This window comes from Amblyomma mixtum, chromosome 1 (genome assembly GCF_055824585.1).
Source record: "Amblyomma mixtum isolate Tamu chromosome 1, ASM5582458v1, whole genome shotgun sequence".
NCBI classification, from domain to species: Eukaryota; Metazoa; Arthropoda; class Arachnida; order Ixodida; family Ixodidae; genus Amblyomma; species Amblyomma mixtum.
This window is the reverse complement of record NC_143012.1, coordinates 229,789,039-229,933,217: the sequence shown is the minus strand read 5'-3', so window position 1 is coordinate 229,933,217 and position 144,179 is coordinate 229,789,039. Positions and strand designations below refer to the sequence as shown.

At 45.5% G+C, this 144,179-nt stretch overlaps 2 protein-coding genes and 1 pseudogene across 2 annotated transcripts; 2 read left to right on the top strand and 1 right to left on the bottom strand.

Annotated features, from left to right (window-relative positions):
• Positions 1-41,837: 41,837 nt before the first annotated feature.
• Positions 41,838-45,526, bottom strand: LOC149371112 (uncharacterized; annotated as a pseudogene).
• Positions 45,527-70,656: 25,130 nt separating this feature from the next.
• On the top strand, positions 70,657-88,617 carry LOC149371111 (membrane metallo-endopeptidase-like 1). The gene is made up of 8 exons (XM_089579295.1): positions 70,657-70,878; positions 72,873-73,010; positions 77,126-77,305; positions 78,920-79,085; positions 83,268-83,366; positions 85,635-85,919; positions 87,027-87,224; positions 88,352-88,617. The coding sequence occupies exons 1-8, from the start codon at positions 70,657-70,659 to the stop codon at positions 88,615-88,617; spliced, it is 1,554 nt and encodes a 517-aa protein (XP_089435421.1).
• A 2,439-nt stretch (positions 88,618-91,056) lies between these two features.
• Positions 91,057-93,704, top strand: LOC149371110 (neprilysin-2-like). Its single transcript, XM_089584756.1, has 2 exons — positions 91,057-91,211; positions 93,240-93,704. Exons 1-2 carry the CDS (start codon positions 91,086-91,088, stop codon positions 93,585-93,587), a joined length of 474 nt encoding a protein of 157 aa, XP_089440882.1. The 5' UTR covers positions 91,057-91,085; the 3' UTR covers positions 93,588-93,704.
• The last annotated feature ends 50,475 nt before the right edge of the window (positions 93,705-144,179 follow it).

Genomic DNA, 144,179 nt, shown 5'->3' with positions numbered 1-144,179 from the left:
AGCGCATACAGTCTCATGACCTTATGAGTACGCTGCGGCGTATTTTCCGTAGACGCGCAGAAGCGGCGAAGGTAAAAATATGGTATGATCACCACTCCAAGTATGTGATTTAACAGCCCTACGAGGGTTACCGGGGCCTAACTACCAAGCCAAGTCAGGTGAATACGGCCCACCTCATTGGCACCTCATTGGCGGGAAAAGGCCTGCATTTGGTTTAAAAGTTGAAAGAGAGAGAATAAACATTTATTTGTAAAAAGGATCGAATCGGGGTGGAAAGGAATGATCTTTAAAGCTTCCTTGGATCTGTGCAGTCCTGAAGGAAAACGATTGGTATCCCCAAGAAGTGTGTGCGCCGCTGAAGTCCCCACCAACTATAAAAGGGACAACCGAGTTGTGTTTCCTTGGCCTGTGTCTTTTTTGCGCTGTGTAACAGACAATTTGAAAACGTTCTTTTCAATGAAAGTTCCCCACGGCGCTACATAATACATCCTCTATGAACAAAGAAACCTAGTTAGTACTTCTGGCCCGCCTAATAAAGGGCTAATACAAAACGCGCATCACCTCAGCAGATACGGTATCAAATGTTGGCGCTAGCATTCACTCATACACGATTATTTCACAGCCCGCGCACAGCTTGTTTTCTATATTTTTTTTGCCCTACAACATTCGACTGCTTGATACTCGTCCGTGCGCTCTCAAGTTTACAGCGTTTTGTCTGACCGTTCAAATGTGAAGAGGCTGCATAGTGCGAAAGGCACTATGGATCATTCATTTTTTTGCGGCGTTGTAATTGTTGTTTTATTTAGCACGGCCTTCTCATGCGCTGCGCTGAAAAGTGGAGAAGACAAGCGTTATCATAGGTAGCCACCATATCATAGGCGTGTGCCAAAGCATGGGCAAGCGAGCGACAGGCGCCCGACAGCGCCGATGAGTCAGAAGCTTCTTTCCTCCATGGTCAGAAGGGTGCCACTGCGGCAGCGGCGCCTAGCGGCGCGCCCCGACGCCCGACGAGTGGTGGCTCCGAGCAACGTTGCTCCGAGCGACTAAATCGGCATGCTCACAGATAAGGAAGAACGCGCATGCGCGCAGCGTCGGTCTCGTCACCAAGTGCGTCACCGCAAGAGCGCGCGGCGATGCGCTCCCCGCTAAAGCCCCTGAAAAAACTAAAGTAGCGACAAGACGCCCTCCCTCTTCTATCCTCCTCCCCCGCGCGCCGGGCGAACGACTTTTGTTTTCTTTGTGATTTCATGTTACTGCGGTCGCGACCTCTAGCCCGCTCCGAAGGAACTAACGCCCCTTTCAATTGGTTGCGCTGGATTCCCGTACTTGCCGAGTTCTTCTCTATGTCTCCGCATTAACCGTGCGTTCCGCAGCATAAGTACATCGGTGACTTAGGAGAAACATTTGCATGCTTCACTGAATCGTCTAAAGGCAATAATGAGCACGCATAGATGGACTGTTTTGGTAGAGCCGCACGCGCACCGTGTCCGGGTGCGCCGGGCTTTATTCGGCGTGCCAAGTTTGACATCGAGAGTGGGGCGCGCATTGAACGTGACCGTGAATCACGAGGCCGTAGAATGAATTTGCGGTGATCTGTTTTGGTGAAGAGTATGCAAACAGAACGACCGTCCCCGCCGGAACGCTGGACGTGCTACAACGGATGCACAGGCTTGACATTCTAAAAGGCACCTGCAAGTGAAGGCATTCTTAATTCGCGTGGTACATCCGCTCTTCTAGTGGCTTTTAGTTTTGGTCTGCTCTGCTGAAGTGTATCGCGGACCAGGTAAGACGCTTGAGGGAGTGCTCGAAATACGGTATGAAGGCCACGCTAAGTGTGTACTTATCTGTGCCCTAGAAGTGTGTGATGAGAGGCTAGTTGGTAAGACATACTGAAGACACAAAACTACGCAGGAAACAGGACACAGAAAAGAAGCAGACAGGACGAGCGTCCTGTCGTCCTGTCTGCTTCTTTTCTGTGTCCTGTTTCCTGCGTAGTTTTGTGTTATCTGTGCCTCCCCTAATGTTCTTTTGCTTGCATGAACTGTAACGATATAGACTCCCGCATTAAAATTTTCTTTGGAATAGTTACTTAGTAAGGAGAAAACCTACCTCGCAAATATCCTTCGCCTGCCAGCAATGGGATAATAAAGTTCTACATAAATGTTTCATCGGTATCAGTCATTTAGTGAAAAGCAAAACCTACCTCGCTTTTAACACATCTGTCCGATAATCTTCCATATTCGTATAGTCGCTATTAGAGCACTGCACGGGCCTTAATTATTCACGCGTCCCGAGCCCGTCAACCTTTTTCGTTACCCGCCCCAGCCCGGCTCGATTTTTTCGATATAGGCCCGAACCCGGCCCGCGAGGTATAGACATGCCCGGCTCAGGCTCGGAAACAGCCCGAGTACTAAATGCACATCGGTAAAGCGAAAGCCTTTTGAATACGGATCTCATTTAAAAAAAAAAAAGCGGCTACAATACTTTTAAAGACTGAGATAGTGGAGGCCTCACTGTGGGCAACGTTAACAAAAAAAAAACGTTTTAGCATTAATAAAAGAGGTTATCACAGATTTGCTCGCATTCGTAGCCTCCTTCTAACTAGATAGGCGTCAAGGGGAAGCGAGAACGCGGAATTGATGTTACAAAGTATGTGACAGGAAACGCGCGACCCACTTACGATGGGCACTATATCACGCATACCCACAGCTACTGGTCATATTTCGAGATTAAACGCAAGCCAGCGCGCGACGGCTGGTGTTTCCACCAGCGGTGCCTACGGTGCCTTGAAGATGCATATTGGCGCGATAATTTTCTTTTTGTCTTTTTCTTTAATATATATATAGATATATATACTATACACGCAAGCACACGCGCGACTGCAGAATGTAACGCTTGCGCTTCACCATGTCAGAGCGCAGTTTGATCTGCGCTTATAGTACGCATGTATGTCTAACTGCGGCATGCGCTCAAATTTAAGGAACGTCACTCTAGAGTTAGACGTGTGCCTCGCGTCACTTACACGTTTGCGTGCGTGCAATCACGATGCGCTCAACGCAAGCGCCCTTATGTCGAGCTTACTGCGGCCGTACGCTCGATCGCGAACAAACCACTGCACAGCGTAGCTTAAAAAAAAAAAAAAAAGGAAAACTCAGCAGCTATTGAAAGCACGTCCCTTACGCCGCAAAGTCTGGTCGATGGCGTTGCATTAAAATTCGCCCGGCCAATTCTGTGTAACCAAACCTTCCTCCGGCCCGCGTCGGTTTTCGATGATGGGATCGAGAAGAACCGCTTTCCGCCGTCGTGACGGTTCTTGCACCCGAAGGCGCAGCAGCCCGTCATGCCGCACAGATAGACGGCTTGAAGTTAGGTGACTGACACACGTTCCGAACAAAACAAAAGCCGCTGTTCTTCACAGCAAGCAAAAGCGCAGTGTCCGCAACGACGCCTGCCGAACCTACGGTGCGCGGTTGGAGCGGACAATATGGCGTCTGCGGCGGCGAAAAGCGCGGGTTTAAAGGACTTTTGCGCGCGAAACCATCGACCAATGGGAAGAGGCGACGGGCGCAGGAGAGGGTGAGGCGGCGTTCTGCAAAGGTTGTCGCTACTTTAAAAATTTCCAGGGGCTTTACTCCCCGCTGCTCCGGCGACCGTGCGTGGCGGTCCGGAGACTTTTGTCCCCGATAGTACCTTGACGTCGCCATTTCCTCTCTGGGCTTTTCATCCGTTAGTCAAAACACATTTAGATATCAAACTTCGGTTGGCGCAGAAAGCTCGAATGAACCTTTAGATTCCGCTTCACGCAATTGCGTTTTTTTTTTGCGCATATGCGACCATCATACGCTGGAGGAACTAGCCGCTATTCTTGGCACAAGAGCGCTGAGCAATAAATTTGTTTTTCGCTGTACGGTATGGGGCCCGCGGAGCCCGTATTACTCGGCGCAACAAGCTGCGGGGGCCGAGCACACATAATCTGGCGTCTTCCCGGTGCGAACGGGTGCATCAGGGTGCGACACCATCGCCCATCTCCGGCAAGTTCTCTGTTGCCAGAGCGGTGAGCAAACGTGCGATCTGGCCAGCGCCTAGATAAGTCCGAGCCAGCAGCACGTGGGGTAGATCAGCGCGATAATGTTTGCCGTGCACTTCGTGGTGCCGGTGGTTCGGACCAGCCGCCAGTGAAACACTCATGGTACCCGTTCGGCGGCAGCAGCGTCCTTCTCGGCACCTTCACCGCGGGCTACCGGCAGCATTGCAGCATTAACTGCCGTGAGTGGCTGCGACACCGGTGGTCGTGTCATTTGCGTAGCGCGGAGGCTCGACTGTTTTCGCCTAGTTTGCTGGAGGGTATTGTTTCATTGAACGTAGTACATACCTTTCGGAGCCGTCAGTCTTTTGCGGAGCTCGGACACTACTAAATTGCTCCTTGGTCGCGATTACGAGTCGCTCAATATCGTCTCAAAAAGTGTCTCGTTTGCACCGTTCCTATTGGTCGGCCGTGACCAGCGGCCATATTGATTTTTGCGTCACCGGCCGACGTCATAAACGTGCAGAAGTGTTGACGTTGCTTACCTAATTATGCGAGCCGATTGAGACGATTTTTTGCGATTGGAAGGAGTGGTCTCAAAACGATTGAGGTCTCAAAACGTTCGAGACAGAAAATGGCGGTTGTTTACTTTGCCAGTGGCCGCACGAGCAACGGTGTAGGAGGGAGCATGAAGAAAGGAGACTGCACAATGGCTGTGCGACGAACTCGCCGTTGAACTTGGAGGTGTGCGGCTGAGTACGCGGTCGTTGCAGCAATAAGTGCTGTGTGCGCTGCGCTTATTCGCCGCCGGTGGGTTTCGAGGCACCGTAGGAAATGAAGTAAACGTCGGCGTAGCCCAACCGAATGTGAGAAAGTGTTTGCGGCTGGTTGCGGCGACCACTGTCGAAGTTAAGTCGCCGAAGGTGCGCGCTCTCCGGCGAGGCCCTCAAGACAAGGCGGCGGAGGAGAGCTTCCTTCGCTTAAAATTTCGCCACCGCAGTATCCCTGCGACGTCATCCGAGCATCATCAGAACGGAACGGCAGCAACACGAACATAAATTTCTTAGCCTGAATGGGGCGGCAGTGTTTACGAGGCAGGGAGCTATAGTTGCCACAGTGACCGGGCGTGCCGGCTCTCATTTCCCGCAGTGAGACTGCAAGCTCCCAGTAGCTGCACCGGTCTGCCCCCGTATGTCGGCAGTTGTGCAGTGTGATTATTCATGGTCGCCTGGTCTTTTCTGAAGAAAAATAAATAGAACCACGCATCGCCCTTTGAGCACATTTGCCATCGATACGACCGAGAGAACAGGCTAGGCGGGTTCACACTGGCGAGTCGCGTGGGTCGCGCGACAGTTTTAGATCGATTTTTTTTACGTTCCCTCCAAGCTTTAAAAGTCCTTCGGAAATCGAAACTGATTGACCGAAATCGGTCGCGCGACGTTTCCGACTCGCCAGTGCGAACTGCCCTTAAAGCTGCCTTCGTGGGTTTTCGAGCCGAGAGCTCCTTACTGATTGATCTCGGCAGACCTGCAGTAATCACTGCCTTCAAATTTTTCTGTGCACATAAGACGTCCGCACAGTACCTTGATTCTACGTAATGTGTACAAAAAAGAGGACAGTCTTCGAATCAGCAGATTTTTTTCTGGCTGCCATGTTTATGGTGGCTGAGTATGTGGGCAATATGGGTGGATAGATAAGGCTGAATCCTTTGAATCGGGCGGCAGCTCACGCCTCCTAGCGAACGCTTTTCCAGCATAAGCGTACCCTCGCGGCAGCAAAAGTGACTGAAGAGCAATCTTAATTGTAAAACTGTGGACGCTTCTTGTTTTTCTCCATATCGTTGAGTTTGAAACATAGTTTGTTAGTAAAATAAAAGCTTGTTCATTTTATTAACGGCGTGTTTAAAGCAAAACTTTAGCATACGATCCCTTATTGTGCAAAAAAAATGCTTACGGGGTGGAGCCCTGCTACTAGCCACCGCAACCTCGCTGCTAATTGGTTGAGTCCGCGCTCAGCGTTTCGCGATGTCGTCATTTTGACGTCACAGTTACAAAATTGAGACAGATACTGAGAGCGACTCGTAATCGTGCCCCTATTGTGTAAGGGCTGCCCCTTTGCTTGAACAGTGTTGGGAGTGCATTCGTTTTCTTGTTTAATACTGAGTTGTTACATTAGCGCGGAATAAATTATGTTGTCTACTGTTCGTGTCGGGCGATACCTTGGCTCGCGAACCGTCCTGTAGGAGGAGGTTCCCTCAACCGAAACACGTCGCAAAAAGACAGGACAAACTACTTTTAATAAACATAAAATTAAAGCATAACTATTTTTTGCAGTTTAGTTTACTGAGTTCAGAGCATGTAAACGCTGAAGAAGTTCCGGCGGAACTTGTGCGCTAGGGGTTCCATCGTCATTTCGATCATGAGTTACACCAAATTTCGATTGGAGCCGAACTTAAGCTTAGCCTGTTATTAATCCATAATAATGACTTACTGATGCAAAAAGACAATCTACTAGTGCCGCTGCGTCAACCCACTTGGCAAATAAAGTCGCACGCTGCGGTAGTGGTGCTATCGCCTCCTCATCTGCGGCGTGATACAGCCGCTGCCACACCTGCATATATTTCTTTGAAATACTGCCAGTCTCTGGTTGAGACCTTAGCAGGTGGGCATTACATGTATAAAACAGGGTAAAGGATAAACATTTTAAAAAGCGACTGTGCAAAGGACAACAAAGTCTAGACTATACATAGCTCAGAAAAACTGAAAAGAAGTTTGACAGATTAAAACGCGCCTTCTAGTTCAGAACAAAAATTTTAAAATGAATCAGCGTTAGTTATAGATGCGTCTAGACGGTTCCATTCTCTTGTTGCTACTGGGAAGAAAGAATCTTTGAAAGTGTTACTGTGATAAGGATACTCGGTTAGCGTATACGCGTGCTGGTTTCTTAATGCACGTTTTTGTGACAGTGAAATGTACTTTGATGAATCGATCTTAAAAGTGTTGTAAAGAAGGTGATAAGGAATTTTGGTCGCGCGCGCTTTGCCCTAGTTGATAGTGTTTCGAGCCCGGAGATTACAGCTAGTTGTGTTGGTGAGTCAGTTTTTTTGTACTTGTTGTGAATAAATCTGACTGCTTTGCGTTGAATTTTTTCAAGTCGTGAAATATTGGTTACAGACTGAGGAAAGCAAACAGTGTTAGCATATTCTAGAACAGGTCTGACAAACGTTTTATAAGCTAAAAGTTTAGTCTCTGTTGGCGCAAGACGAAGACACCTTTTTAGAAAAAACAGCTTTCGTATTGCAGTTTAGGTGATATTGCCGATGTGTTTGCCCCATCTAAGATCATTAGTTAATGTAACTCCTAAGTATCTGTGTTCGTTGACGAAGGCCAGTGGATTACCATTGATGTTATACAAGAAATTTGATGGTTGTTTTTTCTAGTTACTGCAATTGCTACATATTTCACCTTGTTAATTGACATTTGCCAGTCATTACACCAGTCCGAAAATTTTTGCAGTGATCTGTTAAGTATAGCATCCATACTAAGTATGGCATAGGATCCAAAACCACCCAATATGATATGAAGCCTACGTTGCCACTGTCGTTGTTTCTGTTTTTGTTTTCAGGAATGAGGGCACTTTCCTGATACCTTTCCGATGCCGACCGATCACGTTTTTTTTCTGGGCCATGCTCGACGCAATCTGAGAATCGTTTTCATGTAGTACATTAGTAATACGCGATATTATTATAATTACTTGCAAGAATGTACCCTTAGCACTACAATGCCTTCTACAAATATTCTACTGTTCCCCCTTTCCGCTGTCTATTGAAGGAACCGTGTAGCATGCCAGGGCGTTAATCGTAACGAAACGACATGCTAAGGCTGCCATCTGCGGGAAATGTGCTGCGTTTATAAAGAAAACAGTAAGAGAAAGAGTGAAAAATTTTGTGGCGGCGGATCAACCTCAAGCGTTGGAAGAATTATGTGCTGTATTTTTTTCATGTTGTTGCAAGCTTGCGTTGTCACGCAGACGGCATCCTAGACATCCAATCATGGTTCCTCTAGTAGAGGCGTTGTAAATAACGTATGCCGTACAACTGTCCCTTCATGCCGGCTGTGGAACCTCCTGCCTTTTGTGCTTTAAAGACAGAGCTAGTATGCATTTTTACTGACATTAAGTTTTCTTGTACGCGTTAAAAAGTTCTTTGTCTTTTGGATTGAGCTGTTGTGGACTAATCTACATGTTTACATCATGCTTGGAAGTGCAGACCGTGGCTTTTAATTGTAGCACACTGCGTACATTGAACGCAACAGGCGGAGGAGTTCACAGGCACCCTAATCAGCAAGGCAAGAAAATTAGCTCCGTCGAAGTGCCTAATCAAATTTCGCCCCGACCCACCTCGGACCGCGCTACGCCCATGAATGAAATCGCCGCGGACAACAAAGAGAGGGTGAGAATTCTAAAGTAGGTTAATTGGCTTCAGCACGGCAGTTATATTGAACGTCCGACTAATGAGTGCCGACCACGCGAAAGGTTTTGAATGGAAATACTGAAATAGAAATTTGAACGCGCCAATTCTGATTTGAGATATCAACTGAAAGCAGTAGACAAAATGAAAATAAGAAAAGAGGTCGTGAATTCTTGTCTGGGCTGAATGGGTTTGAGGTTAAGGTAGAGAAACACCAATAAACCCTGTTTTGGCTGCGTAAAGTTTGCGATAGACTGTTTATTCAGTAGAGAAATGAAGAAAGCGCTGAGCTAAACAATAGGCCGCCGGCTTCCCAAAAGAGGGCAATTTTTTTTTAATGGGTTTCCCGCTGACGCATTGCGCCTTAAACACGTTGTTCTACACAGCAGCCGGAGCGAAAAAGAATGTTTCTCTACACCCGTTATTCCATCCAAAATGACAAGGTATAAGTAAGACATCTGAAGTTTCCACCTTTTATACCGTTTGAGGTTTCCATTACCTTATGGAACAATAAAGATAAACCTTCAAGTGCAGCGATTCCATCCCCTGAAACGTTCTCCAGAAAACTGCACTCAAATGCTCAACCTTAAATTATTAAGAGACAATCTCTTTTTCTGAATTACAAAGCTGAAGAATATCCGCTGGGATTTCTGCAGAAACGCCGCACACATATTTATGGTTTTACTTTCAATGGTTTTTGCGCTGTTAGAATATGTATATAGGTTCGTGCTTAGTGGCTTGGGCACAGATTTACCTAAAACCGGCGAAGTATAAATTTCATTTTCTTGTATTATATCGTCTTTTTAAAGGTTGTCACAACATTCGTATTTTCGTCATAAATCTTGCTGGTTGCCGCTTAGTAAAACGACCGCTTTTTGCCAATTTAATGCAATGCCAGCGCCTCAAGTTAATCCAAGATGCTACAAGCTACTAAGCTGCTAATAAACTTGACCATGTACAGAAAACAAAACCGATCTGTCGACTGCAAGCTCCTAATGTCTAATCTCTTCTGACATCTGATGCAGGTCTCCCGAAAACGGATCCCCATCTGCAATTTTTCCGAAGTCGTCACTTTGCTTCTCTGCCGCCTCTGTGCCCATGATGGGCTTCGACGTCGACGCTCCGAGGTCTGTGCCCATCAGTTCATGGCAGCATTGCCGGAAGCCACGGTCGTTTATATGCTCAAGCAGCAACGACGTCGATGAATGGCTTAACCACGACCAACGGGTGAGCGGTTGCAATACGTATTTTCCGTTACAGACACGGCCATAACATGGTATGACAACCACGAGCAATGAACAAGTAAGGAGGTGTTGACAAAGGTGTTATCCAAGAGTCGTCGAGTCCCTGAGCTGCTTCAGTAATTCTTGTCGGGAAGAAGGTCGGATTGCGGCGTTTTTGTGTTTATTACCTTCGTCTAAAGACGGCCGATAGAAAAGACAGGTACCTTCTACTTCCTATCGACGGTGCTATAGGCTGGGATTTTCAGCATCCTACTTCTCGTCTTTTGACCTCCGACCCGGGTGTTGGCAAATTCTTACGCATCCGACGGACAAAGAGAAAACTGCGTTTGTTACACCTGACGGCCTTAATAAATGCAATGCGATGCCGTTCGGCCTTTGCAATGTGCCCGAAACGTTCATGACATTTTCGAACACTATACTCCGCGGTTTCAAATGGATAATATGCATGTGATACCCTGAAGATGTGACCCCGTCCTAGACAGTATGCGCAAAGCTGGCTTTCTGATTAACTGTAAAATGTGCCGCCTTGGTGCGCGTCAAGCTTTACTACTTGGAAACCTCTTTGACAAAGACGGCGTCAGACCTGGTCTCGCAAGACTGCAGGTGTCCAGTCGTTCGAGCCGCCCCAGTCGGAGTCTCATTCCATGCTAAAATCAAAATAACGGCAAAAATAAAGTGGAATGAGAAAGAGCCTGCACCTGCGGAGCATCAACAGGCTTAAACCAATCAAAAATAAAAGAAAAGGGCCCAAATGGCCAAAAGAAGAATTTGGTGGGAAAAGCCGATTGGAAAAATAAAAATGGGCACGATAACAAGTGTCCGAAGGGCTCAGCAAGCACAGAGGGTGAAAAAAGCCTCGGTGAGCTGTTTTATTGTGAAGAATAATGGTGATGTGGCAATGATGGTGCCGAAAAGGGCAAAAAAAAACTTTATAGTAATAATAATATTATATACATATGTACAAATATATACATTAAAAAAACATATATGCAAATATATACATAAAAAAAGAAAATATAAATAAATAAAGAAGTAAATGAATAATGAAAAAAAGAATACAAGGAATAAAGGTTTAAAAAAATAATAATAAATAAATAAATAAATTAAAAAAAGAGAGAAAAGGGGAAAAAGAAAAAAAAGAAAAGAAAAGAAAGAAAGAAATAAAACAAAATAAAATAAAAAATGAAAATAATTCAAATGATAATAAAAATAACAATAATGAAGAAGAAATTATAGATATATACAGATATGTACATAACAGAGAAGAAAAAAAAAGTGCTATTAGGAATGAAGGAGGCTAGTGATGGGAAGGAGAAAAGAAGCAGGAGAGATAAGCTGGATGCTTCCCAGGCTGTGTAGGGCGGACGCTCTGACAGGTCTGAAAAGAATCAAGAAAAAAAAAAGAGGAAACAGAAAACAGAGGAAAGAGAGAAACGATGCACATGAAAAGGTAAGGCTTATAGAAAAAGAAGTGTGCAGGAGGGCTGAATAATGGAAACATGTAATGTAAAAAAAAAGTGTAATGATTAAGGAAGAAGCGAAACATGCATTGTACTCAAGCAGTGGTGGGGCGGACACAAAGTATCCACCTCGTTTGGCCAGAGAGGCCCCACCCACTGAATGAGTATTATGAGTGATGAGATGATCTTGTATAATTGGGTAGTAATGAACTGACTGTGGACACAACTCGTAATAATAGGACGCAATGGCGAGGGTTATCCAGCCAGTGGCGCCAGTGTGCTGTTGATGTGTTTCCCGATGGAGGTGTAGGAAGCTGTGTTGTTATGTGTTGTGTAAGTGGACAATCTGTAATGTAATGGTGGACATCTCCGTTCGAGTGGCCGCACGGACATGCTGGTGTATTTGTGAAGCCGAATCTGTGAAAGTATGCAGAAAATCGTCCGTGGGCTGTAAGTAGTGTAATGAGTGGTTTGGAAGGTGGGAAAGTGTTAGGTAAATTTAGTGTGTCGGGTACCCAAGTAAATATCCCCGTTCCCTCGTGGTTGTTGCGCCACCACGTGGCCCAGTTGACCCGAGCCACGTGGCGAAAGGATGTACGTATTGTGGCTTTGGAGATGTAAGATGTTCGTATTCTGGGTGAATTGTGTGCGCGTGAGGCAACGATGTCTGCAAGTTCGTTGCCCCAGAGGCCGGCGTGTGCAGGGACGTGGAAAAGTGAGATTTGCCTGGATGTTTTAATGGAGTGTAAGAGTTGTTTGATGTTGTGTATCGTTGTGTCTGTAGTGAGGAGAGAAGAAAGAGCAGTGAGCAGTGAAAGGGAATCTGTGTATATGTGGATAGGTCTCAATCCTGGTAAATTTTGTGTGTGGTGTAGGGCCTCCCGGAAAGCTATTAGCTCCGCACCATAAGCTGATGTAGGGAGCGCCACCCTGAAGCGGCCAACGGATGATATATGATTTGATGGAGTAATGATGACGAACGCGGCGCCTGCAGCCGTCGGTGTGTATGAGCCATCCGTGTAAACGTGGAACACCGGAGACAACGCCGCCGCCTCCGCCGCCGCCACGTCCAAACGGACGAACCCAAACGAAATCACCTCCGACGGATGCTGGAGCGCATCATCAAACGGCCGCGCCACATCCATTGCACGAAAGGAATTTTGTCCAAATGTTGTGTCTAATCGTAGCACGAAGAGCCTGAACTCCGCATTCAACCTATCGAGGTCGAATTGAAGCGGGGCCGCGTGAAAAAGAATTTGGCGAGCTCTAGTGCTAGTGGTGGAGTAGGCACCCGCCAACGCCATTAGCGGGGCCCGCTGCGCAGACACCAGCCGGGCTCGGAGACCCGAGTGGGGACACTCAGTCCACCAAACGGGGGAAGCATAGGAGAGGGCGGGCAAGACTACCTGCTGGTAAAGCTCTCTGAGCTGGGTCGGTGCCGGTGCGCCACTCAACCGCAGGAAGGTACCGAGGCGTGCGGAAAGCAGCTCGGCACGCTCCTTGAGGTGGTCGCCGTGTGCCAAAAACGAGAGGGTGCGGTCGAAGAAGACAGCGAGTATCCGGACGGCAGGCCTGAATTTCAGAATCGTGCCGTCGAGACGAACGGTGGGAGGAGTGCGCCCCATGCCTCCTCTGGGAGGTGAAACAAGGAGGCAAACCGTCTTCTCCGCACTAATGGCAACCCTCGCCGTTCGCGCCCACGTCGCCACCCGGCCGAGTGCATCCTCCGCCAAGTCCTGTAGGACCCTCCTTGACGGTCCAGGCACAAGGACGACAACGTCGTCTGCGTACGCCTGTAGCGACACACCCTCTGGCATCGGCTGCTCGAGTAATCCACGCACCGCGATGTTCCAAAGCAGGGGCGACAGCGGAGAACCCTGTGGACTGCCCAAGGTGGGACGCGCAACCGCGTCGCCCGCTCTACAGCGGTAGACCACCTCGCGGTCAGATAGAAAAGACCGCAGCAGCGCACAGAGATTTCTCGGGCACCCCCAAAGGCCTAGTGAAGCCAGGACCAGGGGGTGCCAAACGCTGTCGAAAGCCCCACGGAAGTCAATGGAAACGAGTAGTGCGTGGAGACCGTCTGTCCTATACCCTCTAATTTTGGTTACGAGAGCGTGAAGAGCATTCACCGCTCCTCGATGTTTAGTGAATCCGAATTGGTTTGTGTGAAGGAGGTTCTCTCGTGCAAGAAAGTGATATAGCCGACCGTAGAGCAAGCGCTCCAGCACTTTGCCCAGCGTCGAATTCATGACGATGGGACGGTAAGAGTGAGGCAAATCGGGCGGTCTGCCGGGCTTGGGAAGAAAGACTATTCTCCCCCGTCGCCAGACCGTTGGGAAATGGCCCAATTTGAGGGCCTCATTAAAAATGAATAAAATGAAGCGAGGATGCGTGTCCCAGAGGGCCCGAACAACCCTGACCGTCAAACCGTCCAGCCCGGACGCCGCGCCCTGGTGCAACCGGGCCACCGCCAGAGTAATCTCTCCGACAGTGAAAGGCGGATCATCGGGCCCCCCCCAAGTCGGATGCCGACGCAGCCGCTCGTATGGAGGTGTGATGAGTGTCGTCTTGTGATGTGTCGTCTGTTGCTGTTTGTGTATCAAGTAGTAGCTGTGCTGTTTCATTTATTGACGATGTTAGTTCACCATCGGGCCTACGGATGGGGGGCAGCACGACTAGTGAGCGTAGTTTACAAAATGCGGATTGAAATGATCGACCGTAGATGGTCGATCTAACTGAATGACGTGCTAAGTTGCGAATGTTTGCGTCACGTGCGGCTGCAATGTTATTTTTATATGTTCTGAGTGCGGTGTAGTATTGTGTGGTGAAGTACTGTCTGAGTGTGTGATCTGTAGTGCGCTGATAGCGGCGACGCATTGCCCTGACTTTGGACCGCTCAGTTGTTAAGTCTGGCGTCCACCAATCTGTTGTGTTGGATGATGTGCGTGGAGCTGGACGTGTAGAAGAGTGTTTGTGTCTGAGGCGATCGTATATCATGTAGAATTTGGTTACGATGTGTTCTAATGAGGATGACGAAGCGAGGTCTGCACCGGCCACTGCTGTGAAAAATGATGATGAAGCCAATGCATTCAAAACTCGTGATGTACCGCGGTGCGTGAGGCGCCTCTCCTGGCTCGACGCAGCCGCGGAACCGAAGTGAACAATGATGTGTTTGTGTTCAGAAAATCAGAAAATGTGAGTGTGTCGGACACATCCCACTGGTCACCGCCAACGCCAAAGGCGGACACAAGTGTGACGTCTATCCAGCTGTTTGTGTATGGCGTGGTGTATGTCGGAGGGGACGCAGGGTCATTTAAAATGATGAGGCCGGAAGCCATGGCGAAGCGCAGGAGCTCCCCCCCCCCCCCCCCCCCCCCGCGCGTCACACAGCTCCGGCCCCCAGGCGGCGTGCTTCGCATTGAAGTCCCCCGCCACCACCGCGGGGATCCCCTCCGTTAGTATGAGTGCGTGTCTAATGTCGTCTAATGTGGGGTTCATTGGAAAGTGTGGCGGTGCGTAAGCGGTGACAAGAAGAAATGAAGCAGTGGCCGACGTGCAGACCAACGCTACAACGCGCGATGTAACCAAAATGGGAAAAAGATCGAAGTCAGGATGACGGGCAATGATGGCGCATCGTGGTTTCGAGGTGGCGTGGAAGATGGACCATTCCGGAGGTATCCCCTGCACTGTGTCCGGCCGTGTGTATGGATCGGTGACGAGTGCAAACGTGTGGTTGTTTTTGCTGAGGGATTCTACTAATGCTGGGGTCGCGTTCCTACTGTGGTCGAGATTGGCTTGTATAAATGAAAATTTAGGTGTAGTGGCCATGTGTGTGTAGAGAAACCAATCGCGCGAATGATAACATGAGATTTGTAGTGGTGCGAGTAGTGGAAGCGACCCCTGTGAGTGGTGACGTGTTAAAAGGTGTGTTGTGGTTTGGGCCAGGAGAGGGGAGTGCAGGGGATATCCAATCCAACGAGAGGTGAATGGTGCGAGATGAATGAGATATGGGTGACGCGTGTGGTATGTGTAGCGTGTGTAGAACGTGTTGTGTTTGTGTTGGTTGTGTAGCACATGTTCAGTACTTAACGCATGAAATGGATGAAACACATAAACACAGTGCCAGTGTATCAAAGAGTGGCGGAGTTTCTTGAGCTCATGCTTGTTCTTTTGCCGATTTATTTCTTAATTGCGGACATCACATATTCCTTCGCAGGCCTCCTTCGGAAAGATGTGGAATTCGAGTAGACCCCCATGTGCGAATCCGCCTTCCACAAACTAAAATTCCTCCTCACGTCGCACACTCTCCGTCGCCACTCCAATTCATCCGCCCCCACATATATTCATACCGGCACAAGCGGTCTGGGAATCGATGCTCTTCGCTTGCAGCACTGTTAAAAAAAGCGCGTTTTTGAGTATGCGAAATCACTCAATAAACCGAAGTGAAATTATGTATTCGCCGAGCACGAATGCTTTGCCGTTGTCTTCGCCAAAAAGCTTCTCGGTCCATATCTTTACGGGCGCTCGTTCACCCTCGCCACCGACCACCATGCCCTCTGCTGGTTCGTTAACCTTCGTGACTCGTGCGGTTGTCTTGCACGGTGGGCTGTCCGGCTATTAGAATATGACTATATGGCTATTAGAATATGACTATACCCTCGCCTACAAAAGTGATTGACGGCATGTTGGCGCAGACTGTCTTTCGAGCTTGCCCCGACGAAGTCTGACATCGATTATTTCAGCCACTGCGTCGAATCGATTTCACCAGCTTTTTTTGTCATAACCCGTGCATAGCGGAACAACAGAAAAATTCAACCCTTCGATGTCTCCTTGTGGCGACTGAGGACCGCTCAGGTGCAAACCACTGTTGTGTGCATGATGGTCTCCTCTAAAAAAAACTTTTTCTACGGGCCACCGCTTCCTCCATGTAGCACCGAAGAGCCTGAAACCTTCGTCGGCCTTCGCCTTGCAGGCCAGGCACGACATTTTTACATCTGGACATCCGGGGTCGGCACGAACGCTCCGCCCTACCCAGCCAAGCTTCTATTGGCAGAAAATAAGGGGCACTACTGAGCGGTATTCTACCAGCTGCACTCACTGTCAACATTATGAGCGACCTACAGGCGTTGCTTGCGGCCAGCTTCAGCCCTGTGACACCACCTGTAGCACCGTTTGAGCAAGTGTGCATAGATCTTCTGGGCCCATTTCTTCAGTCCTAATACGGTAAATGCTGCATTTCGCTGCATTTCGGACTGCCGAACTGCCATCAGCGCACTTCATGACAATATTTTTTATCCCGAGCATAGCACGCAAAAATATGCCGCCCAATTAATTCACGAGTCATTATCTGTTTCTCAATGGGCGTAGCCTTATGCCTTTAATACTGGCCCAGGCAGCGCAGTAATATTTTTTTTAAAGCAGCATGAAGATGTGTGTACTCGCCAGACAGTTGAGACATGTAAAATAGTGTACGGACTAATATTGAGCGCAAAACAAAGCGCCGAGTTCTAGTCAGTGCTTGTCCGTATAAATTTCTGCAGCCGTTTGTTTTCTTTTACTTTGTTCATACTGCGAAAACTAACCAAAAGGGCAAACTGTAATCCAGTGTGCTTACTGGTACCCTACGATGGCACGTAATTGTCATAAATTGTATGGTATATTCCTCGCTTTTACCTCTCTGAGGCACACCCACTCTACTTGTTTCCATAAATAGTGGTTTGTTCACGATGTACCAGGTCTCTGACACGGGAATATATTGATAACAACGCCTGGACCTAAGCAAGAATAAAATTTCTCAGGTCTCTGGGGAACAAACTTTGACGGCAATCGGCGAAGCTGCAGGAAAACTCGAGGAAGGCCCGTGGGAACAAGACAAGGTCTCTGCACACCTTACTGGATTGGAGAAGCGCAGACAAGCACTAATAAAGTAAGGAGGCTTGCACATCAACATTAGGATGACGGATCGTCGAAAGAGCCTACTTGCACCAGTGCTAAGCCTTGAAGAAAAGGCAAATGCAAAAAAATATCACCAAATTGAATACAGAGGCACATTTCAAACACTGATACAAGGTACACGAAGCGAAAGCCCCAAAGAAAAAAAAAGGTGGCAAAATGTGTTAAAACTGTTCAAAGAGTACAAGCTTCAGAATGGCACATTAATGTGATGAATTGAAGCCTTGCTCCAGCCAAAAGATAAATGTAGGCCGCAGGGAAGGAAGCAAGTGCTGCCTGCATGAGAACATTTCAAACGAGAGATTTTTTTCACCCCGAGTTCACTGAATGCGCGTTAAAGGAGCGTGAGGGCTGTGGTGCCATGGAGTGCTGTGACAAGATGCAAGACAAAAGATATACAGACTTTGTTAAAACCGCCTCCGGTAGAATTTTTAATCAAAAATTGGAACAGAAAGAGAAAGACAAGAGATCGCGATGATATGGTCAGCAGTGGAGCTCACTGACTGAGGTTCTGTATTTTATGTCCATTCGATGCCTAACTCAGACCAAAGCAGGAAATGTTTATTCCAGATGTCGAGCTTCGGCCTTGAAAAACAAATGAAAGCACGCATCAGAGACCGGAAACTGCTTTATTGCTTCTTCAACCTAATAAATTTCTTATAACTGGGTACGAGTATCCCACAAGATTACCAAAAAATATACAATCTCCTACTACAGTAAAGAAATGTCAGGTTATTGAAGTGTTGCTGGATAGTTACTGTTATATGACGCGGAATAAAGTGGTCAGCATGCGTTTTTCAGATTTCTTAATATGGAATGGCGAGATGAAGGTTACAGCACCCAAAATCTTATCTTTATAACCTGTTTTCTGCAGAATAATTCTTGTTCGCAATTTGTGACTGAAAGGGGAATTATAACCATAAGGTGCTCTTCGTTGTGAATATCTTTGCGCCCTGTGGTGTGTAACAATATTGTTGCTCTGTCGCTGCTGTACTGGTCATAAAACCTGCAGTATGGAAGCATGAACACAGGTGTTTTCAAGGAACAGAAGGTTTCTTCACTTCTGCAATTGTTTAAGCACCACTTGTCCATTTCAGACAAGTTTTCTGTGCACAGTCAGGTTTGAAGCTGCTAACATAAATTAACTTCATTTAAACTGAGCGCAGGTAAGCATGCCTTCAGACGGTCAATAATTCGCATAAATTAACAATGGAGTGATCTTTTTCCAGCCTGACTGAGGCCAAAGCCTGAATTGAGAAATAATAAAAGACGCAACTGTGAAGGTTCGTAGTGCACTAACAACATAACAGAAATAAGTCTTTTGCAATCGCTTTGCAACGTTTTCTTCAAATGTAAAGCTGTATTATTCGATAAATGCTCATCTACTCAGGTTTCAATCTGTCCCTCAATTGAAATGACACATGGGGTTCTCACATACGCAATAGCTATGTAAATATGTTACCCATGTTACTTTTCAGTCTTCAGTAACCCAGTGTCTTTATTTTTCATCTTTGCCATCCGCCTCTGTATTTTTGTTCCACTCCCTCGGAAAGGTTTATTTTACTTAAAGATAAACACTTGGTCCCTTATGACCGCTAAGGGCCTGCCGCTTGTTATCACTGCATTTTTTGTTCTTCGTAGCGTGACATTTCGACACACCAGTTTTATAGTTCATTTCTCTTCAAGAGCATCAAGAACAAAACGTTAATATAAAACTGACAGCAAATAGGATTGAATAAATGCAAACAGCTCTCCACAGCATTCACAAAATATATAGGGAAAAAAGTAAAGAATAAAAATTCTCTATCAGGAAGTTGAGAGGACGCTTGCACTGATCACAATAATGTAAGCGCAGCTTCCGAGAGATATACTGGGTTATTGTTTTTCCTTGCTTAGTTTTGTCTCCGAAAGACGAATGGGGTTCTTGAAAGTTCTTAGCAAGAGGCAATGACAAAACGAACATGAAAGAAGGCCCTCGCAAAGAGACTCGGTGCATGGCTTACATCTCATGAGTGGAAAAGATGTGTGGAGGGCTGCTTGATAAACGCTGCCCAGCGGAGCTCTCTTCTTTTCCAGGGGCGAAGAGTTGCAGGGATGGCGGGACGCTGGCTTCACTCCGGAACTCCCCAACTCTCCTAACTCACTCAATTTAAGAACACACATGCCTACGCTGCCGCAGTGCCCATTCTCAACAAAAAATAAGTCAGTATCAAGGAAGGCAGTTACTCGCAAAACATGAAGTGAATTCTACGTACGTCGGAAGTGGATGGTCCTGAATGGAACGACCACATACGTTCCTACACCCCTCGCAAGCTTTCTAATAGGGCATTTGTGTCCCGGATGTCATCTTTGCCCCATTTGCGGGAGTGGGGGACAGCGGAAAAAAATTGGGAGCGATGTTGTAAAACTGTGCGCTGTTCTTAGCTAGAAGATGCGGCCAGCACCTCGTTCTTGACCTTTGACGACCCGTATTTAGATGCACTGGTGACCTAGGCTCATTTACTTAGGATGCCTTCGTTGGGAGATTAGGAAAAAAAGGATGCGAATGAATTGACAGAGAACGCCTACAGAAAATGAGGTGATGTAAAAAGCACTGCATCAGCAGCAAAAAAAAAAGAAAAAGATTATCAGTTGAAAGTGTGGCACTAGGGCGTATTCATTTCCCGACATAATCATGCACGGGGAGGTGTCCTGTTGCCCATGTCGACGTCACAAGCCGATTATGATACGCACACCTTGCCATACTTCAATACAACTTTAACATCTAGTCTTCTCAGCATCAATCGAAGCCTACGCCCGACACGCAGTGCCGCATGAAAGCGCCGTTGCCTCTCTTTCTTTCGCAACGTACCAGTGCTTTTTTTTTATTTCTGCAAGGTCGGTGCTGCTATTGGTTTTGTCATGAATCACTTATCGAGTTCTCTATTCGGTTTCAAAGTGTTAGTGCCTGTAATAGGCAGAACACGCATTCCAAACCCTTAGCTATATCTTTTCCCCCACTTCCTCTTCGTTTTCCTTATTTCTGCTTGCCTTGAATGGCAGCTGAAAACTCAGTATAGCAGTGCAATTTAACGAGCCTGGGCCTCGGCGGTAATTGCTTACGATTAGATACCTTTCGTGCCTTCACGCGCTTGACGCTTTTAAAACCGTCAAAACTGCGACGACCGCTGGATTCAGCAAGATGTTGCCGCTTCAGTCTTTTGCGAGGCGTCTCCGCGTTCACCTTGCGCGGTTGGTTTTGCCTTGCAAAAATTTTGATTGGTGCTATGATTTTCTTCGTTCTCGCGGCAACAAAGGTAACAATACTCCACTTGAACAATGGGCGAACACCCTTTTTGAGTATTCGCAGAAATAGTTGCACGCAAAAATAACTCTATTGATTATACACGCATTCAGGGCACTCCTGCTATTGCTTGCTTTTTTTTTTCATCTCTCCGCCACAGGCTTGCTCTTAGCAAGTACAGATATGACTTGAGTGCAGATGGGACGATTTGTTGCACTTCAGCGGGACAATGGGGAGAGTTCTATCGAAGTTTTGTTATTAGCAAAATTTATTTTATGGCTTTTCTTAGTTTTGTGGGCGTGTTGATAGTCTTTCCGACCGGACAAAAAGCCCGAAGTCCTGGAAAAATTGCAGTTTAAAATTAACACCCACTAATGCAGTAGCTAATTTAGCGTCTAATTAACTTTTGTATATTCGATCAGTATGAGGCGCATGAACCCATCAACAACTCCAACAGCTTTCAGCTCCAATTGGGCCGCGCCAAAGGTGCACAGTATCACCACCCCTTCTTATCACTGACAGAAGCAACTGTAAGCTATAGGTCATGGGCAGAAGAAATAAATTATTAGCTTCTCAAGCTTCAATAGGAGGTGAGCGTGCAGGCTTACACGGTGTCTGAATCAAAGGAGCAACAGCGGTGAGACGTAGGCATCGTGGCCGTGCGTTGTAGTGTACTCGATCATTTGTCTCGACATCCAAGGAGGCACAGAGCAAGAATAGGGCTAAAATTGGTGGCTAATATCAGGCAGGAAAAGGGCTGATTGCCCAAAGTCACTGGGTCACCCAGCGCAGCCGTTGACTAGAAAGACTTTAAAAAAATTCAAGATCCCGATAAACTGACAATACGATACCTCCAGCCGAAACTTGAGCTGAAGAAACGGGGAATATAACCACTTGAGGAAAGGGCCATGAGATCACTCGAGCGAATGGACGGGAAGGCGGGCAGACTGTCCTTGCGTGGGGAACAGGAGCAAAGCACGCCAGAGCTAGGTTCATGGACAGAGCGCATTGGCGTAAAAACTACCCCTCTTGACAATGGTCCAATACCGGAGGCAAGCACGGGTGGAGTACTGCCAGTTCATTGCTGAGAGCGACGGAGAGTTTCAGCGCAGGGTCGAAAGATCCGCTTGACAGGCCACTCTCAGAGGAGTCAGCCAAAGAACAGCTAACCTCGAGATAAGCGTTGAGACGTGAATGAAATACTGCGAAGCGGAAGACTTGATTGACGCACTTCCTTCCAGAAGTGCCTAGAAGCCGATTACAGCCGCTCCTAAGAAAGGCGGCTGAAACAGAACTTGCACCGGTGCCCGTGAAAAGGTGGACATGGGGAGTGACCACGTATGGTCTGAAACGGGCTTCGTTCAGACCGCATGCCACTCAGTGCCTACAAAAGAAGAAGAGTGTTCGAAACTTCGCGGCAGTGCTGCCACTTCCGACACTGCGCACAACGCCTTCGAAAGGCGAGCCCGTAAGGCAGATGAAACGTTTCACACGTTGTTTTGAGCTACCCGCGGGACTCACTAAAGAAAAGCTCCACAGAAAAGCGCGTCTTCTAGCAAGCATTAAGGGCTCTCATTTAGTGGTTCTGTTAACTTCAATAACTCTACGTCTTGATGTCGTGAATGTTTCGTCATTTAAATCATACCACATGGGGAAGCGCAGCCGCTGCTCACATAGTAAACAAATACTGTACCTCTTGCATGTTGCTCCTACCTGATAATTCATGGGACAAGTGAATTAATGCCGAAATGATACTATATTTTATGCAAATAACATCGCTATAATTATGTGAACATTTATTGAAAGTGTAGACGCGTTCTTAAATGCTGTGGTTCGGAAGCTGCAGTGGTATCTGAACTTGAAAGTCAGAAACCTCCAAACTTCTCTGAGGCACACCACAGCGCAGAGCTATGTGACAATTTGGATAAACAAGCGTTTCTGCACTTGCACCCTCATCGCAAAGGATTTCGGCTTGATGAAAATGCAGCCGCCACGTCGAGTTTCGTAGAGTCAGCAATTAAGCGGAGAAGCCTCTAAGCCACCGCGATTAGTAACTGGAGAATGGATAAGTGCTATCCAGCAATGTAGAATATGGCAAACTAGGTATTAGTTTTAAAAATAAGTTTTTTTTCTGAAGATTTGCAATATTGCTGCGGAATTAGAACGTTCACATCATCTTCTGAACAAGTGGAATGTTCGAAGCTTTACTCTCCTCTTCATACATATTTGAAAACCGCTGGAAATTTCGCCTGCACATATGCTCATTATTTCCCCATAAAACAGACGTTGTGGTTTCTTTCATGCACATGCAGTGAAAAACTTGACATTGCTACTGTTATATTTTTATTTCTCTGTATCAGTCTAAACAATGATAATCTACAAACCCGGTGATGCGTAACAACGTTGATGCCTAACAATGTTGATGCCTAACAACTCTTAAGCAAGCGGGCAACTTTTGTAATGAGGTTTCATTCGTTGCCTCTCAACCTTCTCCTCACCATTCTGGTATTGGGATCCGTAGATGCTTTCTAATAATGGACAATCAATATTTCGTTGCTGCTTTTAGCGCATAACACTGAGCCGGGGCACTCTGTCTCTGGAAAGCAATAAAACGTGATAGTATTTTATGTGTGATGAAAATTTATAGCGGTCGCGGAATCCATCCTTGCACTACCTGAACACAGCTGGTGAAAACCAAATGGAGGCGAAAGAAAGTTATCCTTCTGCACGAAAGTAAAACAGGTAGCAAGAATGAAACATCCCGAACTTTCGAAAGAAACTAGTTCATTTCCATGGCTTTTCCAAACAGTGTTGCTCCAGTCGCCGAGATATACGCCCTTGAGTATACATGACCCGTGGAGATAGAAAAAAAATGGCTTTGTATCTAGCTAATGGTAATAACGCCAATATATACTGTGAAAGAAAACATTATCGAGTAAATGCGAATAGGCGCAATTAAACTTTCAGTGCCCACGGCAGAGATAATGCAGCTCTAAAAAAAAAATAAAGCGAAAACCAAACTTAATATTTTATTTGGAGCATGCGCGGACCGCGAAACAGGATAGCCAGCTCCAGATGAAAAGCAAATCCGAAAAACGGCTATCGCTGAGCACTGTATGCCGTCGCAAAATCCACAAGAGTAATCTCTAGCGCTCCCTCATATGTAAAATAAAAAAGATTCCGCAGATGCGCTCTAGCTGCTATTTAGGCTGCTGTCGCCTGTCTTCAAACGTGCCCCCAGTGTTGAAATAAAAGCAAGAGAGAGCAAAACAAACTCTCAATATACTTCAGCGCGTGAGAGCGCCATTGCAAAGGGTTTCCACCATCTTTGCCGTGGAAATGGTTTCAGTCTAAACAAGAATAGGCTGCCTGTGGTCAATGGCAAAAATATTTTTCTTGCTCCTTTCCAAGCAGTCGATTACAAACTCGTAAATCTTTGTTTTATTGTCAAGCCCCAGCGGCCACTTCGGTTGCTTTCTTAGAGGCGCAGTTCCAAATGAGAATCCTTTGTTCATCTTATACTGTGAGAATGAAGGGAAAGGGAGTATCCGAGCGACAAGAATTACTTCAAACCAAGCTCTCATATTTTCAAGAGATCGCTTTTAACGGTGAACTTTTACCGCCCTCTGAAGCGACGAGCATATCCAAGGTACCGCTATACGGAGATGAACATAAAATGCACGACTCAAAAGACCTAAGAACAACAGGACGATAATGAGACTTTAGTATAGAGGGATGCTCAAGGATAAAATGAAAGTTGTAATGGTGCCAGTCTATTTTTTTTTCCTTCAAGCGCAGACCTTCCGCCTTCATTTAATACATGGTTGCTCTTTGATCGGCTCTTCTATGCAGTCAGAAAAAGAAATTATTACTAAACCTCAAGTGACTTCGCTTGAAGCCATCATTGGTAGTTCGCTTTTTATTAGTCACTCTGGGCCGTCGTGTTCACATGCACACACAATTCGTGGGCTCGTTAGAGGAGAATAGGCTGAAGCAAAGAAAACCTTCAACTTAACCAGCCATATAGTTTAGCTACCCCTGGACAGAGAATGTTTAGATCATCTACGAAAATTTTGCTCTGGTCTCTGACTTCTGTCAGCGATCAGAGCTTGTGCATGTAGACAGAACCAGGATTATATCACTCAAAAACAATAATCTAATTTTATATGAAAACAATCATGACGCCTTCTGGAAACAACACACACACACATCTGCTCATACTTTGCGCCCTAACGAGATGGTTAATCGAGACACTGAGATGTCAACATTTTTGAGTGGGTGGTGCGGAAGGAATAAAAGTAAAAAATGGAAGCGTCACCTACGCTCCCCCTTAAGTATATGAGGTTAATGACCATATATGCGGAATTGGTCATGACTTTCCTAGATCCTTGGGAGTCCTCAAACCACTCTTGGCGCAGTGGTGCAGAGATTAAGCGATGCCCCACTGCTTAGCGATAGCGGGTGCTCCGCCGGTGTGGCGCGCGCAATCCAGTTTGCTTTTTCAAAGGAACCTCTTGCAGCCAATAATTAACTGCTACCAGCCACGGTGGCCAGTTTTCCTCGCACTGCGGTGGGCAGGTTGTGATCACGGCACAAGCTCCCGGGAGCTACTCGGCCAACTCAGGTTTCTTCTTCGAGGAGTCCTCGCTTTCAACGCCGACGACAACGCCGGATTTTCAGCAGAACAAGAGCCTTAACGCTGTCGTGTTAGAACACTACAGAGACCTTATATTGTAGAAAAGTACGCACGAATCCACCGCTGTTGCAGCGCTTATTTGATTTCTTGCAAAAGTTCATCAACTGAATGTATGACTCATAGAGTATCCGATTGTTGCATGTCACGGAAAGCAGCAGAATTTTCTCATGTGGTAGGGTTGAGAGTAAGCGTTTTTCAGGAATGTTTCTCTATGCCGAGGATTCTTCTTTCTGGCAGTAAAAATCTTTAGTTGCTAAACAAATCATGTCTTGTGGAGGTCATTCCTGGGTGAACTTCTTTCTTTACTCTGAAATGACGTAGATGTACCGTGTATTAACTTTAAATTACTTCATAATGTTTAAATAAAATTCAAGAAGGAAAAAAAGAACTAAGGTGAGCGGTCTATGAAGTCTTTCGACAGTGCTACTTGTTTTCCGCCGTCATCATTTTAAATCCCGCTCGTGGCGCCGAGAGAACATTTTTAGATTTGTATACAATTAGGATGGAAAGCTTGCGCTTTGCAAATACTGCTTTCAGCTTAGGCTCCACGGTGATTTTAGGGTAATTTGGGGTAATATTAGCTGAGACAGAACAGAACGGAGTCAAAACTATTTCATGTTATACAGTAACCGCAATTATTAGTAAACCAAACACACAAAAAAACACCAAGTGATGCTCACCAACCATACCACAAAACTAATCAACGCACGATAGACTAAAAATTTGCTGGCTGCTGTAAAAGATTAAAATTCGCTATTGCTTTCGCATGTCATGTGCCGTTTGTGGAACGCTTCACCTCTCTTTTTTTTTGTGAGCTCTCCTCGTGTTCAGACAAAAGTGCGACCTGAAAATATGGTGGATAGCCTTTTCTCTTGCCAAAAGAAATACAGCCTTGACTAAAAGGGCTCTAGCTACCCATTGAGCAAGCGAGGCTATGCCTCGCTTAATTCCGCAAAGATTGCAGACGACATGTATGCAGCAGAAAGAAATAGCTGACATTGCAACCGTACAGCAGGACACCCACAGGCAGCTCCCGTTGCTCGGATGACGTAAATAATTTTCTAAAGCTACTCCTGAAGCCAACTTCTGATCTTCATCTCAAGAGAAGAAACAGTTCCCCTGTGAAGAACGAGCACACACGAAGACATTTTCACTGAAGACTCCTAGGAGCACCACCGTCTTACTGGCATAAGTTCCTGCCTTCGTTTTAGTGGTAACGTGGCTCTAGTGAGAAGGGGCTGTCCGCTGCAGTGGCCGCACCCTTACCATTTGTCAAAGGAATATGTGCGGTACCTGAAAACCGCTATTTTAAGAAACCAAAAACCGCCCTGCTCTGAAGCGTAGTAGCGACCCACAAAGCCTTTTTTTATCTTTGAAGGTGGATAGTCAAGCAGAAATGTATGTGAAATGTGCCCTCGTAAAAGGCAAAACTGAGATCAGCCAGCAAAATGAAACAAGATACCCTAAGAAATACCTGGCAAAGAACCCAAGCTAGTACTTCAGTTTGGGCGTTCTTGGAATGACCTCTAGAGTAAACCACAAGCTACCTGAACTCACGCAAGTAAACTCCCTCCTTCAAAAAATGAAAGGCAGGAAGAAAAAATCCCATGCTAAGCCGGTATAAAGGCGACCACAAGTGGTCCATTATATACACCGTGTGGCGCACAGCTTGAAGAAGGTTGCTGGCTGGTATGACGTTCCTGTCGTTTTCTCTGCGCCAAAAAAGCTGAGCGGGTTATGCTCGCGGATCAGCCAAAAGAAGAAAGCCATGTGCGAAAAGAGGCACGGCAAGCATTTTGTTTCCTTTGCCGTCGGAGTGGTGTACGAAATCCCACTGACGTGCGGGGTGGTCTATATAGGCAAGACGGGTCACTGCATTAACGACAGGCCACGGGAACATGAAAAATTATTAGAAAACGGAGGCGGGTCGAATTTGCTCCTACATTGTAAAAATTGCAAGCGTGAGCCAGTGAGCCAGTGCTTAACGGAATAAGGATTCTGGGCAGGAGTCGCGATCAGGTGGCACGGGGAATGCTTGAGGCTTTTATGATCAATGAGAAGGGAAACACTTGTGTGAGCGACTCTTGAGTATCCCTCCGTAGAAATAAATTGTCCTTTCTTGACAGTTTTTTTGTGACGTCATGTACTGTGCATTTTTTCAGCCCTGCATTTCTAGCGGCTGTCTGTTGTTTGTTTAGGCGGGTAGTCAATTTTGTTACTGTTTTTTACTTTTCCGTTTTGTTGGTTTTTTTTCTGGTTCTGACGGCTTTTGACTCTGCCTTTGCTACGATTGTAATTTCTTTTTGACTGCTTTTGCTTCTCATGTTTGTCTCTGCTTCTGCTACGATTGTTTGACACTGCTTTTGCTACGAGATGGCCTCCTCTAAGTTCTGTTATTAGAATCTTTTAGTTTTTTCTGCAGAAGTTAAAGGTTCCTTGTCTGTTATGCTGATGTTGGTGCTTTTTTCGATGTGTTGGGTTCGGAGCGATAATGCGATGAGTGTCATGCCTGAGCTGTATGTTTAAATATGCCACCTTTCCATGCAATAAACAGTTTGTAGCGTGCGCATGTGGTGTCCCCTCTCTTGTTAGTGTCCTTGTTGCGCCGCCGTTCATTTCATCATTAGACCCGCCTTTGTTCTTTCCAAGCCATCGAGCTCGCATGGCGGAGTGGTTAGCTTTCTCGTCTCGCGGTCCGGAGACCCTGGTTCGATTCCCCAACACGAGGATTTTCCTACTCGGTTTTACTTATCTGGTCCGACCATAAAGGTTAATTAGACTAGTTGGTTAATTAAGGAATTAATGAAACTCAGACCCATTTAGTTAAAGCACCACTAAACGATTCCTTTAATTGGTTGAATGGTTAATAGCCAAAGTACAATTCGCCTCGTTTGAAATTCGCGCACTGTGGCGTCCCGACCATTTCGACCAACTGAAAGCACACCATCTGTTAGGCGCGGCGGAGGCTCGTCGAACAGTAGGGGGTCCACGGACCACGCGACGAGCGGTTAAACCTGGCGTAGTATTGCTTTCGCATTAAAGAACAGTCGTGATGGAATGAAAGCGTCCTCGTCTCGCATTCCGTAGGCCTGGGTTTAATTCCCAGCTACAGAGCAATTTTCCTGTTTTTTTTTAATAATTGAGGCGCTTCCAGATCATATCTGCGCCTTAGAATGACCTTCAAAGTTTGTACGCGAGAAGTGGAGCTTTCAGTCTAGAAGGTGCTCATTTCTGCAACACATTGTGACTCCAGGTCAATATTAGCAGACCTAATACGGGGCTTCACAGGCTCGCCAGTTCCAGTAGGCGGGTAAGCATATTTCGCTTCTTAGCTAGAGCAGGACCGGTCGCACCGCTAGGATACAACTTCATAATCCAGTTATACATGTATATATATAGCAGCGCTGCTCTTGTCTTTGTTGTCCCTCGTCATACCCCTCTTTTCTCCTGTCAGCTATAACCCCAGAGAAACGTAGCTGGTAAGAAAACTCTTTCATTAAAATTAAGCCCTCAAACACTGTTTCCCCTAAACGCAACATCACAACACCATTCCCGCTTCGAATCGTTCATCGATTCCGCCTTCCACTGCCGCTTTCTAGCCGTCCTGGTTAGTTTTTGGCAAGCCGACTGTGACAGAGAGGAGGTAGCCGGTGCGTTCAATATCTGAACAGAAACAATTTCGGTGTAAGCCTTACTTGCCCCATTAAGCGGTAATCCATGTGCATGCGTACATGTGGGTGTGTGCGTGTGTGTGTGGTGCTCGAAGAGAGCAGCCCGGATCGCACGAATTTCACCGCTGGCAGCGCCTTCTATCACAGAAGGCAGTGGCGCACCAATAAAATGTTGTACCTCTGCGCCAAGAATGCTATTCGGACTGCCAGGAAGCTATGAATCTTATGTAATGATACAAAATTACTGCATACGTGGGCATTAACATTAGCTATGGCCTCATACTTTTAAGGCAGATCAGCGTGCAGATCAGAAGGGTTGGGGTGGCTTCGGCTACATAGAGCCATGGAGAGGTAGAATTGGCAGCTGGTTGACTCCGGCGTATATCACGCGGCAGCGCGCGGCGAATGCGTTCAGAGCGTAAGCGAGCGTGCTTACGGCTTTTCAAACGGAAACAGTCTTAAGCGTCTCTGCCGACTTTTTTTCTCTTTTAGTGCTAATTTTTTTTAAAAGCTGCAGAGGTTTTCTTTGCGGCTGTATGATCGCTAAAGCTGATGAAAATGAGTAACTACTTCCTTATCAGTACTCAACGTGAATTATGTGGCCGATCGCACCATACATCCAGAGAAGGGAAGCAAACATAGGACGATGGCTAGAATTGCTGGTTTATGTGTACTGACCAGAGGGCCAAAACTATGGAAACGTGATTGCAAATACGAAGAAGTGTTATCCTAAAAAGGCGAAATTACTAAATTAGGAATGAAAACAGGGGCAAATTGAATGCAACTTGGTGCGAGTTGTGAAAGACCACTGGTTACATTAAACCAGGCAGTCGCATGCTAATCTCTATTAATCTGTCAAGCGTGATAGATAGCCGAACGGGTCTTTCGTTCAGTAGCTTTCGTGCTTCACGTTGAGGCAATGGTTCCTTCATACACTGTGGCCTGTCCCTTGACTTAGCTATAGCTGGGCGCCGGAGAAGCGCCGCGACACAGCGGCACCATCAGAGGAACTTGCGAATCTCCAATGTCTTCGACTTGCAACGATCTGAATCCACATAAAGCCAAATCATCACAGACTCCCAGCCTCTACCCGAATTCTACTTCATATAGACGTTGTAGGAACGGAAAGGCACGATGAACCGTGACGACTGCTGCCTGTCTTCTTATGCCGTATACCGGTGACTTGGATTGAAGCACTGGCCGAATGTCCTCGCGTCGTTTTTTGACACAAGCACGGCTTCGCGTCCTCGCGCACCATGGCAACGCAGTTTGGGCGGACATCATAAGCGAATTGGCATGCTACAACTAGCGTACGAAATCGACCTTGAACCTCTGCCGTGTTTATTATTCTTAAGACGGCAGTCACGTCCTTGTGTTAAAGAAGACGGTTTAAACTGCCCAGCCGTCTTTCATGGTGAGATACGCAGGCTTTATTTTCCAGAAATGGTCCAGGCAATTTACAATATCCTTATGTGCCCTCCAAGTTGTTGTTGTTGTTGTTGTTTGGTGGCATGGCACATAGCCCTCCAAGTTTTCGTTTTGTGCGTATCTTTTCTCTCATCTTCTTCCAGCGCATTATGCGGGACATGATATAGACCGAGTGCTTCTTGCTTGTTTCTGTCGGACGGATGGCGCTAGATTTAAAATGTAAGGTGTGTGCGTGGTCACCATGGCAGTGCAGAAGTTCGAATGGGGTTTAGGAACTGAGACGCTGGTGCCCCGAAGGATGTGTCCGGTGTTCAAAGGACGGAGCCTACAGCGACAGTGAGGACGAGGCACTCAAGAAGGAAAAAATACGGCGGTATACAAAAAAATTAAAACTTACTGTCTAGTGCGACATAAAATTGCTAACACGGAACTGCGCCGAAGAAAAATTTCCCAAAAGAAGTAGAAGAAAATTGGTGCTGCATATTCTTCAATGTGCCCCCACTTTTTTTAGCGCCACTCAGCGAGTGGAGCCGAGATGAAACCTTTGCGTCTATTACGTACTTTTCCCGCAAATACTTTCGCTATCTTTTTTTCTTCTGTTCCTCAAGCTGGTGTAATAACGCAGCGGCTGCTTTGCAGTTTTTCCGGCATGGCGAATATGACGCAGGGTATCCTTGCCGCACGGTTTCTTGTCCGTAATGATGGGTAAGACAATGCTAAACAACCGCATTTTTTCTCTCACCTTTCTCACACTTCTCATACCTTCACTGTTGTGCTATACCAAGTTGGAGACAGCGAGACGAATGATAGACCTACGTTATGAGGGACACACAAAAGACGAAAACTAATGATGTCCTGACAATCAATTCTGGTGGGTGGAACTGGAAAACAGACAGCCAGAGCATGTCGATGCTGCTCTCGCTACGAACGTACAAAGCCCCAGCACTCAACCAAGCGAATCATAGCCTCAGCAGCCACGTATAGCTGACTTTTATAGATTGTGTGCGAGGGAATTCATATCGCTCGGTGCACTCCTTTTTCCGACCACTTGTCACTTTTACAACAGGATCAAAATGAGTCCACGGAAGACAGTCCTTCATGTTTCATTATCCTGCAAGTGTAACTAACAAACATGGCAAAATTTTCTGTCATAAAACATGGTAGCATAAAGGGCTTGAGCATGGTGGTCCTCAGAAAAACGGCGTCAGTGGCTGCCAAGAGCAAGAGCGCGAAATGTGTACAAGAGACAGGAGAAGGAGCCATCTCGTCCGTGATCCTCTCTTTAAAGCTCTTCTATAGGTCTTATAAGCAAAGTATTCGCCTCGAGTCGTCTTAGTGTGCCATGAGATATCCACAGCGTTTAACGGCCCAACTCTTTAGGTTGTCTTCAGCGTGTGTACACGGCAGCTATGGCCTGGAGATCAGATAATTGCCCGGGAGGTTGGAGAATAACGCTGAATCGAGTAAGGGAGGCAAGACAAACAAAATCACTAGAGAAGTGTGTCAGGGTGCCTTTCCTTGCTGTTCACGGAGGCAGTAAGGTGCAGCGCTTCTTCTTTGTCGGTTTTGTTTCGTTTCGTGCCTCTCGTTTCTGCCCTTCCAATATGGGAACAGTGATGCCCTTCAGGAGATTCTGTTTCTTTTCTGTCGTATTTTTAAGGCGAAAGCCTTTAATGTCTCATCGTTGTAAGCAGCAGTTGTCGACAGAGAATGTCACGCTTTTCAGTTGGTCGAAACGGTCGTGACGTCACAGTGCGCCAATTTCAACCGGGACCAATTGTACTTTGGCTAGTAACCATGCAACCAATTGAAGGGACCATATAGTGATGCACCAAGGAAGTGGGACTGAGCTTAGTTAATTGCTTAATTACCCAATTAGCCTAATTAACTTCTCTAGTCAGGCCATATAAATAAATAAAACCTAGTAAGAAATTGGTCGAGCTCGGGAATCGAACCCCGGTCTTCGGAGTGCGAGACGAGCATGCTATCCACTCCGACATGCCAGCTCGATGGTTTGGAATGAACAACGGCACGTCTAGTGAATACGGTCTCTTCGCTCACTGCCATCCTCCTCCCTTCCTTTCCGGCGAGATTTAGGTGTCCACCGAGATATGAGAGAGAAATACATTTCCTTTCCTCAAAAACCAATTTACCGACGAGCGAGGCGTAGAACCGAATGGGCAATGGCGTTCTATGGACTCCCTGGCAGCGTTGCAAGACGCTTTCGCGTTTTACTCTTAGAGGCGAAGCTTAACATCTTAACCACACATCAGTGACCACACTTTAGGTCAAAAAGTGCACCCCCCCCCCCCCCCCCCCCCTGAATTTTGACGGGTGTCCACGGAGATATGTGAGACAGTTACTGCGTAGTTTTCGTTCCTCAAATACAATTTTCATTTTCTTCATTACGGGCCATCTTCGTCTTTCTTCTTTCACTCCCACTTCGTCCGTTCCTCTACGGTGCGGTTCAGGTGTCCACCAAGATGACAGAGATTTACTGCGCCATTTCCTTTCCTCAAAAAGCGTTGCGTTCAAAGGGCAAGGCATCGCGCCGAACGGGTGGTGGCGTTCCATGGACTCCCTGGCAGGGCTACAACACGCTGTCGCGTTCCACTCCTAAAGGCGAAGCTTAAGCTTAATTAGCAGTTAATTAGTATTCAGGCATTAATCAGTAATTAACCATTAATTAGTGATTTGTCATCACTTAGTAATTAGTACTCAATTACATGTGACGCCACCAGTGCCACAGAAGCACTGAAAGTGATGCGGAAAACGCTTTCGCCTCTACGCACTTTAGACAGTCAAAGTGCCCCCTGAATTTTTTTTTCCAGGTGTCGCCTCGCTCTCGCAAATAAACATGCAAGACAAACGCGTAGTGTGTCATGAGAGAATTAGGCGTTCTTTCCGGTTTGTCAATGAATATAAACAAGTTAAATGGTTAGAAAACCTTTAAAAAAAGAAATGAGCTTATTGCACACCACACTCAAAGCGGCTGGTAAGAAACCTCGTCATTAAAGCGCGACAATCATGCTTGACATGTAAAATAGAAAAATTGTAGTGTTTGAATGGGAACCTAGAAACAGAAGTCAGACTGGAGCTAAAAATATTTTGAGAACTTATGAGAAAACAGAGTCCAGCAGTTGAAGGTGAGGCGAGTACTTCACGATAGGCGTCAAGCTGTCGAAAGTTGTGAGAATTATCAATTTAGGGAGACTATGAAAAAATATTCAAACCACGAGAGGGAGACGAGAGGGAGAGCCTTGGGAAAATTCAGGGGGCACTTTGACTGTCTAAAGTGGGTAGAGGCGGAAGCGTTTTCCTTACCACCTTCGCTGTTTCTGTGGCACTGGTGGCGTCACATATAATTGAGTACTTATTACTAAGTGATGTCAAATCACTAATTAATTGTTAATTACTGATTAATGCCTAAATACTAATTAACTGTTAATTAATGACGCTTAAGCTCCGCCTTTAGGAGTGGAACGCGACAGCGCGTTGTAGCGCTGCCAGGGAGTCCACGGAACGCCACCACCCGTTCGGCGCGATGCCTTGCCCTTTGAACGCAACGCTTTTTGAGGAAAGGAAATGGCGCAGTAATTCTCTGTCATCTCGGTGGACACCTGAACCGCACCGTAGAGGAAGGGAGGAAGTGGGAGTGAAAGAAGATAGATAAAGAGGAGCCGTAATGAAGAAAATGAAAATTGTATTTGAGGAAAGGAAATTACGCAGTAACTGTCTCACATATCTCGGTGGACACCCGTCAAAATTCATGGGGGGCACTTTTTTGACCTAAAGTGTGGTCACTGATGTGTGGTTAAGATGTTAAGCTTCGCCCCTAAGAGTGGAACGCGACAGCATATAGTAACGCTGCCAAGGAGTCCATAGAACGCCATCGCCCATTCGGTTCTACGCCTCGCTCGTCGGTAAATTGGTTTTTGAGGAAAGGAAATGTATCTGGCTCTCATTTGTCGGTGGACACCTAAACCTCGCCGGAAGGGAAGGGAGGAGGATGGGAGTGAGCGAAGACACCGTATTCACTAGACGCGCCTTTGTTCATTCCAAACCATCGAGCTGGCATGGCGGAGTGGATAGCATGCTCGTCTCTCACGCCGAAGACCGGGGTTCGATTCCTGAGCTCGACCAATTTCTTAATCAGTTTTATTTATTTATATGGCCTGACTAGTAGAGCTAATTAGGCTAATTGGGTAATTAAGCAATTAACTAAGCTCAGTCCCACTTACTTGGAGCATCACTATATGGTCCCTTCAATTGGTTGCAGGGTTACCAGCCAAAGTACGATTGGCCCCGTTTGAAATTGGCGCACTGTGACGTCACGACCGTTTCGACCAACTGAAAAGCGTGACATTCTCTGTCGACAACTGCTGCTTACAACGATGAGACATTAAAGGCTTCCGCCTTGATAAGGGTATTATGGAGCACATTTTGCAGGCACTCTTAGGCCATGCGTAACAACTTACAGTATTCCTCTAGAGCAAAATGCCTATAAGTAATATCTTTCTAGCACTAAAATGATAGGGTTATGTAACGTGACAAGCAGAGAGAAGAGCTGAACAGAAGTGAAGCAGCAGTTACCGATATCCTATTTGTGATAAACAAGATGAACTATAGATGGACAGGGCTAGTCTGAAGAAATTATACCCGATGATCAATTATGGTAGTCGAGTAGATTAACAGAGAAAGTAAACACTGCAGACACAGCAGATCTTAAGGTGGGAAGCCATGCGAGGATAAGAAAAACGCGGGAGGAGGCACAAAGGGACGTCAATCAATTCCGTCACTGCGTAATGCACGAGATTCCTCACTGCGTCGCTGATCAAGCACGGGTGGGCAGAGATTTTCGCATAGTACGTGTGTCACGGAGGGACGCGGTTTGATTTACGCCGCTTTGCTGCCTGCTGCAGCCGAACGGTTTTCGAATGGCGCGATGAATAGCCCAAAATAGTGGAGCAACAGCAGAGAAGGTAACCGCGTTTCCGATATTCTAAAAACTGATATGACTGTTACTTACGGCCAGCTACAAATCTTCATTTGCCATCCGATGCCTAACGGTAATAGGTGAAAAGTTAACTACCAGAATTTAGTTAATCACTATACTAGTTAATACTATAGCCTCATTTTTTGACATCCGCCAGCACTGGTAATAGTATGCCGAAGAAAGCCTCTGTTTCCCTCAAAAATTTTATTTTGAAAATTTAGTGGCGGGCTTCTTCAAAACATTTGGTATAAAAGAGGATGATAGGTGAGTAGAGCTGCAATGATTGCCCGTGCTGAGTTCTCAAGAGCTAAGTTAAACTCTGCGGACTCTGCATATTCGACAAAATGTTCGTTCTTGTGTCTGTGCCCGTCGATTCCGATCAGTGGGCCACTTGGGTAGCCGCCTGTATTCTCCTTTTCTGCTTGGACAGCTGCCTTCCTCTGATAGCCACTTTCTGTGCTGGCCCATTCGGAAAAGTAATCGAAACGATACGGACTGCTCTGATCCTCCTCTTGATTATTAGGCTTGGCCATCCGGAATGCAGCCGCACGGATCCTCTGGTAATCTCTGCATCGTCTGCCCGTCTGTTTTCATTCTTCTGCCCACTTAGGCGCGAAGTTCTAAGGGTCCCACTTCTGCACTCTTGTCCGTACTCCTGCCATTCTATCCGTTCCTCTTTTTCTGTCTTGCTATTTATTCCGAGCCTCTGTGGCGAGCACTCATGAATAGCTGACTAGCCCCGGGTCATTTGTATGCGTAAGGCTTACACAGATAAGCCTACGCTCCTTCAGCTTTGCGCTATTCTTTTTCTATAGTATTTGCATTAAGCTTGCTGCCTTTCCGTCATTTTAACATTCTTTCGTATACTTTGCGAAAGAGAAGTAATCGCCTCCATGCATACAAAAAAAAGAGAGTGCGACCAGGGCGGGCATAGTCAAGTAGCTTTTCTTTTTAGCTTTATTATGTTATTTCCGGATACTCCAATTTTCTATTATACTCTCGTTCAGATAGAAAGCCCGAATGCCTTAGCACTCAAAATATTGAGGGGCCAGTTTGTTGGAACACTGTTTGAACGAAGAGCGTCGATTTGAGACAGTGCAACGAAAAGGTCAGGGCAGGACGGGCGCTCGTTATGTCCTGGCGTTTTATGTGTACTATCCCACAGTTCCATTCTTCGTTTAAACGGCACTGCGCTGCCAAGCTGGCTGAGTGCGAACTCCAATTCCATCGCACCTCCGTCCGCAGCACAACTAATTAGCGCTTTCAGTGGCTGCTTTTCTTGAGATTAGTGGCATTCTTGGTGCTCAGTGGCACATAGAATGTTTCGGCGAAACCAGGAACGCTAGAAGACTTTTCTTTCCGTTCCCACTTCCCTTTTTCAAATCAAATTATTACAGTGTTTCGAAAAATGTATTCTCCACCTCCTCCGTGCTGGCAAAGTGGGGCCGCAACAAAGATCCCGCAGACTGCTCTCGCGGAAAGTCGCGTGCCGGAGCACTGGTAACCATCCTTTTTTGTGTCTAATAGTCCTCATTCGGTTCTGTAAGGGTTCAAAAGGTTACCAAAACCTATTTATTCCGTAGGTCTAGGTGCTCGCACTAGGAAGATGATTGAACACGAGTTTGGTAGCCTTTCAGGGCGAGTACATATGCAGGAAATATTTTTGATTAGAATAACCGGATGGAGCTCTGGTGGTATAAATATACCACCATAGCTCCAGACATCGAGGTTTAACTATTGAGGTATAAATATACGGCCAAGAGCAGTTTTGGCTTCACAAAAAATGAAACGTATCGCTCCGTGCAAAAATGAATTACGATAAGTTCAACAACTCGTTCCTAGACCACTCCTCGGCATGGAGAGAGAGGCTTTCATGAATAATAAAAGTGCCTCCCCATCTTCTGTCAATGTTCTTTCTTTGTGTACTTATCTTTTTTTCTTTACTCTTTGTTCCAGCGGCCACTTTCTGTTTAGTCAGATTCTCTCTTCATTTCTTCATCGAGCATCTCTAGATGATTCCAGATCTGCCGGTCCTTTGAGACACAATACCATAGCGGAGAAGGGGAAAGGAGTTTGAAGCAGTTTGTATCTGCCGCGATGAGGAGTGCGTCGAATCTTGTGTCGCTTGCTTTTTTTTTTTGCAAGTAACCCTCAGTTTCACATCGAGTGTGTCTGTTTCTCTCTCGCAGTCTCCCTTCTCCGCGCACGCCTACGTTCAGTATACCATAAAGATGAATTCGCCTTTGCGAGCCCCAGATGACGCGTGTAGTATTTTGGCCGAAAAGTACGGTCCCTCCAGGCATTGCTAGTGCTCCGGGATTGTAACAAAACAAAGAAGACTGGTCACGTAACGTCGTCCATTCGCAAGCATCAATATCGCCCAGAAGGTACGGATTCCTTGTTGGAAGCCTCACAATTGGAGCCGAAATGCATGTTTTTGCTACAATTTTCAGTGACCACTTCAACTTTCCACGAACATGCAGCTCATCGTGCATTTAAAATGCACACCGCGTCATTCTTTTTTTTTTTACTCGTTGTCCTTTCTCTTGTTTGAATGCGGAGACTATGGAAGCAAGTGTGTCTATGAGCCGAGTAAGCAAACAGAAGATCAATGAGCCTGCCGCCTTTCGCAGCCGTTCCAACCCGTCCTCTCCGGAAATAGAGAGCGCTGTATTGGGCGCCGTTTACCCAGTGCCTGTCCACCAAGCTTTTCCGCAAATGAGCTGTCAACAACGCGCGTTGTCCCTTCTTGTGCTTTTTCTTTTGTTTATTTTATGGTTGTTGTGTTCCTCCGAGCTTTCGGTCCCATAGTTGTGCTTTGGGAAAGCGGAAGTAACAAAAGAAAGCATTCACCCGCTCCAGTAGCGGCGTTGCCTTGGCCCCGGTTACGCACTAGAATACTTTCCGGCGTTTGGTCGGCACGGTCATTTGCCTCCAGGGATATTTCTTCTAGCTTCTCTGTCACTTTGTTGGGCTGTGATAAATGATGAATGCGGTAAGCCACAGAACAACTGTCATTTTGCAGGCTGCCTGATAGTGGGCTTCGTGCTCTGATTTTTCTCTGAATTATCTTGAAACTAAGGAAAAAAAAACACGAAAATGATTATACAGCAAGTGTAGTACGCCAATCGTACGGCTCCAAAGAGAAGTCAAAACACGGCGCGCTCTCTTTTTGGGGCTTTCGAGAAAAGTTATAATTTGGCAAGTGCTACCCTTTATTAAAATTGAAATGAAGAAGGAAATTGGAAAGCTGTGAAAAAAGCAGGTTAAAATTGTAGCATTAGAAAGCAAAAATTATCTACCCTACGTAAACAAAGCGAGACGCATTCAACACATTCAACACGAAACTCTCACAGACCATGTTTTTTCAGCTTGATATCAAGTAACCGATGTAGCAGTCATGCCACGAGTTTTCAACTTAGTGGAAACAAGGAATTGAATGATCACTCAGCTGCTCCAGCTGTTCCCGCGATTCCGCCCCTTTAGCTTACGCCTTCTGTTTGCTGTGCATAAAGGAATGCGATTGTATTTTTCAATGCACCTGACCCAACTGCGGAAAGCTGTAAAACTTGATATTTGACTGCTTCTTTTTTATTAATTTATTTATTGTACCCTCAGGGCCAAAGGCATTACAGAGGGGAGTTGGTTAATTAGGATAAAGAACAATGAATATAATACAGTGAAAACAGGTAGTACAAAATAAATTTTCTCCAGATTAAAACAAACAACATTCAAAAAGCGTAAATAACATAAAATAAATGTACATAACACAGTGGAAACAGATATAACACATGATCAACTTCTTTGAGAATAAACACTGTTAGTTAATGCGTCGTGAAAGGTTTTGTTATCTGCAATGGCTGCAATATCGGGGGGAAGGCGGTTCCATTCCACAGATGTGCGAGGAAGATATGACTGAAAAGATGATTTGGTGTGGCATGTTGGGATGCCAACCTTGTGGCGGTGATCGATGCGACGTGAAATGTATTCTGGGGGTGATATGAAATAATCGTGAAGCGTAACGTGATGATATAGCTTGTGAAATAGTGTTAGGCGACTAATTTTACGGCGAGATTGTAACGGTGGGTGTGACACGTTAGATTTCATGGCTGTGATGCTTGCCGTACGGTTGTAATTTGAAAGAATGAAGCGAACGGAATTATTTTGGACTAGTTCCAAGGAATATGCAAGGTTATCATGTGTAGGGTCCCATATTGATGCTGCGTATTCTAGTTTAGGACGTATAAGTGTTTTATAGAGTATAAGCTTAAGAGATGAGGGAGCGGCTGAGAAATTGCGACGTAAGTACCCTAACATGCGGTTAGCGTTATTAATAACGTAGTCAATAGAATAGACCATGTTAAATTTTGAGTGATATGAATACCTAGGTACTTGTATGTTTTTACCCAATCAAGAGGAGTGCCGTTAAGAAAATATGAAGGAAGAGCGTTAGGTGCACGGGAAACACGCAAAGCTTTACATTTATTAATGTTTAATTCCATATTCCATGTAGTGCACCAGTCTGACACCAAATTGAGGTCTGTCAGTATCGTTAACGTTATATATTTCCCAAAATATCACACAATCATCAGCAAGAAGGTGAATGTTGGAAGATATGGCAGAAGGAAGGTCATTAATATAGATTAAAAATAGGAGTGGTCCCAGGACCGATCCCTGTGGAGCACCAGATAGCACGTTAGCAATCGGTGAATTAGTGTTATTAGCATGCACAAGTTGCCAACGGTTAAGAAGGAAAGATTGAATCCAGTCGAAGACGTTAGGATTGAGATTAAGATGGCTCAATTTATGTAGCAGTAATTTATGACATACTTTATCAAAGGCTTTGAAAAAATTCAAGAAAATGCAGTCAGCACAAGATGAGTTGTCAAGTATGCGGTATAGCTTATCAGTAAAGGCAAGTAATTGAGTTTCACACGAGTATGTTTGACGAAAACCATGTTGCGCAGGTGTGAAAAATGAATTCTCATCGAGAAAGGTAGCGACATGCTTGAAAATGATGTGTTCTAGTAATTTGCAGCATGTGCTAGTGAGCGAAATGGGACGAAAGTTTTGAGGGGAGTGCTTACCACCGGACTTGTGAAGTGGAACCACGTTCCCAATTTTCCAGTCGTTAGGAAGGCTTGCTGTGTCGAGTGACTGTTGAAAAAGTTTGGTTAGTATAACTGAACTATAAGCACAAGTATTTTTTAGAAATTTAGCGCTAATCGCATCAGAACCAGGTGAAGAATAATTTTTCAAAGATTCAATTAATTTGGCTATGCCAGGTGGATCGATAGTTATAGGTGACATTGTCGGGAACCTGTGGTGCTGTATGTGAGGCAGATTAACGCTTGAAATGGAGGAAAAGCTTTCAACGAATGTGTTATTCAGCACGGAAGCACAAAGATCACTGGGAATAAGGTTACCGGAGGCATTTTGTAGTCTAATTAGTGGGTCGTTATCAGGGTGTATAACGCGCCAAAATTTTCTAACACTCGTTTTCAAAATAGTTGGTAATGTGGCAGACAAAAAGGTATTCTTTGTTCGTTTAATCGCGTTGACGTAAGCGTCGGAAGCAGACTTGTATTTCGCCCATCGCGCGTTAGATGGTGAAAGCTTCGCGCGGCGGTATAAACGTTTCTTTTCGTTAGATAATCGTTTGATGTGAGAGTTGTGCAAAGGTGCTTGTGGATTAGAGGTGACGATGCGCTTAGGGATATACTTATCAGTTAGTTCGTGAACCTTCGTTTTGAATGATAACCAGTTTTCTTCGACAGAGTAGTAGTCAGAGTTAGCAATAAAGTAATCAACAAATATGCCCAGTTCATTGTTAATAGCGGCAAAGTTGGCGCGTTTGTAATCTAGAATGATTTTTTTTATTTTGCTCGGTTTTGGACGTGGTATATTAATGCAAAAATTGAGCAGAACGTCATCACTGATGCCTGGAAGATATGTTATATCAGTAGCTAACTCTGGATTAGTTGCTAGAATTAGATCAAGAGTGTTCGAAGCGTTATTTACTGTCCTTGTGGCTTTTGTTACTAACTGAGTTAGCGAAAACATGGTGCATAGTTCTAAGAATTCTTTAGCTTGATACGAAGGGGAAGATGAAGAAGGCGGCTGAGCAGTCCATGAAATAGTTGGAAAATTAAAGTCTCCAAGGAGAAAAAGTGGTGATGAAGGAAATCGTGCGCGAACAAGATTGATAGCATCGTGAAGTTCGTTAGTGAATGTAGACGAATAAGAAGGAGAACGGTAACAGACGCCAATAATTAGTTTAAGATGACCTATCACTATTGACGCAAATATTAGTTCTAATTCGCTGAAGACTTGGATACATGAAGATGGAATCTCTTTAGAAATAGCAAGTAAAGCACCGCCGCCACGTTTGGCTATTCTATCGCAACGATATACCGAGTAGCGATGAGCGTTTTGGAAGATTTCGGAATCCGATACATGCGTTGGGAGCCAGGTTTCGGTTAGCGCTATAATGTCAGCTGAGCATGTGTCTATGGCAGAAGATAAAGAAGTATGCTTGTTAAGTAGGCTCCTGACGTTAGTATAAAGAACAGATATCGACGATGGCAACTGTCCGCTACCCCTCGCGATTCCCTACGGTGAAGCGGAAGATCCAGCCACAGAATCCGATCTAGACGATTCGCCACGTCCCACAATTTCTTCAACAGTGTCCTTGGTAGGGTTATACATGAAGCATTTTTTATTGATATGCAGCTTGTTATAGCGTATCTTAAAAGAGCGAGGGCCAGCGTGAATATTTCCGAATTCAAAAAGTTTTTTCCGAGCCTGGCGCGTAGCCGGTGAGAAATCTTCACTGATTGTGATGTTATCCGTTTTAAATTTGTTACGAAGGGTTAATTTCTTGTCTTTCAATTTAGTGTCAGAAAATTTAGCTATGATTGGTCGACACTTCTCATCTGAAAAAATGCCCAGGCGATGTGCACGTTGAATTGGACTCGAGGGGCATACTTCGACAATCTTAGTCAAGGCTTCCAGGAGTTTAGATTCAGTGTCTGCCCAAGTCTCTTCCTCATCTGGTATACCCCTAAATATTAGATTTTCACGTCGTGATCTATTTTCGGCTTCATCAAGGCGAGACTGCAGCAATTCATTTCAAGAACGTTGGTCTTCTACAGATTTCTTTAAAGATGAGAGCTCCTGATCCATGTCGTCGATTTTCTTTCCCTTTTCCTCGAGTTCATCAACCCTCTTGTGCATGCCAGCTAACTTTGATTCAATGTTCTTTTGACTACTCCTAATGTCTTTAATATCAGCTGCTAATTCGACCTGATCTTTAGAGCTTTGCAACGTACGAGAATGTACATCCTTAAGCAGCTTAAACATAACTTTCATTTGTTCAGACGGATTGTCTGGCAGGTTGTCTATGTCAAGGGAGCGAGTCATAGGACCCGGGTTACATTCAATGTCACCAGAGCCCAAAAGCAGAGAAATCGTTGAAAAGCATTCACAAGCAACATCAAAGCACACCCGCGGGCACGGGAACAGAAGTAAACAGCGATCGTCGCATTTTCTAGCGTGCAAAGAATAGTGCGTACAAACCTGCACGGTAAAGAAGCGAAGCATTGGAGGTATGCCGATGTCACTGTTCCCGTGCCCACTGAAGGGAAAGCCAGCGTGTTTTCGCTTTAAATCCGGTGTGTGTGGTGATGCCATCGTCGATGACGCTGTACGGGTGTGGACGAGGGATTCGATGAGCAGGAAAGCCCGGCCGGGTGGAAAGCTGAAGTTGTCGGTGAAACGAAGCCCAGATCTTGCAACCACCGCACCAGGGAAAAACGTCGAGTCAGTGCCTGCAGCCGGCGAAGTTGATATGGCGAGCGCCAGCACGGCCTTTTAGGGTTGAGAACATACAGGCTAAGCGTCGAAGTCACACCATCAGCTGCGCTTGAGAGCTTGTCCCCAAGGGAGCACAAAGTTAACGAACTAAATATATTGAAATAGCCTTGCAGTGTTGTCCCTTTCAATGGCACTACTTTCATACATCCGGAAAGCCTAACCAAACTAGTAAAACTAGTTTCATCCACCCCTGTTTACACCTGGATGTTCAGTGAGAGATGGAAAGATGTAAGCAGGAAGACGTGCACAAAGTTTGGGTATGTCTATGACCAAGATGAAGGCGATCCATCATTGCTAATCACAGTTTGTGATTAGCAATTAGGTCATTAGGAGGCATATGCCTCCTAGGTTAAAATATATGCTCGAATACATTTTTTATACACAAAAACTTTAGCTTCTAAAGCTCCTGGTTCGTCGCATGAGAGCTTGTGTTCTGTGAAGAGAATTTTCTGCTGGACCCTGAAACACAAACTTGCCGCATGTATCTCTTTGCGCAACCGCACGTATACAATGGGTACAAGCTGCTTTGTGGTCTGGTGCTTGGCTTATTTAGGGTGAAATGTTTGGGAAATATGTCTATGGCCGCGCCTTGATTAGAAGAAAATATCTTCTGCCACGGTGCTCTTTGGCTGCAAATGCCCTTGCCCCATAAATATCGATCATCGCTAGCATTGGCATGATTTAACTTGCTATCATTCGTGCCTCATTCCTTCGTATAGCAATAGCATAATTTTTGCGCGCATCGTTAGTCCAAGATTGTATTTATAAAATGAAAGAAATTGCTTATTTCAACTGCAGTTTGACTCCCATCAGTATACACTTAGTCGTGTACTGAGGGTTGTTGCACTGTATACAGGCAAAATTACCTTTGGTCCAAAATTTGTACAAATTAATTCTTTATGCAAGGAGGTTACATAGTTGCGTTTATTAAGCGAAAGGAACCTTCTCAAAAGAATTAGTATGGTGGTACATGACCATGCTAAAACGTAAAACGGGTTGCAAAAATTTTCCTCGTTTTCTGACACACAACTGTTTTCACGTAAAAATGCACTAACTAGGCACCGCACGTCCTGAGCAGTTAATGAGTCAGTTGAGTTGAAGAATTACCACATCTCCTCCACTTTTTGTACTCCTGTATACGTGTAAACGTAGAGGAGCTATCGCTTATTTATAAAATTGCGATAGCCGGGGCGCGTAGCTGTTTGGAGATTGTTTTTAGCAGGTGCACTAGGAGGCGCATTCCTTGATGACTTATAACTACATGCAGAGGTTGCGCCTTCGGGCTAATATAAAAGCAACTGGCTGCCCCCTCCCAACCGCCTTGAAATTGCTAGTCTAAATTGGTACTAAACTCTCATTTTTATTCCAAATGACTCTTTTTACATACTCTGCGTTCGTAAATTTTCAGGTTTACAATGAAAAACGGCCCTGTTAACAAACAATATCAACACATTTGTGAGGAAAAAAGCAAATGTAGTTCAAAACGGCAGGAAATTGTTGCATTGCCCTTCATGGCGGTATGTATGTGAGCTTACTGTGTTAAACAAAATTGACCTCAGCTATGAAGGACGATTTTTAAACAGAGTCGGTTGAAAAACTATCGCTTAATCAAGGAAATAGCGGCTACTGCGCCCGTGACGTGGTAAGATATGAGCTAACCACTTTGTCTGTACGCTCCGCCTTCATGTCGCTGAATCCAGTGCTTTCTATTAAAGTTTCATATTTCAGCAGCTGTCACGCGCGAAATTCTCATGCCGTTCATCTCACTGCCATGAGTGGCACGTTAAATCAAATCCACAGGCTTTGTCCCTGAGCCTCGCCAATCCAGAAAATCCTTTCACCCAGGTGCTCCGGAAAGGCGACTTCTCCGTGGTGCTTGCTAATCTCCCAGCCCCTCCGTAAGTCGTGACCGCCTCATTAAACTTGGCCAAAAGCCGTTAGCGTTCCGCTAGTCCCCACCCTAAGCCGCTATCTACTCGCTCTCCTGTCTGCGTGCTGGTGGCGCGTGATAAGTTGCTCTAGACTCACTCTACTCTCTCTCTTTCTCTCACTCTCCCTCAGCGAATGAGAGCTTCTGGCTCATTAGCACTACGCTGCGAGGTCAGTGTAATCATTGCCGGTGATGGTTCAGATTGTGAAAAACAGGGAAGGTAGAGAAAGCAGTACGGAGACGTAAATAGATTTCACAGGCGGTAATAAAGAAAGAAGAAGACGATAGAGGGGCAGACAAGGCGCATGAGAGTGTGTAAGCAAGCCTTTGCGCCGGGTTGGAAAATATCATCCTATATGTGCGTAAACAAGAACACGAAGGCCGCATTTTAGCCAGGACAACGATGGTTGGATCAGATGACCGGTAAGCGACATAGGTTGTCTAGGCAGGCAACTGCTGTTTGGCAGCTCAGGCTTACTGTGATCTTCGCTCCCATTGCCGAGTCTAAAATATGGTTTCTGAAGTTCGACAAAAGCATTTGTTGAGCGAGTTGGTGTTTTCGATGATCCATAAGTACAGTGCAAACGACAGGACAGAGATGAAGAAGGGACACCACATAACTACAGCGCAAACGACAGGACAGAGATGAAGAAGGGACACCACACAGCGCTGTGTGGTGTCCCTTCTTCATCTCTGTCTTGTCGTTTGCGCTGTACTTATGGTTCTGAAGTTCCTCGCCTTCTGAAGGGGCATCAGCGCAGCTGGAAAAAAGACAAGCAGAAGGAAGCAATATAGATGAGCACCCGACACGCAACTACATTTGTAATTCACTAAGCCACGTATTTATAGCAGAAATTCACCGGACCCAACAGCTGCGTGCACTAAAATATAGTAAAACCACATGATCCGTTCATGGAACAACCTTTACAACAAAAAAAGTCATACAACACCAAAAAACAACACATCAAGTGCGGTCAAGGTAAGCATCTTCATTGCTTATTAACAATAAGGATGGCTGACTAATTCACTCGTGTTTTCATTTGCATAAGATTTCATTTACTTCTTCACTGCATTATTTCTGTCACGAAATAAAATACTTGTGTGGGTGACTAATGCTATGCGCATGTAGTTGTTTTTCTCGTTACATAACTAGCGATAATTTGAAATCTAATTAGTTTCGCTTGAAGTAGCACTGTCTGGTTATCAAAGTGATAAACAAGAAAATGTGAAGACTATTAGTCACCCACGATTATTAAAAATGTTTAAATTTTTGGCTTTTACACTACGCGGACTATATATTTTTTTTTTTTTGGGGGGGGGGGAGGAGGGAATTGTCTACTTTGGCTTGCCAAGCCTAAAGCAATAATCGTTCGGCTGCTGATTCCAAGGTGGTACTTTCGATCCCAGCCACCGCGAAGATATGTAGCATTATATGAAATACAAAAAAAACGTAACCTCTGCAATCTCAACGCCGGTTACAGCACCCGAGGTTGTCTAAATTAGCCCGTAGCACTCCACCAAGGCGCCCCTCATAGCCAAGGCGTAACTTAAGTACGCTAAACCCCACAATTCAAAAATTACATTCACAATTCCCAACGCAATTATCAATACCATGACATTTTTCACTGCCGTGCCAGGGCGGTGTGCACATTTCCTACGCGCAGTTTACTTACTCTCAAGATGAATAATGGCACTAGCAGCTATCTTCATCGAAACAATTTCGGGTGTCTACTCCCTGAGCCACGCATTGAACAAAAAGCAGGAGCCTGGTCATCTGCACATATCTCCCAAGGCTTGCGTGCCGTGTTGCAGATTCATCAGTCAACGCAGTATGCTGCTGTGTGTTTTGACACCCCGGTACGAAGATTACGAAGTCTTTACTACATGTGCCTTCTCTCAAAACAGTTAATCCAAGCAAAGAAGACAGGAAACGCGATCCTTCTATCTATATGAAAAACAAATGTTATCTTCGTCCATAGGCAGGAATATACTCCCAGTTACGAGCTCTAAATCTGCAAAATTTTTCACAGGATTAGAAAAGAGAGCGCAGATTTGCGAAAACAATGTTAGAAACGCATTATGGATTGCGCGCCCATATGAGTTTTGTTGTGAACGTGAATTTCAAACACCGGAACGCTCCCAGTGTTGCGCGTTCGGCCGGTGAGCTACAGAGACGCTCCCCAAGGACGGCGTCCAAGCCGGCGTCTCTCCGAGCCTGCGCGTCGTCATCGTGGAGCGCGTTGTGCGTTCGGGCCGGACAGCTACGGGAACGCTACCCGGGTTGGCGTTCAAGCCTTGCCGGCCAATCAGCCAACAGGACGCTCCTGATTGGACGAAAAGGGGCGGGAGTCTGTGCCGACTCTATTTAAGGGCTCCCGTCTCCTGTGTCTGTGTCTTTTTCCTGTTGAGATACATCGTGCCATGTATCGTGCTTCTCGCTACTTGTAAATATGTAAATACATATACCTTTTTCTTTTTAACGCTGCTCCTTAACCCCCCGTCTCTTCATTGCTCCGGCTGGTCGGCGACAGCGGACCCGCGTCCCGACGGCAACTGAGAGCCCGCGTCTCAACAACTGGTGGCAGCGGTGGGATCGAAGTCAGCTCTTCGCATCGCCTAGCAGCGTTCGCAGTTGCAAGAGCTCCCACGTTGGTGGACCCCATGATCGTGGCTCTGTGAGTGTCCGACCTTTCTTCCCTGAGGTATTTTGCCAGGCTTTTGAATTTAGCGTCAATGCTGGCAGGCTTTCTTTGGTAGTGCTGTGAGTACTGATTGTTGTACGCATTGCTAAGAAGAGATAGGGGATCGGTCGAGTGTCTGAGCGCATCATGGACCTGAAATCTTTGCAAAAGCCGGATCTAATTTTGATCAGCAAAGAATTAGGGGTTGAGCTTGGGAAGGCCATGCGGAAACAGCAAATCATAGACGCAATAATATCTTGCGGAGCGGACGATGAAGAGCTTATCGAGACATGGGAATTGATCAAGGAAAGGGACAAGATAGCAAGAGAAAGCAAATCGTTCTAGTCTTGTTCCTCCCGTAGAAAATGGAGAGACAATCGCAGGGAGACAGACATACGTAGGTCCGAGGTAAAGCTGCTCGCCATTTCAACGTGCCCTCCACCGAAAATAAAGGATGATGTGAGAGCCTTTCTCAGTCTTGTAGGGTACTACCCGCAATACATCCCGCGGTACTCGGACATCGCTAGCGCTCTCACCAACGCTTTGCGCAAAACTGAACCAGAGCGCGTCGCCTTGAACTGCGTGAAAGAAAAGTCCTTTCTAACTCTAAAGGAATCCCTGAGGAAGGATCCCGTGTTAAAGTCCCCGGATTATACAAAACAGTTCATAATCCAGTGTGACGAGAGCAACAGGGGAATGGGTGCTGTGCTTTGCCAGACAGATGATCAAGGGAACGAACACCCAATCCTTTATGTAAGCAGGAAGCTCACTGCCAGGGAAGAAGCATACAGCGCTTCTGAAAAGGAATGCGCGTGCCTGGTGTGGGCGATACAAAAACTTGCCTGCTACGTGTCTGGTACGAAGTTCATCGTACAATCGGACCACTGTCCTCTAACCTGGCTAGAACGCATGTCGGGCAAAAATGGTCGCCTCCTGCGCTGGAGCCTTGCTCTGCAGCAATTCGGCTTCGAGGTTCAGTACAAAAAAGGAAAGGCAAACGCCAACGCAGATGGCTTAAGCCGATGCTTCTGAAAAGGGAAAGGAATAGAAGGGATTTGGACGGGCTGTTACTTTTTTTTTGCTGTTTTGTAGTCTTCTTTTTTCTACTCGCGAAGTAGTCTGTGATGCGACGGTGCACTCGCGATTGAACCTGTCGCCTGTCAGCGAAAGTATTGGTAGTATAGAAGCCTGGCAGATCTCTGGGGAGATGGAAGGGCATTTGCTGGCTGTTGTTGTGTTCGGTCCAGACCACCTCCCTTCCAGATCTGAAGAGACCGGTTGGCGAGCCGATGACGGCCGGCGGACAAAGACTAAGCCCCGACCTCGGCACTTCGCGAAGTGGCTGCGGACCTCTTCCCTTCGTGCACGATTTTCCGGGCGGGGGCGAGCTGTTGTGAACGTGAATTTCAAACACCGGAACGCTCCCAGTGTTGCGCGTTCGGCCGGTGAGCTACAGAGACGCTCCCCAAGGACGGCGTCCAAGCCGGCGTCTCTCCGAGCCTGCGCGTCGTCATCGTGGAGCGCGTTGTGCGTTCGGGCCGGACAGCTACGGGAACGCTACCCGGGTTGGCGTTCAAGCCTTGCCGGCCAATCAGCCAACAGGACGCTCCTGATTGGACGAAAAGGGGCGGGAGTCTGTGCCGACTCTATTTAAGGGCTCCCGTCTCCTGTGTCTGTGTCTTTTTCCTGTTGAGATACATCGTGCCATGTATCGTGCTTCTCGCTACTTGTAAATATGTAAATACATATACCTTTTTTTTTTCACGCTGCTCCTTAACCCCCCGTCTCTTCATTGCTCCGGCTGGTCGGCGACAGCGGACCCGCGTCCCGACGGCAACTGAGAGCCCGCGTCTCAACAGTTTGCAGGCTGAATGACCGGCCTTACGCATTATGTGCCGGGTGCAGACAGTAGAAAAAAAAACTTTTTCAGGACCAAAATTTCACCGGTGGGAAGTTATAGCCCGGAAAATACAGTATTTGGCCCCGACGTCTTTTCTGAAAATTCCTGTAGATCATTAGTCCTGGCAGAAGCGATAATTATAAACGACAATCCACAGATGCCTGCATGCTGTATTTTGCAGCAAGTGCTGGCATACAGAAAAGATAACAGGCAGACTAATGAAAGTTTATAAGGAAGCGAGGTTTGCGAGAGGAGAGTGCTCAAAATCAAATGGAGCAATGAGCTCGCAGGTGCTTCTGTATAAAAAGTCAGCGGACAACTGAGATGAACGTAAGTGGTGGATATTGAAATAAACAGTTTTGTTGATTACAAGAACAATGTTCAATTTACATTATGAATTGCACAGAGAGTAAAACCCCGCTATTCACAGTCAATGGCGCAGTATAACAAGCGCTGTTATCAAAGCGTCGGTGTAATTTCCGATCAAGCAGCCGCTCTCAAATCAACAACTGAAAAACTGCGGCAAAATACCGACCGTTGGGCGAGTTGGTAGGACATGTCAAAGTCCACAGCGCTAAAGAGGATTTTTTTTGTACAGGAATGACAGAAAAACACAGAGGGCGAGCGCTAAATTGCAACTATATTCCTTTTATACTTGCAACTGTAGCAACCCATCAATCCGCCCACTAGACTGTTGGAAAGAAATGCTATTCTCTGCGCCTTTTCCAACCCTTTTCCTGCAAAGTATGTACTTCTTCAAAAAATAAACAGGCGGAAGTCGTCAGTGTGTTTCTCGGTCCTTCACTAAAAAGACTTGTCCTATTAAGCGTTGTCCTATCCAACAACAGTGGCCCGGCCCGGAGACGGCTTCAAATAAAGCATTGCTTTCTGTATAAGCGGGCCGCCTTGCCGGCCAGCGTAAGCACTTAACGTACGGACGGAAGTTCTGTGGGGAAAGGAAGGATATGAATATTCAAGCATATTTTTTAATCACTACTACTATCATTCACTGAATTATTGCGTTTTGTGGCTTGCAACTTAAGGCGCGTCACGCTAAGCCGACAAGAAGGGACTTTGGTTTGAAAGCTAAATTTTATTAAAAAAAAATAGGCCGTAGCAATTAAAATATTCAAATTATCCTTAAAATAATCTAATGACTTTAAAGAAATGGAATAATGAAGTACCTTAATAGCTCTGACAGAATCAGACATTACAATTTGTGCCTTTTCCTTTCCTTACCCAGCGTGGTAAAAATCAAGAACGATATGCATTCAATGTGTAATGTTTGCTAGCCGGAGATGAGCGCTATTTCTGCTTTGAGTGCGATCGTTGCTGTGCGTTCGCCTCCCTTGGACCGGTCTCCTCGTCTCTAGGCGGCGCATTCATCCTTTGCCGCCACATGAAACCTGGATGGTGGTGCCATCTATAGCGCTATTAGTAACGCATCTTTGCTGCTACAGTGTGAAGCGCCGATTCAGAACAGATACGGGGCCGTATATCCAACCGAAAGTGTAAAATAAAAAGGTGTGCAATAACTTCCAATATCTGGCGGGTGGATACTCGAAGCTGATGCAATTCGAAAGGTATTAGATGAACTTTTTCTATAGTAATTTGCGATTTCTTACAAGCGATATTGCTCGTGACCTTCACTTAGTCTTGTTTTCGTGGTATTCCAGTAGAACTTTGTTTTTTGATAAGCAAGAAGTTAAATCATTGGCTGCACAAAGAAAGTACTTTTTGAAAGAACAGATGGGTCAAAGTGCATTACTGGGTGGAGGAGTCAAATGGTACCTAATTCAAGGCGTTCTGAAGAAATGAGCTGGCTTCCATTTTTCCCGCCCACCCAATACCCCAGGTACTGTCCACAGCTCAACAATCCAAACCCAACACTCTATTAGAATGTTTGGGGGTGCTCGAACCACCCAGGAAACCGAACACCGATCTCCCACCCTCTATTTTCCTCCTGAGAGTCTGCCCTGTCCCGCCCGGACCCGAGCGACTAGCAATCGATGATCGAGCGGGCGTGCCGGATGGCGTCGGAGATCGGGGTCCTGGACCGAAGACTCCCCATCATACGCGGCTATAAGTAACCATAAATAAATTATTTTACCTACCTCCCTAAAGAATTATTAATCAGCCGCGTCTTCTTGCAGGCTGAAGCACAATCGAGGTGAAGAGGCTCCATGAGAAAAAAAAAATGACTGAAGAAAAAAAGTGTAAGCACAAAAAAAAACACTTGTGGTTGTTTCGAACTTGCGTTTTCTCGCGATACTGAAAATTCTCTTATGGCGCGTACTGGAAAAGAAATACCAAGAATACAGGAGCAAAGTCACACATGCAAGTAAAGCCGAAATTCAGCAACAGGACACTGAGAGGGTGATGAAAATTCTCATACCAAGCCAGGCTGAAGGCGCAAGGATCTTCGTATTTTCTCCCCTAAACTTTATGCCAAAATGGCATGCACTTCACCAAGTAAGCCTGAGCTCAAGGAGCTGGTTAATTCACTAGAAGACACCGAACCATATTTCTCTATGAATAGCTTTAAAGAAAGCATAGCCTAGTAGCTGTAGAAATGAGAGAACATAGATGTTCAAAATTATCGGAGCCCTCCACTATGGTGTCCCCATAGCCTGTGTCGTTTGGGAACATTAAAACCGCTAAAAACAGAACCAATGAAGAAGGGAGGAGTATGAGGATAGAAAAAAAATGTGAAAGATAAAAACAAGCTGACTTTATAAAAGGCGACATCCTAGCGTATGGTCCAAGCTAGCAACTCGGCGTAAGAAACGTTTGGTGGAGAGATGATAAAAAACAAAAAGGGATCTCCCTATAAGTAGGGGCATAAAAACTGAAACGAAAAAAGGCATAAAGAGAGGACCGGAGGAGTAGCTTCTGGACAGTCACGCCTGTTGCCCTGAAAGTGGCTAATCTACCTGGCGGTGAAGGGATTGCTTAATGTAACAAAGTAAACAAATAGGAGCCGTGTGAAGTGTAACTTGAAGAACAAAAGGAAAAACAAAAAGTGCAATATCAAAAAAATAAAACCTCCCAGCGAGCACCAGTAATATATTTTATTTCTGAAAAGTTGTCTGACCTCTTGTTTCGCTTGCAACTTCATTATAGGACTAAGGGTTGCATTATTTTTTGTTTTCGTGATCGTTTATTGGATCTAATCTCTATGACAGTGAATATTTGCGAAATCATAGAAGCACACAGGCTATCATTTTTTCACTCTTTAGAACAGCAATAAATCGAAGAATCAAGCCACTTTTCTTATTCTGTAAAATTTGCAAGATGTCACGTACGATTTCTTTACCTACGGCTAATACACCCATCAAAAAAAGTAAAAGCCGGATGATTAAGGAGTGCAAAAAATGTAACCGAGACAGCAGCACAAAGCATGGACTCCCAAGACAGCCGTCGTCTTCGTCCATGTCCAAATTTTAACTGTCCTTCGTGGTGGGGCTTTTTGTTTCCAGCGGCCCTGCTTACCGCTGCTGTGTCAGAATTTTCTCTTCCGCGAAGTGTACTCTCAGGAACGACGCGCTGCCATCGCGGCAATTTATTTAGTTCTTGGTTTCTTCGCTCTTATATTGCGCACCTCTCTGGATACGAGCTCGAAGAGCAACATTTAGTTTGGGACCTATCCACCACCTCCGATCTCTTCGGCCAGCTTTCCTTTCGTCAATTTTTCTTTTTTTAGACTCCTCACAGAGGCACCAGAAAGCTCACTTCTTCAGGTAATATGAGGCCTGCTCCAAGTAATTTTCTACTCGTTGTATGTTTCTTTAAGAGCGAATAAAAGCTGATCTATTAAAGTATGGCAGTAATAGTAAAGGGCCGCAAGAAGTTCTTTTCGAGAAAACTCTCAATTGCACAGCCTAAAAAAAAAAAAAAACTAGCCTCGGTTCTGTAGTCCCCCCGCCCTGAAAAGTTGATCATTCCCATACGCTGCACTCGAACTAGCGCTAGGACGGCTGCTAATCGCCTACGTTTTAATCTTTATTGACACCTGCCATACACCGTCGGTTTTTGTCTGCCTGCTTCATTCTCTGACTTGGCCTGGCGTGACTGTGTTAACTTTTTCCGCGTCTCTTAAATACTGCTGATGAATTTTAGCCTGCCCTTTTGGATGTCTCTTTTGATACCATTTTTTCTAAGCACTGTTTATTTATTATACTTGCAATCGTGAAAAAATCTTTATACCGGTTTTACGCTTACTGTAAAAGTTGTGTATAAAAATCTGGCATTATTACTAGGCCTTAATTTGAAGTTCTTGGGATTTCCACCTAGCCTGCGGCGTTCAGATAAAATGCTCAGCGCTGCTGCGTGAAGACGCGAAACGTTGCAGATAGTTTCTGCTAGCGCATAGGCTGTGCCACCATCTTTTACCCTCCGCAGTTTTGTCGTGGCAAAAAGCCTGGATCTATTTTAAGTTCCTGAAACAGCCTAGTAAATCAGTCTCCTGGCTGTACCATGCTCTGCTATATTATATAAAGTGTTGCTCAGATATGTGCACTTCTGACAAATAACGAAGTGTGCTGCAGCGGGTGGTGCATCAAGGATACTTGTGTTTTATATATATATATATATATATATATATATATATATATATATATATATATATATATATATATATATATATATATATATATATATATATATATATAGATTATTATTAAAAAGAGTCAAAACCAGTAGCATACGGGTGATGTCAAAGCTCCTAATCACGAGGCGGATTAACATAAATAAAACACGGAGTGTGGTGAATATTTTACAGCACAGTTGCGAAGCGCCCATTCCCTGATTGAGCAGCGTTCTGCAATTGTGCAACCATAAGATCGCGAGAAGGATAGCGGAGGAGAAAAGTAAGGCAACAGCGGTGGAGAGAGTTACTAATAGCACTTTAGCGACCTGTGTGGTGATCGCCGCCCGAATCTTGAAGGTAGCGAAGTGTCAGCACACGGCATCACAAGCAGGAAGTAGACACCTGCTTATATACTCTTCCATACTGATGCACCTACGGCCTGACCACGCAGAAATAATACAGAGAGCATGACGACCAACAATGACTGTAACCTTCGGTGCACGGCAGTTTTTCCTCACTGGTGACAGGTCTCACAATCAATACAACGAGAAGGACCAGTAATTAGTGGTCAACGCTGTTAAAGTGCTTCCGTAAGCACATCAAGAGACCTGGTCACGTGAACGGCACCAAGCAAACTGCCCTTTGAAATTCACAGCCGCTGGTGGTTTTGCTGCGAAGCAGTTTGTGCTCTTCTCTCTTCCCCTCAGTTAAGGGTTGCATGGTTAGAAAAACAGGTAGCTGATGATTCAAGCATATTTAGTGTTACAAAATCTCTTGTTGGGGCTGTAATACTCCTGCTAAAAACTTATGAGGATCTCCTCCTTTGCAAGAATGTGGCACAGTGAACGTTGCACACATTATGAATGAAGTGTCACCATTTCATGGCTCATGCAGCACCATAAGTCTGCTTGCAGTGGCACATTCTATCATCTATAAAACACATCATAACGTCCCAAGCGCTGAATAGTTCTTTCCACACTTTCAGCTCCTGATCGAGTGGCGTGAAGCTTCAGTCAGTAGAAATACTTTCTACATTGTTACGCCGAATTACGCTCGGAGCGTTGAAAACTGTTTCTGCTGGGTTCAATTTTTAAATAATTTTGGCTTTGAAGGTCTTCAAGTCCTCTATAATTCACCACAATTTTGCTGCGAGGCAAACAAAATAAAGGAACTATGCCGATGTAGTTGGCGCCTACATCGGGGTGGCACGCTAGTGATCCATTGTAAAACTCACGGGCGTCGCCATGTGCCTATGTGTTATTTTAATGTTTATGAATTGGGTTTCTTAATATTAAAGAATCACCTTAGTTCATTGCATTTAAATTCTAGCTGATTCTTCCGTCACCTTCATTAATCATTCTCGTTTCTCTGCCATTTTTTATTTCCGCACATCGAGATCAGACGCAAAAAACACACAGCCGCTTGTTCAGTGCTCCGAGTCTCTGCAGCCTCGAGAAAAAGCGCGTGATATCGCCTCAGTGCGACAATGCAATCGGTTATTAGTTGTTCTGCAGGGTTCACCCTGCAACGAATTTTTTTTTATATCTGCCACTGGTGGAATGCATTTTTCCCCTGTACTTTCGTACGGCTGTGTATGTGTGAGAGTATCATTCCTCACAGGTATCATCAATGTAGCAGCCCTCGACCCCTTTCGTAGAAAGTGGTCGAGGTTTAACATGGTTAAACGAAGCACATGTGCGAATGCAGACGACACTTGAGCTCCACCTTATAGGCATTTAGTGGGTTAATGCCCAATATGCAGAATTGTTCATTATGTAATATTATTCACAAATCGCGGCAATTCCTCGAAACACTACCAGCGCAGTGGCGCAGCGGTTAAGCTACGTGCCACTGCACTGGCAGGTGGCTGTTTCTATCACAGCCAATGGTAGGGATTGTCGAGCCATGTTGCTCTTCCCGCGCAATCTCTCGCGAACGGTGATTAATTTGACTGCCACCCACCACGGTCGTCAGTTTGCTCACAACCCTGTGAGGAGATTTTGATGACCCCACGAGGTTACGTGACGTTGGCGACCTGACTCTCTCTTCTCATTGGCTAGAGCTGGCGCCACGCTCCTCCGAACTTACTCGAGCTTCCTCCCATTCGCTGCAGCTTGCGCGACGCTCCTCCGGATTATCGAGAGCTTACCCAAGTTATTCGGGTAAGCTCGGGTTACCCAAATAACTTGGGAGCACGAAATAAAATTGTTGCGCGTTCCTTTAGTGCTCTCGCAGTGCGAAATATGAAGCCTAATCTAAATGCAAGAGGACATAAATGAAGTTAAAGGATTTCAGCAAATCGGCAGTATTTCAAACGTGCATTGCTGGCGAGAATTAAATACCAGTATCAGTAAAGTGTTTGCATGTTTTAAGAGGGCCTTAAGGAGTTGGCACGAACCCGTAATTGTTTCTTGCATACTAAAGTTCAAAACCTTCCCAGGCATTGCTGCTTTCATAACCGTATTCCAGCTAGCGATGCTGTTTTGCTCCTTTGTAACTGCCGGTGCTCAACATCGTGTATTTTTTGCGAGTTAGTTAATTTATGTGTACAGGGCACTCGAGCTCGAAAGAAATTCTGCGTACATTAAACGTTGTCATAGAAAAGCGCGGCGAGCTCCAGTTAAGCTTGGGCTTTAGGATTACAGGAAGAAAACATCCTGAAGGAAGTATGCAAGACCTGCAAAGCAAGAAAACGACAGATTCCGACGAGTGAAACAGCCCCATAATGCGTTCGTCTCACAAGGTCTGTGCTCAAAAAACAGGTATGTTAAGGCTTTCACTCCAGTTAACCCGCGGCAGAATTAAAAAAGTAATGGAAGGTTGCAAAATCCCTCCAGCCTGTTTTCCTCTTTGTCGAGCTATGTGTCTATATTAATTTATTACGTCGACAGCCTTTACAAATAATTCCCCCAGAGGAGGAGTGTTTCTCCAAAAGCTTCTGTATGTCAGGGTACCATATTGTTTAGCTCTCTCAAGCAATGTTTACAGGAGTAGGTCTCTTTCGCACTGCACTTCGCAGCATATCTGTCTGAGGGAATGCGTTAGCATTTTGATGCTTTATAAAACTCGTAAAATGGTCAGCGGCCATCTTGTGTATCGCCTGCGTCTGCTATCCAACAACCTGTGTACTGCTGCCAGAGCATGTGGCAGCAAGGTCCAACTGTTTATAATTTAATTTCCTGCGTGTAACCAGCTTAGCTTGCATGCCCTGCGAAAGAAGACCTCCCCTTTCTGATCAACAATTCAAATCACTTTATTTTTTAACGCCTGCCACACTAATGTGACGTGATTTCTTGGTGCAATGTCCCTTTTACATGAGCGCTGCATGCAAGAAATTTGGTATCATTGGGGATTTTCACGACCTTGAGGGGCGGCCTCAAGTAATATATTTTGGCAGCGCTACAGAAGACACTTCCAGCAGGCAGAGGAGATCATGCATATTTTAAAATTTCACGATCAGCTCATGCTTGTTTGTAGATGGTGGCAAATTTGTGTGAGCCGGGCTTTCGTTTGGCGAGGTTTTAAAAGAAATAAGCGAGAGGCAAGAAAGAGGTCGCTGTCGGTCAATTGAAAGAGGCCGGCGTGAAATCAGAAGGATAGGCGATCGACGCACGCTATGACGAATAACTAAAGTCAGTGACATCGAATCTGAAGAATCTTGTAAATATAAATTTTGAATTACAAGACAATGAACGTATCTTTTGGGAATTTATTACCACAGATAAGAACAGCGCAACGATTCTCGGTGATTGCTTATTATCTGCTTTGGAAGCAATCTATAAATATTTTCTGATTACAGGCTTTTGAGTTTAAACTAACAAATGTGCGCCAATTTGTTTTTCTGCGTGCTCGTGAATTTTAGTAACAACAGGCTACTTAAATGTGAATATAGGATTCTAATCGCTTTAGAGGGAGCAAGCGAAAAAAAGAGGTTGCTTCCTCTCAGCACTGTTTTGCAATCAGTGGACGGAAGGCATGGAGTATAAGTGCGTTATCAAACAATTATATCCGCTCAATTTTATTAGATCCTTCAATTTATTAGAAGTTCCAGCGTGTTCCTTCCGCCACCGGCGGAAATTATGCGTGATCCTTCCCTCGAGCAGTGCGAGGCCGTGTTGGCCAGCTCAGACCCGGTCGTCCAGACCAGGGCCGTGGAGTGGGCCACCCAGGTCGCCGTCAGCCATGGGTTGATGACCATCTAACACGGAATCGTCCACACATGCTCTCTGACGAAAATAAAGTTTTTACATCCATCCATTGTGAACACTGAGCGCTTTTCATATTTACTCTTAGTCCTCCACTGATGCCAGCGCCACATCAGACAAAGAAGAAAACGAACTTGCCACGGACGTGGTAATCGCCAATGGAAAATTCCTTGTTCATGCCACTACACCTTGGCCGATTCCCCCACGTGAGTGGGTGCCATGTCTTAAGAGGAAGAAGAAGAAGACACCGCGGGTAACGCAGATTGCCATAAACAAAAGCTAACATCTAATCGACACAGCTTGTGGACGGAGGAGAGGGCCTCAATGCTACACGAAGGACCAACGCACCCACAGGTAATCGAGAGCAGGAAACACTAAGGCAGCATCCTCTTTGTGAGTGAAAAAATTCAGGGGGCACTTTGACTGTCTAAAGTGCGTAGAGGCGAAAGCGTTTTCCGCACCACTTTGACTGCCTCTGTGGCACTGGTGGCGTCACTTATAATTGAGTACTAATTACTAAGTGACGACAAATCTCTAATTAATGGTTAATTACTGATTAATGCCTGAATACTAATTAACTGCCAATTAATGACGCTTAAGCTTCGCCTTTAGGAGTGGAACGCGGCGGTGGTGGTGGTGGTGGTGAAAACTTTTAATTACTGAAATAGAGTTTGGGAGCCACAGACTGGCCCCGCTACATGGTCGGCGTCCCTAGTCCGGGACACCGCATGACAATGCCCCGTCTCTCGCCCGTTTCACCAGAGCCCTTTGGGACTCAAGCGAGGAGCAGTTGAGGAGGGCAGTCTCCCATGCCTCTCTGGAAGGTGTAGGGGATGGGGGGAGGTGGGGATTTTGAGTACATGCCCACACCATGTGGAAGATATCACAGGTCTCCCCACAGTGCTGGCATCGCCCATCCGTGTTAGGGTCGTAATGCTTTAAATTTGCAGGACAGAGTAGAGTACCTGTCTGCAGGCGCCTTAAAGTTCGCTCCTCCGTCTTACTCAGCCCCTTTGCAGGGGCCGGGAAAAGGCGGTGGATGTCGCTATAATGCGTTATAATTTCCCTGAATCGCAGCAGCGGCTGGTTAGTCTCCGAGCCAGAAGAGCTGGGATGAGGAGCCCGGTGCGTAAGCGCTCGGGCAGCCGCGTCAGCGGCCTCATTACCTCGTAAGCCCTGGTGGCCAGGAGCCCCAATGATTCTTTTTTCGGCGCGATGCCTTGCCCTTTCAACGCAACGCTTTTTGAGGAAAGGAAATGGCGCAGTAATTCTCTGTCATCTCGGTGGACACCTTAACAGCACTGTAGAGGAAGGGAGGAAGTGGGAGTGAAAGAAGACAAAGAGGGCCCGTAATGAAGAAAATGAAAATTGTATTTGAGGAGAGGAAATTACGCAGTAACTGTCTCACATATCTCGGTGGACAGCCGTCAAAATTCAGGGGGGCACTTTTTTGACCTAGAGTGTGGTCACTGATGTGTGGTTAAGATGTTAAGCTTCGCTTCTAAGAGTGGAACGCGACAGCGTCTTGCAACGCTGCCAGGGAGTCCATAGAACGCCATCGCCCATTCGGTTCTACGCCTCGCTCGTCGGCAAATTGGTTTTTGAGGACAGGAAATGTATCTCTCTCATATCTCGGTGGACACCTAAATTTCGCCGGAAGGGAAAGGAGGATGATGGGAGTGAGCGAGCACACCGTATTCACTAGACGCGCTTTTGTTCATTCCAAACCATGGAGCTGGCATGGCGGAGCAATAAAGAAAAAAAAGAGCTGGCATGGCGGAGTGGATAGCATGCTCGTCTCGCACGCCGAAGACCGGGGTTCGATTCCGAGCTTGACCAATTTCCTACTCGGTTTTATTTATTTATATGGCCTGACTAGAAAAGCTAATTAGGCTAATTGGGTAATTAAGCAATTAACTAAGCTTAGTCCCAGTTACTATACGATTCCTTCAATTGGTTGCATGGTTACTAGTCAAAGTACAATTAACCCCGTTTGAAATTCGCGCACTCTGAAGTCACGACCGTTTCGACCAATTGAAAAGCGTGACATTTCTGTCTACAACTGCTGCTTACAACGATGAGACATTAAAGACTTTCGCCTTAAAATTTTACGATGCATGAAGCTTGCAGACGTGATGGCGTAGTTTGCAATTCGACGTTATTTTGAAGGCATATTGCTCGTACTTCGAGCGTCGGGGATATTTGTAGACTATGTCGATTAAAATGATAGGAAAGGAGAGCTACAGTTTCGGGCCGTGACATCAATGGGCTTCGCCATCCATGGATGGTAATTATGGTTTATGGTTTATGGGGTTTAACGTCCCAAAGCGACTAAGGCTATGAGAGACGCCGTAGTGGGGGGCTCCGGAAATTTCGACCACCTGGGGTTTTTAAAGCGTCGGCTTAAGGTAAGCTGCGGCTACACTTACGCTGAAATGAAAATCGAATTGTTTCTTCAAATTTATAGACTACTAGGCAATTATTTATGCAAGGAATTGCCAATCTTGGATCAAACGTAATCAGAACTGTAATACAAGTAGAATCAGGATACAATCGTGAGTCGAATAGACGAATGCTGTCACATTTCTGCCGCATTAACCCATTCATCACTCCTAAATCTTTCAAACATTATCTATAGGGGAATTTTGGGGTGTCAGGGTAACCAGTCAGGCAACAAAGGATGAAACAGCTTACCAAAAAAAAAACAAACTGTTGAATGGGTGGCTGTCTGTCTTCAAAACAAAGTTTTGCAGGTCAAAGGGTCATGCACCCTTGGCAGTCGTCGAGGTCGAGATCACGATTTTGGTTTGATTTATGAGAGTTTAATATCCCAAAGTGACTCAGGCTCTGAAGGACAGCGCCGTGAAGGTCTTCAGAAATTTCGACCACCTGTGGTTTATTAACCTGCACTGACATCGCATAGCAAACATAGCTGCCAGATCTGAATTGATGGATTGGCGACTTTCCGCATAGCATGCGCGAACATTGACGGCTATCATTGATGTTGTATAGCATTTTCCTTCCACAGCTACCGGCCGTCGCCTGTAGTGGGCACTTTGCCGGTAAATCGCTTCACACCGCACGGAGCAATATGTAAATACATGTCGGGCCGGCAATGGCTAAAAACTATTGTGATACATTCCAGCGGCTAAAAAGACAGGGACGAAGGTAGACGAGACAGGACGAACGCCGGTACTAGAAAGTATGTCATTAAGCGTAGAAAGTTGGGCTAGTTGGTTGGTAGTACTATTGTGATACATTGTATCACAATACATTGTGATACATTGTATCACAATACATTGTGATACATTGTATCACAATGTATCACAATAGTACCACCAACCAACTAGCCCAACTTTCTACGCTTAATGACATACTTTCTAGTACCGGCGTTCGTCCTGTCTCGTCTACCTTTGTCCTTGTCTTTTTAGCCGCTGGAATGTATCACAATAGTACTACCAACCAACTAGCCCAACTTTCTACGCTTAATGGCTAAAAAATCGTTTGCTGTAATAAGCAGCATATATAGCGTCCAAAGTAAGGCTATAGTAAGGCTGGCAGTGGCGGTAAGGCTGCTTTGGACTGCCTGTACGAAGTTTTGGCTGGCAGACAGAGCTCTGGGTATTCTCCATGTCATTGTGCAAAATGTTTGAACCACTCAAAAGCGATGGGATTGTTGGAGCACTCCTGGCGTCAGCTATGAGACCTAATGAATCCTGATTTGGATTTACCAAAGCAATTATCGCCACACTCGATCGCTCACTCACTCACTCAGCCAAACCCACCCACCCACCCACCCACACACACACACACACACACACAAACACACACACACACACACACACACACACACACACACACACACACACACACACACACACACACACACACACACACACACACACACACACACACACACACACACACACACACACACACACACACACACACACACACACACACACACACACACACACACACACACACACACACACACACACACACACACACACACACACACACACACACACACACACACACACACACACACACACACACACATTTTTAAGGCGATAGCCTTTAATGTCTCATCGTTGTAAGCAGCAGTTGTCGACAGAAATGTCACGCTTTTCAACTGGTCGAAACGGTCGTGACGTCACAGTACGCGAATTTCAAACGGGGTTAATTGTACTTTGGCTAGTAACCATGCAACCAATTGAAGGAATCGTATAGTAAGTGGGACTGAGCTTAGTTAATTGCTTAATTACCCAATTAGCATAATTAGCTTTTCTAGTCAGGCCATATAAATAAATAAAACCGAGTAGGAAATTGGTCAAGCTCAGAATCGAACCGCGGTCTTCGGCGTGCGAGACGAGCATGCTTTCCACTCCGCCATGCCAGCTCAATATTTTGCAATGAACAAAGGCGCGTCTAGTGAATACGGTGTGTTCGCTCACTCCCATCCTCCTCCTTTCCCTTCCGGCGAAATTTAGGTGTCCACCGAGATATGAGAGACAGATACATTTCCTTTCCTCAAAAACCAATTTACCGACGAGCGAGGCGTAGAACCGAATGGGCGATGGCGTTCTATGGACTCCCTGACAGCGTTGCAAGACGCTGTCACGTTCCACTCTTAGAAGCGAAGCCTAACATCAGTGACCACACTTTAGGTCAAAAAAGTGCCCCCTTGAATTTTGACGGCTGTCCACCGAGATATGTGAGACAGTTACTGCGTAATTTCCTTTCCTCAAATACAATTTTCATTTTCTTCATTACGGGCCCTCTTTGACTTCTTTCACTCCCACTTCCTCCCTTTCTCTACGGTGCGGTTCGGGTGTCCACCAATATGACAGAGAATTACTGCGCCATTTCCTTTCCTCAAAAAGCGTTGCGTTGAAAGGGCAAGGCATCGCGCCGAAAAAAGAATCATTGGGGCTCCTGGCCACCAGTGCTTACTAGGTAATGAGGCCGCTGACGCGGCTGCCCGAGCGCTTACTCATCGGGCTCCTCATCCCAGCTCTTCTGGCTCGGAGACTAACCAGTCACTGCTGCGATTCATGGAAATTATAACGTATTATAGCGACATCCACCGCCTTTTCCCGGCCCCTGCAAAGGGGCTGAGTAAAACGGAGGAGCGAACTTTAAGGCGCCTGCAGACAGGTACTCTCCTCTGTCCTGCAATCTTAAAGCATTACGACCCTAACATGGACGGGCGATGCCCGCACTGTGGGGAGACCTGCGATATCTTCCACATGGTGTGGGCATGTACTCAAAATCCCCACCTCCTCCCTTCCGCTACCCCTTCCAGAGAGGCATGGGAGACTGCCCTCCTCAACTGCTCCTCGCTTGAGTCCCAAAGGGCTCTGGTGAAACGGGAGAGAGACGGGGCATCGTCATGCGGTGTCCCGGACTAGGGACGCCGACCATGTAGCGGGGCCACTCTGTGGCTCCCAAACTCTATTTCAGTAGTAATTAAGTTTTCACCACCACCACCACCACCGCCACGTTCCACTCCTAAAGGCGAAGCTTAAGCGTCATTAATTGGCAGTTAATTAGTATTCAGGCATTAATCAGTAATTAACCATTAATTAGAGATTTGTCATCACTTAGTAATTAGTAATCAATTATAAGTGACGCCACCAGTACCACTGAGGCAGTCAAAGTGGTGCGGAAAACGCTTTCGCCTCTACGCACTTTAGACAGTCAAAGTGCCCCCTGAATTTTTGTTCAAAGCCAGAGCTCAGCTTTTCGGCGAGATCGTCCAAAGCACTGCTGCCGCCAATACCATCAATTTAATTCGCGCTGTATTACCATGTACCTAAGAGTGAATGTTCCCCTGTGACTACCAGTACTGAGTCCATGCTCAATGTCGGATCTTGTGCAGAAGCACGGTTAGCATAAATGCTGCTTTTCTTCATACGACGAAAATTATTCGTCAGGGTGAGCGGCCCGCGGTGCTCGAAGAGTGTCCAAACGAGTTAAAGGCTAAAGCAAGCGATTCCGGCATCTCCGCAGACGCAAACCAAAATGCGAAGCCAGGCGATGACCGCCAGTTCAGCGGTCTCAAAAGAAACGAATGAAGAAAAGCGTCGTTTCCGGGTCAGGTCAACCATCACCACAATCCTTCTTGTCACGTTCTCCTCCCTGATCATCTGTGTCTTCATGGGCCTCCTGGTGTGGTCTCTAAGAAAGGTAAGTGCATACTCCGTCGCTCTCTGTTCAAGTCAGTTTATCGTGCGCCTTGAACGCGAGAAAAAGGCAGTGTTGAATGGATTTTGCCACCGGATGGGCAAAGGACACAGAGGATATCTTGATACAGCGTATTTCTTTAGTTAAAATTAATTTTTGGGCTTTCTCTGATCACGTTGATGCTTTTTCGGAAATAAAAGGTGTATTGATTGTTAAAAGGTCAGATGTACGAATTGTGCAGTTACTTTATTCAAACTTATGAAGTCGCGGGTAAGAAGGGCTCCATTTTCACCGCTTAGAACCAAATCGCATTGTCGTTTAGCCTCATGTACCCATAGAACACACTATATTGACGTTCGTCAGTTAGGTTACGAAAATGACCAGACATGGCGACACCGATATAACTTTTTTTTGCACGTTTTCTAGCGACAGCGTCAAGAAGCTCGTGTCGCAGAAGATATGGCGTAGCTGACCGTGAGCAAAAATCCGCGGAAAACCCCCGAAAAGCAACCTAAAAGGCAGGTGTGCCACTCAGGTCATGTGACCTTCCCCCGTGATCACATCCTGCCCACTGGATAGTGAGCAAACTACGAGTACATACCGCGGCAGGTGGCAGTGCAGTTATTGGCAGGTCGGTCCGGGACAGCAACCTGGGTCGCACAGGGCACATGGCGGGGAGCACCTTAAATTGCAGGGCAGTGGCGCGTAGCTTAACCTCTGCACCATCGCGCCAGGTGTGGTACGAGAACTCACAAGGATCTATGAAGGTGGAGTAGAGAATGACCAATTCCGCATACATGAAATTGGCCAAGTACGCGAACGCGTAGAAGCCTTAAGGCGAAGCTTGTGTGTCCCCACTTGCTTTTCGCCTCGTGAACACCGGCATTTTTTTCAGTTAAATTGTTAGCCTCTCTCTTTATATAGCGTGGTTATCCATCAACAAGCACCAAATTCAATTTCTCCCTTCGTACTACCACGTAGGAAGGAAACGCGCACAGCGCGGCGGCCACACGCTCAGCTCTTCGAATTCCTTTTGATGGCGCTTTTACGTGGGTGATAAGTAAAGGACCTTACAGTCGCTGTTTTCGACAGGCTTAGAGAAAGCTTGACTCTGAAATATCTTTTAAAGAGATCTGTTGTAGCAATCACGATTGGTTACGCTGGTGGGTGTAGCAAATTAAGTAAGCCGTTGTTTCATGGATTGGGCAATATGGAGGAGAAAAGAGATGAAATATGAGTAACTTATGCGGACGGGAGGGAAAAAAAAATTGTGAAAAAATACTGCAGAATTCCAGAACGACTTTTCTGAAGCACTAGCATCACTTTTGAGCCCTCAGAATGGCGCCAGCGCCTTGCAAATGTTAATTTTAAAAGACACAGTTATTGCCCGACCGCTGAAGACGTAGTGACGGCTTTGTCAACTGTCTCTTGTCTCTGTGATCCTGAGGATTTCATGATGTAGGTCATCACAACATAGACAGAGAAACTGCTATTCGCTCCAGCCATGACATGAGGTGTATACCTCTGCTGGCAGCCACAGCAGCATGCCTCAAGTCCGGCTGCACCTCATCTGCTCCTCGCTTGAGTCCCAAAGGGATCTGGTGAAACGGGCGAGAGACGGGGCCTCGTCATGCGCTGTCCCGGACTAGGGACGAGGACCATGTAGCGGTGCCACTCTGTGGCTCCCAAACTCTATTTCCCCAAACAAAAGTTTTCACCACCACCACCCGGCAGCGGCGGAGGTGGAGGCATGCGGCTGTGGTCGCCAGCCGAGGTATATCCCTGATGTAATGGGTGGAGCGATTAGGAGCGCCCCTGTGTATGTTGTCATGCCTGACATCAACGAACTGCTCGAGGTCACAGAGAAAAGAGGCAATTGACAAAGCCTGTCTCGCCATGTGCCGAGAAAATACCTTGAGCCCGCCTATGATTCTCTGCTATCGTTGCCAGCGCGGATTTTCGGGGCTTTGGGCAGAGCATTGTTGTGGGGTTCAAAACCCTTCGCATTGGTCAGCGCCAGAAGTCGCGACTCGAGCTTCGTGCCTCAAAAAAGCAGTTGAAGTACACAAGCTAATCCTTACACACTCTGTTAGCTCGAGCAAACAGGTGCGTCATCTGAAGTCAAGAATTCAGGAGTTTACACCCGAGGTATTCTTGGGCAGCGTGTAGCCCAAACTTGCTTTCTATAATTCTTTCTGTCGCACTGGAACATTAGAGAGGGACAAAGCAGGAGCGCTGATTTTAGACATCGATATTTTTTCTTGTATTCAAGGTAACTAAGGTATTTATCTGGTGGCGTGGTGATGTGATGGATCACCAATCACTGATACGCTTTTCTGAGCCTCTCGAACATTGTTTCTTGGTGCCTTTGACAATAACGATATTCTTCGCAACATAGAGCTGCCCACGCGTCTTAAGAAGATTTAAATGTCTTTCTGTGCCCTAGTTTCAAGATACATCGAAGGAGTGAAGAATTCAGGTGATCAAAATTTTCGGAGCCCTCCACTACGACGCCCCAAAACCTGCGTCGTTTTGGGACGTTAATCCCAATAAACAAAGACTTCCTTTTCAGTGAATCTACCATCTGCTCTTTCTATTATAGGTATTCTTAGCCTACGCTTTCCGGCAGGGCTTTTGGGAGGTGGGGTAAAAACGCGACACAGATTTTCAAAATATAACGTTATCTTTCTTTTCTCAAAAATATCCTAATCAAACAATAGAGGATTATTTCCTATTGTCCTATCATTGCACTCAGTGACTATAAAAAGGTTAGCTAATACGGAACCCTCAAAAGTTTCTTGATATTGAAATGTTCAGAATGTCTCATTTTGCACAAACCCGTGGTTCTAAATTAGTCAACGCGCAGGGCTAAATGCGACGGTTTTGCAGCGAATGGTCATTAAGATCGTTTCAAGGACTCCAACCCGAACTTGGTGAGCCTGTTCGCTTAATAACTGCTGTATCCAGACGTACAACGGCACTGTTTAGTCCTGTGGCCCACCTTATACTACATGGATGCAGAAACATGTATTTCATATGGTCTCTCGTTTAATTCGGTTTTAATGTCTTGCTGTATCCGCGTCTTCAGCTTTTTCTGTGCCACAGATGTGTATCTTGCACTTCGCCTCTATCCAATGCAGACACGACGTTGCTCTACTTGCACAGCACTTGGCCGCGCGATTTCCGATGTGGTTGTAGGTCAGACCGAACAGAGGCTGCTCCATCATCCCCACATGTGTTGCATAAGTACCAATACTTGCTGGTTGAAAAGAGTACGGAGCTTATAATAAGAAACATTTTGTACAGTTCCTTCCCTTTGCATTCCTACATTAGTAGGAATCCGCGAAACACCCACGCGAAGCGTGGATGATGTTTGGAGGGAAAATAATTCAATAGAGGGCATGTAGGGTGAGCTTGAGGGCGGATCATGTCACGAACGTACTGGAATTTATAAAACAATTGGTTTCACATCCAGAAAAATTTCCGTAATTTGTAGTCAGGATTCGAACCTACGACCCTTCTCGCGGAAGCCAGGCACGCCACAGTCTAGGCCGCATAAACATGCTGACTTGTCTCATGTGTAGGAAGCGGGAGGATAATGTGTGTACGGTGCTGAATTGGGTTTAAGATCAGTAATGTTTTAATTAGTGCAGTGATCTAGAGACGTGCTAATTAGGGAATTAGTAGTTAGCGTAACATTATGCCCGTGAACTTCAGTTTACCAGATTTTAAAAACAAGAAATGCGGAAACTGGTTTGTGATACTGGTATTAAATGTGTGAATCGGCACAAAGTACATTGAATACGTGCGAACAGAGAAGCCTGAAGCGAGCAATTTACGATGTCAGATCATACATTTAAAAGCGAAGCTTTAGCGTCCCCTTAATTATTTTTTTTTTTGTGTGTGAGGGGGGCTCCTTTAGTCACTCAGTAACGCTTGGCGGCATGATGCTGCTGGATGCGTTCGTGAGTTTCTACAAAGCTGCCTCGCACCTGTAGTGATTGACTCTTTTTTTTCTCACATATCCAGACTATCCTAGAGAGTGAGGAAACATTTGCAGAGTTTCGGAGCTTGCACCAAGGTCATATCTGTCTTTTAGATCCCCAATAACGCCGCGTTGTCGCGCTTTGTCCCACTTGAAGCCTTCCGCTAAAACATAATTCTCATAAGAACGACAGGGTGAGACCATGTTGAACTTTTAGAGCGCAGATCTCTCCGGGCCGCAGTGGTGGCTCAGTGGTTATGATGCTCGGTTCTTGGCCCGAAAGACGCTGGTTCGATCCCGGCCGCGGCGGTGGAATTTCGATGGAGGCGAAATTCTAGAGTTTCGTGTGCTGTGCGATGTCAGTGCACGTTAAAGAACCCAAGGTGGCCAAAATTTCCGGAGCCGTTCGCTACGGCGTCCCTCATCGCCTGGGTTGCTTTTGGGACTTCAAACCCCCATAAACCAAAGCAAACTAGATCACTGTACGACCTTGGCGAGGTGGTGCGCTTGGACGGACGTTTGAGAAGGTTCGAGCCTCCAGAGAACAGAGGGGAAAGGAGACAATAGCTTTAACGCTTGCTGTGGCGCCTCCTTCCTGCCTTATTGTCATCGCCCGCTTGACGAAGTTTGGAATTGGCTTTTTAAGAGCCTCTGAGTGCGTTGCATGTTGTCATGCGGTTCTCTGGTAAGGCTTCATTGAAGAAATTAAGCCCCAAATCCTTACTGGTGCCATCGAATGCTATCAATGACACAAACGGGCTTTCGCTCAATGGTGCAATTAAGGCTTTCCATCTAATAGTATCAGCCAGTTCTTTTAGAATAATGAGCGACAAAACTGCTGGAAATGCTCTGCCGCTGCTGCTAAACGAGCTGCCTGGGCAGAGTATCATCGCCGCCGACAAGAAGACCCTGCCGTTTTAGCCGCCGAAGCAGACGTAGCTTCGCTCAAGTTTCGCGTTAGAGTGTATCGTAAACGTCCTTAAATTTGTGTTTCTGGAGTGAAGACTGAGACTAATTGTAATAAATAAATGCTTAAAATCTAGGCAGCATTTCTAGTTGGCCCGCTCAGTACCAATAAAAGGCCCTACAACAACGTCCGGTTTTTACAGTACTTCCTCGTCCACCGAGGCTCACTTGGGCGTTTTTTCTCCGCTTCATTACACCTCAGGTTTAACACTTAAGCTCAGTTGTAGCACGCACGGGGCTGGATATTTCAGCTATACATTTAGTTAGTTTCATTGTACGTTTAAATGCTTATTGTTACTAAGCCACAAAATGTTGCGTTTTGCTCCATTTCGCATTTTCTCCACTGTCCCCTAATTGCTTATTAATTTATTACATGTTCCCCTAATACCTCCACGACCATTTTTTTGTTCAGTTTGCGTTTCCACGCAGCCACTAGTTCTTTACGGCAGAGTGCACTGGCCATACCTGTCATAAGTGTGCGCTAGCGATGACGTTGACTAGCTGTGCCAGCTTCGTCCGTGCGCCAGTTTTCTGGCAGTGCGACAGAAGACAACGTAGATGTCAACCAGGATTTCGATTTTTTCAGCTAATTATGACAGCGCTTCCAGAGGTCGGGCTTTACGTGCGAATTGTAAGCCACAATTTCTTAAAAAAACATTTGAAGAAATTTAAGAGCTCTATTGGTGATTTGATGAAAGTCAATAACATTAAACTGGCCTCAAGATTTTGGCCAAGAAGGTAAGGTATTTTAGTTTTTAAGACATTTGAATTACGTGCTAACAGGCTTATGTCACGAGCAAGATCTGTGGCATACGGCTGGCTTCGCCGTGGCCTTATCTCAACGACATCACTCTACCATGCAGGATCCACAAAGAGGACCTGACCAGGATTACGACGAAGATGAAGATTCCAGCAGCCTCAGTGATATCCCAGATTCCTATCCCACCAGTGGGACCAAATCTACCGGATTTGGCGATCGCGTCGTCACCAATGACAAAACCACTGACCGTACCAGTATACGAAGTCCTAAAGGACCGACAGGAGATACACCAACAACCGTTAAAGCCACCACGATTTCGGTAACGACGGTTCAATCAGAAATTACTCTAAGCATGGCTCCGACCACAACCTCGACTACGACCACATCTTCGACTTCTACCACAACTTCGACCTCTAAAGTGAGGGTGTTAAACCCGTGTACAACAAACGAGTGTAATATCCAAAGTGCCACTCTAACGGGGCAGCTGAAATTCACCGCGGACCCGTGCGATAATTTTTATGAATTCGTGTGCGGCAACTACCACAGCGACACAGAGGATAATGCCTACACTAAGGTAAGCATTTTTAACATTTGGTCTCATACTCTGTTTTCGCTCGGTAGAGCCTGCCATTTCACAGTACCCTTACCGAGCGTTAAGGTGCCGCCCTCTCATTCACCAATGCCGCTTCACAGATTCGTGTGACAGTTTCCTGCAGCAAGGCTGTGTCTGTGCCTACTAAACTCTTGGCTTGTCTGTCTATACATCCAGTGTGTAGTTGGTTGGGCGAATTGGCAACAGGTATTCAGAAAAGCAAAAGTAGCCCGTGAAGTGTGCTATGGAAGTGAACGCCAATAAATAGACGGAAATAGCGGATGTCACCTCGGGTTCTGCAGGAGTTCAGCTCTGCAGTAATTGTTCTCGGTAATTCGTGGTAGTTGGTAATAACAAACCGTACTTCTGCAGACATAGGGTGCGTTAAGTCAGATGCATGCCACCACTCTATCCGAAGCTGAACACTCTATCTAGGTCAGGGGTCACCTGATCAAAGCGGTTCAAACTACAGCATAGTATGTTCTTCGGTACAACTTAACAAGTACAAAGTGCGGGAAAACGCATTTTACGCGGTAAACACGTAAAAGGGCATTTTAAGATTCAAAATTAGGGCTTCCGATAACGAATGTTCAGACATCACCCCGTCTGTCCAGCACAGACTTGACCACAACGCCTTACGATGGGGTAGACAGCATACTCAGGGTATCAGAAAACACATGAACCAGAGGTGGAGGAAAAGCCCCAGTCCACCAGCCATTGTTTCTACAAGAGGATTGTCTGCCCGCGCGCAAATGCGGTCATTTTGTCGAGAGAGACTAGAGGACTGAATCTCCCCTGCCACCTCTGATTCATCTTTCCTAGTATAACACGAAAATCTTCCCTGCGCTACCTCTACTGTGAACGCGTTGCGTATGAAATTGACACGGTTTGATGATGCACTGCGTTAATTCCATTGAGAGGCTTTGCCGTTTTTTACACACTTCTTTCAGCCTAAGAGCCGTGCTAGCGAAGGTTTGCCATGACTTCATTGCTCTTAGAGTCGGCTATTTAAAAAAAAAAACATATTTAAGAAGGAATCCTATTAAGAAGTTTCATAGCCGTTCTTAGTCTTAACAATCAAGAAAGGCGAACTAAAATGCAGAATCCCACTTCCAGACATCAATCGCCAGCTTAAAAATGCGAGCCAGGGATCCGACCTGGTCGCTAATGAACAGTGACTGAAACGTGTTGTAACGACGCCTCCTAAACAGTCGTATAATTACAAAGGGTTTAATTTCGGACTCATCATGCGACACAGTCAGCGCATATCATTTTTTTTTTCTCTGTGAGTCTGCATGTCTATCCTGGCTGTCGCTGCGTGTGGACGTTGAGCTTTAATTTTTGCTCAGTAGGAACCAGACAGCTGCTTTCGTTTCGCGGCGTTTGTAAGTAAACGGCGCGTGAAATATTATGATGTTATTTTATGTGCAAGAAAATGACCATACATTGCCAGCTTCAGGCCTGGTTGTAACACTAGCGTGTCCCAATTCAAAACATCATCATTGTGGAAAGACTGCTGTAAAATAGTATTTGACTGCCTAGAAAACCACTACTGTTAAATGGTAGAAAGGCTCTCTAAAGATCACCACCCGTGGCCTTGTACTCCTGACCTTGCCTTTCATTGGTCCTTGCGGTGAACAAAAACCTTGGCTGTCATTTGTAGTTATACAAGTGGGCTAAATAAAACAAAATATAAATTTGGAAGTACTTCATTTTGAGTGTTTCGCAACTACTTGTGGAGGTTGCAGACAACGAAGCATATCCCACCAACCTCATAGTCTCTGCTGCTTCACAAATTTGTGAATGACGCCGGAGGCGGTTCCTTTCCTTTTGGACCTTCAACGAAAACTCAGAGCATAAAATTTGTTACTGGAGTCTCATTTTGTTGTATAGTGTCAGAGGCTGAATCGTGAAATCTTCAAATGTGGCATGCCCTATATAGTCCCAGATAATTAAAACATGCTATTCAATTTCAGGCAGAGGCCGCAATACACAGTGCCACATTTGACGCCATATACAACAACAAGGTGCCAGCCAGGAGCCAGAGTGCCTGGGAGAAAAGTGCAGGGCTCGTCAAGGCCTGCTTCGGGCACATCACCAACAAATACGACGAGGTCAGTGCGTAAGAAATGTCGAGGAGGCTGCAGCGTTCAAAATGAGGCATAAAGCGGCATCTCTCGGAACGCGCTTCAGTTATGGCAAGCACGGGTGGTTAAATATATGGACTCAACCTGTTCGTTCAAAAGATGACGGCTTTTCTTGTTTTTTTTTTCATGAAAACCTCAGAGTATTATCACAGCGCTAGTAAAATACAGGTGTTATGGGTGATTTCTGCGACTGAATGATGAAGTAAGGTCTCTATTTCTGAACGGTGACTGCAACATGCCGTCTCACTTCTAAGCCAGTGATCACAAGTCTCCCCGAAACCAAAGCCGGTCGCATCGCCGAAAAGATTGTTGAGAAATTGCCGTTTGAAACTCTTTGTGGAACTTTTGTCGTGCTATCCACACGTTTGGAATCGGCTATACTAAGGGCTGGATATTCGCTGCAACGGCACTTTGCTTTCACGTCCAAGAGTTTAACGGCGGGATCCTGTTCAAGTCGGCGCTTCAGCTGCGGTCGTTTTCATTGATGAATTGTAGTTTTTTTTATTTTTTTATGGCATACTGCAGGCCGTGAGGCCCAAGCAGTAGTGGATACAGAACAGAACACAAATTGAGCAATAATACCAAAGTGCAAACAGAAAACGAGCCGCGCGAAATGACATGGAAAAGAAAAACTAACAAAACAAACTAACAATGGTTACTTATCAGGTCAAGAGACCGTACACACGAAGCTGGTAAGCTGTTCCAGTCACTGATGGTTTGCGGAAAGAAAGAGTGCTGAAATAAGTTAGTCTTTGCAAAGTACGGGGTCAGAGAAAGGGGGTGGGAGTGTCGGGTTTGTCTGGTGTTCTGTAGATTAAGATACGGCGAAGAATTAATTCCAAGATTATGGTTAAATAACAAAAATAAGAATTTCAACCGAAGAAACTTGCGCCGGGACTGAAGGGTTGGTATGGAATTCGACTGCATTAATGCAGAGACGGAAGCAGTTCTACTGTATTGCGAAAACATGAATCGCACAGCTTTCCTTTGGATCCGCTCAAGTGCTTTTATGTTAATGAGAGTATACGGGTCCCATACAATGCACGCATATTCCAATTTAGTCCTTATAAATGTTTCATATGCTAGTCTCTTAACCTGAAGTGGTGAATCTTTTAGTTTATGGCGCAGCAAGCAAAGTTTTCGTAAGGCAGACGAGCAAGTGTTAGAAATGTGAGTGTTCCAGCTTAAGTTGTTTGTTAATGTAACAACAAGATATTTATATTCAGTTACTTCGGTAATTTCTTCTGAACCCAGAAAAAAGGAGCGTTTAAATGGATTAAGTTTTCTTGTAACACGTAGTAGGACAGTCTTTTCGAAGTTAAGTTTTATGCCCCATCGATTACACCGTGCGTGGATACTATTAAGGGACGTGTTTAGTATTGCCTGATCGTCAGCTGATCGGATCTCATTGAAATTAATACAGTCATCAGTGTACATGCGAATCTGTACAGGTTCGTCAACCATATCTACAATATCGTTACAATATATCAAAAACAACAGCGGCCCAAACACACTGCCCTGAGAGGCACCAGATGTGACCGGAAGAGCGCAAGAATCATCTCCACTAATAGTTACGTACTGTTTGCGTTGTATTAAGTACCTCGATACCCAAGCAATAATTAAATCTGGCAGCCCTATCAGTTGAAGTTTCTCAATTTATTATGGGGTACTAGGTCGAAAGCCTTGCTGAAATCCAAGAAAATTAAGTCTACCTGGCCAGCCCTATCCACGACGGAAGCAAGGAAGTGAAATATGGTGACTGACTGAGTAGTTGTAGAAAACCCTTTCCTGAAGCCATGCTGGTGTTGCGACAGAATGTTATTTTCTTGAAGAAATTTTGAAATGAGGTTAGACACAATGTGCTCCATGAACTTGCAAGAAGAGCATAATATAGATATGGGGCGGTAGTTAGATAAAGAAAGTGGGTCACCCTTCTTTAGGACGGGCACCACACGTGCAGTCTTCCAATCGTCAGGTATGGACGCAGTACTAATGGAAGCTTGAAATATAACTACGAGGAACTTGCTCAGTGTTTCAGCGTAACGGCGAAGGAACGCGCCAGGTATACCATCACGTCCCGGTGAAGATTAAACTTTCAGTCGGAGCAGCATGTTCAGTACTCCCTCATGCGAAATCAAATCCGTGACATTCGGAAAATGAGACTGGAATGTTGAAAATGAAGGTTCAGCGGGCATGGAGAAAACGCTGTGAAAATATTGGTTAAAATGTTGTGCAATAATCTTGGGGTTAGTGACTACTGCACCGTTATGAGATATTTGTAATGGGGCTGGCGCTGCGCTTTTCGCCGGTGACGCGTCTGTCTACAACTTCAGAGAGAGTTTTACCTCAGTGCGCATCCAAGGCACTGACAGGAGTCCACTGATGACGCAGTGGCTAGCGTCTTTTATACACATGGCATGAGGTCACTAAAGCTTGAACGAATCAGACATCTCAGAAGGGTCGCATTAGGGATGAATTTCCGATTCTTAGAAGCAATCAGCGGCGTCTAGTGCTCATGTGAGTGATGATGTTACGATTCTGCGGACTAGTATACTTTTGTCGCGTCACTTTACCCGTACGTGGCTAGGATATCTTTTAGTGGTCACATAATGTCGTTACAATACCCAGCGAACGGTCCCTCCCATACACATTGCTCCGCTGTACCACCCATCGATGCCGGCCATTGTCACAGGGATAATATTAGCGTTCGATAATATAAATATAGAACTCATGCCGCTCCTCTCTATGCCATCAGATCACTTGGAGTAATGTTTTAGCAGTGTGCGACTGCTCCAAGCGGTGATGAATAGGTTGCCACATACTTAACTACCAAATCCTGCCTACATGCCAGCTGCTGCCGACAAGATGTCGACGGTGGAATTTATTTTTTTTTTTCAGCATGTAGAGAGAGAAAGAAGCTGGTACGAGAGTGGTTGTACTGTTCACAAGCTTAGTCGCATATAGATAAAGCTACAATTCCTTTAAGGTTCCCGCGAGGAGAGTGCCTAAGCATTTTGAAGCAGTCAAAATGCGGTGGAATTTATTTGGGTTCAACGACAGACAGACAACTCTCAGGACTGTCTGTTGTTGAACCCAAATAAATAAAGCTGTAAACACTAGTAACTTAACGGACAGCTGTTGATGATACGTGCTCTCCTGTTCAGTGCAAGAACTTAATTCCTGCTGTTTATGATTACCACGACACCTAGGACTTCTAGCTAGTATCTCTTCTTCAATCTTATTGCCCATGTTCTATCCCTTGTTTTCATTCTTGTTTCTTTCTCAAAAGCATTTACTTCACGTTGATGTGGGAACAATCAGCACTTGAAGATTACTGATTGCAAAAGTGTTTCTATTGTCTAACACGTACTCTAATGTGATCAAAAGAACACGGAGGACAAATTGAGATTGGCTTGTATGGATAAATTTGAATATTCTATTTACAAACAGACCACTGTAACTAGATTGTAGAACTTTCATAACCTTGAGAATACATTTGTTGTCACAACCGGCCGCTTTCTCTAGTGAACTGCAGTGAGTCCGCACGGTGTCTCGGAAGCGGACCTGACAGGATATATGATACACTGCGATTCACTTCAGAACAACGATCACTCAGTCTTTTCCAGTGTAGAGGTTGCGAGTTCGAATAGACTCATGTAAGAACTCATGAACGCAACTTTATCAGCAATAAATTAATCTCTTTTACGCTGGACAAGCTTAAACGTTCCCAGAAAGAGCTTTAGAACTAATTTTTACTGAAAAAACGTCCTCGATGCCGCGCGGCCGATTCCAGTACAAAGCCCTCACGACAATGTGTTGCGGCTGCATAGAGCCGCTCTCATGCAATGAAACCTTATTTACGTGCAAGCGCTCAGCCTTTGGGCGTTGCGCGTTTGTGAAGCGTGCAAAATTGGGAAATTTTATGCGAACACTGGAGCAGCACCGAGACTGCAGCTGATCTCTAGAACCGGTTCGAAGTACGGAGGTTTCCTGTCCGCATGCAGGCGCTCCTGTGATGCCTTTGAGCTCATATCAGAACAGTGAGTTTGCAGCTCACTTTAATATAACCGAATTTTCTGCAGGTGTATGCACTGAAGTCGTGGCTCGTCGATATGAACCTCGATGTGACAAATTTGGGTGCTGCCTGGAGGGTTGACCCAGTGGACATGGCGGTGCGCCTCGCTCTCGACCTGGGCGTCCCTGTCCTTTTTGACTTCGCTCTCTCCGACGTCGGCTTCATCGATGGAAAACGAGCCATGAAAGTATGTTCATTGCTTCTCTCTTGTTGTTCGTGTGTCCTTAGATACCCACACAAAACCCCTTGGTAGGTTTTACAAATAAATGAAGGAGTACGTCGATGTTGTAATTTTTGTCAAGATAGCCACAGATTCAGGTACTTCAACGAAGCTTTGTCTGCTTTTAGCTCCGCGGTGGCTGAGTCCTTATGGCGCTCGGCTGCTGACCCGAAAGACGCGGGTTTGATACCGGCTGTGGTAGTTGAATTTCGATGGAGGTGGAATTCTAGAGGCCCATGTACTGTGCTATGTCACTGCACGTTAAAGGACCCCCAGTGGTCGAAATTTCCGGAGCCCTTGACTACGGCGTCTCACGTAGCCTGAGTCGTTTCGGGACGTTAAATCCGGTAAACTAAACTTAACTCTGTCTTTTTTTGTTAGAAGCCTTCAAGCCACATTTCGCAAAAAAGATAGTATAGATTGACAGCCTCACACAGACATAATGCGCTCTATGAAGGAATGTGGCAGTGATGTAATCTTGGAAATCCTTTTAAACGTTACCTTAAGGTCACAAATGTGGGCACACAACAGCTGGGTAAAAAAAAAGTATGCTCAAATTGCGTAGTTAGTCCGAAGGCGACTTCGGTGCTATAGCAACTCGGTTTTCACATCAGTCCCTGTTTTCTGATCCAGTCTTCATGGGTGAAGTTTGTTCGATAGGTATAATGAGTAATTTGGTCACTCCCTACGTTATATTCATAGAGCTCTGGGTGTCCTCATACTACTCCCGACGCAGTGATGTAGCGTACAAGTGATGCGCCGCTGCCTTCTATGGCAGGCGCTACCATCGGTGGGACTTGGGTTGCCCAGATTGCACTTCCGAAGTAGCCCTACGCGATTAATGGAGCTGCCACCCTGTACGGAGGGTGGGTTGATAAGTATAAACATACGCCAACCTGGACAGGTTACCCACCTACCGGTGAACAGGCCAGCAGCGTGCTACAAAGCAGGCATCAGACAAACAGACAGGCAGCGAAACAAGCACACAAAGGGATGTAAATAAAGGGCTCATTATAAATAGAGGGCAGGCCTCAGTCAGGTGCGTCTAGCGCCTTTTGCCTGCTCCTCTTTGGTTTGCATATGTTTTGTGAACCAAAAATAAAATAAAAAAAGATATTACGCAAAACATGATCCGCTGGTTTAATTACCCGTGATACGTGCAATTAATAATGGCAACTCCAGCGCTGAAGCCTGCCTGCAAATAATCCTCACTTTTGAAGTCTGGAGTTAATTTAAAAGTCTCTGCAGAGGATGTGAAAACAGCAAAAAACGCCTACAGCTATTTATGCCACATGCACGCGTTGTTAAAATACATTCCTAAATTTCTTTGGAGGAGAAATTCTAGAGGCCCGTGTACTGTGCGATGTCAGTGCACGTTAAAGAACCCCAGGTGGTCGAAATTTCCGGACCCCTCCACTACGGCGTCTCTCATAGCCTTAGTCGCTTTGGGACGTTAAACCCCATAAACCAAACCAAACCAAACCTAAACGATGGTAACGGCATGCCGCTGTGTTGTGGCAGAGGAAAGAATATGAAAAAAAAAGGGGTGCTCATGTAATGCGTTTCTGAAACCCACTGCAGTTCCGGATCAGCGAAATTCGTGAAGCGTGGCACAACAAACTCCAGGCAATGACGAAATGGCCCGGCACCCTGAACTTCTACCGCGAGCAGTTGTCGATCTACCCCGGCTACGACCCCAGCAGCCACAAGAACCTTCCAACATTGTTGCATAATTACGACCAAATACGTGAGCGCATTTCTTAAACAGCTCATTGCTAAAGATCACGCACCATGTATTTTTTATGCCGCGAGAGGGTTTCGAATCGGGGAAAGCAGATCGTACTTAAACAAAACCAGGAAACTTGCCTTCTTTTCTTGTAGCGAATAAAAAAATTAAACGCTGAAACGTAAGGCGCTGCCGTTAACCTGGCGGTGCAAATCGAAGTAATCAATTTGAGGAAGATCGAATACTTGACCAACGCTATAGATGCGCTGGACCACTGGCTTTTGCTTGCATCATAGTCCCTGTTGTGCTCACCCTAGACAAGAGTGGGCATTTCTTCGCAACAGGTCTCTGAACAGGTGCATACTTCGAAGGTGTTCAGACATATTTCGGTAGTAGTCGGGCTGAATTTTATGCGTGCCTCTATTTACGGTCGGTACCCAATCACAACCAATGAATCACGCACACATGCAAAGTAACTCGGTCGTCATGATACCCCGCACTCTAAATCTTAACCAGCTGATGTGTACAAAGTGAAGTCTTGACCTCGGCTCACTATGAGGTATCCGAGAGATAGAATCGTCCCGCAAAAAGTACAGCATCCTAATCATTACCTTTTCGTAACTCGGTCCACATACGTATAAGAGAATTTTAGTTCAGCAGCGTGGCTTTTTGGGCTTGTTGGTACATAGTTCCAATATACTGTAGCGCAGCAAAAGACGAGGACACAAGAGTTGTCCGTGTTGTTCGTCTCTCGTCTCTTGTGTCCTCGTCTTTTGCTGCGCTACATTATATTGGATATAAGAGAATTTCCCTGTGAAGCCTACTAAAATACCTGGCCCTCCACACACACACGCACACTTCATTTTGCTGTTCTGTTTTATGTTGATACTAGAGCCGTAATCTTATCCTAGCACCCGCTGAACAAAAGAGTGAGCGCTGCAAATGTTGCTATTACAGTATCCACGTGAAGGCCTCAAGGAAGCCTTATTTGTATTGTGAAAAGCGCTGCTTCTGGGTGCAGCTTTAAAGAAAGAGACGCGTGCCCAAGCGCCACCACTTAAATGATAGAGCTGAGTACAAGGCAATGATGGTGTGCTGCGAAATGATGCCACTTCAGTCTCCACAATGGACTGGCAGCCGCGTTCTTTATAGGGCTGTGATACCGCGATTTAGCTGCGTCGGCTGAGTGTAGATCGGCCCCTCATTATTCTACCCGAATCGGAAGGAGAATTCGCACCTGGTGGAGTCCGTGGACGCGACCTCACACTGACGCGTTCATGTGGTGATGTAAACTCTGCATTTGACACGCTGGATGCAAGGAATAACTCGCCGGACAAGCATAACAGACGGCACAGGAGGTAAGCTATCAACTCGAGAATTAAGGGAATAGCAACGCCGCCTACCTTAGATGCGTATGCCAGGCTCTGGCGCAAGTAATCGCTCGTTCGTGTTTGGTAAACGTTTTACCTTATTTTACCGTGTGCCTGAAAAACACAAATATGAAGCCTCTTTTAACTGGAGCAAGCCCAATGTCTTGACGCCGAACATGCTCGACATGAAGATTCTTTTTTACACGAAATCGCAGAGAGAAATGCCACTATACCGCCGGTCAACTTAGTCGTGAATAGCGCGATCGTCACTGAGGGCTTACAGCAGAGGTTGGAGGAGACAAGCCCTGCACAGAACTGCACTTAACATCTGTGAAAATCTGAATAGGCAGACATTTGAAATACTCGCCTCAAAGAACCCATAATTAACACAATATGGTGTGTGTTAGACGTTTAGTTGGGTAGGAGCCACACTATTTTCATTTCCAATAGCGATAGTGATATCTGGCTTAAATAACGAAAGCTTCTAGAAATTTTCAAGTGCTTTTGACGCTGTGCGATGATAAGACTTCAATATTATAGATATTTTGCAAAGAACCACTGAGAAGCGGGAACTGTTGTCGCATTTCAGGATATTCTTGTGCTCTCGTAACCGGCAGAAACATGCAACAGGTAAACCGGATTGAAAATACACGTCCTTCTCTTCTTTACCTCGTTTCTTGGAGGTTCACATGATTTGGCGCTCGATCACGTTGCAGACAGCCCCTTCTGGATGACAATGAATGGGCAACACACTCAGTGTTTTCAGACCAGAGAAGCTAAAGTTTATATAAAAAGTCGCCTGTACAACACTGCAGTACACACTAAACACTCACCTATTAAGATTCTGATGCTGACTGAGCCTAGAGCTGAGTTTTAAAGATTTATTCAAAGCCGGGGTTCGTCTGCTTTGTTACCCGAAGGCTAGCAACGAAGCTAATCTGGTGACTGTTGAATTTCATGATCAAGAGGGGCGCCGCAATTCTTCCAATATGGTGGTGTTAGGTAGAACTTATTGAGAAACGAGTCTACCAGGAGCTCACTTATTTTTGAGTTACACGATTGATTCTCGCTTCTCTGCCTACATCGGCTGAACGGTATAAAGAAATGAAAGGTATGCAAGCAATCACTAGTATCTCAAAGCGTCCACAGTTAGATGGGAGAAGTACACTACCCCTCTTCTTGATACAATTTAAACTCAGCATCTACGGCCGATAGTGAATAAAACGACTAGTGAATAAAAGAGAAAAGTAAAACAGCACTTTGAAGTGTTTTGCCCTACATGTGATGAAGAGACAGCAACTGCCCGGCTGCTTTCACAGAAAAGAACAAGATAAGTGCTTGGCAGCCACTGTCACTTGTCCCTCTATAATGTGTCATGTGGCCCCCGTTCCTATCTACGAATAATTTAACGCATGCGACTATAACTACCAGTATAGACATCTAATTGTATGTACAGATGCAAATGAAGAACGAGGACGCTTTATATCGCGCACTGTTTTGTTGTAGCAACCACCCCTTGTGCACTCAGTTTATACGTAAGGACTGGAAGTATGTCAAGTAGGTAAGCGCCGGGCTGAGCGGGAGATTTTTTACTGCTGGTTTCTTAGCCCCGGAGTTGCAGCGTTATGCTACAACACACCCTCATAATTAATACAAGAATATTCAACATTCATAGCATACATAAGGTACGGCAGGGTAACCACACTTTAATCACGATGTCTTTTTTTTAACCAACATATTTTTGTCCGATTCTAGCCCTCTAAGATGAGAAGTGTAAGACAGCCGTATAAGTACTCAGAAACATTTTGTCAGTTTGCTTAACAGGGAAAAAAATCTTCTAGAAAAGTGAAGCTGAAGTGCTGTGACTTAGTACAGCATTTTTTTTTTTTTTTGCCTGTTGAAAATGGAATTCCACGCTTATGTTCTGTACGGTAATCCTTGCCACTGAAAGAACGGATTTCTGTTTTCATGTTATTTTATCAACTTCATATTTTTTTCAAAGACATCAGTGTTTATAGTGTGTTAAGAAAGAAGTTAACTTATATTTTGCTGCCGTCCGCCACTTTTCAATACACACCTACTGGAACTCTTTCAATGTTCCCTGCTGACAAAGCTGTAGCGCAATGGGCCAGACTCTATGACCCAAGTTATGTGGATAGGATTTAATTAGGGCGGCTCGAATTTGGAATACGAAGCAGCAAAATACTAGATACCAATCAATCCCAACAGAACCAAAGGGGTATTTTATTCCAATATTTTGCCAAGGGGGCAAAAATGTGCCCGGCAGTGATGAAAATGGCCCAACCACAAAATGCTCCAACATCCCGCACGAAGCAAACAGACAAGCACGGCGTAGCTAGTGGTCCTCGTCGCATCGCATGAAAATAACAAATCACGCTGTTTTAGAGAAAAGGTCTTGTCACATTGTATCTTGGATGGAGATCTGAGCTCTAGTGCACGCGATTTCATAATTCGTCGATGAACTTCCATTCACCCTTTGTTTATGAGCTATGTGGTAGACGCTAGCCAGTTCGGGTGAAGGGATGCCGGCGCGTTCATGCTCTCTCTTTAACCGACCAACGATCGGGTTCTTTTATCGGACTGATCTTGTTTTCCTGCAGCGGCAGTTAATACATAATGGCATATTTCATAATGTTATTCAATTTAAAAATACATTTCAAGTGAACGGCCAAAACTAAATTTTTTTTTGTTTACTGCTGCGCTCCTCCTGCATAGTTATTTAATGATACCTGGCAACTCTAGACTGTTTATTGCGTTGATCAGGACAGCTAAGAATAAGCTTATTGCGGCATTTCTTTTCTTTTTTTTGCAGTTATCAGCGGAGTTCAAAGGCACGTTAATGGGGGCACCCCGTTCATCACTGGGGCTCTCAAAGATATGAACGTTGGAAAGCAACCACACATCACAGCAGGTGAGCACTCATCCTAAGAACTCATGGCTGTTCTTTTTCGGCAAACGAACGGCCTCTCCACAGACACTAATAATGAGCACTCTTCACAGACATTAATAATGAGCACTTTCTCGCTGTGTCTACCTACAGACGGGATCCCGCGTAAAGATGCTGGAGCGTGTATTTCGACGTTAGCAAGCAGTATTCGTTTCTAACACGAATCCATGATATGTATATACAATACTGCAATGTTGTTTGAAGGTTTGCATGAAGAAATTATTTCGAGCCATAACAGTGCATCGCAAGAAAACTTCAGTGTAACTTCTGTGTCATGTGTCTTTTTTTTTTTGTGCTGCCATCTTACGTCTCAAGTGTGAGCCAACTCACTCGAACACAAATTAAAAAATAAATTATCGTCTAACAGCACGCTTAGTGGCCCAAATCAAGAAGCCCAGGCATTTTTAACCGCTTGCACTCGTGAGACGTGGATGGGGTAACGCTCCAAAAGAGCCGCATTTTGCAGCTATTCATGTGCTAGTCTTAACATTTGTGATGCTAATGTCTCTAATCAGTGCGGATAAGTTTTCACTTTATTAGTGTTTTCTCTTGGATAAGTTGGGATGTAAAATAACGTCCAAAATTTGCTACGTGTAAACAGAAACAAATCGGTAGCGGATGAGATCGTGTTTTTCGTGCGCAGTTCAACCATCGCTCCTTTTTAGGAAACCAAAATATTTCGCTCTCCGTCGTGCAACCTGTTATTCTTGTTTGCCTTGTAACTTTGTAGTTTTATAATTTATAGTCTTGTATGTCCTCTAGTAGCCTTGTAACGTGACATATGCAAGAGTTTACTGTTGCCTTTAGGGGGATGAAGCGCTGTCAAGCTCCGTTCGAAGAGCTTTTTGTGCATCCTACATTTTCACCTCTTGTGGTGAATAGGTGTTCTAATTCTGAACCATAGTACACGGTACTCAAGAACATAGCCAGACAATCGGATGCATGTAGGGTACCGCTTTGGAAAGAGGGGATTTTAACGTCCCTCTGGACAAGGGGGCAACGAACGCCAGTATGATGATTAGTATGTGCATGTAGCTTGGCCCGAAGCATCAGGTTTGTGAGCCGAGATTCGGAAGCATTTGATAAGCCTATAGTGACCGTCGACCATTGCTAACTTGTTTGATATAAAATTTGAGCACCATAGGAACTCCTCCAGCTAACTGCGCTTCACTTCGTGCGGAACTACTACCACCGGAGCCTTTGCTGACTTCTCTGACACTTGAGGCTTTCACCCCCGAGAGCACTCCGGCATTTATTTTGTGAAATACCCTCCCTTCTCTCTTCCCTCTTTAATCCCCTCATTCCCTTCCCCTGTGCAGGGTAGCCCACCACAATCCTTTCTGGTTAACATCCCTGTCTTTCCCCTCTCTCTGTATCTATCTACCCTCGGCATAATTCCAGAGCGCCGAAGGCCTGCCTACAACCTTTGAAGCATTCTTCTTCCAAAATTTATTATAACATCGTGGTCACGATATATTTTCATACTTACCGTGTAACGGTTGGTACGAGAAAGATCACCCATAGTACTAAGTTACTTGCTGCGAAGCATTTCATACAATGCCAGCACAACACCCAGAGCGATAAAAAGTCATTCTGATATGTGTCGGCTCATATTGACAAAGGTGGCGGCGGTCGAATAGAACTTTTATCTCTAGTGAATCTCTACACGCATTCAGGAAAGTCATAAAATTCCTTCTTGATGAAAATATATTAATCCGCTAATGGTTTTCTTCTCCCTTAAACAAGAAGGTAATAAACATCGATGCATTCGAGTTAAAATAGAAAAAAGCATTTTATCAAACTGATTTGGTTTGCTGTCCTAAATCGTCAGTGGACTAATAATGGATGCCGCGGCAAATGACCCAATGTTTCGATCTGCTCTTTAAATTGCATTCTACGATACACTCATAACAAATAGAAGTAAACAGAGAGTAAGCTGTTGTTTAGCACCTTCCATTATAGAAATTGTTGCGCGTTAGAGGACAGGATATTCCTATTTTCTCCAATATAGGCGTATTCGTGTTTAAAGTGTAGCGTAATTCCGAAGGCACATTAAGGACTAACGCGTGAGTCCTGAATGTGCCTTCGGAATTATGTGAAATATATTTTTGCCGCAAAGGGCCGGGTTACTAAGTAACTGGCGTTCTCTTAGTGTCCGTACTGTCAGAGTAACCACGAGGACATTTATGATGAAAATACAGTGGAATAAGGTAACTGCTTTTGTCTATGCAGTCGACTGGGCAGCATCGGTGACCAGATACACTTATGGGACGTACGAAGCCAGCGACAAAGTCATCTTCCAGAAAGAGCTACTCCAAGATTTTGCAAATATTCTGGCCGACAACGGCTGGGGCACCAACGGAATGCGTGCTGTGTTGGCGTGGGGCCTGTTCGAGGCTCTTCTCCCGTACACGCGGCTGAACGAGCTTGTCGGAGGAAAGGACGCTAAGGCTTTTTGCTTTGACCAGGTCCTGCAGATTATGGAGCTCCCCATTACTGCCAAATACATGAGAACTGGTAGGTTCATAGCCTGTTCCGTGAAATTTGCCCGCGACATGCACACACGAGGCTCAGAATGGCGTTATTGCCATAATATATTTAGCCCTTGTGAGAGAAAATATAATAGACGGATGGTTTCATGTTGCCTCTGGTGATAAGGCCACTATAGAAACGCAGTTCGGTACACTTGGAGGTACAGAAAAGAGGCTAATAGTGCACAGCTTCATTATCGCCAGGCATTCGATACCGTGATCCCAGAGCGTACGTTGAGGTAATGAAAGTCTGTGAAGGTTCCTAAAACACAATATTGTAGAAGGCTCTCTATTATTCAGTTACTTTATAATACATATTTATTTCTCTTTCGTGTGGCAGATGCACGACGTGAGAAATGATATTCAGAGGAAGTAGGTATTGAAAGCATTCAAATGGGCCCAAGTTAATTTTGTCGGCTGCAGCACGTAACGAATAGCATTCAGTGATTGAGATTGGTTGGAAGTAATTAAAGAAATATAAGGAATCTAAGTTTCTCAAAGCGGACCTAGAGTTGTAATTTAGGTGTAATAGAGAGCACCGAAGCTAAGGGTACCTGGAAGAACAGTGCTACGATTACGTAAAACATTTTAAGCCCACTATTTCAGAGTGTCATCATGAGCGGTGCTAGCTACTTATTCTCGGCCTACTGCTGTATCAACTATAAAACGAAAAAGAGCCATAATTTGACGACTAACACTTGATGACTTCCGCACCGTCGAATTATCAGTGTGCTCCGTGAATTTTCTTAACTCTGCAAGAAGCACTTGAGAAAGTGAAGAAATGAAAGCTTGTTGAGCGTGGGAAACTAAAAATATCAAGGAGGTTTTCTTCCTAAAAGGTATCCTGGAATGCTTTAGATTCTTTCAAAAGCACGATTCATTTAACCTTGTACTTTCGAACAGAGATTTTCTCGAGCCTTTTACTGGGCAAACGGACGCTCCCTGTTTCTTTCACATGCGGCGTCTCTGTTGGCAAAGCTCAGTAACCAGTGGCGTGTCATGGACTTATGTTCTATCAAATTTTAAAATGACAGGATTCAGCTTTCCTGCGATGGCTACCGATGATCATGCAGTTCCCGTCTGCGCGCCGCAGTTGTCAGCCAGAGCGCGCTGAACAAGGCGACGGACATGTTTGCCAAGGTCCACGCCGCTTTCAGAGCGGCCTTGGAGGCATCGAAGTGGCTCAGGGGTCCAGCGCGTGACACTGCTCTAAGGAAGATGCAAAAACTGAAGGGCCACATAGGTAGCCCCGGCCAGAAGCTCGACGAAAACTACATGAACCAATACTACGGTAAGTAGGACGCCACGGGTTTGGATTTTGATTATGAAGGTTTGGAATGTGCACCTCAGCCGGATAATATGCAGTCAGAGAAGAATACAGTAAAGTTTCCGTTCGTAGTACGTGGCGGACTCGAAGGAAGTTAAGAGCAACACCCAATATCTGTTATCTGCTAAAGATGTCTGTTAAAACTTTATTTTTCGTGCTGCGACCTTCTCATGTACACCAATATCAATAAATACAACAGTTTCTACACAACGTAAAGTTCTCCCTCCACACGAGTGTTTCTCAAGACGACGGGTACACAACTAAATTGCATTTTTGTGGCAAAATACTCTTCGCAAGACTTTACAACACGAGCGAAGCAATACCATCTTATAGTTGTCGGCATTCATCTTCCCAGAGCAATATACCCTGGAACTGCAAGATAATGCGAAACGACACCATGTGCAAAAAGAAGAGTAGCAATGCCTTGGCGATTTCATCGCAGCTACCGAGCAAAGGGACGGAAGAAAACTGAAATCATTGAAGTCTCATAAAACATCAAGCAAAGACTGCGATAAAACACACACACACACACAATGCATGTAAAAAAGTAGACGTCCTATTTTGTATTCGCCAATGTCATAATAAACACCACATGTTCGTCACTGCCCAAGTTTTGCCTTTTCCAGGTAGGGCCCCTTCTTTCCCGTCTTTTCTGTAAACATGGCTACGCAGGCCACAGCCGCACTTCAAAATCTCGTGAATCTTATATTATCCAGCATTTCCAGAAGCTAACGGCACAAAAAATTCAATGCGCCTTACCTCAAGCGAGATATTATGGAAAATTTTGAAAATGGAACGCAATTAACTAGTGGCGTGGTAGAGAGGAAGCCTGAATTGCCTCCACGAACCGTTTTTATTTTTTTAGCCTTTAACATCAAATTTTCATGATTAAAATTGTATCAATGCAAATCAGCAGCACCTGTATCTAACGCATGCTAACCAAATATCAGCCAATTACAACATGCTTGCTCCCTCTAGTTTTATTTATTCGAAGTTCTGGGCAATGTTCGCCGATTCTGTGACATGGCGGTGGTGTTTTTCGAACGCGCGATACTCAGCAAGAAATGTTCTCCCGCTCTGTCCACTCCCAGCTCAATTTCCTGACATCCCACCTAACGGCAGCTTTTTCGCTGGATGGCGGAAGACCCGATCGGCTCTGGTTCACCAGAAGTGGACGGACCAGACGAATGCCATCTTCCCCATCAGCCGGCTGACCTCCTACTATGTGTACGAAGACAACGTTGTGATTGTCCCGGCCGGTGCTTTGCTGCCAGCGTTTTTCCCCGCAGATGGCAATGCCGTCCTCAACTACGCAAATCTCGGCAATGTGAGTCCTTGGGCTTTCAAGCTTGTGTAAAGCGAGACACAGTCGACCGTTAAATAATTAGGGCTGATTAATTGAATTGATGCGGAGGAAATGTGACACCTATGTTCTATCACTCGGCTGTCAATTCCAGCTCTGATGTTATTCATTTTCGATACTAATTGTCTTTCACTCCCTAGTATAGTCCAGTTACGGTTTTCATCTCATTTCAACCACGCAAAAGGCAAATTGTGTCACATTAATAGATCAGGTTGAGTTGTCATACTGCTACCAGCGCAGTGGCGATGCTCCAAGGTTAAGCGATGCACTACTGCACTAGTAGTGGCTGTTTAAAACACAAATGCAAAGGCAAGATAACCGCTGAGGGTAACCGAGTGGATTCGAAGGGGAGGCAAGCGTAGTAAGGGGCGGCGGAAAGTTAGGTTGGTGGATGACATTAAGAAGTTTGCGGGAATACAGTGGCTACAGCTGGCAAAGGCCAGGGTTTATTGGATAGACATGGGAGAGGCCTTTGCCCTGCAGTGGCCGTAGTCAGACTGATGATGATGATAGATATTTAGCAATGAAACTGCGCGAGATTATTTTGCTAGTGTAGGAAAGAAATTTTTTTGCTTCACTGCTCTCACTGGAGCTTTTCTTGACCCCGTTATGTCTGGGAGCCTCAGAGGAAGAGCCGCAGGGATACTGTCTAAAAAAATTTTATTAAAGTGTGCGTCACTCATTGCAGAGTAACGCATTGCAGAGTGTGGCAAAATCTTAAAACCGCTTCCATCGAGCAGTTTACGATAGCAAAAACGTTAAACGGAAAAAAAAATGCAAGCCTGTCGAAGGGAGGTAGCTGTAGTCAAATCTTCCAATATGTGAAAATAATGCGTTCACACACTCTTTCCCGGTCAAAGTTGCTTTGTCCGAAATTGTTCGTATGAAGTGTTTGAGAACGAGAGACGCCAAGCCTGGATAACTGCTGAGCACAGGGTGAAGTAAGCTTTTTTCTGTTGGTAAACATGTTTGGTACGTTGCAGGTGCAATATTATTTCTCACCAGCTTTCGTTGTAATTCGTTAAGCATGCATAGTTAAGTAGTAGAGCTCGCGCTAGCGAAACTCATTTTTTTTGCCAGTAAAGCTCTCCACCGGTCAGGTAACCCAAAAATTATTTCAGCGACTGGCATCAACAACTGCGTTATATATAAGCGTGCAAAGCAAGTTTAGTCATCGGTTCATTGTTCTGACGCGCCACTCCTGGCTCAATTTTCAGCTCTTTACAACAAGTAAAAAAATTTTTAACTAACACTAGACAAAATTCTCTCTTGAATATGAATGTGCATTTGCGTATGAGCGATGGCTCTGCAAATGCATTGTTTTGGGGATGCACGTGCGCTGAGATCGGCATCAAAATAAATACATCAACCACTTATCTCAGTGGTAGTGGCCGACCTAACTAGAACATTTTTTTCTCTTAGCCATAAGCGAGCAGCTGGTTGGCGCATTTCATGCATGTTTTCGTTTATCTCTACAGCTTCGCGTGTCGCCTTAAGAACACTTTATTTTATGTTGAAATAAAGAATATTTTCACTATTATTCAGCGCAACACGTAAGAAAGGCCAAACTATTTGGCCGACAAAGTTGAGTGCACTGAACTACGGAGCCACCCATCGAACTTAAGTATTTTCCGAAGTTTACCGGACCAAAAAAAAAAGGTATTCACCTCAAATTCCACGTCTTAAATCATCTTGTCATTTAACTGCGACCAGATTTCGCCGTTACGTTAACGGCGTTGTTCGTCAACTATCCGCTCCACGGAGTGGACCTCATCCACTAGCAGTTCTCCTAGTAGGACGGAGAAGGTGCTTTCTACTGGCGCCTGCAGTGCCCCCTGCGCAGCTGCGGTCCTCTGTACGCTCGTCGTGCCCGCCGTGGGGTTCAATACCGACACACTGGCAGGGAGGCACACTTGAATTATACGCTGCGAGCAGGGTCGCACTAGCGGTAAAGTTATGTCTAAGTACGGTTATCCGTGATAACAACTCAGCGGAACTGAAACTGCGCGGGGAACGATGAACAGATCCCACGAGGGCTGCTGCCATGGCTGGCTTAAGGTAGAAAAGAGACCAAGATTGCAAGGAAAATTTGACGTTTATATATCAGTTTATATAGCATATGGGCATAATCATTAAGGAATTACTTCCGGCGACCGAGTGGTAGCTCAAATGGCGTTGTGAAACCTGACATCTTTACCTAACACTTGTCACTTTGGGGGGTAAGAGTTGTCTCTTTCGAGTGATTAAGGCTCATTTTGGAATGCTGTGCTGAAACCGCAGTGTTACTTTATTTATAGAAACATCAACTGAGGTCGCTAAATGTGCGTCGTAATTAGCCATCTCGCGAAGAAATCGAAAATTGAACACCAACAAGAGGAAAAAATTACGCGAAGAACTTGTCGTTGCAAATCTGAACACTTGTGGCTCTTTGTTTTGTACTGCAGGACTTCGCCCGCAAAATCATGAAGGCCTTCGACGTCACAGGAATATTGTACGATGAAAACGGCCAGTTCAATCCATGGAATACCACGGCCACCGTACAGCGCTATATATTCAATATGAGGTGCTTGCATCATTCACACGAAAAGGTGAGAGGAACTACTGCGGACAAAACGTGACGATACAAACTATGTGAGATGAGCCCATAATCTTCTTTTTTTATTCCTCGACGCGGCCGAGATTAGCTTAGTCATGAACTAATATCACAGTGCAAGAAAAGCATTAGATATTTTTAATCGTAGTGCCGCAGAATAGAGGAAAAGTCTCAAATCTGGAACACATGAAAACAGGCCAGGCCTTGTTGAGTCGACCTACTTTTAGTGTGGACATGCTTGTTTTATTGCGAAATTTATAGGTCTTTCATTACTACATAACTTCGTGCTAATACACACTGCGTGGTTTTATACAGCTAATTTTATAGAGCTCTGAATAAAATGCGGCAACTCAACAAAACGCAACTCAACACCAGCGCTATCACCAACGCTGCCAACGCAAAACATTTGTGATTTGTGCAAACTCGTCGTCTCGTGATTTGTGCGCGATGCAGTGCAGTTAGTTTCGCACCACACACATTGATGAATTACAATTGCTTTATGCTTTTCCAGTGCTTCTCGCTAACACATCTGCAACCACAAGTACATATTAGGCGATAGAGATAACTCAGAATGGTTGGACAGAAAACTAATTAAGTAATAAGGTATTTCAACATGTAATTTGCTCATGAAGAAAGATCCCGGTTTCAGTATACTGTAGAGTTGGCATAAACCGTATGACACCCGCGCTGAGCCCCTTTTCATGGTATTAAATCTTTTGTTTGTTTGTTTGTTTGTTTATTTATTTATTGGAAATACCTGCAGCGCCCGTATGCATTATTGAAGGCCAAGGGGGGGGGGGAGGATGCATAGCAGAAGAATAGGACAGAAAAAAGAAAAAAAGCAATACTGCAAGGCATGACAAAGCAAGTACAAAATGAATGAATATGAAGAAACAACAAGGCATGACAAGAAAGCAAAAAAAAAAGAAGCCAACCGCGCACTCATACATCCGATAGCAACGCGCGGAACATAGGTGCGGAACGGCACTCAACAATTTCATGAGACAGGCGATTTCAGACATGAATGGTAGATGGAAAAAATGCATTTTGATAAGTGTTAGTTTTGCATTTGATTTCTTTAATCTTCCATCCACGGTCAAGTCTGTTTTACCTGAAATGCGGTGGAAGCAAATAATCTTCTTTATCTATTTTTATTGTGCGGCGAAAGATTTTATACAATATTTCTAACCGAGAGTTCGTACCGTAAGTTGCACCCGTAAGGGTTTCATACGGCCCAAGGCTGTTAAAACGATATCATGCATCAGTTGAACACAATGACACATTCCTTCTCTGCGATTTAGCGTCCTGCCGCGGTGGCTCAGTGGTTATGGCACTCGGCTGCTGACCGGAAAGGCGCGGGTTTGGTCTCGGCCGCAGCGGCCGAATTTCTATGAAGGCGCAATTCTAGAGGCCCGTGTGATGTGCGATGTCAGGGCCCGTTAAAGTTGGTCGAAATTACCGGAGCCCTTCACTACGGCGTCCACCATTGCCTGAGTTGCTTTGGGGCGATAAACCCCAATAAATGAAAGTGTGTTTTAGCGCTGAAAGCAAAAAATCATGTCTATTTCTTTCTACTAAATCCATGCTGGCAGGTTCCAAGAGTCCGCACTATGGGCTCCACATGTTCAATACACGGCTAGCACCGTGGAGTCTGCTGCGTTAGAAAATGTACAAATGCTCTTAAATGCTTTCACTTTTTCACTACACACTCAGTGTGGGTGTATATAGTTGCTGGTTGTTCATTGCCTAAAATGATCTATGTTTAATTTTCGTGAGTTGTCATGACTCATTAAACTTGTGACGCTAATTTCCTTTTAAGAAGTACGGATCTTATCAAGCCCAATATGGCTTTTTGTCGGCAATTCATAAGTATTAGCAGTATTGAATAAAGTTTCTTTACACGATGCAAGTTCTTGGACGAGTTCTTACGAGTGTGAGTGCGTTGGCACACTTAGGGACCTTACCACCATTCGGGAGCGTATCTCAGTGGTCGCATATAATTCTCACGATTGCTGCACTGCAGGCGGGATACACGCCACTCGATCTGCCCCTTAACGAAACCGTGGCATCGGAGAACGTGGCAGATCTGGCGGCGGCCACCACAGCGCACGCTGCCCACCAGATGCTGCACATTTCCGAGAGGACCAGCACATTACCGGGCCTGAACCTCACGGCGGAGGAGCTGTATTTTGTTGGCCGCTGCTTGGATGCCTGCAAGTACAAGAACGACACCGACATGCCAGCAGGGCACCTCGCAAGCCCCCTCGCCCGCTGCGAAGTGCCCGCGATGAACATGGAGGCCTTCGCGCAGACCTTTGGTTGCAGCGCGCAGGCACGGATGAACCCTTCACCGAAGTGTTCCGTCTGGTAACCGCTCTGCGTTGTGCTTTACACCTTCTGCCATCAAGAAGAGTCTCGTCCATATCTGTTCCTTTACTGTTTTACTCACTTCTTTGTTGATTATGAATTTTAACAAATTATGACAAGAGCACTAGCGCCTCCTCTTTGGAACGCGTCAGAGTCCTTCAAGCGAAGAAGGCTAGACTTCTCAGCACCTGACACGAAGACTCGACGGGTTCGGCGCTCCAGCGCTCATGAAATTGTTGCGGTTTCAACGGCAAACCATGTTGGCCTAGTTGGGGTGAATGTCTTAAGTTATATCTTCGTAAGTAAACACTATTGGCCGAAGGAACCTTGGATGTTGCAGTCGTATTTTAAAATTTCTGACACGCAAGTACCTCATGGCACCGGCAATTAGGTAGCAACACGCAGCACCGGAAAAGTCCCTCTCTGTATGTGTTTAATCTCTGAAGCCCAGAAATGAAGTATACGCTCAAAGGTTAGCTTAGCGAGATGCTTATATACCACTAAAAGGTAGGACTTAGCGAACAATACAAGGACAGGAGAAATAGGAACGAAAGCGACACCATGTTTCCAATGTCTCCTGTCCTTGTCTTATTCGCGCAGTCCTACGTTTTAGTGAAATAAACCAACTGAGGACAACAATTTGACAACTGTGCATTTGACTTTTGTATTCACCACTAAGAAAAAATAGTTGAGAAATAAAAAATAGTTGAGGAATGAAGCTACGTTTCACTTTCCACATACTAACATTATCTTCGCTTCCTAACATCTTGGTAAAATCAGCAAGACAAAATGACCGAAAACAAGTCAGTAATTACGTGTGACTTACTGTTCTCCTCTCCCAGAACAAAGAGCAAATTAATAACATGATCGTACAGAATATTGCAGCAAAATATACCTTGCGCATCTTCTATAGTACATAGTCTTGCCTAATGGAGGTCTCAATTTGTCGATAAAGGTTTCAGTATTTGCGTGCGCATTTTCTTTTTCGTTGAACTTGCTATACTATGTTGTAGTAAAAGAAGCGAGCGAGTGAATTCAAATCCTTGTCTGACGGTGCAACTGCCTACACAACGGCTGCGAATTTTATGAGCAGCGAGAAAACAAATAAGCGATTTTCTCTGAAGTTTTTCCTTCTCATTCGTGGAGAAGTTCTTCCAGAAGGAAATAAGGGACATCATATTTAGGATAAAAACGTTGACTTCTCTTCTTTTCGCTTCTTTTCCTCTTATTTTTTTTCCTCTGGGAGCAAACTTCAAACGGATCAAGACAGAATGAACGAGAGAGTGTTGGAACGCATCTCTCCGGTCAAAGCATGTGAAGATAGTTATGCCTTTCCGGCGTTCTCGAAGTGCGAGGCGTATGACGGGAGACTTGCTTTGGGAACTTCTGGAGTTCGGCAAGCAAGTAAAAAGGCAATTTCAGCTTCAAAAGCACTGCTGGCTTCTCTGCAGTTCCCTAGAACGCTGTGAAATCAGAAAAAGTTGTGAATGCATGCCTCTGTTGGAATGTTTCCTCTGCTTTCTTGTAAATTAATTTTTTCTCTCATTGGCTTTTGTTGCATCGTTTGCTGCAAAGCGTACCCTTGTCAAAAAGCACTTACAGATGCCACCGTAACGCTGTGTCGATGTGTCAAAACTACTCTGCAAGCTAATATGTCATACCCGGTATGATATCCTTTGCGTTATTTTTGCGCCGTGTGCTGTGCTCGGATAAAGGATGGTGACGCTGGGATGTGTGTGGTCTCTGTCTAAGCATTCTAACTATTTAGAGGCAAGCTGTAAATGCAAAAAAAAAAGAATTGAATATATTGTACAGACCATTTAACTTTTCCAATTAGATGACAAGCTTTCTCTGCTGGTTCTTGTCTCCAAGCCATTTATGGCAGGCATGGCCTATGCTAGTCGTTGCTCTTTTCGTGTACGCTGTTGCACGAACAAAAATACTAATCGCTTTTCGTTTTCTATCCTGTAGCTAAAATTTCAATTCAGTATAATATTGTTGGCCCTGTGACCAGTGGGAGCATCAAATGCGGCATGCGATATTTTTTCCCTCTCCACGGTTATACTCAATGGACAACACCTCCCACGCGTGAAAAGAACAGCTGGCAATCACCTGATTTAAGGGAGGTCTATAACATGTAAAATCTGCGCCCAAATGGTTTTTAGGCAAATCAAATGCATTAGATTGTGGTGTTGAAGTCATCAATATTATAACCATTTTCTCAACGTAATGTCATTACATTGGCTTTATAAAAATCCAACTCAAGTCCGTGTAGTTCCTTTCGCTTTCCACCGCAGTATAAACATATTTTGTGGAAACGGCAACTGTGTAAATTGCATTTCAGTAGGAAACCGATGAATTTCATACAAGAAAAGACAGCTTCTACGAGACCGCATCTGCATTCGTTAAGTACGTTGAGACATCACTGATCTTTGATAAGCCGATTAATGCATCTTTAATATTTTTCTTCTTTCAAAAGAGCCGCACCACAGGAAAGGTTAGGCCAAGGCTGAAACATGTTTTGAATATGCACTTTAAGATGTGTTGCCATGTCAGGTGGATTGGTTGGTCTACCCAGCTACAGAGTTTTCCTCTTAACGAACCACGTCTTTTTTTCCACGGTAACACTCGGACGACAAACTTTTTATGGCGTGCCTCAACTTGTAGACTGTGGCTCACAAAAACTTGCTGTTTTATTTTTTGGGCAAAGGTATTTATTTATTTTTATTTTTATTTATTTGAAAATACTGTTGGCCGTGAGGCCGTTACAGTGGTGGGGCGTGACACTTGGAAAGCAAAAAGGTTTCGACGATTATACAAAAATACAAAGTGAATCTTCATCTATACAATCATTTCTTACCGCGTAATGTTTCACTTTTTATACAGAAGCAGTGTTAATAAATATTAACTTGAAAAACAGTTATTTCACACAGAAAAGGAAAAAAAATAACAACAAAAATTTCTACATTCCCGGCCTTCACCTTAGGTGAGTTGATTAGGCGTATGACACACAGACACAAAAAAAAAGAAGAAAAAAAAACTTTTAGTGCAAAGTTGAGATAGCTTTTTCGAAAGTTGTTAATGTACTGGACTGTAAGAGAGATGCTGGTAAATTATTCCATTCTGCTATCGTCTTCGGAAAATAAGAATTAGCATACACATTAATGCGTGGGTTCGGGGTTTGGTAACAGTATTCATTGCTTGCTCTGAGATGTGTACGTTGTTTTGGGACCAAGTAATGGGAGCTATTGATATTGAAGGAATTTCTTGAGAGCTGAAATAAAAATTTTAGTCTGGTTACTCGGCGACGTTCGGCTAGAGGTGGTAAATTGAGAACACACAACATCTCTGTTACAGAATCAGTACGTGCATATCTGGACAGTATGAATCGAGCTGCTCTTCTTTGCACACTTTCAAGTTTTTTTATCAAGCCACTTTCTACAGGATCCCATATAATGCAGGCATATTCTAATGTTGGTCGTACATAAGTTAAATAGGCAGCTAGCTTGGCAGACTGGGAGGCCAGTTTCAATCTTCGGCGCAAAAACCAGAGTTTCTTTTCAGCGGCTGAACAGATTTTTAGTACATGATTTTTCCAGCTTAGATCTCTAGAAATGAGGACTCCCAGGTATTTAAGTGTTTCCACTGTGGTAAGTGCGGTAGATCCTAGCGTATAACAGTACTCATGGACATGTTTTGTCCTGTTCGTGACGCGTAAAACTACTGTTTTATCTTCGTTGATTTTCATTTTCCAGCATTGGCACCATTTTTCGACAGCTACGAGAGCATCATTAAGCGCTTTTTGATTATCTGTATTATTTATACAACAGTAGAGCAGGCAGTCGTCAGCGAAAAGTCTCACTGTCACATCTTTATCAATATGGGAAGCAATGTCGTTAATATAGATTAAAAATAAAACGGGACCCAAGACGGACCCCTGAGGTACACCGGAGGTTACGTTTAATAATTCTGATTTACTACCATTGATTTCGACAAATTGAGTTCTTCCGCTTAGATAAGCTGATATCCAGTGCACGATTTTATGATTAATACCCATTAATAGTAATTTGTTAATTAAATCACTATGTTGGACCCTGTCAAAAGCCTTCGAAAGGTCAAGGCATATTGCATCGAATTGTTGCTTGTCGTTCAGAGCCTTCGCGAAGTCATTAACGGTCTCTACTAGTTGTGTTACAGTAGACAACTGTTGCCGAAAACCATGCTGATTTGAAAAAAAAGCTTTTGTTGATTCAAGATGTGTATAGATTGCCTTTGATATTATGTGCTCTAGAAGTTTGCAACAAACGCAAGTTAAAGAGATGGGCCTGTAATTTTCAACTGTCTGCCGGTTCCCAGTTTTGTGTACTGGGATCACTTTAGCGGTAAGCCAGTCATTTGGGATCTGTTTCTGTTCGAGTGAGGTTTTGAATATAATAATCAGATAATGGGTTACCCATTCCGCATACCTGCGTAAAAAGGTGTTTGGTATGTTGTCCGGTCCAACAGACTTTTTTACGTTTATATTTAGTACAAGAGATAACACGCCTTCATAAGTGAGCTCAATATCGGGCATTGTTGATTCTTGTATTTGTGACGACAAATTCGATGACACAGTATTTGTTGCTGGGGTGGTAAACACAGACTGAAAAAACTTATTATGAGCGGTCGCAATCACAGAAGAATCGGTAATCACCTGATCGCCGATAACAATGCTATATGAGTTGTTATCCCGCTGGGACAAGTGACGCCAAAATCGATGGGGAGAAGATTTCATGTAATTAGTTAATGTCACATCATAATACTTTGTTTTGGCTTCTCTCAGCATTTTTCGTAAAAGGCTTGATAAGTGAGAGATTAAGCTATAATTTTTTGACACTTTCTTTCTTTGTCGATTAATTCTTCGTTTTAAATGGATGATATCACGCGAAATCCACGGATTATGTTTGTTTCTTTTCTTTCGTTTTGTTGGAATGTATGAGCTAACACAGTGGAAAACTATGTCCTTGAATCTTAACCACATGGTATTGACGTCATCTTCTTCTTTAAAACTGTCCAAGGAAAAAGATAGGTGGTCGATAATACTGGTATCATCCGCTTTATCAAAATCAGGTACATGAACGACTCTCTCTTTTAGCCTTTCAAATCCAGGCTGCGCATTTATCTGTATAAAAACAAGTTTGTGATCGGACACACCTTCATCGACATTTACTTCATAGTTGTCGATCCGCCCGTCTAGGAACACCAAGTCCAACGTTGATTTAACAGTGCCTGCTACACGTGTATTCTCAGTCACCACCTGTGTTAAGTCGTTGTTAAAGGCAATATCCAGGAGCAAGTCACTGCTTTCGGTTTCTCTTGAGTTATTTGTCAAAGTATTCCAGTCAATGCCTGCTAGATTAAAATCTCCGGAAAGGATCAGCTTATGCTTTCTCGGCTTCACGTGTTCTAGGTAACACTGCAATTTTTCTATGTACGAAACTGGTGCATTTGGAGGCCTATAGAGCGCTGCTACAAGATAAGAAGTTTTATCTAAATTTATCTGGCACCAAACACTTTCGTGATCTGGAATACCGTGGACGGGTGTGAATTGAATGCCTTCTTTTATGATTATTGCGACGCCCCGCCTCGAGTTTCCCGGTCGTTACGAACTATGCTGTAGCCTGGAGGTACCAGCTCGCTATCTGCTATTTCCGGGCGTAACCAGGTTTCACTGACGGTAACTACGTGTGGATCATAATTAACTAATAAGTACTCTAAATCACCAGTTTTATTGACCAGGCTCCTAGCGTTCAGATTTATGAGTCGAAAGGACGTTAATTGCTGGTTTGCCTGAATTCATTCCTGTTCCCGCACAGGTGGACGTTTTCTGGTACCACGAATTTTAACTCGGCACTCATTGCACTCATCCCAGAAGAAAACCTCGCCGTTTATAACCAGTTTATCATATTCAAGTCGCACTTTTTGTCCTTCGTCTCGATCTTTCTTGGCAGAGTCCCACAGCTGTTTGCGTTTATGTTGTGTTTCTTTGCAAAAGTTGTCGCCAATGGAAATACCAGTTCCTTTTAGTTTCTTACAGTTCCTGTAGAGCTCTTGCTTTTCCCGATAGTCGTACAGCTTTAGAATAACCGGTCGGGGCTTCTTCGTTTGTTCCCCTCCGATTCTGTGGATTCTTTCCACAGTTTCCACTGTGACGCCTAATTTATCTAAAAAGACATCTGCAATAACTTTGGTTTTGAGCTCCTCAATAGTTTCTTCATCGCTTTCTTTAATTCCAAACACCATTAGATTATTTCTTCTGCTTCTATCTTCTAAAGCAATTATTTTTGCATTTTGTTTCTGGACGGTGTCATCAAGGTAATTCACTGTCTTTGTCAGCTGTTCAATACAACGAGCTTGGTCTTTGACAGCCTTTAAGCTGTTTTCAACCTCTAGAAGTCGTTTGCCCAAATCGACTAGTTCGGCCTGAATTGCCTTTTGGCCATCACATAACTCTTTCAAAATTGCCTTGGTATCAGGGCCAGGATTCAGCTCCACATCTCCAGACAACAAGAGACACATTGATGCAAAAGCAGCAAAAATCACTTTGGGGCACGGCAGCACTACTACAAAACGATTGTCATTCCTGTAGCCATAACAATAATAGCAGTAATAACCAACCTGCTCGAGAAGCAACAGTCGTAGGTTTATACGCATTGCCTCTGCCGTGCCGCCGCGCCCACTGAAGCTGGCTGCCGGTGGGTCGATGTTTATAAGCCCAGCCGAGGTTTCGCTTGATCCCACGTGGTGGCCATGTGCGATAGTGTCGATGATCCGTGATGATGCGTTGATTGCGTTTGAAGCCGGGTCAACGAGGCACTTGTTCCATGTTTCTTGGCTCCGGACACATACCAGCAGCACCTGCTCGAGAAGCAACAGTCGTAGGTTTATACGCATTGCCTCTGCCGTGCCGCCGCGCCCACTATTGCCTCTGCCGTGCCGCCGCGCCGCGCCCACGTATTGTGACTCAGACAGAACTGTGCTATAACAAACATGAATTCCGAAAAGTGGGCACTCCCGATAATCTAATATTTGTTGTCGCATGAATAATTATTTATTGAAAGGAGGAATGGGTATGCGGGTATGGTCACAGTCACAGACCTCCGTGTTTCGTTGCTACCTAAAGTCACACTAAGTTACAGGTTCACTGCAATAATACTTCAATGAAAGCCAAATAAAGAATGAAATTAGAAAAGCTTGATTGTTCGGAATGCAGGTGTGCTTTAAGGATTCTTTCGCCACCCACATAAGCTGAACCACTTTTGAGACTAAGCCCAATTCTACCTCACCGCCACTCCCTTTACTTCCCTTACACGTCGTTTACAGCTGCCTTCGCTCAATTTCTTTTGGTTTATAACGCCTTATAAGGTGTGTTTTACTTTTCAAAGAACAAAAAAAAAATGCTGAAGAAACACTTTTGGCAATGACGCATTTCGGGTACAAACAGAAGAGCCCGCATTTTACACGGGGGGAATTACGGCACTAAGGAAGCAAGGCACAGGAAAGCATTGGAAGAACCGAGACAGATTGCCTCTTCCCGCTCGGTCGGTTGTTAGCAGTGGCTGGTGCGGAGAAGCCAAGAATTTTTCTAGACTCTGACCGCATTCGGTTTCCGCAGCGACTACAGCATCGACGGTCGCAATGGGATGTGAAGGCTCTACTGCGTCGAATAGAACACGATGCTTGGGGAGGCCACCACAGAAAAAGCGAAAAGAAGGGAAACCAATACTGAGCTGAAAATCACGTAGACCAACGGCGCCCACTGCCTAATTGCTTAAGGTATTCGCTACAGTCATATGAAGCCCTTTTGTGTGAGGAACATAATAGGATTTGTTTCTGAGCTGTTATCTTAGAGGAGCGGTTCCCGTTAAGTCAGAGGCATATCTCGTATCAAAAGACATCTGCCTGAAGAAGCTTTGGCAAAAAAAAAAAAAAATCATTACCGTGCTATGTGGCAGCGCGCAGAACTATGTTGTTGTTGTTGAAAACTTTTGTTGTCCAACAGATAAGGACCACACCGCCTGGGCCGCTCTTTCTCACCCCCCTTTACGGGGGAGGGCACTTAGGAGCGGCCCAGCCGCACGGGATGGTCGCAGCCGATGCTGGCCGGGTTGGTTTCGCCGGCGGCCTCCTCTGTCAGTTGGACGGCGGTGATTTGGAGCTCAGGGTCCAAGCTGCGCAACAATGTTTCCCAGTCTTCCCTATTGCTAATGTTTTGCGCCCTGCCTGGGGAGTAAGTGCAGTCCCAAATTATATGGTCGAGGATTCCTCTCGCGTAGAACTAGCGAACCTGATAAAAACTGAGGTAGCCGCTTAAGAAGATGTGAAGCAACAGTTATATACCGCTGTTACTGCCTCGCTTTATCTTTAACAAATAATCTCTTCTGTTTTATTTCCTCGCACCTGCGAACGATACTCAATTGTTGATCAATGACCGAAGGTGTTTGAACGTTTGTTAGACTAAATACTTTCTTCATAAAACTATAGTACTTCAAGCAACCCCTGTTTCCGGCATGTGGTGTCGCGAAGAACTTGAAGACTTGGTCTGCTGCTGCCAGATTATCAATACTAACCTCGATGCACTGTTAAGTACTTTATTTCTCCGCAGGAACGACGCCCTCCGCCTGAAGCATTTCCTTGCACCCTCGAGTAATGCGGCTTCGGCTGCGCAGGAGACAAAAGCCGTGCTAGTTTTTCTTGAGGACACAGATTTGACAGATACTCTTCGGTAATCCTGAGTGTTTTTGAGTACGAATCAGCCGCGGAGGCTCAATGGTTACGGTGCTCGGCTGCTGACTCGAAATACGCGGGTTCGATCCCGGCCCCGGCGGTCGAATTTCGATGGAGCCGTGAGTGGTTCTGAGTGCGCGAATGTTGTATATGTTTGATTTTTTCTTCCGTCTCTGTCCCAGGCATGGAACGTGCCTGAGGCTCAAAACCCTCGTCGAACCAGGGCACGTGACTGGACTTGGGCTTTATCAAATATCTTTTTTTCGGACGTTTTATGTATTAGCGGCATTCAATGAAGTGTCGCAGACACTGGTTACTTGTCAGGAACAGATTAAAGACCAAAATATTTTTAAATCTTTAATATCCGACGTCGTCATGCCATTTTTTCGGTAGCCCTGAATGGGCCCATAGGCTGCTTAATTTTGTTTTTTCGAACCAGTGATTATGGTCTTTCGCCATAGCTCTTATACCTCTCAATAGCGGTATTCATTTATTCCTATTTACCTTTCAACATCGTCTATGACATTACACTCTCAATACGTTAGAAGTGACTAAAAAAAGACCCTTTTCATTCTGATCCAAAGACCACCTCTATGAGTGCCGCGATGCATTCATTTTGGAAACGTTCCGGGCAGCAAATAAATCAGAGGCTTATTTCTACATTTCTCCGTGTGAGAACTTTAGTTAGTATAGCAGACATGAAACGTCCCGGAAAAAAATATATGAGAGTTGAAAAATTTTTATTAGCGCGCATCATCGGCATGGCTGACTCTTGCCGCCAGCTCGGCCGCTACAACGCACCAAGTGTACTCCATCCCGTAATAATAAATCAGTAGCTTGAATCAGGCCCGTCTGTATGATGGCTGTAGCCCTGAATGCACCTTTTGCCCGATAAGTATGTTTTAATGTGAAATTTGTTAGCGCCACCAGAAAGAAATAAAAATAACAGCATTTTAAAAATTTACAAACACATGTTATGCCTCTTCACGTATCACCATTGAATACGAACGCTTCGTCTCTTTCAAGTATAGCTACCGCCATGCCTGCTGCACGCTCTGAGCACTACTTCAGCCATCGCCATGGTTTTAAGGACGTTGGCTACTCGTCGATATGATGAACTTCCCAAAGTATGTTCGGCATGCGGAAGAATAAACAAAACCTCGTAGAGTTTCGCAGACAGTGAGGATTAGAAGCGTCTGTGATATGCTTTCCCGCTCAAAAAACTTTCGCAGGCAGGGAAGTGAAAATAACATTTCCTTGAAGGATCCATACTCAACGGTGACCTCACTAGATGCGAGCACAACTCTGGACCCTCGCCCTTTCACAGAGGCCAAGATCCTCGGTCCGTGGCCACAACAGTCAACTGCCATCAAGGCTTACAAGGCACTCTTTCGCTTTTTGAGAGCGACTGCCTTGATTGACAGACTGTGATTATTTCCCTTTACTTCTCTCTTTCCTCTTTAATTCCCCTCATTCCTTTCCCCCGTGCAGGGTAGCCAACCGGAATCCTTTCTGGTTAACATCCCTGCCTTTCCCTCTTTCTCTCTTGCTGTAAAGCTTAAGGCTCTTCACGAAGGCCTCATCAGCCCTTGCTTGATACCATGGTACAGATTTCTCTGTAATGATTTCTTCAGGAACAAATGTTAGTATACTCTACATACTATTTCAGTGCCAACGAGCATTCTTGCAGTAATATGTTCAGGCTTAGCAGCATAATGAAGTTTGCTTAAAAATATTACGCGAAAATGCAAGTTGACTCGCCATTTCAGCACCAATTCTATTGATAGGCAAAATCATGTTAAAAACTTACTCATGTTCACGCATAATTTTTTTACAGAGAGTTTGTTACAGGGAAGGCTACATGTTTCGAGACTTCAACATCAGTATAGTAATCATAACTTTCACTGCAGCACCAAAAAGTCCAAATCCTGAAAAGGGTACTAAGAAGTTCGTGTCACCTGAGGGATATTGTCTTCGCGAGACGTATTCCAGTGTAATATAATAAGAAGGCATAGCAATGGAACATTTCGCTGGCAATGGGCTCTCCATACACTGACGAAGGATTGCAGATAGCTTTCTAGCAAAATCGGTGCCATAAGAAATAATAATAAACTGCTCAGATTCGCCAATAGCTTCTTGCATATTTGTGCTTGTTTATAAGTGTCACTCCACTCTTCAGCTACATAATTTTATCATGAATTTGTAATTCCTAATTCTTGCTTCTTGCTACCTTTTCCTCGTACATACGCGAATGGGATATATGCTGCCTATGTGAAGTTTCGCGGCTGATATCTGCAGAAACTGATAATTGAACGTGCATTTTTCCGACGCAAAAGATGTATTCGTTGCCGAGAACAGCGGAAAGGATTTCAGATGCTGAAAGAAGAGAATTTCATAAATTTTAAACGACGTGAAGACGGTAAACTACCGGCTCATGATAATTAACATTAATTACTATGTTACATGGTTTGTGATCATTTTTACTACTTTTTTTATGTCTTACAAAAATAGATGTATTAACTTCTTTTAACATAAACCTTGCTTCAAGAAAGCCATTTCCTGGCCAGACAACTCTTTCATGTCGCGCAAAACTATGCAGCCATCAACTATCCTGGAGTAACGGGGCCATGTTAAGTATATGACTATCTCAGGCAGGTCTCTCCTGTGGTATACTTTTCGCCGGTCCTCGTTGCCTGCCCAATAATCACTTCTCTCGTTGAGCTGGCGTTGTAGTTCTCTTCTTTGTTCATTTTCCTGTCATGGGTTTCTACGAGAAGGAAAAACATGAGGCACGTTCTAGCTGAAACTGCAATCACGCTTTGCGATTACGGCTCGCAAAAAGTCGCCCAAATGTCTCCCGGTCTTCCGTCTTCTACCTGCACTCTGCTCGTCCATGACTCCCAGTGCCATTCCTGCAAGCGACTGAAGCCTGTGGCCTATACCTCACATTTGTTGGTGTCCCAATGCTTTCTGAATCTATTGCCGTTCAGCGTTCCTTGACAGCAGTTTGGGCGCGTATTCTGTACATAGCTTGTCAGCTAACATACCCTTAGTTACGTTATGAGTATGGATAAGGCAACCTTATAAAAATTCAAATCAATGAAATTCTACTTACGTTCACGCACAGTGCTATCGTATACAGTGCTTTGAGCAGAAGCTTTACACAGCGAATGTCTTAATAAATGTCAGCTTAAAAGTGCATTGAAAAAAAGTAGATTTACATGTAAGATACGAAGACATTGGAAGAAACCATAATCCTTGACTGTGAATTGCGAGCATGTTTAAACTTTCTGCCCGCGCAGAAAAAATACTCCGACTCCCATTTTAAGCTCATTTTATGTCACCAGCAAGGTCAATCCGAAGAAGAGGCTTTGCATGCTCTTACATAGCTAGCTCCGCCTAAGAATTATGCACTACGCGTTCGTTTTATGTCTGAAAACGTAAGTCAGCGAACTTACTACAACCTGCAGAACACTAGCTCCATTTTGCTCGTTCGTCGGTTTTGCGTCCTCAGCGTCGCCTCAACCCACAGCAGAGACCTTCACAGCGCGACATGATGATGCTAGTTAGCCCACAGCTTGTTTATGCTTTGACGGGGAGCGCCGATGGCGGTAGCACGCTCGGTCAATTTGGCAGTGCTCCATGATCCTGCGAGACCAGGGGCAACTGTGCCTGCTTTCAGGAAGTCATTTTCTTTTTCACCACGGCTAACACTCAAACATTTGCGTTACACTTGTAACCATCCTGCGAGTTTTCTTTCTTCTCTTCTACATGGTTGTGTAGCTACTTGGATGCGCGGCTTGTATCCACAGCAACCCTCTCCCCACCCTCGGCCCCTCTGCCCCCTGTTATCAGCCGGGTTTCATGGGACCTGGAATGGAGTGGGACCAGCCTGGAATAGGACCAGGCTTTCATGCAGCATCGTGCTCAGTCTCTCTGGGGGGAAATAAATTTGATAACATGCACTTGATCGGGTTTTCTGAAGTCACAAAACGTTCAGTCATTGAACTCTTTAGGCAAGATGTCCTTACGTGATGAAAATCAAATCATTTGTTGATCTTCAAGCTCTTATTTCCGTAAATCTCGACAAGCATAAATACAAACATGCCTATTTTATATCCATATCTTTCCTGAGTGTCGTTATTGTTCGGGCTGAAGAAGCTCTTCACAGCAGTGTGCTTTGTCTGGCGAGGAGTGGTAGTTTTCACCGAGCGGAGTTAGAAAACTTTCATGGCTTAAAGTGTCATTGAAACTTCTATAACCTGGAGACAGCGTCTTAAGTAATCAAACCTTCGCTATAGCGGAGATGCAGATCTAACTTCCTGGATTACCGGCCCGCCGGCTTTAGAGACGCCCTAGAGTACACTTCCAAATATGCGCTCGGTTGATGGGATCCAGCGGTGGCGCCTTTTTTGTATCTAGCTTCATGAGGCCGTCAAGCAACGACGACACAGGACTAGAGAGGGACCGAAAAGGGCTGTGAGATGTAGATGGAAGTTTTGAGGATAATTTAGCTGGAACGTGCCTCGGCAACAGCCGACACGCCGTCGCAGTATTGAGCCTTGACGAGTCAGCTGTACACGCAGAAAGAAGTTCGGTGAATTATTTGCGTGTTTACGCTAGCTGCCGGAAAAAGGTCGCTTCAATATCCCACGTCTCAACGCCGACTTTCTTCTCCAGTCTTGATTGCTCTGAAGACTATTTTCCGATTGAGTGCTCGAAAGTTTTCACGACTTTTCTGTTTGGATGGGCGACTGGTGAAATGGTCAGGCCGGCTTCGCACTTGGATACGTTTTTGAAGAGAGTTCTGTGGAAAGAAGGCTAACATTGGCATTTGTACAGTTGCTGATAAACAGCCACGTTGCTTAACGGCAGCTGCTCTGCAGCGATTGCTTTTGCGCGTTAACAGCTTCTTATAGCTCGTGCTGCCAAGTGCGCCAGCTTTTTTTCAGTGAGTGAAATTATAATCAACCTGGTAGATGAGGCAGTGAAAAGTGCGCAGGTCGCCAGCGCCTTGCGTTTGGAAGCCAGGAAGAAATGAACAGTGCTAGAATTTTCTTAATGACAGCCTAACAATCCACCTCGATTTCATGAGAGCGCTTCATATTGGGGATAAAAATAACACGGACATTTAGCTGCCTCTCTATAACACTTTTTATTGGCAAATGATCTATTCGGTGCTCTGAAAAAAATTCATTTCTTCTCCTCAAGCGTTCCCACCCTTTACCATTGCTGTTGGAAGTAATTCTGCTGGTGCAGGTTGTAACTGGTGCAAGGGGGCTAGCGCCTTGTCAAACTTCCAAGCCATACGCCACCCGCAAAATTGCTTCCTGCAAACAAAATCCAATTTGTTTCAAGTCGCATATCTGTGACAGTGTCAGTGAAGCAAGCTTTAGAGAATGCATTAAGGATAGTTGCCGGGCCATTTGGTACATGATCTCACCGTAAAACAGCGCGCTTACACGGGACGAAGAAAGAAGACAGGCACACACACAGCGCTGAATGCTGTGAGAATGCTGTAGAGAATGCTGTGCGAGATGGAGAACGTTTTATTAGTTTCTTCTTTGGCGCTGCCTTTTCTATTGTTTTTTCTTGTCAAGGGCGCACGATATTGTAGCTCGAATGTCACTTTCCGCCGTTCTTGCTATTTTTTCAGCGTAAATAGAACTCAGACAAGAAGGCAATACACATGTGATTTCTATTCAGGAATCATCAAAAGAGCATAACTCATTTCTGGTGCACACTCTTTAGTTACGTTACTGCGTATCGATACGCTGTATTAAAGTAAAATGTGTAATATATGCGTTGAATATTCTAAAAGAGGCCACAGGCATCGCCATTTCTATGCCACTTTGCGAAATATCCTGTAAAGAATTAGATTATTTGCCAAACTCCTCAAAGCAGAGATTCTCGGCGCCTCTACAGCATCAAGTCGAGGTTTCAGGTTTCTCCCATCGCCTGTCTTTGATGTGTGTGCAGACGTAGAATCACTGGTAATGAACTAGCTGTTAATCAAGCAATAATGATTCGTCGCAACTTGCGTAATGTGTTTTTACTCAGACTCTTTCTTAACGGCACAGTTTCATAACGCGTGTACGTGGGTCAATTGTGAGCGTTTAATGATTATTAATGTTCCACTGTACGCAGGTTTGATGACATATTCCCCCATATGCTTATTAGTCGCTGACACTTCGTGTTTTTGAACTTGAAGTTCAGTTCTATACAGCGGCCAAATCTTTAAAACCCGAAAGGACAACCGTTATACAATATTGGTTACAATACTGGATGCATCATAACCTCACTTTAGCACCATACTTCGCGCATACTAGCGCTTTTAAATTTTCTTTTTTTTCCCGAGAACTATTGATGAATGAAACGCCCTGCCTCTACAAGTGATATCGGCTGCTGATTTTGACAACGAACTTTGGGAGCTATTTTAGATTGTATATGTGCTACACTGTTGTGTGAATGTGTTTTTCTGCCCTCCCTGCCTGGACCCAAATGAGGGTCTGCAGTATTGTGAAAATAAAAAATAAAATAAAAATTCCTGCATTCGACAACTTACAGTACAGCATGTATTTCGTTTTTACATCCGACAAAGGAACGTTCATTTATCTAAAACAAAAAGCATGTTACATATTTTCTTGATAGCCCTTGATTACACCCGTAGACATACATTTCTGTCTTTTTAATGTCTTGGGTTTATTGACACAATAGCAACTAAAGGCGCCAGGCATTAAGCAGCAGGGAGCCAGTGGACCTCTTAACTGAAACGCATCGAGAATGTGTTAACCATCACAGGAAAGAAGGAAAGACTTTTATTCAGACAGCTTTGCGCAAAATAAACCAGAAATAAGCTTTTACAATATGCGAACGAATGGACCCAGGATGTCTTTTCCTGCTGCCCTTAATTTGCTGCTGAATATATGAGCTGAAGGCAATTTCACGTTGTTAGAGTGGCAATGACTTTCAGAAATGTGCCAGTCGGATCATTTAATTCAGTACAGCTTCGCCTTGATTCCGTAATTGTAAACAAGCAAAGTGCACACTGACAGCGCAGTTCGAGTGCCAAGAAAGCTATATGACACGAACACTCGAGAAGCAACCAAGATTTGAGAGCAGAAATATTTCGCAAGAATAAAAATATTTCCACATTCCTGGGAACTCTCGTGGCGCCGTCTCCCGGCCGAACTGCCTTCCCCGCTATTCTGGCTAGCCTTAGCCATGGTGGCGGGCAGTGCTTCTTCTTCGTCGTCTCTTCTGTGTGGTCCCCCTCGGGAGTCCGCTGCTGCCTGGCGCTGCACATTAAAACGTGTCCAGGCCGTCCCGACTGTCTAGCCGTGACAATATTTATTACTTGCTCTGCTGTTCTTCACCATATCTAGCTATGTGTTATGACCTTGTTGCTGCTTCAACATGCTGCTACCCGATCGAAGTGGAACTAGGTGTACAGCCCAATTCAAAGTCATTGGAGGGTGGGCGCCGGCTGTGGTTCTCGTGTCATTGTAAGGAGAATTCTGGTCCATTCCTTCTTGCACTTCCGATTCCAGAAAGAAAGGAGGGCCTCCAGTGTCACAATTTTGCTCAACCGCAAGTCTTCCTCCCAATGAAAAAATAAGTTAGCAATATAATAATTTCTTAGCATGATTTATTTATTTCTTACACCTTGAAAGATTCTATCAATTGTGGAAAGCGTGCACGGAGCTTCTTGCAGAAATTGATTTTTTTCCAGCAGCTGTCACCGATTCAGCGCTTAGGGGGTTTGACAACTAGATGCTCAGCACGACTTTTAAATTTCATCCCGGCATCGACAGCCGCTGTGGTGTGATTATGCGATAATGGTTCTGCCTGGTTTTCTCATACTACATGCCCACTGAAACGAATTAAAAGCGCTGATAACATCTGGTGGAGATAACCAGATGCAAGCAAACAGAAAATACTTTGTCCACTACGACTATGATGAGATGAGATTACAAAAAATCAAGAATTTTTTTTTATGAAAACCCCGTTCAAAGCACAAGGAACCACTTGAAAACGGCTTCAAACGCGTTCCCTAACGAACCCCGCTCAACTTTCACCCATGTACACCTCTCAATACGAACCCGAAAGTTTCCGCTGTGGCCAACACGCCACTTACGACCGCATCTAATGGGATTGTAGGGAAGAGCCTCCTCCTGCGGAGCTAGTACGAATCGCTTCTCTCGAGAGGTGGGAGGCTGTGCGTGGAAACAGGCTGTTAAACTTTTGTAGGGCACAGAGGGCACATTTCCAGATGTGTACCAGGATGAAGATTGTTATCGGCGCAGTCGTAAAAGCACGGACCGTAGTGTCTGTCTAGGTGCTTTCTGCCTAGTCTCTCTCTGCCACTTTGTTTCTGGAGCTTAAGTGCTGAAAAGTTTAGGTGTATGCCATATTTTATTTCACGGATCAAATTTGAAATACGTAATGAAGCACTGGAAGCCGCGGGATCTCGATATGTTATTCTCTTTTAATGCGAAAGGATTCCTTTTCACGTTACGAGAAAATGTGGCGGTATGTGTCTGTGTATTAGTGTGCGCACACCCAGATGTACTGAAAATCCAACCGGTGGCATGAAAAAAAGCGGCTGTAGGACGCACAGAGAAAGCCAAGCACCACTATTATTTACACGCATACACATGTGTTTTCTCGATATATACACCCCCTCTGGGGTTTGACATCAATGTGGCGCCAGTTTTTCTAACTAAATTAGTACTAAACTTGTGAGCAACCATTTTTCATACAGCGTTTCGTGTGGTGTCATATGATTTCTGATTGCAAATAGCTTACATACATTAGCTAAGTTGGACACTACGACAGGGACCCGAACCGATATATGTACCCTAACGTTTATACCTTCCCACACTACCCCTTCTTTTAAGGCATGGTTGAGTTGTACGCCGAGATGTTAGACAGTTACAGCACCATTACCCTTCTTCAAAAATCTAGTTTCGTATCAAATATCGAAATTGTGAAGCAACCATTCGTCCTACACCGTTGCAGGTTGTCTCATACGATTTCTCGTTCAGTATAGCACACCTGCCTTAATCAGATTGGAGGCTAGCTCGGAACGGATGTTTGAACCGAGTGTTCGAGTGTTTCACTCGAACACTGGAACGTTTGTGCATTCAGCGTTTTTAGAATTAGCGTCCGGAGGTGCCTCTTTGTTTCATTTTTCAGTGGGCAATCTGCGTCGAGGTCGAACGCCCTCAATAGCATGCTAATATTTTCGCCTTACGCATTACGGAAAGGTAATGCGTACGCACTTCTCATAATCTACTTATATGCTTATATGCATATAGGAGGGAACTGATCCAGCCTGATATTGGAGAAGTGCATGAAGACGGCAAGAACGGCAATATCATGACTTTAGAAATTAAAAAACCTAATTTTAAAGAGTCAGAAATTTTCTGAAGGCAGCGGCCGTGCATCGGTTCAGAACTCATTTACGGTGAAAAGTAAGACGTTGGGCGCAGTCTAGACAATTAAATTTTTTAGCGCTTCCGGTGAAGCCTTTCTCTTATATCATAAAAGAAAGAAAAATAAGCCGGTGAAAGACAAGGATTTGCATAGACAATGAGAATCGGTTCATGCGGGAGCTGGAGGGAAATAAACCAGAAATAAATAAGGGAGACAAAATGAACAGTGCTGTTACTTGAAGCCAATGGAATTTTTCTGCCAGTGCACTGCATTTCGCTCATATTCGTATACTTTTTTATGAGCGCTAGAAGCATTTCTAGAGCTGTAGAAGATCAAATGAATGGTGGCGTGGTCTACGCAAGTGCTTTGTCGGGCCTTCTATTTTATTTTTATTTATTTGGAACATACTGCTAGCCTCTTTCGAGGCTGTTGCAGGAATGGGTACATGCTGGTTTTCTTTTTTAGGTACGTCACAAAAAAATTTACGTAGAAGGTTCACACAACTGAAATAACATTGTAAAGTGATTAATCATGGGAGACAGTTTCAAAATGCAAGACGCAGTACTAAACAACAAAAACTAAAGAACAGTGTAAAAAAAATATTTCTACAAAAAAGTACGTGCAATGCCTTACTAAGTTCCAATAAACAATTATGACAGGTGACAAAGAAAACTACTGAGATATTCAGAGCTAACAACATTTGCAGGTAACATATTCCATTCCCTAATCGCTTGCGGAAAAAATGAATAACGAAGGGTGTCAGTATTGAATTTATACTCTGTTAAATACGGCGAATGTTTCGTTCTGGTATTTCGTTTTGGTGAAGGAACTAAGTAGCGTTCAGAATCCATATTACGAACACCGTTTAAGAGGAAAAAGAGAAATTAAAGGCGCGAGATACCAGCGCGGTTACTAACAGTGGAGAGATTTCCCTTGTTTAAGAGTTCAGTTGGGGAGTCATTAAGTTGATATTTGTTAAAAATAAACCTTACTTCTTTCCGCTGAACGCTTTCTAACTTATTTATGGATTTCTGTGTGTGTGGTAACCAACACAGAATGTTTACTCGACAATTTGTATTTGATATTCAAATACTATCTCCTACCTGCAGAAATTGCCGGCTGTCGTCAATACTTTCCCAGTAGTGCAGAAGAATATACGCGAGCATTTCTTTTGAAGCTTAAGCATTTAAAAAAAAATGCGCGCCATTGGGGCTCGAAACCAGGCCCACTGCCTGCGAGGAGGGCACGCAACACGTAGGCCACGAAGGGTCATTGGTTCAGGTGTGTTAGAGGGCCACCTAGTGATCGCGTTTTTGTGTGTATGACTTAATAACGTGTGTTTAGAATTTGTATTGATGCTATAGTAATTATAAAATGAAACAAAATTTTGTATGTGCTAATTAGGCGTCAGAAACTGCACCGAATGAAAAGCGTTTCTAAGGTGCTTCATTGTACTGAGAATGTAGCGGTGTAGTATGTCGTGCTATATAAGCTAGATAATTATTGGTTATTGTTCGTTGGTAATGGATAACTGTAATTGGTGTCTGCTAACAGGTAATGTGATGGGTAATTGTGATTGCAATCGATGACCGCCATCAGTAATGAGATTGTGGATCGGTAATTTGTGAGAAATTAGACAGAAAAGGAATAGAAAGAGAAAGCAGGAAAAGGCGCTATCTGGTCTACTCCTAAGGCAATGCTTAAGCGCCCTGCACGAGTTTGAGGGTTGGCTGCGATTTGACTTTTTTGTGTTTTGAATGTGTTTTTGGAATCCTTATATGTACCCCAACTTTTCATTAAGCTGGGGCACCGCACTCTGCTTGAACACTCCTCCTCTTCTTATCCATGAGTGTGAAATTCGGTACCTGCGATTTCTATCAGTAACGCATTCAGTATCATGTTGGGGAAGCGCATGCGCTCCAGACTGCCGATTTGAGTGCCTATTATGCAAGTCTTTTTGAATAACCTTTCAGCTGTCTGTTAGTGAGCGCTCTCCATGTAGCCTTCATCTTTCGTATGTTTTGCGCTGTAGCACCTACAGGGATGCAGCGAGTGGGTCAACTGTGCGTTTTAGTGTAGTTATGGGTCAAGAGACTAGAAAAGAGAGAAATCGGGAAGTTTGCAGCTTATAACGCTGTCTCTTCTTCCTAATCGTTTACTCCCTCTATTTCGAGTTTGGTTAAATATTAGAGTAAGAAATGGCCAGCACACGAATGCACTAATGCTGATTGCTGCGCGTCGCGATACGCTTATAACACGCTTCTGCCGAGGGAGCTCTGCTATGTGATCTGATTACTCGGATGCGCCCGAAGACACGAGGGGACAGAAAATCATACAGGTTGGCTTCCATCCGAAACTTCTACTAAGGAACTAGAGGCTATGATATTGTAACGTGGCGGCCAGCCGAAGAATGTGGAGTGATGAACCATGAACAAGAGATGGTTTAATGGCCGCTGGCCTAGCGCGAGCGCTCCGTCCCGCGCCGCTGCCAGCGTCGTCTTCGTAACATTACCCTGGCCACCAGCGATCGTCCCGATCGTAAACAGAAGACGTCGATGAAGGGATGGGCGAAACGGTGACGGGCTTCCAAGCTAGAAAGTGGCAAGCTGGTGAAGTGCTAGCCGCCACGATGGATGAAATGATAGGCAGATGAGTCCCGGTCCACGAAGCATCCGGGCCGGAGTGTGCCAGGAGCTGACGGCCGAGGTCCGTGGACGCACCGGACGGCAGGGGCAGGGGGGCGGTGTCTTCACGTGTGGGTCTTCGGTCTTGGGTCGGTGGGGTCTCGGGTCGGTCGGGTCTTGGGTCGTCGTGTCTTGTGGTCCGGGCGGGGGACTGGGCTGGGGTGAGCGGCGAGGTCGGTTCAGGTCGGGTGGGCTGGGGCATGGCCGGGCGGCGCGGATCAGGCACTCACGGCCGATGTCCACGGCAGGCGCAGGACACCGAAGCTGCGGGACCAGGATGGCGATGAAGGGACCCCAGCACCTCACACCAAATGTAACGTGGCGGCCAGCCGAAGAATGAGGCGTGATGAACCATGAACGAGAGATGATTTAATGACCGCTGGCCTAGCGCGAGTGCTCCGTCCCGCGCCACTGCCAGCGTCGTCGTCTTCGTAACAATATCAAAAGAAAAAGTCCGAGAAAAGGCCGCGAGTAGAAGAGAAGAGTCCAAGATACAAAATGGCGACCACGTCTTATAGGACCATGCTCACCTGTCCGCAGTTCATATCGTCTCGCTCAAATGTTTTGCGTGCCAAAGCCGCCGCCCGCTATGAAACCGATTAATTCCTCTGCTGCCGGTGATTCGCTGCTCTCCCTAGAATTTACTTGGAGATCCCTCTCGCTCGTCTAGCCCTTCCTCTGCCTATTCTGATTCTCCTCTCTTTCGGGACAAGCGCCAAAGGATATGTCCTGAAACGAGTGTGCAATTATATTCACGACTATGCTATTACATCAGGTATATTCCTTTGCTAGAATGTGAATTTACTGTCTTTCCTTTTCCGTATTTCTTCGAGCAAATTCTAGACTAAGCCGCAAAATTAACCGAATAGTCCACTCCTTGTACATGAGTGCGTTTTTATCCGCTATGCAGCCTAGCCAATCCCCCGCCGTGCGTGTGTGCCACTAAGCCTGATGACATGATCATCATCAACAACATAATTTTGAGGTGCGGCGGACTCCTCTATGACGCAACACATGCTACTGCTGCGTTAGTGAACTGCATTAAATCGTAGTAATTTTTTTTTTCACCTTTCACACCAAGGTGTATCGGAACCTGTGCCGTCAAGGCCGAATATAGGTGCATTAGGAATTCTTGAAGCTCTGTACTTGAAAGTCTACAGTCTAATGCCCATGTTTCGAGGCGTGAGAAAGTGTTTCGTTCTCAGTCTGGGTATATATGCGACGCATTAATTAAACAGAATTTCAGGTCATTTTCAGTAAAGTATACTGCCCAAAGTTCTGCACAGCAACTGTTTGGAAGCAAGTTCTGTACATAAGGTAGACTTCAACTTTCAGAGGTTCAGAATGTTTTCAGAACCAGAGACTGCCATATTTATTACACGTAACCTTTGAGAGCAAATTTTGAAGTCAAAGAAAACGTTGAGGGTTACTGACGCTTCGAATCTTGGTCTTCCCAACAACACTGAATTTAATCTGGGAATGACGTGGCATTGCAATTTAAACACGAGGTGACCCGCTCTCTGTTCAGTGTGTTCACATAGTGCAGAACATATAGCGGACCTTACGTGGATATGATTATGCCTTAAACTGCACTGGTAAAATAAACATCACTGTACTGTTTTTGGCGTGAAGCAAAATGTTTGTAATGACCAAATTAACCTTTCAACAACCAGGAAGTAAGCGTTTCCTAGCTACTTTCCGTAGGAACTCCAGTAGCATAAGACTTCCAGTAATTTTGAAATGCAAACAAAGCACAGCTATTATAGGTGAACGCACAGATAACACAGCGACGCCAAACTATACCTGAGGAACTAGTGAAAAACACTGTGGTGAGAAACTTCGCAAGCCGATGGTGTTAGAAAAAAGAGAAACCTGTGGCGCTGCCGGCGTTCATTCACTCGCTCCTCAATGCTTCCATCCCGTGACTGGCTATCCAAATCTCCCTCTCCCTCTCCCCACATTAACAAACTTTCCTTTCCACTCCCGCAAATTTTGGCACTAAAAAAAAATGGGTTGTACACAAAAATCGAACATTTCTCTTACTGAATTTTCGCTGTTTTCGCGCTTAATTTCCTCGGTTACTTTCCTCCCGTTTCGATACGGTGCTCATGCTAGCTTCCATTGCTCCTTGCCGGCACTGCCCCATTAGCGGTGGTGCCGGACAGGAGAGCACTGATATTAATTCCATGATGGAGGAACGGAAGACAGCCCGGCAGGATTTTTTTCTGCTTTACTTTCAGCTGATACCACAGGCCCCAGAACAGGATTTCCTTATTTGCGCACGTATGTCAGTTTGCAAAAAAAAAGTGCCGAAGAAAAATAATCGTTTTACAGGAGAAAAAAAGATTTCCAAAAAGAATGAACGCATCACGAACGAAACGAAAACCAAAAGGGAGGTAAGTGCACCGTGACCCGTGTGCTGGTGGAAAACCAATGACCTACGATTCATCTACGTGTTTCCGGAAAAGCACTAACGAGCGCCGGAACCGATGCAATCGCAGCAACAGTAGGCTATGATGACCGATGGAGTGAAAGTGAAAAGTTACAAAAGCAACACATGATAGTACATGTGGGGAAGCGCTGCCTGGTGAAACCGGAAACTTCGTTTTCGTTTCCTGGAGCTTTCTATTGCTGCCACAGCCAACGCAGAACGATGAAGCCCAAAGATCGGCAGAAAGATTAGACCCGGAGAAACGTCGGCGCGGTCGGCGAACGATGACAGCTTAGCTGCTCAGACGCATCTTTGCTCAGAAAGAGGAACAGCGGCGAAGCTGCTGAATCGGCAAAAACTTCTTTTAACGCCTAAATTAAAACGTGTCTGCTGATAGTGAAGATGAAAGCGCTTGCCTAGAACCCGTGGCTAGCGAGCCTCCTCGGTGAGCGGAAAGAACAAGAAAGGTATCTGTGATGTCGAAAAAATACCAAGAATGCATTTGTTTTTCCTGAACAGCATATTTTTCACGGATGCATAGAAAGTGGCGATGGTTTTGTGGCGTGCATTGGAGTAAGTTCTTGGTTCGCAGTAGCTGCAGAAAACAACATGCGTACGCGTGCTTTTTGGAGATGGCTGAATATTTGCAATAAAGTTGAACCGCCAGCGACCTCAACTGCATCAGCGTCAACACTTAGGCGGAACTGCGTGTTTTTACCCGTTGGTATTCCAGCAAAACGAGGCTTCACGTTAACCTCGCAAGCTGAACCTAGAGACAGTGCAGGCCTTTCAGCGCCGCTTAACTATCGGTTTTGGTGCCTTTTTCCCGTTTCGTTTCGGGTTTAGTTTGGTTTTATCGGGTAGAACATACCAAAGAGACTCAGGCTATGTGGGACGCCGTATTAGAGGGCTCCGGCAATTTCGACAGCATGGAGTATTTTCACGTGCACCGAAATCGCACAGTGCACTGGACTGGACTGTTTTGCCACCATCGAATGCGAACGCCGCAATCGGGTCTGCCGAACAATGCTGCAGGCGTCCGGCCGCAGTTGTCGTCGTCGCTTGTAGAGAGAAAACACTCACCGGCATCCTTGACATGTGGGGGACTCTTGCCGTAAGAACTGGGACACTGTATTGCTCTTCATCACATACGCCTTCAATAAGGTCACTCTTCAAAGGACCGGATAAAGTTTTCTATCTCTTGTACGCTCGCCGCCGCGATGCATCCTGTACACGATCCTATCATTTTCTACCAGTTAGTAGCTGTGCATTGCCGAGACCCGGTTTTTAGCTGAAGAAGCTCGTCGCACTGCTCACCTGCGATCTATTGCTTCACAAGAGCGCTCCAAAGACCGCAACGATAGCCACCGCCCGCTTGTTATCTACGCTTCGGGCGATGTGGTCTGGCTTTGGCGCCCAGTCAGGAGCCGCGGATTGCAACAAAAGCTACTGGCCCACTACGATGGCACTTAGGTGGTTGTGGCGAGAATCAGTGACATCACATATCAAATTTCGCGCCTCACCGCAACTGGTCACCGCTCCGCTCAAACTTAACTATCGCGTTTTGTTCGTCTGAAGCCATGCCACTCTACCGACACAACATAACTCGCCCGGCGGGCTTCGGATTCGCAGGGGGAAAATGCCAAGGACGTACGAGCAAAGCCGGGATAATAGAAAAAGAAGGGTTGTTTTTGGAAGAGAAAAAGTGGACGTTGGGTCGGCTAGAGGCTATCGGCAGCTGCCTTGTTAGCCTTCTACGCCTACGTGAGCCGACGTTGGATCAAGTTTCGCGCCCGTAACAAAAATAAGAAGCCCAACATATCTAGTCATCGCTTGAAATGCATAAGCACCGGCGTGATCACGCTCCATCAAAAGCTATCCAGCATTGTTCAGTTTATGAACAAACCACAAGGGATTACGTACATCTATTAGAGGCAGAAACCAAACCCATGCCCCATTAATGGCAGAAGCGCCATGCGGAAAAAAAAGTTGGTTTGGTTTATTGGTTTATTAGGGTTTAATGTCCCAAAGCAACTTAGGCTATGAGCGACGCCGTAGTGAAGGTCTGCGGAAATTTCGACCACCTGGGGTTCTTTAACGTGCACTGACATCACACAGTACACGGGCCTCCTGAAATTCACCTTCATCGAAATTCGGCGTCGCGACCGGGATCGAACCCACGTCTGGGAAAAAAAGTGTCCTTAGACTATTGTGTTTGCACATGCGCCGTTTAAAAAACTTCAGTTCCAGTGGTTTCTTCTTCTGGTTAGTCTTCCTGGTTTTTAATCTCCTCTTTTTCATCTTCTTCTGCTACAGTCGAGGTGTTTGCCCTTAAGCTATACGTTTGAAAACTCTAGTACCTCGCATTCAGCCCTAAAAAACCTCGCATTACTAGAGACGCTAGCAACCCTTAGGCTTGACAAACCTAGTGTGTCCCATTTATTTGTGGAATCAGAAGGGAGGCGCGCGCGCTTCGCGCTCTTCGTCTCTGTCTTTTCGCCGAACTTCAATGAAGAGCTTCTTCAGCTCGCGCATTACAGAATTTGGAAAGCATACGAGTATAGAACCCTCAAGGTTTTTAATTATTCATTTTGAGGTCCCAGGAATTTTCGTAGTTTAGATCAAAAGACGATTTGATTTTATTGTCTCAAGGGCATATTGGACAAAGCACGCCATGTTTGACGAGGTTCCGTATGCATAAAAGTCCGTCAAGAACCATATGTCTCCCGGCGTTTCTCGTCAGATAAGCCATGCCCCAGGTTTGGCAAAGCCTGTGCTTGCTTGGAGAGCAGTGGATAATCAGCAGCGCTTGTGATCAAGTCCTGCTCCTTCCACATGTGGGGCAGGAAGCCTGCAAGGGACAAAAACAAAATTTGGAGGCGACCATTTGGATATATGCGCAAAAAACGCGATGGCATTTCAAAGCTCAGCTCTTCAGTGCTTGTTCATGGGCTGAGCGGCGTCGGCACCGTCGATGTAACCGAGCCAAATCATAAATAAATAAATAAATAAATAAATAAAATTTTGCCGCGACTAGGATTCAAACAGCTGCGCTCCGAGCAGGTGAGCTTCCCTTGCCACTGTGTGCGACAGCACTAGGCTATTGCCGCAATTGTTTTTCTTTATTGCACGCAAAACAGTGCCGAAAAAGAAAATATAATTATGCTTATGTCAAAGTGCACCAGGCTGTGTAACTAGAGGCCATCATACGCCTGCAGGTCCTCCCCTTCTCAAACATCAGAAGTCTCGGAAGTACACACGTGCAGCCAGATAGGGGAGCCAGCTAGGCGCAGCATATACTGCAGGGCAGCATATTCTGCCCGTGCCAAACTGCACTGCTCACGGAACAAAGATATCGATGAACGAGCTGATTCGGTGGGGTGGTCCATCGTACGGCTCTTCCAGCTGTTTCCGCAGCCGAGCACGCTTCTCGCTCTGAGCATTGCACATCAACGTCTTCTGCAACTAATGCTTCTATCGGCGTAATATGGTTTCCAGACATGTCTAGGACTGTGCAAATCAGAACTATGAGCCCACAGAGCCTGAGACAGTCACAGACCTGCGCTGAAATTTTCTGTTAGGGAGAATCATAATCGTCCTTATTATTTTTTAAGTCACTTGCGATCTATTCCAAATATGACACATTACCAATTATGATTCCACTGTCTTGCACTCAATGAGCTATTCCAAATGTGATTATATACAGATTCCAATATCATTTCAATTCTTTTTCTATTTAACATCTCATTCCATTCCGAATCAGATTGTCTTTGTATTCCTTTCCAGTCAAAATTGCATCATTTACTGATTTTTCCTGAGCCATTCTTAGTCTGGCGTCTCCCTCCTCTTTCTTACAAGTGGAACGAGGGAGGGAAGGGGAAAACGGGACGGATGGGAGGCCGAGCTTCAATAAAACTTCGCTTGGGCCTAGTTGGTACACGTTACTGTTAAGATGAAGGTTGCGCACACACGGGAGAAACCATAACGAAGAGACACATAGACACACACAGGTTGACGCTTCACACCTACGCGGATGTCCGCGCCCCTGACGCCGCACAGTTTTTGCCTTCAAGGCCGTAACAATGCTTTCATATTGAAAGATATTTCCTGTGCTTTCAAAAGGCCACTTAGAAAAGAGTACAGTTTTATCGTGTGTATGCGGGAATAAATCTCGCTTAGGTAAAGTATAGCCCCCTCCTTATGCATTATTATGAACTCAATTTTACGGAATTTTAATTTCATCAACGCTGCCTTATTCGAAATCGAGTTTTTCATATGAGGCGCTAGCTGATAGGTGCGGCAAGATTCATGCACATTGCCGCTAAGGCAGCTCGTCGGATATTATTAAACGCGGAAAACGACGGCTCCGCAAAAAAATGTAAGGCATAGCGACATAGCCCAATCAATCCTAGAAACATGCAGACATAGACGAATGACGAAAATTGCAGGGGACACTTAAGATCCGCCTTAAGGGTAGTACGCGGTAGCGTAGTGGGTTAATTCCAATTTATGCGGAAGGCCGTTCTCTATTTTATATTGATAGATCCCTGCGAGTCCTCATAGCCATCCTGGCGCAGTGGGGCAGCGGTTAAGTGGTTCGCCACTCCCTAGCGATGAGAGCTTCTCCCAGCGATGTGCCTTCTGTGGCGCAGATTGTTCTTCCTGAGAGACCAATCCTTAACTACCACCTGCCACGGTGGCCAGTTTTCTATCTCTCCGGTGGGCAGGTTGCAATGACGCCACAAGGTCACGTGACCTAGGTTGCCCGCCTGCCTCCTAAGTTGCTCTCCGGGCGCCCCCTGCCAGAGTCATGCTCGGAATTTTTCGCCTACAACCCCGACGCCGACAACGCCAGCACTGCATTTTCTGGGGAACGGGGCGTTTAGCACTATCGCGTTACAAATAATAGGAAATGGAATGCCGGGAGGTCCTTCTGCGACGTTTCGAAAAGCCGTTATCCCAGAACGTGATCGCAATTTCTGTCGGAACATTCCTGATGTGCATGCCTACTCGTGAAAACGCCCGAAAGGGAAGCAGGTTGGAACTGCAACACCTTTTGAAAGAGATGTAAGCACTGATGGGATGGGAACGTACGATCCTAAAAAAAAGGCTAGAGAAAAGTGCCCGGGACACTTCTGTTCTTACCACTGTGGAGCGTCAAGGTTATAAAAGACGGCTGCTTGATATTGTGCTGACGATGGAATTGTTTTTTTCTTTCTTTACAGAAAGGGGTCTTTTCGGCAACGATTTCTGTTAACGGTCCTTTTTTTTCTGGAGGAGCCGAACATGAGAATTAGACTCATCGCAAGCAAAGCAGCAGGATCACCAAACATAATTATCTTGAACTGCAGGTTGATGAGCTATATGGCCTTGAACATTGGCGAAATTGCTTCATGCTTAGTGAACTGTTCTCGCTAAGAATATACACGAGATGACTGCAAACTTTCGCTCATAGCAAGAAAGGCGTTCGGTTAACAGTTAGTGAAGTTGTTAACCAGAAAAGCTTCGCACGGATGGAGCAGTGCGCTTTTGCCTGCGTCCTGGGAATTGCGAATGCGCATCAGGACAGGTGCACTGTGTGAAGCAAGCTAAATGCAAAACAATGAGCCATATTTTAGAAACTAAATGTATCATTTCAATAACAACTGTTATTTCAACACTTTTTGAGCGCAAAATGAGCTTAGAAAAGTAATAAATAAAACTTTGCTGTGGCCCCTAAGTATATTACCCAGAATTAGGCTTGGCAAGCACAGGAGCGCTTACATTGCATGTGCATCTTCTGATTGCTTTTAAGTACGTCTCTAGGTGTGGCTGTATTTATCGTTTTTCGATCCTAAAGTTCCTGGCCACAGTAATATTAAGTGAGCACTGGAAAGTCCTCATTGAAAAAAATAAAGTTTCCGCAAACCCAAATAGCAGTTCATCTTATGGTTTCCATGATAGCTCCAAGATTACGATAACATTTATTGCTCAGTGTAGATCTTATACGATTGCGGTGGCTCTTTAGAACACACAAACTTCGACATGCTATACCAGCCCATAATCCCTCGTGAAAAACTGGTATGTGCAAAGCATAATATTAATACTTCTAATTTTAAGCTCTTGAGAAATCCCTGGCAAGAAATTTGGACCGCAGTCTCAAACTGGCTATATGACCTAGCTGGAATGTCTTCACAACTTATCGCAGTAAGTTCTGCACATATATTGGCGAGATTGTCATCGATTTAATCTTTCAAGAAAACAGAGCCTCTATTTTCGCTTCGCGGACTGCAAAACAGTTTTGAGCGCCAGGCAACAGCTGCTTTAAACCTACTCTAGTGACCGGAATAAGCTCTGCGAAATTTATTCTCTTTTTTTTTCCAAAACCTACTACTCTGCTCCTTACTCAAACCACTGCTTTGTTCCTTACTCAAAAGCGGCCTCTCATAACTCACATCATGAATCGTTGACGAGAATGCTCTGGGCGCTGTTAAGCTGTCTGGCACACAGGGTATTCTTCACCGGTCTTCTCGGCGCTGTTTCTCAAAATGACCACTGCCAGGCAGCCCGTTCTACCCCAACCTGCGTGGGCTCAGAGCCAGGATCATGCGTCGGTGCGGCCGGCGCCGCGGGAAGCCGGATGCGGTCAGTCTGAAGGGAACGTTGGCTGCGCCTCGCCGACCACGCCGAACGACTATCGAGGCGGGAAGAGACAATCTGTCTCGCTTCCTCCCTGTCTTTCCGGTTTCCTGGTCTCTTAGTGCCGTATTTCTCTTGGTGTAAGAAGCCTCTTTTGTCCGTTCTCTGGAAGAAACTGCGAAGACTCAGGGGTGTTCCTTTAGCGCCGTATTATTAGCCGCCTAGGATAAGTGATGCATAGAACGGAAAACAATAAACTTAAAAGAAAACGACATAGTAACACAAGCTACACAAAGGAAAATGACAGTCTGCGACAATTTGGTTTAAAGTAAATCATTCACGCTCGGTTGTTATAGATGGCATAGGGAATACAACTCTACCCGAAGAAAAATTTATATATATATATATATATATACATTTCCTTCTTATTGAGCTTAAACAAGCACGTTAGAATCGAATATAGGTCGTAATGGGAAATGCTTCGGTCAAACAGCCGTCATATTTGAGGCCTCGTTTCTCGAAGAAGGACTGTTTGCTAACGTCATCAAGAAGCAACAATGGATGTTCGCTACCCGCGATGTAGAGCAGGATGAATAGCTACCAATATTAAGCAATGTTCTGCTCCTAAGAAATAGTACACCGCTCTGTTTCTAAATCTTATGACGTCAATCTCGCTAGTGTTAGCAGCTAAAATGTTCTATGTGTGCAAACGTAGTTTACAATGCGAAAAAAAAATCATTAAGGCAAGAATAAAGCATCTTTCATTGAATCTTGTGCTCTCTTTTATTTGCTTCTTTTTGACCAACTACATCTTCGCATTAAATGCTCTCCCTTCATACCAGGCAATTAAACTGCGTTACTCTGGTGCAGGTGTTCGTTTCTATCCCGGCCACACGAGGCAAGCCTCAGGTTCGCCCTCCGGCCTTTTTCTTAGCGGCAGAAGCTGGCAACCTGGGCCTTTGAGTTTCAGACTTGCGCCATCTTCTGGAAATCCTCCGAGTTAAGCCTACGCTTTTTCTTGATTTTTGGTCTTGTCACAGTCGAGCGGGGGTTATGGGCTAGACAAGACGATGACATCAAAGTGAACTGAGTGCAATGCAAACAACGGCGTCGAGCAGGGGTATAAGATCTCGCTTTTTTCTAATCGCAGTGCGCAACATGCTGGGACTGTCTTCCCTCATTCCATCATTGCCTTTAATCTGTGGACGAAGAGTCCAAGTGTCAAAAGTAGCGTTAAAGTAATGAAATGGTGGTGGTGGGGGGGGGGGGGGGGGGGGCATCATATTTTCAAATGAGCAAGCAATGTTTCGAATAGTTCATAAAAGAAAGTTCTTCGGAAAAGTGATAACGTCAAAAACACGTTAACTATTTTAACGACCAACATCCTTTTTTTTGCATTTCTACGCTTAAATAGAAATGCTAATTAGGCAGGAAATGTGAAACTAAGACGATACTACAGCAAATTTTCTCCTTTTTTAGCATAGTGGTAAGCTACTACCAGGGAAACCTGGGGTGATAAAAAAATAATAGTAACAGGAACAGTATTGAAAGCATAATAATAATGAAATATTAGTCTTCTTGAAAAAGCGAAAGAAGACACCTATACTGAGATGTACTACTTTGCCGTTTTAGAGTGCAGGTTTCAGGCGCCCGTTCCTGAGCTCCGCGTCGTAGCCAGCGTCGTCGGCATCGGTGTAACAGGTTTGGTTTGGTTTATGGGGTTTAACGTCCCAAAGCGACTGAGGCTATGAGAGACGCCGTAGTGGAGGGCTCCGGAAATTTCGACCACCTGGGGTTCTTTAACGTGCACTGACATCGCACAGTACACGGGCCTCTAGAATTTCTCCTCCAAAGAAATTCCAGCCGCCGCGGCCGGGATCGAACCCGCGTCTTTCGGGTCAGCAGCCGAGCACCGTAACCGCTAAGCCACCGCGGCGGCCCCATCGGGGTAACAAGCCACGTGACTGGTGGCATGTCACTGCGTGTAGCAGGTGCCGTGTTGGCAGGTAGTGGCAGAAGAAAACACAACCTGTCACGGCGAGAGCGGAGGAATGGACATTCGGAAGGTGGCTGCCACGGGAAGGTCCCGGAGGGTGGCTAGCAGTGCAACAACCCACCTGCCAGCGGCTGCCACCTGCCTGGCTGGTGCCCACCTGCCACCTGCCAGCGGTGGCAGGTTGCGTGAGCAAAGCCGCGCTCAAATTTCGCTTTACCGACCATCGTAATTGTTATTTTTTTCTAGGCAACGCATTCTGTGCAGACACTGTCTGCAAATATCACACTTTGAACTGAAACACAGTTAAACGATACAGAACTACAGTGTTCAGGTAACATGGACTTCTCATAAGCAAACGGATGGAAAAGAACTCCGCCTCATTGCGTGAGAAAAAAATGCGGCGCTCACGTGTGTTTTCTTGGCTTGAAAATGAATTGCACGCATGCAGTGGGTGACAGAATAGGAAAGGAAACCTATACTAGCAAGTGAGCAGTTTAGGACTCTTTTGTCAACAAATTATAACTATCGATAAAGAAATCTAACCACAATAACTATTGTACCTTCGTTAAACACGAATAAGGCCGCATCAGTCCACACTGGCAACGAATGCCAAGAGAATACAGGATACAAGAACCAAGAATGCGGGCGTTGTAATTAAGCAACGCTCAGAAAATTAACGCGCGCTATCTTTAAATTGATTTTTGTGTTTTTCAGCTTTATTTTTTATTTTGGAAAAGATGAGCGAGCCGATCTGTCGTATATTCGCCTGCCGAGCACTATTTGCAAATCGTCGCCGCGTTCCCACAGTGTCCGGAAGAGCTTATTGACACGGGCACACGGTAGACGAGACGATGCAATAAAAGACGGCGAGAACGCTCATTTAAATTACGTAATATCTTATAAAGTCACGTTATATAAATTAGAGCAAAAATAAGGCGAACTTTGATATTGAAGGGCATCGCATACATTGGAAAACAATGAGTTTAAATTGAAAATAATGGGAGGAATAAGAAAATGTGAAAAACGGCGACCTAGACTGAATTGAAGGGTTGTAAATAAATTACATGTATAAAGACGGAAACTTAACCGTTTTCCGCTTGACTATCCTTTTCACACACAGACCTTTTAAAAAGATAGGTATCGGCTTTTAAGCCGTTAGCTGTGCTTTTCTCATAGTGCCATTTTCATAATTATATACCCTTCAGGAGGTGTGAACGACTTCCTTTGTTATTAGGTAGTCTGAAGGATAGAGTGTCCGGCAAAAATAGTTCTCTCTGCTCTTTTGAGTACGAGGAACTAAGCCACGTTCTATCTATTACTTTGTGCACCCCACTTCTTTGTTTTTTTTTTCTTCTCTTAGCTTAGCAGAACCAACGTTTCGTTGATTTAGGATATCTTTCAAACTTATGTATGCATGGGATTACAAGTGAAACTTAGGCTTGCAACCCTAGTCCAATCCAGCATATAGCATACAGCGCTCGATGTCGGCGTGGGGTTTGGGGTCAAATTAGGACGCCTCTAAGCAGCTCCTGTATGCGGCGCACCGCGTAAGCGGTCTTTTTATAAACTCCACAATCACTCTGCGTCAGAGAGTAGAAGCGGCCCCTTACCTCAGCGCAAATTTTTCCTCCGTACTATGCCGTGCGCTCAAACAGCGGCAGTATGTCTCTGGGGCCCATCGGCTAACTTTTCTTAAGAAAAAACAATTTTCTTGCATTGCCGGATCCTCCCGCGATGATGTGTCAATGTTTACAGAGAAACCACAGATGCGCTTACAAATAGAGACGTCATCAAGTGCATCAACGAACACAACTGAGATTCGAACCGGAGGCCGCGATGAAAAGCGAGCACAGTTACTTCTACAGTAGAAACCGACACGCTGAAAGAGGACGTTATTATTTTTAAATATGCATTTCAGGGACGACAACTTACATGCATGCGTGAAATGGAAACATACAAGCATCTTTGATACGAAAGCGGGCATCTAATGCCATGACGCCAATGACGCATATACCCCGAGTCAGGCTCCATCCATCGGAATGTCTGATTTGATAAGCAAGGTAGTTCTCGCGAATCACTTGCTTTTCAACGGGCTTGTGTGCATATAATCCTATGCCAGTCAGCTATCATCCATTGCCGATTTCGCCGATGAATGTGGAAGCATAAATAAAATAAAGACACTGAGTCATACCCAATGGGCATTTCTTATGCGAGTTACCAGAAAAACGCGAACCACAATTTATTATCATAATTGCTGCCCCGAATTCCGAATCACTTGTGAGTAACACTGTACACATCTTGTACTCATAGATTAGCGCACTGCGGTAGCCAGTACAAAGTCTGATGACTTTCATGAAATTGGAGGGGACACTTAAGCTCCCCTGTAAGGGCATAGCGCGACAAAATAATGGATTAATGCCTCATAAACAGAACTGGCCATTTTGTACTTCACATTCATAGGTTACCGTGAGTCCTCATAACCCCGCCCGATGAAGTGGTGCAGTGGTTAATTGCGGTAATCTATAGGAGCGTAAATTAAGAGAGGAAAATAATTCTGCGCCTTCCAAGCAGCCTAAAGCGCCGTCTATGCGCGGCAGCGGATACACACCCGGGCGCGTAATTTTGTTGAGGCGGCAATATTTCGAGCAGAAGCCAATGGACACATCTTTCTTCTTCGCAAGGACAACAAGGCACGACTATGGACTGCTGGACTCCTGAACAACACAGCGATGGAGAATGTCGTTTGTTCTGCGATGACGCGGCGCTCTGTAGGTGACACACTGTACGGGTGTTGGTGATGAGTCGGGTGAGGGCTGTGTCGATGTGGTGGGAGACGGTCCTCTTTCGGCCTAAGGAAGCTGATGGCGTGTCGAACGAGGAACGAAAATGATGGAGGAGGTCGAAAAGGAGGAGGAGGAAAAGGAGGAAAAGGAGGAGGAGGTCGAAAAGGATGGAGGAGAAGCTGCTCGCGCTGGCGCGGCTTAAGGGCGCCGTAAACCGAACTGTTGAAGATGTCATGCTGAAGCATGTCGGAAGCCACACGAGTAAGGGTCAAGGTATAAACTTCGCCAGCAAGCAAATCTGCGACAGCGTCAAGGTCGAAGAGTTGGTCGGCGGACTCATTACGGCCAACGCACTCCCCTCGAAGCAATGTGACGGGATACGAGAGAGTACTGGCCACCAGAAGGGGGCTCATATTATTGCGCAGATCAAGCACGGCGAAGGGCAGCGATACGTGGCGGTGGCGGGAAACAAGTTCGGAAACAAAAAAAAGTGCAGCGTCAGCGGCAGATGTGGCAAAGAGACGAAAGAGAACAGCGTTGACGGGTGTCCTGACCGACGAGCAGTTTGTTAGCAGCACGAGGACTGGTCCCGTTGAGCACGGTTGCGGATGGCAGAACACACGGCACGAAGAGTTCGATCTGAGCCCCGGCGCAGCCAGTCAGGGGATGATGCTGGGACAGGAAATCACAGCCAAGAATGACTTCATGTGAACAAGTGGTGAGGAAGATGAATTCAATAAAATGCACAGCGTTGACAGTTATAACTCTGGCGATGCAGAGAGCTGTCAGCTAGGGGTGCTGCGCGTTGGCAGTACGAAGCAACAGGCCGGGAACAAGTGTTGTGACCTAGCGAGGGTAGCGACGGAGTTTTTCACTAATGGCAGGTACGAAGGCACCAGTGTCTACGAGGACAAGCGTCGAAACATCTTGAACGATAACGGCAGTAACGTTCGCGGGGAAAACAGGACTTTGACTTTCGAACGAGTACGGGAACTCCGACACTGTGGCGGTTAGTTTCCCGGAGGTTAGTTTCCGGAGGTACTCGGGAAATGTGGCGGTTAGTTTCCTGGGTTGGGAGAGGGAGGTCGCCGGCGCATGGGCGAACTGGAGCGGCGACAAGGTGAATATGAGTGACGGGGCGGGAAGGACTGATGAGCAGAAGATTCTGGCGGCGGCCCGGAACAACTCGGAACTGTGGTGCCGAATATGACATCACAGGTGCTGCAGGGATGGACAGCGACATGCGAGATCGGCAAAGGCGTGCGACGTGTCCGGGTGTGCTGCAAACAAAGCATAGCTATTGATTATCCGATATGAGACATCGAGCGCCAGCAGGCTTCGCCGGGCTAGCAAAAGTGGGTGGCGGGCGCAGCAGGGGCGAAGGATACGTATATGCCAGGACGAGGGCGGGGCGAGCCGCGGCTTCGGCTTAGGTATGAGGCACCGCCAAAACGCGAAGGGGTCGGGTAACTCAGCGGCGCAGCGGTGGTGGCAGGTGGGGTGAGGGTGGCCAGCAAACGGCAGCTGGGAAGTGACAGGACCTGGAGGATGGCCGGAAGGGAGGGCTTCCGAGACCTGCCGCTGTATTTCGTGTCTTACATGCGGCGCAAGGAATTATGGTGGTTCTGGTAGACAGGCTAGTAGAGACAGCTAACGGGCAGCCCTCGCACGCACTTTGTGCCTGATTTTGGCAGAATGGCAAGAGGGCTCGAAGTCTGGGGCCAGTACTGCGAGGTACACGTCAGCGGAGTGGCGAACCAAAACGCGCTGCTAGCTCGTCAAAGCTATGGCAAAGTTCGTAGATCGTCGCGATGGTGTTCGGACTCTCAGCGATGAGCCTCTTGAAGGCGCCATCATCGATGCTCTTCAAGACGTGATGAATCTTGCATCCCTCCGTCATAGATGGTTTGATGTGTTTCCATAACCCCACGATGTCCTCGATGTAACTAACTTTTGAAGCTTTGTCCAGCCTCCTGGGCTTGCGAGCGTATACGCTGCTCAGCACGAAGTTTGCGAATGGCAGGACGGCCGAATACTCCAACAAAGGTAGCCTTGAATGCAGACCAGTTGGTGACGTCCGACTCGTGGTTTCAATACCACATATTGGTAACGTCAGTTAGGTAGTATATTTCGTTGTTAAGCTTGAGAGCGTTGCGCCAATTGTTGCGCCGGCCCAACCGTTCATAGGCTGACAAACAGTCCTCGACATCTTGGTCGCAGCTGCCACTGAGGATAGCGGGGTCTCGTTGACGTCTGCCACTCTCCATTACGCGAGTTTCGTAGCCACAGGCGCCACGCTCGGATAAAATAAATTTCCGGATGTCCAAACTATTTTAGATACTACCGCCAATTCATTCATCTATCCGTTAAACGGTATGTCTTTCCTACATTTAAAACGTGTTATTAACCCCTAGGCTAACATATTTATGGCGCCATATGATTCATGTAAACCCGTTCAACCTGGATCATCACCATCAGCATGACTACACCCACTACAGGGCAAATGCCCATCCCATGTCTCTATATTTAACCCTGTCCTTCTCCAGTTGCGGGCACCGTGTTTCCGCAAACTTCTTAATCTCATTTACCCACCTAACTTTCTGTCGCCCCCTGCTACGCTTGCCTTCTTTTGGGATCCACTCCGTTACCCTCAAAGACCAGCGGCTATCTTTCGTTCGTATTACATGCCCTGCCCAAGCCCATTTCGTGCTCTTGATTTTGACTAGGATGTAATTAACCCGCGTTTGTTCGCTCACCCACTCCGCCCACTTGGGATCTCTTAACGTTACACCCAGCATTTTTCTTTCCATAATTCGCTGCGTTGTCCTTAACTTAAGCTGAACCCTCTTTGTTAGCCTCCACGTTTCTGCAACATAGGTAAGGACCGGTAAGATACACCTGTTATATTCTTTTCTCTTTAGGGATATTGATAAACTGCCATTCATGATATGCGCTCAAGCCCATTCTTGTTCTTCTAGTTATTTCCCTCTCATGATCCCGATCAGCGGTCACTACCTGTCCTAAACATACATATTCTTTTACTACTTCCAGCACCTCGCCACAAATTGTGAAGTGCTGTTCTCTTGCTAGAATGTTGAATATTACTTTGGTTTTCTGCATGTTAGTTTTTAGCCTCACCGTTGTGCTCTGCCTGTCTAACTTATTATTCATGCTTTGCAGTTCATGCCCTGAGTTTCTTAGGAAGGCAATGCCATCAGCGAATCGCAGATTACTTATTTATTCTCTATTAACTCTGATCCACAACTGTTCCCATTTCAGGCCTTGGAATACCTCCTGTAAGTGAAACTCTTGTTTAGGCGAGTTCGTTCATGTTGAAAGAAAAAACTGGCAATCGCGCCAGAAACGAGGGCATGGAGGGCACACAAAAGGCAGTGCTGTCTTTTTTTTTTCCCCTTATCGCCTTCGGCTCCAAATTTTATTTTTCATGCTAGTCCGCCTGCCCTCAGGTTTTTCACCACATCTTTTTCTCCTCCGCCATCCACTGTGCCTTTTGAACATGGGTCACGACACATCGGTATACGGGTATGTGGCGATATCCACGGCCATCTCTCAAATACCGTGCGGACATATTGGCCTCTTTCGGTGTCTCTGGGAAACACAAAACATACCGCATAAACGGAGCGCCGTCCAGCCGGCACGACCTGGAGGAACACAGCGCGTTGGGATCATAACAGGCCTCACATATTGTACAAGAGCAGGAGGTCGAACTGTCACGCGCACACACGAAATCTCGAAGCCCGCGTAAGGTATTTAAATAACTATGCCAATTTCCTCAAGCAAAGCGCGCTGATTGCTACAGAGGGTGAGTTGACTAGAGCTGAACTCTGGCACTTGGGTCTCTGGAGGTGATAACAAAAACAACACAAAGAAAGCAGCAACAGGACTTAAGTGTCATTCTTGTATCCTGGTTGAACTGTACAAATAAATTCGTGAACCTGTGACTCTGTAGAAAAGCGACTCGAGGACTGTTATCCAGGCCCGCATGTTCACACAGCGGCGTCCGGGAGGCAAATAATGACTGAAGGTTGAAGATACCCCGGCACTGGGACATTCATTACTGATGTGAATATTTCGTGCTTTAAGGACATTGCGTTTTAAAGAGGGTACTGGTTTGCAAAGCTCACGGAAGGCAGTTCTATTACGTTGTCTCTCTCCGCATTCCAATCACACCATTGTTAAATAACCAAAAGTAACACATGGAGGTGCTAGCCGAGGTGCTTGCAGTCTGCCTTCTTGTCTTTTGTTGGAAAAAAATTGCTTGTCTTCGAAAAAAATCTGGTACGGCTATTTTGGAAGATATTTTCTACCAGCCCTTAAAAACTTGTAATTATGGAGCGCAAGCTAGACGATGATAGTAGGAACAAGACAACAGAAGTGCTAGCTCTCATTTGTCTTTAGTCTTTTGTAATCTTTTTGTGCTGTTAATTAGAAATATTTGCAAACTTTGTGAAGTTTTCACAAATGGTACCTTGGACACCCAATTGCTTACTTTCTCAAATTTCCTGCTGTGTTTGCCCGTTATTTTTTTTTTTCACATCAGTACTGGAGTAAAATTTTTGAAGAGAGAAGTCCCCGGGGAGCAAAAAAAATAACTCAATGTCCATTCAGTAGATATGTGTGCGCTTCACTATAACCTAATCTGTAATTCACTATAATCGCTGTAGTGTCCATAAATAACCTATCAGATGTTACCGTCCTACAGAACGATCTCCTCAAAGTGCAAGAGTAGTGCGACACCTGGCTCATAAAACTAAATGTCAATAAAACCTTTTTAGTCTCTTTTTACCACCAACGTAACTACTCACCTCCCAACTACCTCCTTTACGGTTGTCCCATAAGTTAAACCGACAATATTAAGTACCTAGGTGTCTATATTTCCAGTGACCTATCCTGTCACAGGCATATTACTAATCTAGCTAACTCAGCCAATCACGTCCTTGGCTACTTGCGGCGTAACATTTCCTTAGCACCCCCTTCTGTCAAACTAATTGCCTATATATCAACTGTCCGGCCTAAAATAGAGTACGCAAATTTTACATTCGATCCTCACCAAATCAATCTGTCGAATTTACTGGAATCTATTCAAAATCGTGCGTCACGATTCACTCTTTCAGAGTACTCTTATCACGGTAGTGTAACTCGACAAACGTCACAACTAGAACTTTGTACCCTAGCATCCCGTCGTCAACTAGCTCGCCTTTCTCTTTATCATACGTTTTTTTACAGCTTTCCACCGAACAAAGCACTCATCCGCCCAGCCCATCGTTTATCCCGTCACAGCCATCCTAAAGCCGTCTACCCCCCGCGCGTCCATACCACAACGTTACAAAAATCATTTTTCCACCATATTGCCGTGGGCTAGAACGACCTTCCCGGCCATATCACTTCCCTAACAGATCTTCAAGAATTCAAGACTGCCATAAAAAATCATTTTTTGTCGCAACTGCCGTACTCCCCGCCAACCCCTCTTTTAATATCCCTTAAATGGGGCATTTGAGGACCTAATAAATGAAATGAAATGATATAAAATAAAGCTATGATGATAGTATAGAGGAACATGCCCCTTATGTTAAAAACAGAGCAAGCAATGGCCTTCTGTACATTAGCGTGCTTTACTGCATTCCTCTGACTACCTGTAAAAAGAGCAGAAAGCAACGAACGACTGTAACGCGTATATCCACCCAAGGGGCGACCGGCCTACATCGCGCATGTCCCGCAATTCCCCAGTCGCTCCCGGTTTTCCTCGAAGCGGCTTGCAGTTGGCGTGTTTTGCGCGGGAACGTTAAGGAAGACGAAGCGCGCCCTCGCGGATTCACTGCACAGCGTAAAGAGAGCGCGCGCCGCATTAAAGTTGCGCCCCCGAAGAATTGCTACCGCGCCTGCCGAAGCAGGGGACGAGGGAACCGACGAAGGTCCAGTGCGATGGTGGTGAAAAAGGGAAATCGGAGAGGGGAAAAGATTAATCGGCGTTGTTCCCGCTCGCGTTGTAATTAGCGCGCGCCTTCAGTTATTGGACGTGCCCAACGGTTGAGTCTATCAGGCCAAAAGTGCGTTTTCTTGTCGCCTGGCGGCTCCCTAGTACGGCAAAACCGCATATTCAGGGACACACATCCGTTCGACGTTCCCTACATGAGTTCCCGACAGGCATACTCACTTTGGTTATTCGCTTCCTAGTTTTTCTGTGCGGGTCACGGGTCTCTTCAACGCTTGTTCGCCACAGTGGCGGCATACTGTCGGTTCTCATACCCGACATGATTACGCGGTATTTTGCAGCACCTGCGTGGTTTACAAGAGCGTTTGGTTGGCCAGCTTTGTTTGTGGTGGTATGCAACACAGCCTCCGTTCAAGATGCAATGGTGCCTCATAGCGCAAGATGAATCTTAGACACGGCCACGTCCCACTATCCCACTTTTTATTGCTTGAGCATCAGACAATACTGCCGTCACATTAAGAAGCAGCTACGGCCACCTCATGTAAATGCGCAAAAAAAAAACTTGGGTGCTGTTTCTCCACCAGTAGGTTGTTGGATTATTTTGGATGGCCAGATAAAATTGAACAATGACCAAAAAAAGAAGAGAGCCATGCCCTGCAAAACCGGGCGAAGGCAAGCATTTTTTTTTACATTTAGTGCCATTAACTTGGCATCGCCAGTTTTTTTTTTAGCGGAATTGCGCTGTGTGCTACTGCCGGTCACAAATGGCACAGTTTATCTCATCATGCGTGTTGTTTTTTTTTATTCTTTGCTTAATCTGACACCCAGCCACACAGAAAGCTTTTGCTAGGATAAAAATATTAGTGCAGCCCTAACTTGAAATTTTGAGGAACACGTGTTTTGGTTCCTGGCTTTGTAGGTAGCGGATTTGCAGCTGTGTTTTTGCATGACGTCGGCACCCCTCAAAGCTGCTTTTTATTGCAAACGGGGAGCCCCGCATATACCGTGCAAATGAGGAATCGAGAGGGTCTTTGACGCGCTTGTCGCCGTCTTCTTGGGGGCCCCTGACGCTGTAGGCTATCTTCGGAAAGGGACCCGATGTCTCCCCGCGGCCCGCACTGCCGCGTGGCCTAACAATGATGCCTTTCAAAGATCGCGATAACGAGCTCCTGCAAAAGCAAATACGCCGCCTCTCTGACATAATTCCCTAATGGGTGGGAACCAAGACCGTTCCTTATCTTGTTCGCCGGGAGCCCCATCGCCTTTGGTATAGGGACTTCGTGGCTTATTACCCTTCTCTTTTATTGTTGAGGACAACAAGGAAAGATGACGGGTCGTAGCGCATCAGTGTCAACAATTTTATTAGCAACACGAGCGTGGAAGGGGGCTGCGGTGTGCAGTATCCAAGTAGAAAAAAGCCCTCGACGGGAGAGGGTGCGTATAGGCTTACCTTAGAGAGAGTGATGTCGTATTTTTTGTGATTTAGTTTGTTGTTAACGGAACCCTAGGTTCGAGGCTGAGCACAACCCATGCGGCATTTCCCACCTAGCCTGATATTTGTAATTCGATAATTGATGCTTGGGACGCGCCATTGAAAATGACCGCCTCTATATCTTTCTTAATTACGCGTTTAAAAACGGGCGGCTCCATGCTTAGGATGTAACGTGGTTATACTTAGGCAATAACTAGTTAGGTCGGTAAGAATGTAGCACGGAGTTTGTTCTTCTTGAAAATTAATTTCTGCTTCTTCCGGTTTTTTTCTCTCTGTATATACTTGTATGCTTTAAATATATTCTCTGCTGTCATCGTCTACAATCACGCCTTCAGGTCTTCCACACCGAACCGCATCATTGAAAGGGTTTAGAATTGGTTCTCTGCGAAATGAATTTCGACACTCTACTACTTGTGTGTCTTCACTTTCATCCTACTGCATGGAACTGCTCGTATGTTTCTAGCACAGACTACCGCTGAGCTAAGCGTGCAGCTTTAGCACCATTGGGCCTTTATCTTCTTCAACGAACGTAAACAGCATAGAGAATGTACATACGAACTTAACCAGGGATTTTTCTTTTTTGTACTCATAAATGTGAAAAAGAAACAAACCAGGACTGGCAGGTATTCGCAAATTGGTAAGATTCCTATGCAAACATGAAAAATGGGGTAGAGGCGATGCCAGACAAGACTACAGTACGAGTAACAAGCGCTAGGCGGACGCAGTGTCCACAAGGAAAAGAGTGGTGGCCAAGTTCATTCATCGAACTACTGCTTTGAGTTCCAAAAATAAATTAACTATTTGTCTGGGTCGAATATGCGCACGGGTCTAGTGGTGCAGTGGATCGAATAGAACAAGAAGTAACCGGGGTCATTCAGGAGGAAATACAGCATAAACATTATCATCATCATCATCATCATTTATTAACCCTTAAGGGTACCGTGGGGACATTACATAAGGGGGGGGGGGGGGGGGGGGGGGAATACAGGTGTCCGACGGTCATACATAAGAAACGGCAGAGAAAGGAGAGAGAAAAAAGAATAAAAAATAGAATGAAAACTAGACAAAGCAAGACAGTAAACAAATTATAAAGTCAATCAAAGACAACGTGAAAAACAAGCAAAATAGTGAATACATTAATATAGTCAATCAAAAACGATGTGAAAAAAAAATACAGAAATACACACCACAGTAATAAAACGTGTCCAGTGAAGTGGTCGTTTTGTAGCACATCGCAGCTGATACACGGAAAGTTTTATTTTTCTTGGAAATTGTCGATGAGCAGCTGTCTAAAACTGGAAGGATTAGTTTCAACGACAATGTTTTCGGGCAAGTTACTCTAAAATTCGATCGCGCAAGGAAGAAACGATTTGTTGAATGCATTGGTGGAGCCGTGCAAGCGCTGTATGCTAAATGAATTATATAAGCGGCGAGATGATCGTACCGGAGTGCGCAGGAGGTTTTCTCGAAGTGCTGGAAAATTGAAGTACAGTTTGTGGAACAGGCAGAAGATTTAAATTTTTCGACGAAGCGCCAATGATCTGAGACCAAGAGGTGATTTCCCTAAACAAGGTCATCCGACCAAGTCCGGGAAGCCAGCGTCGAAGGCGCAGCAGAGCTGTCTGCAGCGTGGAAGGCAGGGGTCTAGGAAAATAAGAATGGTTGGCCGAAGCGCACACATGTGCCCGGAACTATACTGAGTGAAGTCTTAACAATGTTTAAAGCACCGCTACCGTCGTCGAGAGGTTCTCACCTCTCGGCCTCGGTCATCGCCTCATCGCTTTTTCCCCTACGCTGACTGAGTCCCCGAGCTGGTTTCCCGTGGAGGCAGGAAGGTCGTGCTGGCTGAAGCTCTCTCACCCCCGTGGATTGTTTAGTACGGGCCGTGTTTAAAAATATGAAAGTAAAGAGTCGGCAAAAAGAAATTCATTTACATTCTATGCAATCTTCTCCAAGCGCAACCGTGGATGAGGTGCTACAAAGAACAGAATAATCTGGCCTGATAAGATTTATACTGTTAGCTTGATTTGAAGATCACTTTCCACATTAAAGCGCGTTGAAAAGCAGGCCAGTTGAGAGCCGCCTCCCCGCAGCTAAGTCAATCCCGCGATGACCAGCGTTTGCAAGTTTCCTGAGCAAAACCGTCATTATGGTCTAGTCTCAAATTATATCACTATAAGCCCATGTATTCGCAATTTTTGTTTTCCGGACTATTTCGAGTGGTAATGAAGCTATCTACCAGACCGGCAGAACCGAATGAATTTATATTAACCTTTAGGCAAGAGTGCGAACTAGTCGCACAGCTGGGATGTTGGGGAAACATTTATTCAGGTATTCAGTGCGTTAACACAAGTACATCCTAATGACGGGTCGGCTCATGGCTACGTGTTGTGACCAGAAGGTGGTGCATCCCAGTGACTCCCAAAGCACACTCCGCCAGTCGCTTTTGAGCGGCCGTGTCAGAGCTATACACCCTAGCCTCCCATCGCTCGAGGTCTGACTATTGCCAAGTGGCTGGAGGGCGGAACTCCGAGCATTGAAGCATACTGTGAGCGAAATCTGCTTTAGGCGCCCCACATAGGGTGCACTCTGACGAGAATAGTCCTGGATGGACCAAAGGAGAAGGGAGAATATACGGAAGGAGAAGGTAACAAACGCAACTGAAGCTGTCGCCTCGTCACCTGTTCGAGTTTAGACAGAGATCTGTGAGGAGGGTGGTAGATGGTTCGCTGATCGCGATAATGGAGGGAGATTTCGTGGTACGAGACCATGTGCTCACGAGCATCCCTCCCAGGCGGAGGCAGGCACGACTCTGTTGACGTATCCACGAGCCAAAGAGTGGGCATCTTTTATTGCTTTGGTGATCCGTGTGAGTGGGGAACCATATTAACTGTATGGGGGTAGGTTGCGGGGAGGAACATCAGCAGGCGGGCTGCTGGGCTGGAGATCCGACCCTAGGAGGAGTTACAGATGGCAGATTTAGAGTCGCTGAAGATGCTGGCGGCAGGGGTAGTAGATATGGCTAGCGCATCCGCCGCCTCCTTCGCCTCCAGTGAACTGAGGCGAAATTAGCGCCGGCCGCGACCAGCTTCTGGGAGTTAGAGAAGGCGCTAGGCGTGAAGGCTGGGCTGGAGGTTACTAGGCATCGTCTACATAGGTGGAGTCTGGCTGGAAGCGGTAGTGTTTCTAAATTGCGACAGGCGACGTGGTGCTTTGGCTGCATATTCTTAAGCAGGGCATGCACCATGCGAATGCGGTGTATCGCAGAGAGAATTGCATGTTGTGTTGAGCAGTGACCAGTAGGTGAGAGATTGGCTCGAGCAAGGGTGCTGCGGCAAGTGAGGGTTGATTATTGTCGCTCTAACGGGGCTGAGGTGGGCTTCCGTGAGCTTTTTCACCAGGAAGTTATGGACGGCCATGCAAAGAAGGCGTTCATTATAGGTGTGACGGGGTAAGCGGAGGGCAGCCTTGCATGCCTGTCAGATGAGAGCATTGGCCTTTTCTTCCTCCACCCCCATAGGGAAGTGGTAGGGGAGGGGACCATACGACAAGGCTCAGAACGAAGGCCTGTACCAGGCGCCTGAGGTCATGCTCACGCATGCCACGATGGCGGCTGACAATGTCGCAAACGAGACGGATTGTTTGGTAAGTCATTACCTTAAGCTTGTGATGGTGACAGTATTCTTGCCGTTCTCTTTATCATGATGCCCAGAATGCGGATCTTGTCCACTTCTGATGCTCAAGTGCCGCCAAGGGCCACGTAAATGCTCGAAACCGAGGTTGTCACAATCTAAAAACACAAGGTAGTCATCAACAAATCTAAAAATGCTACAAACTCTGGAACCTTCAAAGCGCTCTTTCATGCTTCTGTCTCGTGCTGCTAGGAACACGTCACTAAGGAAAGGCGCTAGACATGAACCAATACAGATCCCCTCTTTCTGAATAAAAACTTCGCCATTCCATTCCGCAAAAGTTGAGCCAAGATACAGTGACAACAATTCAAGGAACCCAGTAGTGGAAATTCCGCTCTCATTCTGAAATGCAACAGCACCATATTCATCAATCAGATCGTTAACAGAAGACAAAATTTCTGCTTGAGGAATGGTGTAATAAAGGTCCTTTACATCGACGGAAAATCCACAAAGCTTCTTACTGTAGTTACTTTCTAGGAAAGCGATAACATCTTTCGAACTTTTTACTCTAAAAGGGTTGTCAATTGATAAAAGATTCAGTTTTTTCTGCAGGAACTTGTCTCGGAAATTGGAACATGGCAGCAGCATGTAGCTAAGTTCCTGCAGAAAAAACTGAATCTTTTATCAATTGACGACCCTTTTAGAGTAAAAAGTTCGAAAGATGTTATCGCGTTCCTAGAAAGTAACTACAGTAAGAAGCTTTGTGGATTTTCCGTCGATGTAAAGGACCTTTATTACACCATTCCTCAAGCAGAAATTTTGTCTTCTGTTAACGATCTGATTGATGAATATGGTGCTGTTGCATTTCAGAATGAGAGCGGAATTTCCACTACTGGGTTCCTTGAATTGTTGTCACTGTATCTTGGCTCAACTTTTGCGGAATGGAATGGCGAAGTTTTTATTCAGAAAGAGGGGATCTGTATTGGTTCATGTCTAGCGCCTTTCCTTAGTGACGTGTTCCTAGCAGCACGAGACAGAAGCATGAAAGAGGGCTTTGAAGGTTCCAGAGTTTGTAGCATTTTTAGATTTGTTGATGACTACCTTGTGTTTTTAGATTGTGACAACCTCGGTTTCGAGCAGCAATTCCCTGACGTCCTTTCGGTGTTCTCAGAATGCCTCACACCATTGGTTTTAACACACGAAGTACCATTGAATGATTTTATTAGGTTTTTAGATCTTTCGCTTCATTTCACTCCATCTCATGTTTGTTGGGTTTATGAGCCCCGTGCTGTTAAGCCCATCTTGCCGTTTTCATCAGCTCACTCCAAGCTGGTGAAGAGAGCAATTGTACATACCGTTTTTAGCAACACAGTCAACAAATCCTGTGAACACAGGTTGAAGCATAGCTTCAGCAACCAAGTAGACCGCCTGGCAAAGGCAGGCTACCCGTCTGAATTATTAGTTTCCGTGGCAGGAAAACTACTGGAAAAGTTAAAATCAAAAGGAAATAGTAAATGTACGAAAGAGACGAAGAAAAGGAAGATTGTTGTGCTGCCATATCTTCACAAAGTGTCGCACAATCTGAAAAGAATCGGAAAACATGCAGGCGTTGATGTCGTCTTTTCGGCGCCCAAACGACTGTCCAGCCTGATTAAGAATGTCAATTCAGAGATTAAAGAATCGCGCAAGTGCCCGATAAAGCACGCAAAACAGTTCGTGCCTTGCCAGGAAGGGGTGATATATTCGCTGCCACTGTCTTGTGGTAAGCGATACATCGGCCAAACCGGCCGATGTTTAAACGAAAGACTCAGAGAGCATGAGTATAATGTCTCCCGTGTCGCTATCTCTGGCCACGTGGCGAAACATTGCAGGCACTGCAAAGGCAATGAAGATGACGATGACACCTACGTCTGTGCGCCAAACTATCAGGAAAGTGTAGTGTTAGAAAAGAACCGTGACTCGTTAGCAAGGGAGATCATTGAAGCTCACTTAATAGGTAGGCTCTCGGAAGAATGCATCAGTGCTTCATCTGTCGCGTTGTCAGAAAAAGAAAGAACATACCTTGATTGCGAATATTGACAAGTGCTTGCTCACTGATTATATTGTATTCTGTCACTGCTTATATTGTATTCTCGCGCATGTGATTTGCTTGGCGGCATATGACTGGTACACTATTATGTCAGTCACGCATGTAAGTGTGGACTGCATTCTTTCTGGCCGCCAGGGAGGTATTTATACCTTCTGGCATCCAATAAACTTTAGTTGTGAGTCAGCGCTGTGTGGTGTCCCTTCTTCATCTCTGTCCTGTGGTTTGCGCTGTAGTTATGGATCACAAAGCGAATATTTGCGGCAATGGATGCTACATTGTCTGCTCCGGCCTGTAATATTTGCTCTATGGCGCCAGTGTCACCTGTGGAGGGGCACAGTGTAATATATCTGCATAGAAGAAGTGTGACAGTGCAGAGATTTTGTCGAGGGCGTGTGCCATTGAAATAAGAGTAATATTAAAGAGCAGTGGAAAGAGTACAGAGCCCTGGGGGGGCTCTGTACTCTTTCCACTGTTACCAAGCATGAAAGTCGGGGGGTGAGAGAGAGCAGAAGGTGATATCAGCTGTAAGGTGACGAAGGAAGGCGGATGTGTACTGGTGGGAGCGCAAGCCAACCTGTGCGAAGAAAGAACATCTAGAATGGCGGCATGTAGCATATTATCAAAGACCTTTGCAAGGCCTAGGGCAAGAACTGCTCGGGTGCGCTTGGCGTGACAGGGATGAAGGACATCTCCAGAGAGCTGAAGCGTAACATACTGTGTGGAGATATGTGGCTGGAAACCGACAATTGTGTCGGAGAAGAGGCGTGCAAGCACAATATGTTCAAAGAGTTTGCCAAGGCAAGAAGTGAGGCAGATGGGCCGGAAGTTCTTGATTTCTAGCATTTTCAGAGCTTGGGGAGAAATGTGTTGGCGGCATATGTGCACTGGGCCAGTATGGGTTCCCGTGCGCCAGCATTGGTTGAAGAGGTCTGTGACTGCTTTAACGGACGGGTCATTCAATTACGAAGCATCTTGTTTGTGAGCCGGTCTTCCCCAGGGCTGAAGTTGTCCTAAGATGGTGCATCCCCACCCTGACCTCAACTGAGGAGGTTTCCTCATCAAGAGCAGGGTTGGGGGAAATGGTGTAGGAAGAGAGGCGGGTGGGAGGAGTTGTAGTGAGGTACTCATCTTTTAATGCCTGAATGAGGTCGTCTTTCTCCACAGGAAGCTGATGTTGAGCGCGGGTAACATTCTTACGCTGTATGGCCTTGGTGTGTCGAGGATGAAGAAGGTACCGTAAGAGCTACCAGGCGTCGTTAAGGCTAAGATTGCCGCTCACCCGGCCACAGACCTGCCTATAGTGCTGATAATTAAGGTATCATGCATGGCCTTCAGGCTCTTGCACAAGGCATACAGCTCAGCGTTTGCGAGGGTGATTATGCTTCCGGGCCAGCCAGGTTTTCCGAACGCTGGCGTGTGCTTCCCATATGTGCTGAAGGCGACTATCCACCGCCGAAGCGCCCTCTGGTTCCGGGGTTGTAGATGCAGCCGACTACACGTCCTGTTTGAGAGAAACCACTCAGGCTTCCAGGTCCGCAGCGGCGTACGGGGCGGTTTGCCAGATGCGGCGAAACCGATCCCCATTCACAAAGCGGGCCTGGTTGCATTTTTCTTGGGGGAGTAGTTCGGCCTCAAACTATAGATGTGACGTACAGTCACGCACAAAGTTTTGACGTATATACAGAACACACAGAAGCTAAGTAAGATCTTGGTACTTTTCGCAGCTAGATAGACAGACTTTTTTTCCATGCGAGTGCACTGCGGATAACTAAGTCCATGCAGCACTTTAAAAGTGACTTGTAAGAGCAAGTTGGAGGCAGGGCAAAGAAGTCGTGATGCCTGAGAAAGGCCCGTGTTTTTTTTTTTTTAAAACACGAGCTTGTCTTCGAAGCTATTTTGAAGACAATAGCCGAAAAGTCGACCCCGAATAAACCATGCAAGCAATGCTTCTAATACAACGTGTAAAGGTCTAGATGGAAGTTGAAACATTAAGGAATCGTTTGTTTCCAGTGCTGTCATTGAGCTTCAAGCCGGAGCACTCCGCAGATTTCGCATGTGCAGAATGCTAGTCTGAACTCAAAGCAGATTTGAATTTCACGTTTACAGCTAGAATCGGCAAAGCAGTAGGCTACATTTACCTTCAATATCGCCTCCCTCGAAATGCGAACGCCAAGGTGGCAACCTCCTTTCGGGACACCGTAGTCAATAGCCGAGTACCAACACACTAAACACTACGGATAACGTGCGCCGACGCTAAGTTCTGGCCAAAAGTTTCTGACTGATTTGTTATCGCCAAGTAAACCAGAACGGACATATAAAAATTCCGCCAGGTGATAGAATAGTCACTGTAGTGCTCCATTTCGGGCCTAACAAAGCCATCACGGCTACGCGCCGTGTCCCGACCTGGAGTCTCGTCCAGACAACTCTGCCTACAAAGGCCAGAAGGCACAAGCGAGTTATGGGCGTGACGCATGCACCGGTGCGAAGGCGCACAAAGACCGTGTTTCGGCTTGATTAATGGCGTGTGCCCAAGCTCGTTAATTAACTGAGCGCCGCTCGAGTTGCATTGAGCCCGCGCATGTCGGCGGAGCAGCGGAGGCCATGAACGCGTGGCTGGCGCAGCGGTTCAGCGCAGGCCTTGCCGATGAACACGGAGCAAAAGCGCACAATTGGACCCACATAACCAAGCCCAGCTGTCTGTGCGCTGTGTGGTA

Bases quoted from the DNA above. Each gene is read 5' to 3' on its own strand.
- LOC149371111 (XM_089579295.1), top strand. From the start codon at position 70,657: ATGGCTCCGACCACAACCTCGACTACGACCACATCTTCGACTTCTACC. The intron at 79,086-83,267 runs GTGAGCGCATTT...TTTTTTTTGCAG, and splicing joins GCATAATTACGACCAAATAC to TTATCAGCGGAGTTCAAAGG. The intron at 85,920-87,026 runs GTAGGTTCATAG...TGCGCGCCGCAG, and splicing joins TGCCAAATACATGAGAACTG to TTGTCAGCCAGAGCGCGCTG.
- LOC149371110 (XM_089584756.1), top strand. From the start codon at position 91,086: ATGAAGGCCTTCGACGTCACAGGAATATTGTACGATGAAAACGGCCAG. The intron at 91,212-93,239 runs GTGAGAGGAACT...GCTGCACTGCAG, and splicing joins TGCATCATTCACACGAAAAG to GCGGGATACACGCCACTCGA.